At 36.1% G+C, this 144179-nt stretch overlaps 12 protein-coding genes across 18 annotated transcripts; 5 read left to right on the top strand and 7 right to left on the bottom strand.

Annotated features, from left to right (window-relative positions):
- Positions 1 to 17620: 17620 nt before the first annotated feature.
- LOC117577465 (E3 ubiquitin-protein ligase TRIM33) lies at positions 17621 to 18368 on the top strand. Its single transcript, XM_034262352.2, has one exon. It carries the CDS (start codon positions 17677 to 17679, stop codon positions 18109 to 18111), a length of 435 nt encoding a protein of 144 aa, XP_034118243.1. The 5' UTR covers positions 17621 to 17676; the 3' UTR covers positions 18112 to 18368.
- Positions 18369 to 21442: 3074 nt separating this feature from the next.
- Positions 21443 to 22841, bottom strand: LOC117577456 (eukaryotic translation initiation factor 4E1-like). The gene is made up of 3 exons (XM_034262346.2): positions 22700 to 22841; positions 22047 to 22639; positions 21443 to 21983 (listed from the first exon to the last, which is right to left on the bottom strand). Exons 2-3 carry the CDS (start codon positions 22635 to 22637, stop codon positions 21732 to 21734), a joined length of 843 nt encoding a protein of 280 aa, XP_034118237.1. The 5' UTR covers positions 22638 to 22639; positions 22700 to 22841; the 3' UTR covers positions 21443 to 21731.
- A 402-nt stretch (positions 22842 to 23243) lies between these two features.
- LOC117566912 (uncharacterized) lies at positions 23244 to 24080 on the bottom strand. Its single transcript, XM_034246536.1, has one exon. It carries the CDS (start codon positions 24078 to 24080, stop codon positions 23244 to 23246), a length of 837 nt encoding a protein of 278 aa, XP_034102427.1.
- Positions 24081 to 39334: 15254 nt separating this feature from the next.
- LOC117578015 (myb-like protein Q) lies at positions 39335 to 46896 on the top strand. The gene is made up of 5 exons (XM_034263116.2): positions 39335 to 39701; positions 41448 to 41610; positions 43237 to 43406; positions 43465 to 44380; positions 45512 to 46896. Exons 1-5 carry the CDS (start codon positions 39687 to 39689, stop codon positions 46408 to 46410), a joined length of 2163 nt encoding a protein of 720 aa, XP_034119007.1. The 5' UTR covers positions 39335 to 39686; the 3' UTR covers positions 46411 to 46896.
- Positions 46897 to 49288: 2392 nt separating this feature from the next.
- On the bottom strand, positions 49289 to 51657 carry LOC117566924 (odorant receptor 19a-like). Its single transcript, XM_052004363.1, has 3 exons — positions 50852 to 51657; positions 50153 to 50524; positions 49289 to 49629 (listed from the first exon to the last, which is right to left on the bottom strand). The coding sequence occupies exons 1-3, from the start codon at positions 51590 to 51592 to the stop codon at positions 49576 to 49578; spliced, it is 1167 nt and encodes a 388-aa protein (XP_051860323.1). The 5' UTR covers positions 51593 to 51657; the 3' UTR covers positions 49289 to 49575.
- Positions 51658 to 55807: 4150 nt separating this feature from the next.
- On the top strand, positions 55808 to 66786 carry LOC117576444 (stabilin-2). 2 transcript variants are annotated; one of them, XM_034261211.2, is made up of 6 exons: positions 55808 to 55947; positions 58348 to 58525; positions 60172 to 60404; positions 60472 to 60553; positions 65648 to 66261; positions 66322 to 66786. In XM_034261211.2, the coding sequence occupies exons 1-6, from the start codon at positions 55945 to 55947 to the stop codon at positions 66529 to 66531; spliced, it is 1320 nt and encodes a 439-aa protein (XP_034117102.1). In that variant the 5' UTR covers positions 55808 to 55944; the 3' UTR covers positions 66532 to 66786. The 2 variants fall into 2 exon arrangements, with proteins under 2 accessions (XP_034117102.1, XP_034117111.1); XM_034261220.2 differs by having other exon boundaries at positions 58348 to 58450; positions 66322 to 66785.
- A 1635-nt stretch (positions 66787 to 68421) lies between these two features.
- Positions 68422 to 72547, bottom strand: LOC117576981 (ras-related protein Rab-35). Its single transcript, XM_034262165.2, has 4 exons — positions 72220 to 72547; positions 71443 to 72131; positions 70083 to 70382; positions 68422 to 70014 (listed from the first exon to the last, which is right to left on the bottom strand). Exons 2-4 carry the CDS (start codon positions 71492 to 71494, stop codon positions 69761 to 69763), a joined length of 606 nt encoding a protein of 201 aa, XP_034118056.1. The 5' UTR covers positions 71495 to 72131; positions 72220 to 72547; the 3' UTR covers positions 68422 to 69760.
- A 558-nt stretch (positions 72548 to 73105) lies between these two features.
- LOC117567509 (histone-lysine N-methyltransferase 2C) lies at positions 73106 to 76857 on the bottom strand. Of its 2 annotated transcripts, XM_052001892.1 has the most exons (5): positions 76613 to 76857; positions 76444 to 76548; positions 75653 to 76044; positions 74818 to 75590; positions 73107 to 74640 (listed from the first exon to the last, which is right to left on the bottom strand). In XM_052001892.1, the coding sequence occupies exons 1-5, from the start codon at positions 76715 to 76717 to the stop codon at positions 73421 to 73423; spliced, it is 2595 nt and encodes an 864-aa protein (XP_051857852.1). In that variant the 5' UTR covers positions 76718 to 76857; the 3' UTR covers positions 73107 to 73420. The 2 variants fall into 2 exon arrangements, with proteins under 2 accessions (XP_034103479.1, XP_051857852.1); XM_034247588.2 differs by having other exon boundaries at positions 73106 to 75590.
- Positions 76858 to 77041: 184 nt separating this feature from the next.
- On the bottom strand, positions 77042 to 78650 carry LOC117567646 (vacuolar protein sorting-associated protein 37C). Of its 3 annotated transcripts, none has more exons than XM_034247879.2 (4): positions 78339 to 78650; positions 77971 to 78286; positions 77762 to 77913; positions 77042 to 77695 (listed from the first exon to the last, which is right to left on the bottom strand). In XM_034247879.2, the coding sequence occupies exons 2-4, from the start codon at positions 78227 to 78229 to the stop codon at positions 77501 to 77503; spliced, it is 606 nt and encodes a 201-aa protein (XP_034103770.1). In that variant the 5' UTR covers positions 78230 to 78286; positions 78339 to 78650; the 3' UTR covers positions 77042 to 77500. The 3 variants fall into 3 exon arrangements, with proteins under 3 accessions (XP_034103770.1, XP_034103854.1, XP_034103684.1); XM_034247963.2 differs by having other exon boundaries at positions 77971 to 78278; XM_034247793.2 differs by having other exon boundaries at positions 77971 to 78266; positions 78339 to 78648.
- A 251-nt stretch (positions 78651 to 78901) lies between these two features.
- Positions 78902 to 79450, top strand: LOC117567814 (uncharacterized). The gene has a single exon (XM_034248093.2). It carries the CDS (start codon positions 79028 to 79030, stop codon positions 79370 to 79372), a length of 345 nt encoding a protein of 114 aa, XP_034103984.1. The 5' UTR covers positions 78902 to 79027; the 3' UTR covers positions 79373 to 79450.
- An 86-nt stretch (positions 79451 to 79536) lies between these two features.
- Positions 79537 to 94293, top strand: LOC117567390 (cytospin-A). 2 transcript variants are annotated; one of them, XM_034247384.2, is made up of 10 exons: positions 86076 to 86164; positions 88329 to 89354; positions 89427 to 89567; positions 90165 to 90341; positions 90404 to 91643; positions 91710 to 91855; positions 92584 to 92703; positions 92769 to 93162; positions 93224 to 93498; positions 93568 to 94293. In XM_034247384.2, the coding sequence occupies exons 2-10, from the start codon at positions 88539 to 88541 to the stop codon at positions 93655 to 93657; spliced, it is 3399 nt and encodes a 1132-aa protein (XP_034103275.1). In that variant the 5' UTR covers positions 86076 to 86164; positions 88329 to 88538; the 3' UTR covers positions 93658 to 94293. The 2 variants fall into 2 exon arrangements, with proteins under 2 accessions (XP_034103360.1, XP_034103275.1); XM_034247469.2 differs by lacking the exons at positions 86076 to 86164; positions 88329 to 89354; positions 89427 to 89567 and adding exons at positions 79537 to 79700; positions 80341 to 80526 and having other exon boundaries at positions 93568 to 94292.
- Positions 94294 to 118226: 23933 nt separating this feature from the next.
- Positions 118227 to 142513, bottom strand: LOC117577759 (homeobox protein vnd). 2 transcript variants are annotated; one of them, XM_034262670.2, is made up of 3 exons: positions 141960 to 142513; positions 124354 to 125072; positions 118227 to 120245 (listed from the first exon to the last, which is right to left on the bottom strand). In XM_034262670.2, exons 1-3 carry the CDS (start codon positions 142076 to 142078, stop codon positions 119320 to 119322), a joined length of 1764 nt encoding a protein of 587 aa, XP_034118561.1. In that variant the 5' UTR covers positions 142079 to 142513; the 3' UTR covers positions 118227 to 119319. The 2 variants fall into 2 exon arrangements, with proteins under 2 accessions (XP_034118561.1, XP_051861575.1); XM_052005615.1 differs by lacking the exon at positions 141960 to 142513 and adding an exon at positions 127150 to 128015.
- Positions 142514 to 144179: the final 1666 nt, after the last annotated feature.

Genomic DNA, 144179 nt, shown 5'->3' with positions numbered 1-144179 from the left:
TTGTGTGTCCTTTTTTTTGTGCATAATCACTTGCAATTGCCAAACAAAAATGTTAAATATAAATCTATAACTGATTATAAATTAAGAACTAGCAATCAAATTAGTTTGACATAAAAATGTAAATGAAATAAAACTTAAATATAAAATTTAATCAGTTTTATATTCATATGAATGTTAAAAAAATAAATGTGTAAATCAAAGAATAATAAAGGAATCCATAAAGATTGAGAATTTATGCTTAAATCGAAAATATAAATTATAACTTTCGAATTATCTAGTTAAAAGTAAAAGTTGAAGAAAACAAAGAACTATGAAAAGAGCTTTACAGGGTTTTATTTTGAAATCGCATTCTCAATGTAGAGTTAATTGGCAGGATCGTTATCATGTTCGCATCTGAGTGCATATCCAATGTCGAAGTAGTAGTAGTTAGATAAGTGGCATTCAAAGCCCATTGGTATTGCGACATGGATTTCATGCACGAATTGCCATTGCACATGTTTTGCAAGGCAATCGAAATGCAAACAAGAAACTATATAGAGACAACGACTATACTACGACTACGACTACAAACAGAAAGGCTGCAACTGAAATTGGAGTGTGCAACTAAAAAATACAAGAAGAAGACGAAAGAAAACACAGAGACACAGAGAGAAAAAGAAGGTGAAAGACGCTGTAAGGCAAAACGTGATTCTCATTTCAAATTGATTTCCATTTGGCAGATGGTTCGCCGAATGTGTTTGTTGTAATTGCAATTGATTTGCCTCGGCAAGTGACTCTGGCAAAAGCAAAAGCAAAAGCAAAGGCTAGACTAGAGCAGAGAAAGACCCACAGGAGTTTGAAGCTTGCCAATTCGGGGCAATCGCGAGAACGCGTCGTCTGCAGATTCAGATTAATATTTGTTCAGCGCCAATGCCAATGCAGCGCATTGAGACACGCAGTTATCTAACTATATATATATACAATGTATATATATATATATATATAGTTAGATGAAGATAGTAGTAGTAAAAGTCGTCGTTACACAGCAGCGTTTCCTTTTTGGGGGCAACCGAGGCAACTTCAGCCAAATGCTTACAATTCAAATAGGATTTGTATTTGTTTGCCTTTTGGCTGAGCTGCGTTTGCTTTGCCGGGGCATAAATTGCAGAGAGCAACTCAACTACCTGACATTCAGCGTGTATCGTTTTAAGTGTGAGTGTGCGTATATGTATATGCTTGTGTGTGTGTTGGTATTAGTTTGTTAACCTAGGTGCAAGTGTGTGTATGTGTGTATGTATTTCCGTGTTTGCACGCGGCATCCCAAAAGTGTTGGGCAAATATTCAGGCTAGTTTGTTAGAACGCTAATTTGATGTGCTGCGAAAGTATCTTTTGGATACACTGTGCATGTGTGCATGCGTGTGTGTGTGTGTGTGTGTGCGTGTGTGTTTGCGGTCACAACAGAACGCCAACATTCACCTACAACGTACGGCTGCGCATTAGTGATATCTGTGCAAATATTTGGGCACACACACAGGGCGTATGAGTAATGTGTGTGTGTGTGTTGCATGCCTATCGCCATATCGTCTCAATGGCAGTTGACATTGATGAAGTGCACGTGTTTGCGAGCACAACTCTAGATTGAGCCCATTCAACTTCGACCACAACCAACAACAACAAGCAACGAGTAACATTTGATTGGTCTCTCGCTCTCGATAGACGCAAAGTTGAAATTATTGACTCAACTCAATTTTTGCAACTTTAAACGCTTTTTGCCATTTCTAGCAACAAATGGACAGCAGGAAATTAGTTGTGTGTCTTCAATTGCAATTGCAAATGAATCGCACCTGCAAAAATCAATTTATTAATGCTTTTTCTTTTCTCTTTTACATCGATTAGCGAGGGATAGTAAAAACTTCCAGTTTTCAATGCAAATCGCTTCAAATCGAAGTTATTATAAAGTCAAACAGTTGAGCGTTGAGTGCCGTTGGGGCGTTTAATCCTTACTCTGCTCCTGAGCGCTGGACAAGCAGCAAACTACGAAATTTAAAAAAAAAAAACAAGTAAGAAAGCTTCAGTCGAGTGTGCTCGACTATTGAATACAAACAAAACAGATTGGTAATACCACAAATTAAAAATATAATATGAAATATATATAAATATAAATTCATATACCACAAAAATACTAAAAATATACCCAGAGCTATATTTGGTATATTGATATAGTACTACAGTAATTAAAACAAAAGTATTTCCTAAATAACTTCTGCAATTTATGTTTGATCATAAGCAAATTTTTATTATATATATCAAAAATCTAGCTTTAAAATTACGCTTGTTATCCGACTTTTATCGATTTGCGGGAAGTGGACGTGAAAATATGTAATACAAACTTTATTTCCGTGTAAACATAGCAAATGCTGTCAAAGATTATATCTCTATCACTTATTGTCTCTGAGATCTAGGTGTTCATACAGACGGACGGACAGACAGACAGATGGACAGAGGCACATGGCTATATCGTCTATATACTTTATAGGATCGGAGATGCCTCCTTTTCTCTGTGTAGTTTTCCTGCCGGCACAAAGTGATAATACTTTTCTTCCCTTTGGGTAGCGGGTATAAAAACCCAAGGGAAAAAAAGGGCGAAGGCTAGGCCAAGTACACACAGAACTAGTAATAATGCACTAGTTGCGAAATGAATGACTAGCAGATACCCTCCATTAATACAAACTTTAAACTTGTCAGATAATTATGTAAATTTAAATCGTTATTGGCAGCAACTCTTGTGAACTGAAAAGTCGTGCTGGATATCTGCCAAATTCACTTGATAACTTTAAGGCAGCAATAAGAGAGCTCAAAAAAAGGACGCACAGTGTATAAAGCTGGGCTGTTGGTTTGCTGGGTGGTTCAGTGAAGCCACTTGGAATGCAAATGCATTCGACCAGGTGGCCACTCAAGGCCCTTTGCCGCCTGGTGGTCAGGTGCAAAGCGTACAACGTTTGAGTTGAGTATTTATGAGAGCGAAGGCGAGAGAGAGAGAGAGAGAGAGAGGGAGAAGAAGAAGCCTTACTTTATGGGTAACTGGCCACGCGGCTTGCCACACAGAATTTAATGAGTTCTTTGTTTATGAATTTTCATTTATCTGGAATTACCGCGCACAGACATGAAGCAGAAAATGATTGCTCAGCCACGACGCGGTCGCTTTCCTCTCGCTCAGACCGCGCACCTCGCGAAAAATTGTATAATAATATTGAAGCTTATTACCACAAGGTGAGCAATGTTATTATTGTCTGACTGAAGGCGTTGAACGCGGCGCTCTGAAGGATGCCCAAGGTGTTGACTTAGGACTGTCACAGCCATCGCAACCGCCGCCCAATGCCTGATGCCTGATGCCTGATGTCAAGTGTTTTCCATAATGCCAACTAAGCCCTTTTGCCACCTTTTGCAATCAAGTTGAACATAAGTAAATTTAAGACGTCGCCTCGCGAAAAGTCTTCGCACTCAGCTGAACAAGCATAAGTCCCTATGCCACCCAAGCAATTACACAACTTTTATTGCGTGTATTAAAAATCCCCAAAAATATGTATATTCCAAAAATATTGAATTTGTTTTAAACACTTTAACATATTTAAAGAAATTTCAATGCAAGAAAAATGCTTAACTAATTAAACAATATTAAAATTATATTTGCTTATGGTCTATTTTACCGAATCGAGACTTTTAATCGATGTTGTTAAACATGGTTTTGTTGGCCATTGAAGCAATCGTAATGAAGACAAATAGAGGCAATTCCTCTTGGTTTGCCGTTGTCTCCCAACTTCATGGATTCAAAGTCGTCTCCATTCAACCAGTGTCACGATTACTGCATATTTGTTTAGGTCTCTGCGCTTTTTTTAGTTTCCCTGCCACAACTTGTGCCTTCGTATGTGTTGTTTGCCTTAGTTTATCTCCAACTCCAAGTACCCTAGCATATTGTGCATACTAATGTGTGTGCTAAATTTTAAGACTTAAAAGTAAAAGTTCAAAATTTGAAAGAAAGAAAAAATAAATTTACTACATTTTTGTGATAATTTTACAATTATAAAGGTAAATTTTCTAAATTAAAAGAGAGAAAGAATACATTTTCTAAATTTGTGTGTTAAATTTTAATACTAAAAAGTGAAGTTTCAAAAATAAAAGAAAAAAAGAATAAATTTGATAAATTTGTATGTTAAAATTAAAACTAAAAACCGATATTCTTAAATTCAAAGAATGAAAGGATTTAATATAATACGTATAAAATTAGTAAACTTTATTCATATTTAACTATTTATAGGGTATTCCAGAGTCAGGTATTATTGCTGAATGCCTTGTGGCGTGTTTTTATTGTTGCCAGCAATGTGATTCTCCTTTGGGAGACACACCATGCACACTTGCTGCTGTTGTCCGGCCACCAACTAACAAAAATACAAATACAAATATAAATTCAAATACAAATACAAATACAAACACTACAGATGGAGCAACAGAGTGCGAGAGTGCGAAAGAGAGGGAGAGAGAGAGAGAGACGGACAAATACTGTGTGGAGTCTACTTCATTGTATTGCAGTTATTGTATTTGAATTGGACAACTAATGTAAATAATACATCACATACAGTACGTGCTATAAGATTACGCCCAAGTGGAAACTGACGTTGGACAGATTTCCTATTTATTTGGCTTTTTATACCCAGTACACATTAAAAATGTGCACACACACACGCACACACACCTACTACAAAAGAAAAGGGTCTAATGTTTGTACAACAGTCGTTAAATTTAATGTCTTGGCATAGGATATTTCGTAGTTGGTCATTGCCATCCAGAGAGAGATTGAGCACTTGTTTGTTATTAACTTGAAAGATGAGAATGTGTGTGTGCAACAACACAATTTTCATTAAATGCCACAACACAGAATTAATTGTTCTTTCAGAGCGCTTCAAATTAAACAAGAATTCAATATGCGTGCAGCATAAAATTTTGTAAATAATTCGCAATAACAATCACAATCACGCACATTTATATTCGTATTTGCACAGACCGACACGAAAAATTGTTTAATTGCAATTATGCACTGCCAAATGGTAAACGCAAATTCAATCTATCGACTGGCCCTAAGTTAGCTTATCATTACTTTGAATTTTTTAGTTGCTAGGAATTATTTGTGGAAAATATAATACAACTGAGAAGATGATATATCTAATATTATACAAAATAGATAAAACTTTTACAAAAACATAGGTTTTTGTGTACTTCTCCATATCAATCACTTTTATCAATTTCTTTTCTTCAAAGTTGTGCAGTTTTCTTAAAGTTTATTTAATCTAATTTCATTTTTATTTAATTTTGTATTAATTTTGAGTATTAATATATAATGTCGGTGATCAATTTCAGTTTTAAATGTAGCGTAATTTTCTTCAGAGGTAATTTAATTTGTAAGTTTGTTCTATTTTCAATTATTACTATCAATTCTAATTTTAAGAAGATTTTAATGTCGCTTTTTTAGAATCGATTCATTAAAAGGCATTTTTATTTTTCTTACCTTCAAAGTTTGCTTCTGAACATGTTGCAAATCCATTTTAACTTTTACAATAGAAGTAAAGCTGCTTTTTTAAACTCTATTTTATTTGACTACTATTTTCTTCTTTAAATATTTTCTTTTAGTGAATTTTAAAGCTAGCTTTTATTAATATTCAGACACTTAATCTTACAACTATATTGACAAACACAAGTTATATTAAAGCTTTAATTTGCCACCTAATGCCGCTTGTAATAAAGAAGGAAACCATTTAATTCGCTTTCAACACATTTGTGTAAACATTCATAGATTAGAATAGCACAACAAGTTCCGCTCTCCAGAACTGTACTCTATCCGTCTATCCGTCGAAGGCGAGCAAAAGCAGAGCCATTATATTATAGGAGCGTTACCCTTATGACCATTTAAGTTAATCTTATGTTTATTTGTCCATTGATTAATGTGCGATGCCAGAAAACCCGCAAAGGTCGTTGCTGGAAAGTCTTCAATCATAGTTTGTTTGTTTGCTTCTATTCTGAGGCCTTTTTTCTTTTTGGTTGCCTTACTCATATGTTTTCTATTTTTGCTATTCTCGTGCTCTAGCATTTGCCTTCTTATTTTGTGATATATTTTTTTTTTTTTTTTTTTTGCCTTTGCAATTTGTAGCCTTCTATGGATTTATTTATGCATAAAATTTATAGGCAGAAACAAGCACATTTGTGTCATTAGCCGCAAATTTTTGACCCATTTGTCATTAGGCTCGAATGCGAGGGATTTGCATAAAACAAACACAGAGAGAGGGGAAAGGGGAGAGCAAGCCTTGAATACACACATGCATAAGTATGTCTAAGAATATACGCACACTCGCTATCTGTTTGTTGTCTGTGTGTGTGTTGTTGGTCGGCTAAAATGTGTGACCGACAAGATTTATCAAGTAATAACAGACATTTCGGACAACCCATAGACCCATTAGTCACACGCTGTTTGACATTGTCTGAAAATATCATTTTAATCACAGCCGAGCTGCAGACTCCTCCTGCAGCTAAATCGCCATTGTGATGACCCGTTGCTCACACAAACACACACACACACACACACATAGACACATTATGTTAGTCATGTATGTGTGTTTGGGAGATATGCATATGACTGGCTTCTCGTATGTGAGTGATATAATGCAAGTACTGTCTGCTCAATGCTGAATACGCCAAGTACAAAACACATTAACATGCTTCAACACAAGTATTGGGTGTGCGTGTGTGTGTGTCGATGAGCATTGACCTCACATGCTTTTGCACCTTCATTCAGCCATGAAAGGGCAATGTAAAAGATCTGAGACAGAGGCTGTGAATGACATCAATTCAATTGATTATCTCAAATATATATTTTAGGATCGATTTCAATTGAAATTTTGTTAGGGCAGCTCATGTGAGTGGCTGATTGAAAAAATTTTAAATTAAAATAATACAAAAAATGAAATTAACAACATATTAATTTGACTGATTAGGATAACAAAATTGTAAATAATATATAATGCATTAATTATGTACAAAACATATTAATAAAATTTTATTCTAATTACCTGTTTTAATTTCTTTTCCCTAAAAAGGCCTTCGGCTTTATTTACCTGATATCTTAATGTGTCTCAGCACAATATAAATTTGTAGAATCTCCGCACTGAGAAGTAAACAATTTCATTACAAAATAAATTCATTTTTTTCACTTGTAGTTCAACTTCAATTTCTTGATTTATTAACTTAAGCCTATATTTTAGATTCGAGTTCAATTCACTTTTTTATAAGGGGAGCACATCTTAAATTCTATTTTAATATGCGAGAAAAATTCAAAATATTTTAAATTTTAATTATATTTTAAATTGTCATTGATTTCCAGAAAACTATTGAAGTTGAATTTTCATTTTTTTTTAGCTAAACTATTTATAATGTTGATGAGGATAATGTTAGAAGTCATTCAACAAAGCGTTTTGAGAGGAAAGATCTTGACAGAAGCATAAATAAAACACATCTACCTGCTTTGATTATTTATTCGCAAATATCTGTTCAATATTAGTAATTTGTGCAATGTTTATCGATAGTGATTGATTGATTCATTGATATTGTTTTCAATGATAGCAAATTGATCAAATAAGTTAGAAGAAAGACAATTTGTAAAAGATTGAATTACAAATTTGAAAAATAGTTTTACTTGAATTTTCCATTTTATAGAATTTAATAGCATTGTCAATTTCATCACTGCATCAACTTTGGATAACAATGTCAATTAACTGCGATTATTAAATTAAATTCGATTCGATTCAAAGGCTTCTGAACCCAAAGTAACCAAGTTTTGAATCGGTTTGAGAAACTTGCAGTTACTTTGCACATCTTCAAGATCGATGTTGCTATGGAACAAAGTTATCAAGCACTACGTACTATATGTTAAGTGTGCATTTTGAGTATGACATCGAAACACCATCAGCTGACAGGCAAGCAAGAAAGAGGAGAAGAAAGATACGATGAATCTGGATTTGTAGCTGTGGAAGCGCTGTGAACAATGATTGATTGTATTTTGAAATGCATAACAAGAGACAGGACATGGACGAGTATAAAACAAATCAGGAATACAAACGAAACACGATGGCCGGAATGGTTGATGGGTTGATAGTTTGATGGCTTGGCATTTGTGTGTGTTGGCCAATGTGTCGTATGAGTGATTACATGCAATCATTTTTGCAATCAGCTGGCAAGCAGCAAGCGGCATAAACTGACTGCATGCTGAAATAGTTATTACATTTAAAATAAATGACGTTTAAATTGCAGCTCAGACAGACTTTTCCAACACACACACACACATACACACACGCATAGTTGCAAAAGCAAACAATGAAAGAGACGGAGCTAACAATATCGAAAGAGAGACACTACAAACTCTGTCATGAACAGCAGCAGCAGCATCAGCAACAATCTGGCTAATATACAACGACAATGATGATGGCTAAGCTAAAGGCAACGGAAAGGAGAAGGGGGAAGGAGAGAGAACAAGTATAGTATATTGTCATTTGATTAGATTACAACGCATTTGTGTGCTAGTATGTGTCTGTGTGTGTGTGAGCTGTTGATCTATGTTAACAACATGGACAGCGGGCTCTTGAGTGCCAGCCAACCAACCCATCGCACACTCCAGACTCCAATGATATCCGTTTGCTTGCCTATCTGACTTGACCTTCTCCTTCTACTGTCCTCCATTACAGACAGTTGAAAGCAACACGCCATCAACAGCAAAGTCACTCAGCTCAAAAGTCTGGCCCATCCATCCATTGCCCATTGCCCATTGCCCCATTGCTATTGCTGCAAATTTTATTATCACATCCAAGCAGCAGCCAAGCCACCACGTTCACTTTGTTCTCCTCGAACCCAAGCTAAACAGGGGAGCATACGCTCTTCTGCACTTAGTACAATTTTCATGTACATTTTTACATTTACATTTCACAATTTTACATTGACATGCGGCATGTGGCATGCGGCTTGGCCTTAGCAAAGACTTTTGCTTCTGCTTCTGCTTCTGCTTCTCCTTCTACTTTTGCTTTTGCACTCCGGACATCGAGCATTTTGCAGTGTCACTTTTGAACTGTTATCATATTGTAAGGACAAATTAATTATAAAGTCATGTAATTGTTTGACAATGTTGGCCCAAATCACAAGATTCTGTGGCCAACAAGACAACAACATACGAGCAGATGTAGAATGTGTGTGTGTGTGGCTGTGTATATGTGTGTTTGCTGGTCAATGATACATTTCTGCCTGCTGCCAATACGAAAACACACACACAGATGCTAATCGTTGTGTATATTCGAGTGTAACCCAATTAGTTGACAAGCGTTTCAATATGGTTTGTTGCTCTCAGCATGAATACAATTGAAAATAATATGGCAAGAAGCTGTGTGCAAACAGACAGCTAATGGAAGTACTTTCTGACTGCCAACGTGTGAACTTCTCACTCAAACGTTGTGCGATAGATTCTCACATATATTTTATATTATTTGTCTAATTATTCAAGTTACCTTTTTAACATATACTTAATCAATTCTCTTTTTACTATAACTTAATCGGGTTACGAAATTCTTATCGAATTATGATTTCTAATTTCTTTTTATTTTATTATTATTTAATTATTTTCATATTTAATTATGTAAGGTGGCCAATTCTATTATTAATTTTAATATTTTTTATTTTTTTTTTTATAAAGAAACATAGACAAAGCGATAGGTGATATAGAAATTATATAAACTTTAAGTTGGATTATGAAAACTTTAAATAAACTTATGGATAAAAATCTAAAAATTAAAGAGTATATAAATCAAAGCAAACATTTTCTATGCAGCTTAAACCTCTATATAAAACTAATTATTACATTAATTGCAGACAAACTTAATCAAGTGACTATAAAGCACAATCTTAAAGACTCAATAATAATGCTTTGAGCAAGAACTTCATATCTCAAATCATCGCCATAATAAGGTCTAAATTATTGGCTTTGCCGGCAGCAGCAGCAACAATGACAACGAGACCAAGAACAACAACAATAGCAGCATTTTGGTACAATCGTTTTTGCTATTTCCGTTTCCGGCTGCACACACATGCATACACACACACACACACATGCAAGCAAGCACATCCGAAATAAATGATATGATGTGATTATGCAGCGCCATATATCTAACTGGGAGCAGTCGAGAGCTCAAAACGATTAATTATCAAATTGTTTTGTTCGTGATTGTCTTTTGTGACCGTCGCCTTTTGCTCCTCTGCTCCTTTGGCGCGTCGCTTCCTCTTCCTCTTCCTCTTCCTATCACTATTCTCTTCTGTTCTGTTCTACTCAGTTCTGTTCTGTTCTGTTCTGTTCTCTGCCCTATGCCCCGATAAGCACTGGGATAACGAGAATTATGCTGGCTGTCTGCACCGGCCATTGTCTATTCATTTGCATGTGTTTGTGTGTGCTGCCTCTGTCTGTGTATCTGCGTCTATCTGCATACTTACATGTGTATGTGTGCAGCTTCAATTTCGCATATTGCCTCACTAGCGTTCAGTTTATTAAACTGCATCGAACTCTGTGCAATCTGGATATAATTTTACAAGTATTCAGCATTCACTATCACATTTTTTAATGTGATGGGAAATAATTTCTGATGGCAAATTATTAGAAAATCATTACTTCAATTGTTATTGTTTCTAGCTACAATATTATTCTTTTGAATAATAAGTGTAGTTGTGTTTCATTTGCTATTGTTGACTATACAAAAAGCTCTATAACTCAACCGTTTCTATTATAAGTATATATATTATAAGTATATTATATTTTCAATTCGATTATTTTTATATGTTTTATTATTATTTTTAATATAATTAAAGCAAGCTTTCTTATTATTTTACTATTTTTATTAACTTTTTTATTCTTACATATAAAGTTCGTTGTCCTAACTGATGTCCAGCTACTAGCTTAATTTCTTCATAATAAACTTAATTAAATTCTAATCGCAAAGATGATATTTTTCATAATCCTTAGCTTCCACCTAACTGAAAGCCTTTACAGCTAGTGCTTTAGAAATAAGTATGCGATACTTTTAATTCGAACTTTTACAAATAATTACATAAATTGAGTTCCATATAAATGATTAGAAAGAAACGTACACACATATACACATACGCACACATAAAATTACGAGTTAAGAAATCTTTGTTAAACCCTCCCGCGAAGCCACGTCCACTTAGCCCATCCGCCTTCACTAATATCTTGGTCCGCCGCCTAGTCAAACCCACACACAACATATGAAGCGAATAGATCAACATTTTTGGCAATGACTTTTTCAGTCACATAGTACTTTAATTAACTGCCACCAGCTTCCTCTAAGAATGCATTGCAATCTCTTGCAGATATGCTTAACTATTTAGTAACAGCCACAACGGTTGGTCAACAGTTGATCAACAGTACTCTAAGCAAGCGCTCGTCAATATAAGTGAAACTCGCCTGTCTGACCACGCCCACTTAGCCAGTCCGCCTTCACTATTATATCGGTCCGCCGCCTAGTCAAACACACAGACACAATATGACCGACATACATACAAATTTTTGGCAATGACTTTTTTCATTCTCAAATCAATAGCTAGAAATGTAATGCCTTGCGTTTCTACACAACTGTTTAGCAATAGTGGCAACAGTTGAGCATCAGTTAATCAAAAGTACCCAAAAGCAAGCTTGGCAATCTTTGTGAAGCCCTTCCGCCCGACCACGCCCACTTAAGGTATTAACTTTCCCTATTATATCGGTCCGCCGCCTAGTCGAACACACACACAACATATATGAAAGACATATGTACGTCAACATTTTTGGCAATGACTTTTTTAGTCACATACTTAGATCAACTGCCAGCAACTTCCTCTGAGAATGCATTGCAAAGTCTTGTAGTTATGTACAACTGTTTAGCAGCACTGACAACAGTTGATCAACATAAGATTTGAGAAGATCTTTTGCTTGACCACGCCCACTTAGCTGGTTCGCACACACAAATTTCTTGGTCCGCCGCCTAGTCAAACAGAATGACATGCCTTTTTCACAAATTCTTTCAAAATTTTGGCAACCACTTTTTCTACAAATCGGTTATCAACTAATTACCCACAGCTTACTCTGTCAACTTGTTACAGCTTTGTCTGTATACATAATACGATATACTTAATCATATTTAAATTTGAATTATAATCTGGGCATCCGATGACAAAGTTCTTATGAAACAGCCCGTCAAAGTTCTAAGTCTACACAATAAAAGTTTAGATTACAAATATGTGTGTTTTATAAAGCAATATTTTATTTTTAATTTTGATTCTGACTGTTACAAAATCATTATTATATTTTATTGCGATTGACTAAAATTTGAAAACTATATTAATATTTTTATAAATATATAAAATAAATTAATATTCCTTCACATTTTCTTATAAAGTGTTCAATCAAATGTAATCAAAAAATAACTAATTTGTTATTGTGCTTACTTCTTTCAATAGTATTATTATTATTATTTATTTTGTATTACCCACATTGTAAATATAATACAGATGCTATGAATGCTACGAAATCCTTAACTGAAAGTCGTTTCAAGTGCCAACTACAGTATGGAAGCGATAAGGAAACATCAAACTACAAAGAGAATGGCATTGCGTTTGACTCCTTTCGATGAAAGTCACAAACGAAATGGCCAACGGCTGGCCAGGCACACTTTGAATAAGGCTGAGCACAAGAGAGCTCGTATACGTAATGACAGTGACTGCGAGAAGTATGTAGATGGACCCACATCAATGTGCTGTCAACGCGTCAGAATCGTTATGGCCATCAACGATTCGTTGTTGTCCATTTTAATTGCATAGCCAAAGTCATGCATTTTTCAAGCCATCAACATTTCAACACACACACACACACACATACACACACACAGGACACACTCATATCTCGTCATGAACGTTGAAACTCAGATCACAAACAAAAAGTCAAAAAGGAAAAAAAAACATCTACACTTGTTCGTATTTGCAATGTGCTCTTTCATAGGGAAAGTATGACAAGATGCATAAAGCAAAAATTTAATTAGTGCTTTCTTTTCTCACAACTTCATGATAGATAATATTTTCGAGAAGTTCACAAAGTCTTACTAATTATTAAGTCTATAAAACAAAGTCAGAATTATTTTGAATTTTTGTATATTTATTTAATTAACTTATTTGAAATTATATAATATAGATATATATTTTCTTTTTATGTTGGTAAATATCAAACACACATAAGAAATTCGTCATTGATCTATAATCAGCCTTGAGTTTTTAATTCAGTTCGCTTACGACATTCTAGTCAATTAGTAAGTCTTTAGTTGATCGACTAATTAAACGAAAGTTCTGGAAATAATTAATGTTTACCTCAATTAGATAGTTTAGAAGGCAAGCTCATTTGCTGAACAAAAATACCCTTAATGCATTTAGAGTATGAACAAACAATGTGCAGCAATTTATTGCTCTTCGGCATTCAAGTACTCGGTCTTGTGACCACATTGTAACTACTATGTTCATACTTACATACATATGTAACATACATGTATTCGTGGTCCCAATAGCAAGCAATTGCTTCTCATGGGGAATTCTGAATTTTGTCGGTTTTATTACCTTTATATGATTTCCACAATACAATGAGAGATCTTTTCGTTGCTATCCATAGTTCTCCTGCCATAACAACCAAACATATTTACTTCCATATGGAAGTCAGAGTATTTGATTGCCTAACAAACTAACTATGGAATATGTGATTCTTAAACAGAGAGTCACAACTTTAATTGGAAAATTGACTAGAGTACCCGAATAACTTGTTTGTTCATGATTCATGCTGCTGCTGCTCTTTTGTTTATTATGTTTTCTGTTGAGCAAGGGATTCGTTTTCCTTTTGCTGTTGCTGTTGCTAAATGTTAATGTGACTCTCGCACTCTTTCGATATTCTCTGAGTGATTTCTTTGGAAGTCAGCGTCAGTTGGCAGCATGAAAGCGAATTTCAAAATACTCCATGTGTCTGTGTGTGTGTGTGTGTGTACAAATGTATGCACATGTTTGAAAATTTAATTAAATCAACATGCATAAACAAATTATATTTTTGTTTGGCTCACGCATTGCGCGATTGCTCGACTTCACAATGCTCCTCGGTTGACGGTTTGGGGATACAAAAGCAAGGAATGAGATTGCGATGTTGTGCTGTGCTGTGCTGTGCTGTGTGAGTATTGCTTTTGATTTTGCTTTTGATTAACATATTTCTTTTATCTGAAAAGGAAGTCAGAACGAAGCGGACTCAGGCGTTGCCTTTGTGCGCTCATGAGCATGAGCATATTATTAAAGTTATGAAACATTTTTGATAACATTTGCCAAACAAACAGTAAAAGCATCAAATCAAAAACAATATTCTTACATATACATATGTACACCATATACTTACATATATATAGTAACTGATTTTGATGCATATACGTAAGTTTATCGGCATATAGAGTATATATATATTTAAATGTTGGAGGCACATACGAGTTTCGTCTGTCAGTCGCCATGACAAACTTAGAAGTCAGGAACACCAAAAAGAAACTTTTTTAATTAAAGCCAACAAAAATAAAAACGAAAAACAACAACGAAAAAAAGTAAGCGAAAGAACAACAACAACAACGACAACAAGGAGAAAAAATACATAAAAGTTGACCCACTGATAATATCTTTTCCTGACCATCAGTCGAGGCCATCAACAAGTTGAACGAATTTTTCTACAACGCTCTTCGGCTTTGTTCACCTGTTCATTCAGTTAGTCTAACAAATAGAATTTCTTTGCAAAAAATTCTTCAAAAATATATCAAGTATACTAGAGAACTTTTAGATATAAATGAATATTGTTATTCAATGAGCAGAGCATTCGCTAGTCGCATAGTCTGTTAGTTTAGTGTGCTTTACTTGAAGCTTTTCTTGTTATTTGTTTATTTTTAACGATTATTCTGCTTCATTTCCGGTAACGGAATTAAATCGTTTAGACGGCAGTCTTTTGTATGATTTTGCGTCGGCTTTCTTTCGTTTTCGATTTTCTGTTTTCTGTTTTTTATTTTATTTATTTATTTATTTTTTTTTTTTTGTGACAAAATTTAAAAGCAATTGAGATTATACTTTGTCTTTGCTCTGACTTTGTGGTTTACCAAATCAATTTGCTATTGACGCCTCAAGTGCTATTCTGAATGGTCTTGCGCTTTTTCTCCCAGCAGCAATTGCTAAATTGAAAATGGAAAATTGAGAATGTATAGAGTCATTGATTTATGTGTGTCGTCCGTCAGACATGAGATAGAAATGTGTTTTTTTTGTTAATACTCCATAGAGTAGATGGGTATTATAAAGGGCATTTGCGACCGCATAGGTATTTATATATATATTCTTGATCAGCGCTAATAGACGAGATATAGCCATGGCCTATCTGTCCGTCTGTCTGTCCGTCTGTCTGTACGTCTGTTTGTCCGTCTGTCTGTCCGTCTGTCTGTCTGCCCGTCTGTTCGTATGAAACACAGAACATCAGAGGCTTTAAAAGATAGGGATATACATTTTTAGTATACTTTTATAAATGCGAAGCGGGTATAAAAAAGTCCAGCACACTCAACTATAGATTAATAACATTTTTTTTGGTATGACAATTCGTAGGTAGTTAAAATTATTTAAATGATGTCCAGTGTTATCGTCAGCTTAGTGTTTATTTATTTCCCCATCCAGATGTCAATGAAAAGTAATGGCAGGTGGCGAATATTTAAATAAGATAACATTTCAATACTTTGCTCGTAAATAATGCGAACTGCAGTTTCGTAATAGCCTCTAATGGAGTTGCTACTACAAAATATATTGATGTAATGTGGCTGGCAAATCGCCGCAACTTTATATTGCATTATTTTTATTGACTTCCTCTTGCTACTGAGGCAGCTGTGGAAAGTGAAAGTGGAAATGAGAAAAGGGTGCAAAAAGCGAGAGAGAGAGAGAGAGAGAGAGTTGGAGCAATTGGCAAACATTCCAAAGTTGTTTTGGCAGCTGTTCTTTATAGAGAAGAACACTCATCGTGCCATACATTTGACTGTTTTGTTCCACCTTCTCCATCCACTTCTTCAGCTGATTCACGTTCTCGTTTTCGTTCTCGTTGACGTTGTCGTTGTCGTTATTGTTATTGTGTATTATTATTATGATTATTGTTATTGTTTTTGCATTTTAAAGCAAATGGACTTTTATACGTTTCCGTGTATGTAAGTATGTTTGTATGCCAGTTCGGTTGAGTGCCAAAAATTAGCCCGCAATATTCGTTGGCAGTCCGCGCCAAAGCATTTTGATGTTCCTTTAACTGCCTTGTCCGTCGCCCATCAATTTTACTTACTTTACAGCAACAGCAACAGCAGCAGCGGCAGCCTCTAAACATTCGAGCACATAAAAATCAAATTTCCGCATAAATTACCAGCTCAACATTTTTGATGGTCCGTCCTGCTCCCAATTCTTGGTCTTTGCTGCTGCTCCAGCTGCTACTTCCTTATACTATATATACATACGTATATACTATATATATGTATGCATGTGTTAACATAATTGAGGCTTTTATATACACGCCGAATAAGTGAGTGTATATGTGTTTTTCAGCGATAGAATATTTCGTAATAATTGCCGCTGATAAGCAATAGAATTGATGATTGCTTGTTGTTGTTGTGTCCATGAAATGACCATGTGGCAGTTAATAAGCTGATTTGATGTACACACAAATCACACGAGTTGATGTACACAACACACAAATGCGAATTTGCCGCCTACCTCGTAAAATTATTGTGCCATTTGTGACGTCAAAAAAGTGTTATACTAGTTTAGCTAGTAATGAAATCTTCATATACAAATATAATCATATAACTATTGTATCTTGAAATATTATTATTTCTATATCATTTATTGACTTCTTAATGTAATCAAAGTTAAATTGGCATGTTATGTTAGGCCGTTTTCTTAGATCAATTTTTGTAGCTAAGGGTGAAAGAGGTGGCCAGTATTTTTATTTCTAAACAGTCTAAGAACAGTGATTGACTAATTTATTCAATTAGTTGTTTATACTTTAAACATATTACAAATGAAATCAATAATTTATATTCCATTTACCAATTTGTTTTGCTATACATTTTATTCAGAAATTTGAATAAAAAAAATTTAATAAACTTCCAAAAACAATAGAAAAGAAAACAAAATAATGTAAAATTAAAAAGAATCTCGATCAGAAATTCTAAGCTTTACGTAGCGACCGCAGATTGCGCTGAGGCACTGTGAGTATAAACATTTAGCACAGTTATCGCCAATCCGATCATCGTGACGAACTAAATACGTTTGCCTTACATTTTGTGATGTTTTGCAGTGGCAATCGAAACTAAGTCGCGGCACCAATGATTAGAATTGACCTCTGACCTTGAGGCGCCTGATACGCGATATGAATCTATGAATGCTGGAATTACGCATTGAGGGCGAATCAAGTGTCGCAGTCGCGATTGAAATTCGCAGCATTCAAGACGTGAAACCCCAAAAAAAAAAAAAAAAAAACAGAAGACAAAAATATGCGTTTACTCTCAATCTTGTTACTCAGCCTTTGTCTGTGCCTCAGCCTGAGCGCTGGCATGGCACGGCGACTGCAACGTGAGGCAAGTGCAGCACCTGAACCAGCTCCAGCTCCAGCTCCTGCTCCAGCTCCTGCTCCAGCTCCAGCTCCAGCACCGGAGCCAGAACCAGCGCCTGAGCCAGCGGCTGCTCCAGGGCCAGAGCCAGCTCCAGCGGGGAACGAGGACAAGGAGATCTTTATATCGGATGCGACGACAACAGCAAAGCCACTGGGAACAGCCTCGATCAAGTCGCGGGCAATCAGCATGGATCGTGGCCTCTGCCAGGAGCGATCACGCTATCATCCACACTTTCCCAAATGCCATCAATTCTGCAAGCGACTGGAGCATTGGATTGGCCAGTGTTGGCGTGAGGATTGTCACTGCATCTCTTAAATTGTGAAATCAGTTCCAAGAAGTCGTCAATTACTTTGCACTTAACTCAAATTTGATATGCCTAACAATGATGAACTTTGCTGTACTTAGATGCGAGTGCTTATTAAAGTTGCAACATGTTTTCCCTGCCATCATTTCCTGCCTCTTAATTAACAAGTTTCGTATTATTGTATTTGAAATTGAACCGAAAAGTCTTGTAAACATTTTTGTAAGTGTGCACAGTGTGCTAATTAAGTATACGCATGGCTCATAACTAATTCTATGTGTGTTTTTAGTTTGTAGCTCTTTAAAGCCGATTTCAATTTCGAAAGTCGAAAGCAGTTGGAAAAATACGAAATACGCCGCTGTCGCTTTTGATGAAAGCGCAGCTGGCAAGTGCTTTTATTTGTGTGCATAGACAAATGCATACATAGATACATTATGTAACTACGAATGTATGTATGCATGTATGTGTGTATGTGTGTATGCGCCTGGCAAACACACAAATAAAATCCACGCATTTTGCTAGTTTTGCATGATGGATCTCCGTCAAACATTTGGCCGAATTCTCAGCTAACATACGACCGACGAACTACATACATATAATACATGACTGACTGTATGTATATGTATTTATGTGTCGATATGTGTGTGTGTGTGTGTGTGTGTTTGAAGTGTGTGCCAATGTGCTCGCATCTCTTTCATATGCTAATTTAATAGTAAACAGTGGCAAAAATGCGCGCACAGGACATGGCTACCAGCCGAAGGACCGCAACGACACACAGACAGACATTCGGAGGGACAACAGAATGCGCATACATGTAACGAGTGACAGCTACTAATAGCACACACACACACACACATATGTTGTTGTTGTTAGTGTGCATAGTAAGCACACAACATGCATATTCATGAACTAAGTGGCTGCATTTCAGCGCCCTGTTTTGTAAAGCTTCTTTGTGCAAATTGTGAGCATTAACAATTCCTTTTTTTTTTTGTCACTTTTTCGCTTCCACCTTTTGTATTTTCACAGCAGTTTTTCTACGTAGTTTTCTGTTTTTCTCCATTCTTATTCGTTTTTGGTCTGCTCCAATTTTGACAGTTGCATTGCATATAATTTTAAAATGAATGTAATACACAATAAATAACAGAACTTAGTTAGCACATGACTAAATTGCACTTGGACATTAAAATTAAAAGCATCCTGAAAGATAATCCACAATTAAAAACGCTAAAGAAGCTGCTCAAACTCTTTGGAACTGGAAATGTATTGCGATAACTGTCAGCCGATATCACTTGCTGGCACATCTATTAAAAGGCATCTAAACAAATTATTGCCAACGGTTGACATTTGCAATGAGCCGCCGTGAGAGCAGACATTATAAGCTCGTTTGATTGATATGATTGTATGGCCATTAAAATTTAATGAGCTACGAGAAATGCCAAAAATATGCCTTAACCTCTTGACTACCGACCGTCTCCATCGTTTTTTTGCTGGCTGAGTGTGACATGGATATGAATATGTTGGACTTTGGGATACACATTGTGATACCCTGTAAACATTCGCTATTTTGATTTAAAGAGAATCTTTTCTTTTATTTCACTTAATTGCAATTCGTTTGTCTTACTTAGAGGCACTATAAAAAACAATGCTGATTAACACAAAATAATATTAGAATACAATAGACTTCTGCATGAATAAACTCATTTGCGGCATAACAGTACTGTAGTGTTTTAAAAAACACTGCACTCATTCTTTACTGTACAGTATACTCTATAGGCCAGAAGAAGATAGCACATCATTCAATACAAACTTTTGCATAGCCTGTTAAGCTTGGCAACGTTGATTCAATGAAAATCTTCTCTCTTGTTTCGTTTAATTGAAACTTTGTAGCCTCAAATATTATTGATTTATATATTAGAATACTTACTGGATATCTCCCAATTCGATCAATCTCAAGCAAGCATATGAACGTAAGTATTGGTCCATGAAAAACACAGATTGTGATACACTGTAAGTCGCCTCAATATGTATTTTAGGCTAATCTTTTCTTTTATTGCATTTTTGTCTCACTTAGTTACCAACACAATATATTATTGATTGAAATTCGACATTAATACGGAGTATTTGGCACTTCGATCAATGCTCGCAACGAGCGTCTAAATTGGTATTGTTCTTGTGTGCTCTGCTCGCTGTTTTTGTTGTATGTCCGTTCAACTGATTTAGCTCAATAATGTGACGCGTCTCTCACTTTGATAAGGGTCTCTTGGCTGCAGCTTCAACTCTGCTGCTACCGCTGTCAACAGATAATGACAACAACAACAATAATAACATGAGCAAATGCAATAACAATAAGTGGCAGGACAGCAAACACGAGTTCGTTATCTTTACCGCAATGTTAACACTGCTACACGGTCTTGCCATTGCCTGTATGTATTAGGACCGAAGAGTTAACGATTCCCCACTCCGGTCCCTACAAATATCACTCATCGCATCCCACATCGATTGTTTGGTACATAACCTGTGCTCATTTAAAATTAGTCATCCCAGTCTTCAGCTAAATTTAGCTTAAGTATGATATTTTGTCTAAAGGTCAAATTTGAAAATTTCAATTGCAATTCAAGCATTTCTGACAAAATTAACAAGCTATTTTAATTATATACATTTTATTACAAATCATTCAAGTAACATGGGTAAGAGCCATATTTAGCGTCAAAAAAAGTAGGAAAATTACTATCTAAATATATTTAAAGTTATTTATAAAGAGTTGCTTCTAAGCCACATTCCAGAAGACTTAGCTGCTTTGACTAACAATCTCGTAGATTTTGGTATATTTTGAATGCAGTACTGTGTTGTATTTTGTGCTCTGTGGTATGTTTTTAATGTATCGATATACCAAATATTGCATTTGGTATATTTAACCCAAAGGCCAAAGCAGCCAGCGCTAGTAAATTTACGCTAGCTTATAAATTAATTTATAGTCTACGCCTTTAATAAATAAATAAATATTTAAGAAATATTTTGGTAAATAAATTTGGTATATTTTAGGAATATGGTTTTATTGAAAATTCGATTGTATCTTTCTTGCTTTTTTTCTCAAATTTGGTATTTATAATTCAGTTAGTAACTGAACAATTATTTATGCAAGTATCTTCAAAGATAATCTATATGAAAGTATCTCGAATTCGCAAATATGTATATATAAATATACACATGTATGTATGTATATTATACTAAAAATAAATTATTGAAAATTGTTATATAAGTAATATATATTTGAAAGTTTCTCTATCACGATGCGATAATATAATAAATTTCCCTTCGCATAGTTATAATATATATTTAACAATGTTTGCCACTTCATATTCTAGATTCACAGCGTGAATCGATTAAACTTTATTAATTTTCATAAACATATACATAAACAAATATGTATGTATGCATGTGTGTGTATCCATATGTTGTGTGTCTATACTACTACTTAGCGTCCGGTCGATGTTTGACGTGTGATGTTTTATGATGTTTGTTGTGTTTGATGTCTCAGCACGATATTAACACGATTAAAACTAACGAAGCTACTCTAAAACTGCGAAACTGTGAACAATGTGTGTGTGCATAACTTTTGCATAATTTTGTGAGTTTACAAGGTGAAAGTTGTCTTGACATTGGATCCCTGCTTGGTCATGGCATCCTTGTGCAGTTGATATTGCAACAAATTCTGCGGTCCCAGACGCAGAGCATCGCGCAGCTTGTGCCCAATCTCAAGGACTGCCTCCTTGTTATCGCCATTGGCAGTCCAGATCGAGATTTTGTTGCTCTTGCCACGAATGTTGACAACAGCGCCGCAGATCTCATCATAGCGATCAAACACTTCGCCGATCAGGCAAAGCAACTGAAAATTCCAAGACGTTTCTTTGGTCAACTATAAGAGAGATAAAAGAGTAAAAGTACTCACCACATCCATCCACAATTTGTCCAAATCATCCTTCAATATCTTATTAAGTCCAATCACCCAACGACCGCCATTATGATTGGCAGCATCCTCCCACATGGGGCGTATGCCCTTCTTGAACAGCGAATAATCGCTGCCCATCTTGATCTCCGACGGCGGCTTGATGTGATTGTAGAGGTTCCAAAAGTCCTCGACAGTATCAAAGCTAGTGATTTCGTTTTGCATATCCTCCCACGTCTTGGTGCGATCGTTCTCCAAATACCACAGTGTCCACACATATTGCAACGGATGCTTGACTAGCACCTCGGGCAGCACAGCGCCGTCATCATCCTGCAACAGATTGCTGCACTGTTCAGGTTCGGGGCCACCAAGTTCTTGGGTACAAATTGCCACATCACGTTCCTCACGCTCTACCTTGTCAGCGACCGCATCGGTTGCAGCAGCCACATCGGTTGCAGCAACAGCAACATCAGCTTCAGATGCGTCTTTGCGCTCCAATGTTGGATTCTCATCGCCACTTCCGGTTTCCATCATCGATTCGCTATTTGGAACGGCACTTTTGAACATTGTCTGCAATTCGGCAAAGTCCTTCATAACTGCAATGGTCAAATTATTCGAATATATATATATTGCTAAGCTGAATGTGGTTCAGAAACCGTTTTGATCAATACTGCGAACTCGTTACTGTTTATGCAAAATCCAGGGACAATATTTACTATTTTTTATGTTCACAATTTAAATATTATTAAATTGTAAACGAACTAACTTTTTGGAGCTGCAAAAGTCAACTGACTATTTCAGACTACATGCTCCCCTACAGTTATATGCAAGTTGATGTTTTTCCCTAGGCATTCTAGTGAGACCAAAAGTTAATAAACAGTTCTTTTGATTTGTCTCAAACTGCTTGTGAAATTCTTTTTTGGTTTAAAATATCTGTAAAAAAATAATAATGTTATTCATACCTTTGACAGCTATAAAGAAAAGTATGCAACTATCTAACAATGCATTAAAAAAGTAAAGCTTTGTTGCAAAGCAGCAAACATGAAATGGATCAAGTAAATACTATATTGAATTTTATAACTATTAGAAATAATTATCTTTATCAGCTAAATATAAAATAAAGTTTGCGTTGATATTTTCAATTATTTTACTTTATTAGTATTTATCTTTAATCCAAACAAGACTGGCAAAATATATGTTCTAGATGGCTTTCAATGGCACCAGCTTCGAGCGACGCTTTTTGCCCTTAGTAACGACAGACTCTGCTCCACCTTGGAGCATTTTCTCTTCAGCAGTTTTACGTCCAAGACTGGCGTTGAGCTTGATAGAATCCTTTCCAGCGTTCAACTGTTTCTTTTTGGCCAAAGCAATCATCTTTCGCCATTCCGCGTTGTTCTCGCCCTCGCCAGCTTTGCGCAGATTGTAATTGGGCTTGGGACGCTGCTCCTTGAGAGCCTTCCACTCATCGAGACCCATTTGCTTGTGTGTATCATCGATTAAAGGCTCGGCAACAGCTTCCTCATTGCCAGAGTCCTCATTGTCCATGTCCACCTGCTTGAGATCATCGATGCCCTGCTTCACAGATCCCCAGTTATGTGCCCCACCGCCTTTGCGTTTCTCCACGGCCTTCACGCCAGTCTTATTAGATCCAGACTGGCGATCAAACTCACGTTTGCGACTACCGCATTTCTCCATTTTGCGGTAACGTGCTGAATATGCCTTGCCCGGACGCTTGCCAACCTCATTGTTGTAATCTGGCCAATTGTTTTCGGCCAAAGTGTTGCTGTTGACACTTAAACTTGCAGAGCGTTGTGGCTTCATCACAATGCTGGCACCGGCATTTGCCTTTTGTCCCGCATTGTTTTTGTTCAGAACTCCTGACTTATTCTCTATTTCAGTTTTCTTCACGTTTTCTACAAATGGACGATCCACGGATGTCTTTTTTCCGGCCACAACGGATACCTTCTTGGGTAGAGGAAGTACGACGGTCTTGTCATCATCGTCCTCGAATAATAAACCGAACCGATTGTTAGCCATTTCTTTTTTTGGAAAAACTAGATAAAAGTTAACAAAATAAAAATCTTTGAGCTGCTTCTCGTATTTTTAGCTTTTCACTTAATGCTGTCAACTAAAGCAATGGCTCAACAATCGATTTGAGTTATCGTTTCTGTCGAAAATCAAAGATTGACATTTTGAAAGTTGGTGTCAAATATCGATACAATAATAAAAAAATGTTTACTCATATGCAATATTTTATATTATAATAACATAATAATTATAAATAAAAAAAAAATTAAAATTCTACAACTCATTTTTAACGGAGAAATATAGTTTAGATAGTAGCTAGATATTTTTGACAAATTGTAATACAATATACGATTGATATGATATATATCTTTCTGATTTCTTCCGAGTATTCAATTAAACTGCTGCGCAGTTGAAGCAAATTTCAGAATGTAGGAAAATTCGACGCTAATGATGCAAATTAATGAATTACTTTGCAGTTGATTTGTATGGTAATGCCAGTGTTTATCTGCCTTGACTATAAATAGCGCACCTTGTGCGATATTATAACGGCGGACACGGCGCTTCTACTAACTGTTAACTGCTTAGTACAACAAGCACCGCGGGAGTCGACACTGCAAGTGCCAAGAATCTAAAATGGGCGAAATGAGAAAGCAGCCAGAGAGTCTTGGAGGCAAGTTCGAAAGACTGGAGGTCATGTAAATTGTTGGCCAGATACAAGATACAAGAAGAAGAAAAAGAATAAGAAGAAGAAGAAGCAAAAGAGAGGCATACATATCGTATCGTATCGTATAATTCATATAAATTTGTTGGGGCACAAAACTCTCCCCGGGGTGCATTTAACTAAACGCAACGGGCTGGCTGGCTGGCTGGTTGGCTGGCTGTGGGCCACGGCTCTCTGCTTGCCACTGATGTGCCAGGTTGGTTGACTGCTCGTGGCAATTATAAATTGTTGAAAATAATTTCATTAAAAATGTAAAAAGCGGGCACCAAATAGAAAAGTGTATTATTAAAAGCCCAAGACCTCGCCTGCGACCTGAACTCGAGTAACGACTCAAAAGCGAAGCTGGCCATGGAGCTCAAGCTGGGCATGAAGCTGGAGATGGAGCTGAAGCTGCTCGAATGCTCGGTGCTCGATGCTGGAGCTGGAGCTGGACGATGCTGTAAGGCTGCGATGGCAACGTTTGTCCTACATTTTGGCGCCCTTGTTCTCGCATCCGCCGTGTGTCTCAGTCCGTGTCTGTGTCCGTGTCGGTGTCGGTGTCGGTGTTGGCTACGTGCTGCCATTAACTTTGCTTTTGCCTCGCTCTACTTCTCCCTCTCTGTCTCTCTCTTCAGAAAGACATTGTCCTGTTATTGTCCTTGTTGCTGTTGTTGTTGCTGTTGTTCGAACTTTGACTTCCTGTGCCCGAAAGGTTTGCACTTTGCGCCTGCTATTTGGTTTGCAAATTTAATGCGTTCGTAAATTTTCCACTGAAAATGAAATTTCATTTGCGTTAGTTCATTTCGAGTGCTCACTACACCTCCCCCTTCTCCCCCTTCCACACACACTCTGCCTCCTCAGTTAGCAAAGTTACGAGTATGTACGTATGTTTTTAGTACCATCATTTGAATATTAGCATCGAGTTGAAAACGCTCGTTTTGCTGCCCTGTCGAAATGCGTGCTGCATTTTTCGCAGGGGCGCAGGAAATTAAATTGCCAATTTTACATAAATCGTTATCCTTTGCCAGCAGCAGCAAAAGCACCAACTGTCTTCTCTATATTTTTCGCATTTGCTTTTGCCCAGAACTGCAATTGGCCGAAGCAAAAGACAAAGATAAAATAAAGTGAAGGGAGCGAATGCAAGGCCAAGAAGTGTTTAACAATAACGTAGATGATTTCTGTTCATTGTCACGAACGCATTACGCACTCGATTATTTTCTCATTTCAATTAAAAGTTGCAAATGACAAGTTACAATTATTGATTTCTCTTCGTTAGTTTCGCCAAGCTAAAGTTAATTAACTTTCAATTTAGCTGACAACAACTAAACTTTACTATAAACAGTGTAAACTAAATTCATTTGTAATCTCAACTAATTCAAAGATTTTTCTTAATATAATTACATTTGAAGTAAATTTTAAATAAACATTATACATTATTCTAGAAGGTTGACAGCAAACACAGCGCGAACAAACAGTCTGTCATTATTTAGGTGCTTTCTTCGCGCTACAGCTACACATTACTCATACCACATGTTGGCCAGGAAGTGACGTTGACTGTGTCAAAATTATTAACACGCAGACTTCACACACACACACACAAACACACACACATTTTATTTATATGCGCTCCATTGAGTTTAAGAAACGCGCCTTGAAAAATGCCCGCTCCTATTTTAATAAAATAAAAGTAATGAGCGTTGCCAAATATCATTTTCAGCAAATTAGTCGAAATAATTTAATGCCAACTGCTTCCTCTCCACCAACACCAACTTCGACTGTGAGTGCGAGTGTTGAGTGCATAAATTCATCAAAACGTCGTTACTTAAATACTCTTCTTGAATATACTCAAAAAAATGGAAGTTTAAGTTAACGAATTACTTTGAAGCTTTGAGGAATACAATTTATTTCAATGCTAGCAAATCTTTTGATTTTCCACTATGTATAGCAATTATTCAGCTTAATCCAAACTTTAAAGTATGGAGATCATTATGCTCGCTTACTCGCATTTGTAAACGGAAATAAATGAAAATCGTTTGGCAGTGAAATGTGTAAAGTTACATTTTATGGTAATTAATTTGAATTCACATGATGAATTATTTAATATGTATGATTTCACGGATGATCGACCAAGTGATAAAAGATGTGCGAAAGCTTCTCCTCTTTTGAAATTCTTCTCTTCCGCTGCCGCATTTTATTTTTCGACCGTTTAGGCGTGTTGGTTGAGAAATGGGAAATGGGAATTGGCAGTTGGCAGTTTTGGGAGTTGGCAGTTGGCAGTTCGGAAGTTTGCTTGCATTATGTCAGTGGCATTTAAGAGGCTTTCATATTAAATCAAAATTAAAAGAAAACCAAGAAAGCGAGTAAAAAGCGAATCCAACATGCAATTAACAAAATTAGGCGGGTGCAAAAAAAAAACACACATACACACACCCAGAAAAATACTTACGAAAAAAATCAACAACAAGAAGAAAAACACAGAAAACAGCAAGAAGAAAGCAACCAAAAAGAAAGAAAAAAAATTCAGCAAATTAGCTTAAATTTTGCACGCACGAGTGAAACGCAGTGGCAGCCCAAAGTGGCCCAAGCTGAAGCTGAAGCTGAAGCTCCAGTTGCCAGTTGCCAGTTGTCGGCGATGGGAAGTGATATAATTGCTGGGGCAGGAAACGTTAACTGACTGAGTGAGTGACTCAACTCGAATCACTGAGAGAGATGCGAGCTGCACAAACTGGGAACTGGGAACTGGGAGCTAGAGAAGCGGGAAATCGGGAACCGGGAACCGGGATATACGCATAGAGGGAATGAGAGTGGAGCGAGAGAAAAAAAAATGAAAATAAACGAAAAGAAATAAATAAATAAGTACGAAGTATTCGGAGTTGGCGGAGCGCCCAAAGTGTTGCACACTTGACTGCGTCCAGGGTATGAGCTTTGGGAATTGGTTGGCATGAACCAGCGGGATTCGCATGCGGATTCAGAAAGAATATGGCACGAGGGGGGAAGGGTGGAGAGACTGCGGATGCGGCTGTCTGTTGGCTTACACGGTTTCCCACACAGCAGAGCTCGCCTGATGCCTGTGTTTATGTTGACGCCTGCAGCGTTTTTGTTTTTTTTTTTTTTGTTCCCCTTCTCGCTTCCTCCTCCTCCTCCATCGACTGCTGCTGCTTGCGACGATGATGATGATGAGTCGCGGTGCCAAGCTCAGATAAAAATTCATTTCTGAAATGAGCTTCATGTTGGTTAAAAGCAAATTGCCAAAATACCAATTCCAAAACGGAGTGTGGGTCATTCTGGGGATCTGTCCGTACTCATCTGTCTGCCATATATTGTATACGATTCATATGTCTGAATCTGAATGTGAACAGTCATCTGTGTATGTGTGTGCAAATGCGTGAAAATATTTTACGTGACGTGTGCTGCTGCTGCACGTCATCAGCACACTCTTTGATTTCGCATACATTTCGTTATTCAAAGCAAACGCATCAAAGTATTAATAACAACACAAACTACATTACAAAACTTATACGCAATTATTTCTCATTGGATTCACATATTTGAAATTAAATTAAATCTTTTGATATTTGTTATCCGAATGGTCTATTTTTGGCATTCATGTCTGATTATTAATTTAAGATGATTTCCAAGATATTTAAAAATATATTCCAAGTGAAATATTAATTCTTTTTTATTATTCATTTGTTACTAAATATAAATTATATATATGTTATTAAAAATTCTTCTTATTAATAAATTAAAACGCTGCTTACAAGAAGTTAAATGTTTAAATAGTATAGAAGGTTCTTCTAGTTAAATATTATTTATTTATGAAATGACAAAAAAATGATCAAATTGTTTTAAATTATGTTGTTATATAGAGTACAAAAAAATACCAATTTGTCAGACAAAGTAACTAAGGTCCGTAGGAAGTAGGTTCTATACTAAAGTATTTCTTAAGTAACTTCTAAAATGTTTATCTACTCACAACAAAATACCTTTTAAATTTGGATTCAATATACTTTTGACACTTATTATATGCACTTCCGATATATTTATGTGTATTGTAACATAGTGATAGTGAAGTAAAAATAGTGATAATAAAGGTATGCAAAAAGTTGAAAAAATATTGCAATTTTCATAGAAAAATACCTCAATATAATGCCCGTTCCACATTCAAATCTCACAGCAAACAGTAAAATGTTGTTTTGCGCAGAAATACCCTTGAGAAGTTGCTAATAATAAGGCATATCTAGTGGACTTTAAAGCTTAACTCGAACGTAACGCATTTATGATGAGGTTTTGTGTGATGATGCTCATCCTCGTTTGTTACTAGGTTACCGCCGTTAAGCAGGCGCCTTCAATTGGTTCGCACACTCAGTGGTCTTATTTATTCATATTTTCGACTTTGAGTGGCAGTCACTAGCATTACAGCTAACCGCTTGCATCCCAAAAAAACGAGAAACAACAAATGAACATAATGACCTAAGCTACTAAACTCCCAACAATTCCATTATCCTGCCCACACTTTCCTGCTCTCTCTCTCTCTCACTCTCTCTATCTATCTCTCTCTTATTTTCTCTCTCTGTTTCTCTTGCTCTCTGGCACATTCACAGTCGGAGCACCGGATGCAGCACTGATAGCGGAACTTCTACTATCTGCTAACTGACTTCTAGCTCCCGGGGTAGATTCTGCTTCGTGTTCGTGAACTGAGTTTTGGATAGATGTTTCTGTTTCGGTTTCGGTTTTTTTTTTGTGGGTGAGGGTTGGGTTGCGGGGTGCGGGTGGCTCTTCACCAAATATTTTCATTGCGCACTCGAATATTCAGTGAGCAAATCGACGCTTGGCCAGCAATTGCATTTAAATAGTTTTTCATTTGACTGGGCAATTTGCGTTGTGTTTTGTGCCTGAGTATTTCCAGTGTGCCGTGTTTATTATGCCTTGTCTTTTTGTGCGTTTGGCATTTTGTATAGTCCTCCTCTGCTCTCCTCCCCCACTTCCATCTTATTTGCTTACGGTTTCAGTTTCAGTTTCGGTTTCAGTTCCATTTCCATTTCCCTTCCCAAGTCAAAAATGCGTAATGTCAGTTACACACTTTCTTGTGGCAAATAGTTGTAATCGTTATTTTTCTTTCTTACCCTTTTTTTTTGTGGCATAGTTATGAGTTGTTTGCAATGCGGTTGAATGCGTTTTCAGGCCGCTGACTAAGCAAAAATCTCAAATATTGCCTCAGGTAATTTGCAAGCACTTGAATGCTTCAATTTTTGACTCGCATTTAAATCGATGAATTCAGTTTGCAATATTGTCAAAGTTTTTGCGTTCAATTTCCATAACTATTGTTAGACCACAGCCTTAGAAACTTTTCATTTGGATTGGTACTCAAACCATTTTCGTTTATGCGTTGCTTAAATTATTTTTAAAGTGTTTCACTCTATTAAAACATTTTTGCAAAGCAACAAACATTTTGTGTTTTTTATGTTTTACACCCTTTAAAAATTTATCAGAATTATGCATAAAATTCAATTAATGGTTGCTTAGCTTAAAAATAAATTTGAGTACAAAATACTCTGCATATTAATATGACAATTGGTTCGAATTTGTTAGGCCTCTTTTTCTAGAGGGTATTTACTAGTCTGTTGCATTATTAGACGCTGTTGTTGTTGTGGGTGTGCTCTGCTGGTAGCCAAGTATTCCCTTGTCCAATTAAACGCGTTTTGTTGCCCGCCAAAAAGCAACAACCAACTTTTTTGATTAAAATTAAAGAAAGTTTTTTGAACTGAGCACTCGGCCATAAGTTTTTTGACGTAGAACAACGGCGCTGCGGCAGCCAGCAACGAGGCAACAACAACAGCAATAACAGCAACAACAATAGGGCAACAAGTGGCGGGATAATGAAGGCTGCTGTTGGATTAGTGTCTGGGCATGGTTCAGGCACACAAGTGCATAAGGCGCTGTCTCTCGTTGTTGCTGCGTAAGCGAAATTAGGAAATAAATTACAATAACAATAAAATGAAGTGGCTGGCTAACGTCGCGCAAAAACAGCTTCCACCAACAGCAACAACAGAGACGCAGTCTCAAATCGCAATCGCAGCCCGCTGGCGATGACGATGACGATGGTATGCTTGGAACTGCAACAACGCCTCAAGTTGTTTACTGGCAAAAGTTTAACCAGAAAAATTACAACATCGCCGCAAATTATCTGCGGCAGTGTCGCAGCTTAAGCATCGCCAACTGTAACACACAACAGCAACAACAATAATAATAACAGCCAAGCGAACAGTGAGAGCAACAAATTGGCATCATTTCAATGTAAAACTTATTCCAAGTCAATTGTTGGCACTCGGCGCACGGCGCGCAAGTCGTCATGCCACGCCCCAGCATCGCCAACGCCCCAACACCCAAAACGCCTTAACCACACACACATACACACACAGCAGCGCCAAATGAGCATTTGAAACATTTTCATGGAAAACTTTTTCTTTGTCCACAATCCACGTCCGCGTGCGCGCGTTTTATTTTATTTCATTTCATTTCAGTTGAGTTCAGTTCAGTTTTTTTCCTCTTCGTTTCGTTTTTTTTTTTTCTCGCTAGCGCGGAAATCGTAATGAATAATTTTGCTTTTAACTGTTTGGGGAGCCAGCAACAGCGACAACGACAGCGACAAATGCGAGAGACGAAGTCTGCGCGTTTGAGACAGAGCAGCAAGGGAGCTGAAGAGAGACAGAAAACAAAATCTGTATCGGAATCTGGCTTGAATCGTCAATGTGGTTGTTGTGGTTGTTGGGTTGGGATTTTGGCTTGGTTCAGTTTGCTATTGTTGACAACTTGACATCGCCTAGGTGGCCAACACTTCCATAGGGAGATTCAATTCGAGCTGCCAGAGGGGAAGCATTCAAATGGTTGAATTGCTGAAACTAAATCTCTGCTTGGCAATTTTCATATTTTAGCTGATCTTGCAAGAGAAACAATTAAAACTCTTTATTGCTAACGAAATTTTACAAGTAAACATATTTTAGATTAGACTAATTTGGCAATTTGTACTTAAATAGATTAATTTCATGAAGAACAATGTGAGGAATATGTGGGAATGACAAATTCATATTTATTTTATTTGATTTTCATTTCACAATAAGTACTAATGATTTTAATATTAATTCAATTTCATATTTGTAGAAAGGAAAACATTCCACAATCAAACTAAATATTTGAAGAGAAACGTTCTCAAGCTAGTCGTATACTTAACATGGATATTAAGTATACGCATATTGATATTTTGATTCTTATTTATTTATAAGTTGCAGAATAATTGTCTCAAGTACAATTTAAAGATACTTTTAAATACACATTTTAATGCTGAGCTGCTTCACACAAAATTTCGTTTCCGTATGATTAAAATTTTGAATTGCGGCGCTGTGTGCAAATTTTGAAATTACCATGTAAACAGATATGCAAAACTACAACCAATAATTAGATAAAATTGCAGCTTGCATTTTATGATGAGAAAACTATAAACAAATTTGATATTGGGCGTCTTCTTATTAGGCTTTGAAATGTAGTAATAATTATAAGCAAATATTCAATAGAAGCTATTAACAATGTCTAATTATATATAAGCAAACATAAACTCTTATTACATACAAAATAGGTAAAAAGAGAATAAAATTTGATCGTTAAAGGAGACACAATCTTCATTTTCGAACTCCTATTTCTCAACTCCCATTCATTCGTGTTCAAGCTAAACAAGTTTCTTCTTTTGCAAGAGCTTAAGTAGAATAGTAATAAAGGCAAAATGCATTTATGGTTCACTTGTAAATCGGCGTCAAGTGGTAAACAAGCCTCGTCTCGGTTATAAATAGGAAACTGAAACCCACAAATGTATTGCGTTGATGATAAGCTTGTTTTTCACATGGAGCAATTAAATGACAACATAAACAAACCGAGAATAATAATGCATAAATATGCATTACGCTGAAAGGTGTAAAAAAATGCAAACAATCCGACTTGTTGATTGGCTTATAAAAGCGATTCAATTAACAAGCTAAAGCTTAGCCGAATTTAACAAATTTCAACAACAGCAAACAAAAAAATAGTGCCATCAACAAGTTATTTTGGAGACTTGATTCACTTGTTGACAACACAGCCTTGAGGGTCACATACTTTTTCAGCTGACTGTAGGGTATTTACGTCTGGATGTCTACAGTACAATTCGAGCGCACATTCAAAGCCATTTAAACCAGTTCACTTGCTTGCATCCGAGCTTGAGCCTGCTGCTGGCCAAAGCTGTTGGCCCCCAAGCCTGTTGGCCGGTTGACTGCTTTGGACTTGCTTGTTTAGCCTGCCAACTTGTTGTCTGTTGTCTGCTGTCCGTTGTCGTGTTGCCTCTGGTCGCTTCTTCCAGTTAATGCAGCAACGCTCTCAAAGGTGCCACAGCTGCCCGGCGGCAGGAGAGCGGGACGAAGAGGCGCCACAATGCAAGGCGCGCGTTTCCGTGGCAATTGAAGTAAACGAGCAACCAGATTTGCTGGCTTCCTTTTGGGAAGCTGGAACTTGTTTCTGCTGTTTGTGCTGCCACTGCGCTGATTTAGTTTTCGTCTCTCGCCCACTCACTCACTCACTCACTCACTCGATTGCATAATGCAATATTCGCTTTCCATTTGGACTCACGCATTTTGCCATTTCCGGACATCACATATCCCCACAGCATTTCAACTCCGTCTCCATCTCCAGCTCTAACCGTCGCCGTATTGTATCGTAAAGTATTGGTTTGGTTTTCGTGAAGCTAATTAGTTGCCAGGCAACCAGTTGGCCACTCTCTGTGTCGCCTTTTATATTTGCCATTTATGGCCATCGAATGAATTGCACTCGCATCGAAGCGATGGCATTCATCATCACCTGACGACGGCGTGAATGGCATGCAATGATTATGAAATCAAATAATATGAAATGATAAACCAAACATTTGCACAATTTCATTTGGATGCGCATCCATCAGCATCGATTCAGTCATTTGATTCTTTATAATTTTGGATTTTGTTTGATTTGTGCGAATTACCCAATTTGAGTTCATTTCGCATTTGGGAACTGAAATCAACTACAGTGAAGCCTTTGCTAAGCATTCTTCTTACGTTAATGAAAAATATCATTCTTTTCATATCAATTTTAATCGGTATACATTTTAGTTTTTCAACTCATTTAAATTAATATTTATAACGATATTCTCTTCATATTCTTTTATTTTTGCAGAACCTCTTTAAATAATATAATTACATTTTCTATATAAGTTTATTTCAGATGATTTTGTTTAATAAAAGTAAAAATTACTAACGTAATCGTTCTTTAAGTAAGTTAAGTTTGTTAAGATATTGGCCAAACGTTGAATTGATTTGCATTTGAATATGATTTTTATTTGATAAAACATATTCGCTTTTTCTTAAAATTTAATCAGTGTATTTTAAGTCATATTATTTAAGTTGCCTTAAATCAATTTGTGTGCGAGAAATCAGATCTCTAAAATATCTTTAAGTTTTGTAAAGCGCTTCCTACGAAATAATTTAATTGTTTTTAATGTGAAATTCAATATTTTTCTTTAGAAATATAAAATATATAATAACATTATCTGTCGTTAAGATATGTGTTCGCTTTTATTAAATGCACATTGTTAAAAAAAATTAGCCAAACCTTAAGTTAATTTATATGACAGAAATTGATCGTTTAATATAACTTTTATTTTGCTAAAACACTTCATATTAAATATTTAATTTTCTCCCAAATTTAAGCAAAAATGTAACACAAATGGTAGCATAATCAACTTCAAGAGAAGTCGGACTGTAAATTGTTTGTGAGAGCGCAACATTTGTGCGGGTGTCAAATAAATTTGTGAGTAGATATTTTGGGAAATTTTTGAATTCTCAAAAAAACATTTTGCTATAGATTAAGCAGTCACATATTTCATTAGCATGCGATGTGAGCTGAATTGACTCATTGTTCCAAATAAAAAATAAAAAAAAATTAACAAATCGAAATGTCGATACAATACAATTACCTGTTAATTTGTTCAGAATTTGATTTAAATTTAAATTGGGTAAGTTTCCTCTAACGAAAATCCAGTTCTTTGAAACCAGTCTTTAGATAGCATTTTGAAAGAAACAAAACTCTAAATATGGGCCAGATATCCGTTTACTTCAAGTGAAAAGATAATAAAGTATAAGCCTAAACAGTTTAAGCTGTCATCCCATGCAACACTCAATTAAATTTTATTAATTCAATTAAAAATATTACCCAAAATGAAAAGATCATGATTCAATTGAGAGTGACATATTATTTTTACATATTTCTGTATTAAAGAATTTGTATGTTATTGCGAGAATTCAATAAATATATGGATAAATGAAGTAAACAAAAAAAGGAGTTTACAACAATTAGGTTTTTGTTTATATTATGTTAAAATATCAATGTTATATCGGTATACTGATGACACGTTAGATCGATAGCGGTTAACATATCAATGACATCAAGAGTCTCCTAGGAACAACGAATTTATAAATGTTTTCTGTTAGTAATTACAAGTATAAAATAAGCCAAAATAAAGACACTCCGAATTTTGCTTAACAATTATTAATGTTGCAACTGCATTTAAGTTTGTTTTAATGTATACATTAAGTTCAGAATAACGTTTTATATTTATGCATTTGTGAGTATTTCGTTATTTGTTCATATTAATTATGTTGTATTTAATTTTTTTTAGACAAACACATAGATACACAAAAAGTTTACAACTTATGTTGAAATTGCATCTAGAATTTATTGAGATAACATAAGGATAAAAGATACAGATACACAAAACGAATGATACTCTATATTATTGACATTACGTATACGCATTCGAGTCTTAAAGCCAATTAAAAGTGAAATAAATGCTTATTGTTTAGCTGTCATTCAAAGTGCTCAAAATAATCAGCAGCGGATTCACTTGTTGCTGCTAAGCTGACAACACATGCAGCATGCCACTTAACTGGGCCAAACTCAAATTCAGCGCGCATTTACAATTGTATGCGCAAACAAGAAAAATTACAGGGCTAATGTGGAGTGGATGTGAGCGAAGAAGAAGAAGAAGGAACTGAGCAAAGTCGATTGCTGTTGTGTGTGTGTTATTTGCACTTGCTGCCTGCTGCTTCCGAGCATTTTCTAATCCTTGTTGTTTGTATTCGAGGACATCAACTGTTGGAGGAGCCATGCGCATCATAAACAGTCGAGTCGAGGCTCGACTCGATTCAACTTGCCAGCTGTGACTGCTGTTGCCTGCCTCTGCCTCTGTCTCTGTCTCTGTGAAGGCTTTTGTTATTACAGCGAGTATTTTCCTTCTTTATTTCTTTTTCGTTTCAGTCAACGTTTGCACTGCTAATTATAACTCTTTTTCTTTTTTTTTTTTTGCTTGTCCTGACTGGCAACTAACAAACAATAACGTAATGGCGACAGTAACTGTAAATGGATGTTAGCAGCCAAGGCTTTCAAGTGCCGCACAGCAACCATCCAGGCAAATTCTTTATTTCCTCTACACACGTATGTTAAACACAGCAAACTTCTCTGGCTTTAAAGTTGCCACTGCCACATTTTATGTGTGACTGCAAATTGGGGCTTTTATTTTTGATGTAACATGGGCATTTTGGACATCATTGTTGTTGCTCTGCGTTGCTCTACGTTCATGTTGCTATGGCATCCAGAAGTAACAGTTAAGTTTTACAGAAAGCCACTTGATTTTATTAGGAACGCTCATAAAGTCTTCTTCGTCATTGTCATTGTTGTTGTTGCTGTTGTTGCCCAACACCGAGCGAACGTCAGACAGACGATGGAAAGTGGAGAGACAAGCGACCCTCGAAACAGTTTTTATAGTCACAAACTCTTAATGGATGTAAAATTTGCAATGCTCTTGCGTAATAACCGTGCCGGATAAAGAGACAATGAGTGTGGAATCGCATTTACGATAATTGGAATGCGGTTCATAAGTGCCCGCCCATTTAATTGGGCATGCCCAACTGTCTTTATGGATTGCCAATCAAATGCGCATCAAGAGTGTGCCATTCTAAAGCCAAACGCTTAACCCAGATTTCATCTTAAGTTGCACAAGTATTTCCACTTACACTTTGATCATTAGTTTGCTGTTACCTGAGGTCATTTAAGTTATCGACTAGCAGATTTAAACATATTTATGTGAATGGATATATTCAATATTTTATAAAGATATAATTTAACTATAACTGAGTTTTTATTGATGTATCTATAGTATACAACTATTTACATTCAAGGAGAGTCTTGCTTCAATAGGATTGTACCCAGATGAACACTATTAGTGTTGTCAGATTTATTCTATTTCTTTGATTATGTTATGTTTATTTAATTGTTTTGTAATATTTTGACTTCTTGCTTTTCTCCATCGTAATTTTTAGCTCTTCTTGCTTCTTTTCATTGTTATCTTTAATTATGTTCACTCTGCTCACGATCGATTCATCTGCCTCTCCTAATTTATATGACTCTTGCTGCTGGTATTGATTGCACTCTTACTCTACATTGCTAGACACATTCCCACTTATCTATTTATATTGTAGAAATTACTTTACTTTATAAAATTTGCTACATAATAACATTATTTTGTATTTCAGTCATCAACTCGCATAAATTAATACACTTGCATATTTGAAGACATTATGTTAGTTAACAAAAGTGACTAAATATTATATTTATTTTTTTTTATTTTGAAAAATATCTTTTGTTCATTTTTATATATTGGATTTATGGTTGCTAGTATTTTACTCTTTTGCCAGTCATACATTTTTTCTTTCAGTTATTGCTTTCTGTTGCCTTTTACGGTAAATTTTCTGTTGCATTTTGGAATGTCTTTTTTATTACATTTTCCATTACTTCATCAACATCCCTTTTCTATTAGTTCTGCTGCACCTTTTACTTTGTCTTCTGAATGAACGCAATGACTCGGGTGAACTCAGTTTGTGAACAAACGTTTATTTCTTAAGATCCGAGTTCTTATATAGCTAACAATCATTTTGTATCTCAAACCTTTTTTTCTTTTTAAAATTATTATGATATAAATTGTCACGTCTCAGCATGATACATTTTTAGGATCTAATCTTAGTTGTCCAGTGATTTTATGACAATAATAACTCCATATGGATATATATATTTCATCCTTGAACTATTCTGAAGAGTTTCTTAAGCTTTTCCCACTACCTTTTTCTGTGCATTTTCCTTTGCTTTCTCTACTAATTGTAGTATTTAAATTATGGTTTTCTAGATCTTTCCTACATCTATGTACATATTTTATTTATTATTTATACTTTTGTCAATATACTCATTTAAAGTTTTCCTTATATAAGAAGTTTCTAAATTGAACTAATGAAATTAACTGATGTTTAATATAAGTGAATTCAGAACTATGTTTCAACTGTTGTAAAACTCAATTCTCATTGGTTATAATGCCATATTATTTGAATAACAATTCTGCTGAGCAATACGCTATGATACCTGCGATGAATAGCAGAACGCTGCGTGGATTAAAGTTAATAAATATAAGCTAAGGGCGCAATAAATTTCAATGCGAATATGAGCTCATAAACTAAAAACAGACGTTAATGGCAATATCGTTGCAGGAGCAACCGGGAAGTGGGGGGAAATGGGGCACGGGACACGGGACACGGGTTAACGGGTTGCGGATGTTGCAGCACAAGCACAAAGAATGACGGCAAAACGAGCCTGCAACGGACAGCAAACGTGTTGGTGGCAAGCGGGTTGCGATGGGCTCCAAGGGTGGGAAGGGGGAGGAGGCTTCAAAGCAAACGAGATGTTGCTTGTGGCAGCAGCAGCAGCAACATCATCGCTACTGCGTTGACCAAACACTAAGCCAACGACTTCGTGTTGCTTTTGTTGTTGCTGTTGCTGCTGTTGTTTTGTGAGTAAGTAGAATTTGCATTTTGTGGCAGCAAAGTGAAAAACGAGAAAACTCAAAGCGCCGCCAGCGACTGCTAATTGGCTGTAGTTGTGTTGTTGCACTTGCAGTTGATGTTGGCTTGGCCCCGTGTCATTGCTGTTGCTGTTGCTGTTGCCATTGCCATTGCCATTTGCTGGTTGCTGCTTGCAAACAAAGCAAATATGGGCACATCAAGTGAAACAAAAGCAACCAGCGCGCTTTAAACAGACGCTGACAATGACCACGGCCTCTAATGATAATCAGTTTGATTATGGTAATGATTGTGCTCCAAATGGCAGCTGTCTTCAATTTTCCATCAACAGCAGCAGCAACAACAGCAGCAGTATCAGCTACAAACCAACTGCAAACTAAAAGCAGACAACAACAACAATAATAACAACAACCACAACAACAACAACAACAGCAAGCTGAACAAACAAGAAACGATCGGTGCCAGGTGCTTGCACCTAACCGATGGCCAAGTTGCAAGCAGCAAGCAGCAAGCATGCGGCAATCGGTTAGTTGCATGCGGCTTTTGGGCAAAGCCTATAAAATGCAACGCCGCCGCATTGCCAATTTCACTCTCACTTTGTTAGCTAACACGCGAACCAAGAGGCATCGCATCGCAAACTCAAACAAAACATACATTCAAAGCGTCACTCGCGATTCGCGTACGAAACGCGCACACGTGTCGTATGCGTAATGTTCATTTCAACGAATAAACTGCAAATTTGATTCAACTAAATCTAAGCAGCGAAAAAAAACAAAACAAAACAACAACAATCAACGCGAGATATCGCATTATGTTTTTATCTTTTTTTTTGTCACGTGCTACGGTATTTAATTGAGTGTCAAAAGCGTCAATAAAAAGCAATAAAAGCATAATAACAACCACAACAACAACAACACCAACAGAAACTAGGAAATAAAGAAAAATTCGCGACTTGCAACAATGTTACCCATAAAGGTGAATAAATTATTAATTTATACCTATCATATTACATTTTGCTGCCATCAACAGTAACTTAACTTTTTTTGTATTATTTTTTACTAAATGTTTGCTTCATTTTTTGTGTATTTATTGTTATTGCGGTAAAGTGTGCAAAATTTAAAGTTTTATTGCTGAATTACAAAATTAAAATTTTTCTTACTACTTTGATTGACTAATTTATTTGATATCCTAAATTTACTGAGGCTTAATTCGATTAGCAGCTTGCATTTTAGTTTTCATCAAGTTCTAAATTTTTAAATATATGATAAGCCAGCAATTTAAATAATTTGAAAATAGTGTTTGTTTTTTTCTTTTGTGAATATTTATTTTCAACTATTAAAACTAGTTTTAGTTATAATTTCTTATTTTGAAGTTAAAATGTACAATTTTAAGTATTCCTTTGTTTCAAATATAGTTCACTACTTTAAACTCACTTCTTGCAAAAATAAATAAATAAAATATGCTTTTATATTATTGTATTCTTATTTAAATTTCATCTAATTAATATCAATGGATTTTTATTATTTTAAAAACATTTTAATCAGAAAAAAAATAGTTTAATTAACTTATTCAAAATCATAAGTTTTAAAGAATACTACAGCTACATTTAAAGAGCAAAAAAATAAATTTAATAAAATACTAATAAAATAGATTCGATTATCCTCAGCCATATATAATTTTATTGAAATAAAATATATTATATATTCAATGACGAAAATTACTTAAAATTTCAGACAAATGACTAAATAAACAAATTTTTAAATTGAAATAAATTATTAATTTGTCTTATAGATGTTTAAAAGCCTATAGTTATATATAATTATTATTATTATTATTATTATATCATTAAAATCCAAAATTAATAAAATATTGCATTTATTGATGTTTGAGTAGTTTAAATACTATACACACCTAAATACCTTTTAAATTTGATTTAAATAAAATGCATTCTAAAATCACATGTTAAATATATAAAATAATTTGCACTTGGATTCTAAATAGTTCACTGTTGGGTTTGCATGGCATATTATGTAGCTTTCGAGCGAGGTATGAATTTCGCTGTTGGCTGATATTAAATAAATAATTACAGTTATAATGACTGAATGTGTTTGTTTGTTTTAAGTGTAACTACATACTATAATTTGAACTGTGTTCGCTCAGGTTCATTGTACGTGGCATTCAGAAAATTGTGTTCGGCTGATGCCAGCATAATTAATACACAGTTTATAATTATGTGTGTGTGAATGTGTGTGTGTGTGTGTGTGTGTGCAGTGCAATAATAATTGTACCAGCAGCAACAGCAATTTGTTTAACACTGCCTCTCACATGCGGTGGCTACAATTAAATTAATAATTGCATTTATAAATCAATTTAATTAAATTATTATGAAATTACAATGCAAAATGGCTGTGATAAAGCAAACACCGCATAAACATCAAACATGCAAGACTATCAACACACAAACGAACACAATTTTAATCAAATGTTTTGCGGCCGCTGTCATTTATTGCATCATTCAAATAGTGCATTAAAAATGCATTAAACCGGCTGCACAATTCGCATAATGCGCTAAATAAATGATGGCACATCGCAATTGCCAAATGCACTCACTGCTCAGTATTATTTTATTCACTTATTCGTTTGCCAATTAAATCTAAATGTCCACTCAAACTCGAATGAATTTACAATTCTCGCTTTTTCCATTTTCCCTATCATTTACAGCTTGCTGTCCTGCTCTTTTGTTGCATCTCCTTCTCGCCAGCCGAGGAACTCGAAGCTAAGCCCACGGATGCTAAGGTCGAGGCTGTGGAAACCACTAAACTGACGCCCAGCGTCGAAGAATCGAAGAGTAAGACCGAAAAACGCGATTCTTCAGATCAAACCGGTAAGCGAAAAAAATTTAAATAAAAAAAATTATGTGTTTGCAACAAATTTCCTATTAAAAACAAACAAAAAATACTTAAAAAAAATCCTTGGAATTTATATTCACAATTAACCATAAAAAATTGACTTCTTTCCTTAGAAAAAATATATTTAAAAACAAATTAATAAGAATTTGTGTTAAAATTTAAAATAATTTGAAGTGATTTACTTAATTCACAATTTCCATATTGTTAATTCTCTAGCGGACACTATTTACAGTGATAAAAACGTAAACTGAATAAATTTTAAAAATAAGAAAAGGTTATTCCTATAACTCTGGATTAGCACTATATTTAGAGCTGAGATTGATTTTTCAAACTTTTTCTATTTTATCATAAATTGTATAAATTCATTAATTTTTTGGATTAAGTACGACTTTGTTCGTTTGTGAAATTATCTTAAAATATAAAAATTATTCCAAAATCATGCTTATCATAGGTCTAATTAATGTGCCAAACAAGAGCTATAGATTTTCTTTAATCACAATAAAAACATGTTTAGAAATATGTTTTTTCTTGTTTTTTACATAGAGTCTTATGCGACATTTTCGACAGAGAATTATCCTCCTATCATTATACTTGTAAACAATCGCCAACGTTTATATATTATATTATTATATTCATATCATATCTAACGTTTATATTAAAGAAAGTATTCGTCAACAAATTTTATTGTTACAAACAGCTAAAAGAAAATATATTACCTTATTTTCTTTTAGCTCTTTCCAAGTATAAATGAAGAAATGCGATATAAAGTTAATACATGTTAAATATTCATAAATTCATTTAAAGCAAGTGCCAAGAATTTTGAAATTTCCAAAACATGCTAGTAGAAAATTAGGAAATAATTTCCCCTACATATTCAAAGAAAGTAATTACAACAAATTATAGTACTATAAACAGAAGATGAAATAATTCCCCGCTGTTTATTTTTGTGTACACCAAAAACAATGTTTGTAATTATCACAAAAAAGAAAATGACGCAATAAGTCGAGTAAAGTCTTTTTAATAAAATATATAAATTTAAGAGAGCCAACGCCAACAAACAGGTCAAGAAAAATGATGGAATAATTCCATACAAGTTCAAATACATGGGCGTGACATAAAGTTAATATATACTCGTATTGGCAATATTCACAATGAATTACACATAAATGGATTGCAATTTCAACTTGATATATTGACAGCTTGCACAATAAGTTTTATTCTTTCGAAAAATATATAATATATGAAAAAGAACAATTGGCAGCAAATGTTGTTATTATAAACTGCATCGCATAGAAATCTAAAAAGTTTATTATGAAATAAAAGCGAACAAAAAGGAACACAAGAGTGTATTAACAAATGCGAAAACAATATGCATTGATTTATTGAAATGAAATGCCAAGAATTTCGTGTAATTAGGTTGCATTTAATATTTTTTCATTAAAGAATAATTCTGATAATTAAGCGTGTAGAATGTAAGCAAAGCAATCAATTCGAGTGATATTTGTTTGAATTCAATCAATAAATTGTGATAACTAAATGACGATGAAATGAAAACTGTAATGAAATTTCATTGAAATATTTATTTTCTGACTTCAATGTAGGCACCGTGTTCATAAGCAATCCAACCAAAGAGACCGCTTTCCGGCCCATTTACCCAGCGGCCACATACTACGCGGCGCCAGCGGAAAGCGATGCGATATTTGAGCCAACCACAGTGCGCTACACAGCAGCCGATGCAGCAGCAGCAGCAGCACCGCAGCAACAACAGCAGGTAAGTGATGAGTACTGAGCAGCAATCGTTAATTAAACAAACGCACAACACTTTTCAGGCCTTTTATGGCAAGTCGGAAGGTGGCAGCATACGCTTTGGTGAACAGCGTCATGGCGCTGTCAGATCATCCCTGCCAGGTCCACTGAGACTTTCACAGCACCAACAGCAACAGCAACAACAGCAGCAGCAACATCATGCTGCGCCACCGCATAGGTTTAGCTATGCAGTGCAGCCGCAAGTGGAGCTTTATCAGCGGCCGATTGCCAAGCAACATGCGCCAATTTACAACTATGTCGAGGCGGAACCGAGCATGTATGAACGCCTTGCCCCACAGCAATACCAATTAGGTGGAGCCTCGACAGCAGCAGCAGCAGCCGCATCGTTGCCAGGCCATCGTGTGCAATACATTATCGCCATACCACTATCATATATGCGACAATTGCAACAGCAACTGGGCGGCAACTTGTTGCAAGTGCCCTCAAGCCCAGCTCCAAGCAGCAGCAGCAGCAGCACAACCACAACCAGCACCTCGACAACCACATCAACAGCTGCACCACCGTCAACACCAGAGTCAGCAATTGCCTCAGCAAGTCATCCAATTGTCCAGCTACTCGGTCCATTGGCACGCGATCAACCGAGCGTGTATCATCGCCATCAGTACTATCCAGCTGAGGGGCCAACTGCAGCGTCTCCCTATGCTCAGCAGTATCTGCAGATACCAGCTAGCGTTCTGCTAGCTGCCACACAACAACTGCAGCAGCATCATCAACAGCATCAGCAGCAGCAACAACAGCAACATCAGCAACAACAACAGCAACAGCCACAAACGTACGCGAAGGTTGCTCCCACAACGTCGCCAGTCTATCAGCCATTCATCTATCAATCGCAGCCACAGTTTCAGCTGCCACGCCTCTATCCAGCAGCGCCCATGATCTATACCGAGCAGCCAGTGGCTCAACAAACCACGCTTTATGGTAAGTTAAGTCAGCAAGTGAATTCAAACAATTTATGAGTTGCTTATGAAAAAGGCAAAAACATTTAGCAAGAAATTTAGAGGCAACATTTGGCTATAATTTAGAGAGGAAATTTTCGAAAAGTATAAAGGGAATACTAATAATAATAATACTAATGAGAATAGGAATACTTCAGGCAAAGAAATTCAAGCCAACACTTGACTAAGTCAACAGATGAGTTTAGGCTATGAAATTGTAGGCAAATGCAATCTTTCAATTTTTAGACAGTTTGTTATTAATAGCCTCAATACCAATAGCAAATATTTCATGCTAATAAATTCAGTGCAACAATTTTCCAAAATTTAAATCATTTCAAATATATTTAGTCAACAGTCTGTTGCCTATGAAATTGTTTGCAAATTTATGAAATTTGTTTGTATATAAAAAAACAGTCAGACAGTTTAACAGTGTTAGATAAAAACAGCTAAAGCGACCTCATAAAGTTTGCGCATTGTCAAATAAATGTTGACTTCAATAACTTATCTTGATAAAGTTGCTGCTTTGTATGAAAAACTTGGCTAGAAAAGTGCTGGAAGAAAAAGAACACAATATACACATCTATTTTTTTTAGATTTTAGATTTATTAAGTAGTTGAAATAGTACAGCAATAAAGTAAGTAAAATAAGAACACAATGCATGGAAAACTCATTCAGACCAAACCGATATGCATAAATTAAAATTAGATAGATCTCTAACAACATGTGCATATTCGATCATTTACTAAAGTAATATAGCAAGAAGAATAAGAAGAATCTTTAAGTATTAATTGGCAATCACTTAAAAAATGCTAAACAATTTGCAAGTGATTCGAAGCACAAGCAGAGCAGCAAACAACTTTGAAACTCTGTTTCTAGAAGCTTTAGTTACCACTCTACTCGTGTCCTTACTTCACATTGGGATGCGGCAATTAGTGTATATTTGATGCAAGCTCGCATCGATGACGCTAATTTAAATAACTGAAAAAGCGCCTTTGGGCAATGTGACTATTGCGAGACAGAGAGTGTTGAGTTGGTGAAGTTGACATTACCAAGCCTTTTGTAATTTTTGTTCTCTCTCTCTCTCTCTGTGTGTGTGTGTGTGTGTGTGTTATAGCATATCCGCTGGCACAGCAGCAACAGCATCATCATCACCAGCAGCAACATCAGCAACAGCCGGCACGTCTAGTCCGATTGGGCCCCAAGCATGGACAACAGCAACATAAATACGCAGCAGTGCCGTTGGCAGCAACAGCTTCTTCCGTTTCATCGGCGCCAGTGACAACAGCAACGACAACAACGGCAACGGCAGCAACTCTAGTGTTACCAACAGCAACAACAGCAACGCATGAGGCAGTGCAACAGCAACAGCAACAACAACAACAACAACCACATCATTCACTGCCCATCGTGCACTACAATCCAATTTATGTGCAGGCACCAGCAGAGCAACAACAACAGCAGCAACAGCAGCAGCAACATCAATTTGCAATATTGCCACGTTTTAGCAATAATAACCCAAAGGCGGGTTACAATCTAGCCCATGAATCAACGCCACCAATTCATGTTGTCAGATTGTCAGCAGCCAACGCATTAGGGCAGCACCAGCAACCGATACACCATTACCATCACTACCAGCCAGCCATGGCACAGCAGCAACAGCAACAGCATCCACATCTTTACCAGCCACATGCATTGCCGGTGGGCAACTACATTGAGGAGCAGCCACAGCAGCAACATCAACAGCATCAGCAGCAGCAGCAGCAGCAGCCAGCTCTTATACCGTATTTTAGTCATCCGGGTGCCGTGCACTATGGCACGCATTTGTATCATCCGGCATCGGTTGCCGCCGTCTCAGCAGCAGCGGGCACAAAGCAGCTACAGCAACAACAACAGCCACAGCAACAACATCAGCAGCGACAGGCAAGTGAAGCGACCGCAACAAGTGGAAGGTTGCCAGGTGACAGCGGCGTCAAACAGCCAACAGCCGCCACGAATATTGTGAAATATCCCTAAGCGATGCCTGACGACAGCAACAACAACAGCAACAGCAACAACAACAGTTGCAACAGTCGAAAGCACGGCGACAACTGCAGCGAACTGTTCACTTTGCTTGCGGCTATTTTTGTTCCACTTGTTTTATATGTGATGTTCATGTGTGATTGTTTGTATGTGTGTTTATGTGTGTGTGTGAATGAATATCCTACAAAATATTTTCTAACTTATTGCAGCAGTTGCAGTTGTTATTATGATTATTTTGTTCTTCTTAGTTTGCTACCAAACTAATTCGCCTAATTTTCTAGAATAACTTTTTTTTGTGTTGTGTTTTTTTATATATACGAATGTTGTTTTTTTTTTATTATTTTTATAATTTAATATTGGGTGCTGTGCTTTGTATATTTTGCAAAATATTTGACATTTAATTGCCTTGAAGTTTGTGTCCAACTTTTGTTTGCTCTTCGCGTTGTGTACATATTTTTTGAAATTTTTGAAATAAACTCTCGTTAATATATTGATAAAACCTGCCATTGAATTATTATTTTTCTTCTTTGCTTTTGTGGGAATAATTTGATGATGACTCAATGAAATAGAATGTTTGAGCTTAAAGTTTCTTGTTTTCATTCGATATTTTTCCACTTAAATACACAAAGTATTCTACAGAAATGTGGCTTACTTTGCATTATTGTTCGACTTAAAGTATTTTTGTGTGATTAAAACACTTAAATGGAATTAAAAAGAAATACGAATGAATAATCGAAAACAAATATTATGCACGTATTTCAGTTGAGAAAAGAAATGATTGAAATTCTCGTTTTCGGGGTTTGCCACTATAATGATATTAATAAGAAAGATAATGTTAAGTATACCCGACTACGAGATACCCGCTACCCATTTTGAGTAAAAGCAAAAAAAGTGCGATATTATTCATATAATATACCACAAAAATATACCACAAATATATTTGGTATAATGATATAGTGATACATGCTAAATATACTCAATTAATAACATTACAAATATACTATAAATATACCAAAGGCTATGAAATGATTGAAATTCTCGTTTTCGGAGTTTGCCACTACAATGATATTAATAAGAAAGATAAAGTTGAGTATGCTCGACTAAGAGATACCCGTTACCCATTTTGAATAAAAGCAAAAAAAAGTGCGGTATTATTTTTAAAATATACCAAAATAATATACCACAAAAATACTTAAAAAAAAAATATCAGAGCGTATATTTGGTATATTGATATAGTGATATACGCAAAATATACCGATTAATAATATTGCAAAAATACAATAAATATACCAAAGGCTATATTGGTATAGTATTACATTCAAATACCATAGAGTACAAAATATACTAGATTGTCAGTAAATGCAACTTAGACCCATATAAAAGTATTTCCTAAATAACTTCGACAACTTTTATCCGATCGCTAGAAAATTTTCAGGAATTATCGACACTGCAATTATTATTGTGTGTACCCAAAATCTACTGTAGCTTGAAAATTTCGCTTGTTATTCGATTAGCCGAAGCGGAAGTGGACGTGAAACAAACTTTACCTGATATTACAAATTCTGTCGGAAAAAAAATGTCTCTATTTTTGAGATCTATGTGTTCACACAGACAGACGGACAGACAGACAGCTCGGTTGTTGACCCTGATGAAGAATATATGTATGTATATACTTTATAGGATCAGAAATGCCTTCTTCTGCCTATTGAAAACATTTCCTGCCGGCACAAAGTTATAATACCCTTCTAACCTATGGGTAGCGGGTATAATAATAATAATAATGATAATTTATTGGCAATGGCAAATCGTAAATCGCATATCCATTAACCGACTTATGCGGGCTTTGGCAAGCCGCCGGGTTAATCGACTCGCCCCCTCCCCGTACACATCAACTACATACATATAATATATAGAGCGAGTATATTATGTACATAACTGAACTCTCGATGGAGCATGTTAAGCGTGTTGTCATTTAATTGAAAACATTTCTGTAAATATGATTAAGCCGAATGCATAAGCTGTGATTTGGGGCACAACTTCTGGCTTGGAGGGAGGCGACCGCAGCGAAGGCATCAATTAAAATGCCCATATTTAATGAACGCCTATTAAGAACTAAAGCACGTGTGGCAGCTGTGGCAGTTGTGGCAGTTGTGTGTTGCAGGTGACAAAGCTTTTTAAGCTGCTGCAACACATACATACACAACATTTTGTTAGCTCTCTCTCTGTCTTTTTGTCTCTCTTGTCGCCCTGTTGTCTTTTCCGCTTTTTATTTTTTTAAATTTCCTGTAAATTCATTTAATAATGAGCTGGCAGGATTATATAATAAGCGCTTCAAAAGTCCATGGTCGCCTTTGTGCGTGTGTGTGTGTGTGTGCTTCGTTCGGTTGCCAGTGTCAGTGTCAGTTCAGAGGCTCATAAAAGTCACAGACCCGCAAATCCGTTGACATGAACGTTACAAAAAAAAAAAGTATATATATAAAAGTTGGCAGTAGAATCGTTGCCGCCCATTCAATACTCTTGAAGTTTTCAATACTTCTTTATATTTGAAGAGCAAATAAATAAAAAGAAGCAAATTTTATTGCACTAAAATATGTTAAGCTGATTATTAAATTTGCATTTGCTATGCCTTGAACAACCGGAAGTGAGCACTTTAATGCCGCACCGCATGAAACGTGCCAAAGTTTTGAATGCCAACTGCAAAAGGGTATTCAAAAGGCTGGCGATGGGGCGACGAAAGGACTAAGAGGCATAAGATAAACAACTTCCGTTGAACGCCAGTGGGTGACACTTGCATAAAATGCGCATTTCCGGTTGCAGCTGAAATAAAAATGGCGGGCGGCACGCACGACGCACTCACTGCACTGGACTTCACTCCACTCCTCTCAAACCAAACCAAACCACTCGACGCCATATTCACGGCTACGGAACGCTGCTGCCAGTCAGTGGCCATATTGGTGACCATTCGCTCCGTCGACCGTTTCTTTTTTTTTTTTATATATTTTTGCTCTGCGTGCTTCATGTTTTAAATAATGAAAAGCTGCTGCTGTGTTGTGCGTGAGTGAGAATGTTGTCGACTTTAACAAGCATTCAATTTGATTGCAGGCATGATGATGTTCACACTCCACTTTCGTGTAATTCAACTGAGACGCGTTGACGATTTTACGATTTTATTTTGTTTAGCAGCGTGAACATTGAATAAGCCGTTTTGATAACCTGCAAGCGCATTTCAAAAGTTATTGATTATTAATTATTATTGGCACTACAGAAATGCATAAAAGGGAAGCTGAATTTTCGAGCATATATTACATAGCTATAAAGCACTTTCTTAATTTTTCTTATGCATTTTTTACGACTCGAAAACTGAAAAAATAATATCGTATATAATCAAGATTAATTTCACAACTTTAGCAATTTTCATTTCAAAACGAAATTAAAATAAATTAAAGTGAAATATAATTTAAAATTATACTAAAATTTAGAATGTATAAAAAAATAAATAAATATAAAATAAACAGGAACATACATATATTTAAATAGTACATAAATATGTATTAATACAACAATTTTCCATTAACGCTCAAACTGAGTTAAATTAAAAAGCAGAATTCGAATTCTGTTCGTTTGACTAAAGAAAATTTTTGGTGTAAATTTTATGGCCAAATTATTTTCAATTTTAAACAATATCGTAAGTGAATTGAAAGCATCTCACTTACACAGCAACTAAATGACTACTTACCGCCAAAAAGGTTGTCATACGCACAGGCATCGAATGGGCAGCCACAATGGTAACCGAACGCTGTGCACGATTGAGCATTAAGAGCAAAGTGCGCCGAAACTCGATGGACTGATCCAACCAATTGCAAGCGTAGATGGCATGATAAAGTTGCTCAGCACCAAGACCGATATCTTCGGTGGCATAGCAGATGATGAATGTCTCAAAGACAATGGCCACGAACATGAAAAACAAATGAAGCAACTTTGAGAAGCTAACTTTAACGAAGAAAATGTAAAAGGCAAAGGTGCAAATCGAACACGCTGTGCAGGCAAATTGATAGAAGAACACCGACGACATTGTATCCTGTATGATGGAAACCAATCTAAAAATAAACATGAGACATTAGAGTATTAATACATAACTACACAGGGAGAGAGAAAAAAGGGTAAATTGCAAATCTTGATTTAAAATTTTTTCTATCATAAAAAAAATCTACGTTTGAAATTTGATATAAGATTTTGCCCGCTGAGATTTTATGATTCAAATCTTGAATTTCAAAATTGGAAAATCTTATCTTGAATTTCAAAATTGGAAAATCTTAAATTTTTGTAGAATTTCGATCTTAATTCAAGAATAAACCTTATTGGTTGAAATTTGACATCATTATTCAAGAAAAAATTCTTCATTTTAGCATGTTGTTTTTTCTGTGAATTATTATACTTGCAATAAAATAATCTGATGATCTCGAATGCAATCAATGAGTTGCTCATAGGCCAGCGACTGCGACTCTCGACCATGTCCGATCATCGAAACGCGTTGAGCCAAGGCTCGATAGTGTCCCGCCACCATAGTCATATAGGACATGGGATAGGTGTCATTGCTGAGCGTCATCAGAGCCAACGAATAGAGGCTTAACGTTTGCCAGATGACGGTGAACAAATACACACGATTCGAACGCTGCCAATCCCATGGATACCAAGTGGGAAACGCCAACTCCTGCTCGGCTGTGCAGGCCACAAACAGCATGGACGAGGTGAGAATGATGACAAACCAACGAAAGAGACCCAGAAAAATGCGTGTCACCAGTTCAATATGCTGTTCGACAATGTCGCGCTCGCTTTGATGCTGCAACCGGCCATCCAGGTGATGGAGTATCTGATGGAATCGCTTCAACTGGCCGCGTATGCGCCAAACATTGAAATACTTGACTTGTTCAACCAGAACCACAGAAGTCAAATAGAAACTTTCACAGAATTCGGTTAGATTGCTGCTCAACAGACACTCAATGTAGAAGGACATTGGCACATGCACGTTCGTAATTAAATTGATGATAATGCCATAGGCCTGATAGTGTTGGGCCCAAAACGTATTCCCCTCGGGTGGATGCAGGCCAAAGATGCGCCAAATAATCCATTGATAGGCAAAGGCACGCGTCGAGTCGACAACAACTGCGGGTAACATTTTATTCACAACACTTTTCGACACTTGGCTTTTATAGCGTCCGCCTAGACTAGATTTATGCAAATTGGCCCAGCACCTCCAATGGGGCGGCTACTTAATGCGTAAATTGCCACCCCCAAAAAGCGTTTACCCCACACACTTAAAGTTTCATGCTGGCCATATCAAATTAAAGGCGCACTTAACTCTTTGATGGCGATTAAAATTAAGAGTGAGATGCGAAATGACGAAATTGCACTGCATTAATTTTGCTTGTTTAACGTGTTGAAATAAAATGCGATCGCGAGAAAGAAAAAACCCAGTAGTATAAAACATATATAAGGAATTAATAATAGATTATTGAACAGGTTGAATGAAGCTACCAAAGCAAAGCGCATTTTTACTTTGTTCATACCAGTTTTGTTGTTAACCAAAAAGCAACTAAAACCAATTGAATTGTGGGCGTATCTGCATTTGGTTTGCCAGAGATACACAATATACAATACACATATATTTAAAGTATAGTATAGAATGTCTATCGGGGAGCACCGCTCACAGGTGTCAAACACGGCGTGTATTCAAATTAATAATGCCAAATTGATTATATAACATTTGTCAATGCGAATCTGGTTTCTGGGCTCAAACCCATGGACCGTGGAGCTTAGCCATCCGTCAGATACAACACAACACAACAGTACAGAACAGAACAGAACAGAGCGTCGTCATGATTGAATATGATTGATTTTGGCGGCATAAATTATGAACAGGGCAAACCCAGCCAACATCCCAACATCCCGTCCATCCCTGCTTAGCCCCCCAAAAACTCTGGGCAACCTGTCGCGACCTTGGCCATTTGACAAATGAGCTGCGTAAGCCGAAAGATTTGCACAAGGCGCATAATTAAATGGCCACCGGGCGGCAAATTGGCATTGCCAGAAGCCAACAGAAGGCAGACGGACAGAAGGACACATCACCATCAGGTGCTCTGGTCTCAATTTTAAATAAATAATGTCAATTGCAGGTCAATTATTGGAAATCGAATTTGTGACTACTTGCGATACTTGACAACTGGCATTCATAAAATTCAAATTCAAATCGAGTTCAATTAGCATTCGCATCAAATCACTGACTAAATTCGAAATAAGTCAAAGCGCTTATTTATCCATCGATTTAAATCGAATAATAATAAATAAATCTGCTGCCAAATCCTTTTTGCTTTAATTTCTCCAATTTATAAATACATTTTCGTATGCATTTCAGGTATTTGTTTTTATCGATTAAACACAATTATTAAACAGGCATTTGAAATTTATTGATGGTAATTTGAATACATACTCTATTAGTTAAAGCATTTTTGACATTTTAGCCAGAGCTAATCCCAACAACAAGAAAAATAAATATATTTTAATACCCGTATATTCATTTGGTATGATATACTTTGAATGTGTTATATTCGTTTCTTCGGATGACAATCTGGTAAATTTTGTACTCTACGGTATATTTTGAATGTATAGCGTTGATGGGTATTAAAACGGCTTCTGAATTTAGGGTTTAATCGTTTTAGTTTACACTCTAGTATATTTTGTACTTTATGGTATATTTTGAATGCAGTAGTATATTGGCATATGGATATGTTTCAGTATTTAAGGTATATTAATTTGGTATAGTATTTTTGAAGGTGTTATCTTTTTTGTTTGGGTTGACAATCTGGTATATTTTGTACTTTCTGGTATATTGTAAATGTAGTAGTATATTGGCATAAAGATATGTTTCAGTATTTAAGGTATATTAATTTGGTATGGTATTTTTTGAAGGTGTTATATTAGTTTTTTGAATTGTCAATCTGGTATATTTTTTACTTTATGGTATATTTTGATTGTAGTAGTGAATTGATATACCAAATATATACCGATGACCAGTATATTTTAGTATGTTAATTTGGTTTGGTATATCGTGAATGTTATAGTATATCGATATACCAAATATATACTAGTATTTTCTGTTATATTCAGTTGGTATATTTTTTAAGTTATACTTTTATTGAAAAGGTTAACGGGTATCTCAGAGTTGTGAACTATCGACTGTAGTTTTCTTATTTGTTCAATAAATATTTAACAACTCAGCTGTGACATTTGCTTTATATATGAGTATATACATATATATTTGTATTTTTTTTTTGGGCATCATAACTATTATCAAATAGACTTTGAAATTAAAACGTATATTATCTTTTGGGCCGACGGAAATTAAATGGAATGGAAATGAGCAAAGTCAATTCCACGTGTTATTTACAGATTTCCGGCAAAAACTTATAATGAAAAGCATAAATTAAATGCGAAACAGAAGAAAAAATAACATAAACAAATTAGATTGAACAGCATGAATGTCAACACGCATATTTGTAATACATGCTGCAGCCCACTGCAATGAATCTATTTAATTGCAATTAGCATTCTGTGAATGTAGTAGCTAAAATAAATAGAAGCGACTCTCGCTCGCTCTCTCTCTCTCTCTCTCTCTATCTCTCTACGAGTATAACAAAGGCAAACGCCTTCGTGTGATACAAATTGCTGGTTAACTGCCTCGATTCGTTTAGAAAAGTACATGGCATGAGTATATGCTATTATTAATGAGATAAACATGACCATATTTATGGGCCGGACATCTGCATTGAGATCAGCGATCGTTGATCATCATCATCGATGATCGCAGAGAGCGCATATCGAAGAGCGATATCTCATTTAGTATGTACTATACAAATTTGTACCATCGATAAACACCAAATGAAATAATCATAAAGAGAGAGAGAGAGAGAGAGAGAGAGAGAGAGATCAATTTGTATAAAAGCATCTTGCGATTATTAATTATATTATATTAACCTTTATTGTTCTACCCTTGAGGAATATGCAAATTCGCTAATCGGGTTTAATGAGCTGCAGAAATTTATGCGTTTTATTTTGCAAAATAAAATTAATTATATAAAAATATGTTAAAGTTGTATTTTAGCTTAAGAAATGATTCCTTTTTTGGTTTGAAATGAAATTATAAATAAATAATTAAATAAATGAATTTTGAAAACTGGAAGAAATTTAGCAATTAGGTGCAAAATTTAAAATCGTAAATATATAAATAAAGACTGAGCTTTAGCTATAAAAATAAATATTTTTTATTTTGCTAATAAATAAATTAAATTATAAGTAATTAAATAAAAGTTGTAATGAAATTGAGAAATTAAAAAATTGTATTCACCCAATAAGTAAACGAAAATATAAATAAATAAATACAATTTTGAAATTATGATTGTTTAGACATTTAATTAAATAATTCACTAAAGAAATTGCAATGTACTTTTATTTCATAATTTCTGTCAACAAATTTGACTTTTAGTTTTGCTAATATAGAATAAATATAATAAACCATTTTTGCCAACACTTCGATGCAGTAAAAATGTATTTACTTTTAAGGTTACTATAAATAACGAAAATATCATACAAATAAATACAACATTTTCTGATCTTTAATTGTCTATAAATTGAATTCATTTATTGATTACAATAAAGTTTTATGTTTTTTAAATATATAAATACAAAACATAGTACGAAATAATAACAATTTGTTGCATAAAAAATATGTTTTAAGATTTTACAACTCTTTTTCTCCATTAATTAAGAATATTAAATATATATCGAAAAAGTAATGGATATGTACGAAACGAATACTGCATGTATTAGATTTTATTGAATAGCGCACAAACAATAACACATTAAAATATGACGCCTACGCATAAGAGAACTCTCATATACCGAAAAGCAAGTTGTCAAGTACACGAATATAAATAACCTGATGGCTAAGCTAGCTCTATGAATGAACTGAATAAATGAGTGAATGAATGACTGAGTGTAAGGCAAAGCTAAGCAACGCAAAGCAAAGAAACAGTAAATGACTTTTAACTGAAATCAAATAAAACACATCGAACAACAAAAAGCAGTTCCGACCTGACAAACACTGCCAAGTTTGTCAAGTCAACTTTGACGAAAACCGAGACTCGAAAACTCTCTGGCTCTGTCTCTGTCTCTGGCTCTGACTCTGGCGATGATGACGCCAACGTTGGGTTTCTACGAGTATTGTCTCACTTCTCAGCTGTTCTCAGCGACCTTTTTTTTTTGTTTTTTTGAGACAGATACTGAGATACGGACGTGGACAGGCTTATAAATAGCCCAAGACCGTCTAGAAGCCGCTTTAGTTCAAATCGAACGCTTCAAGTGGCATATAATTTTAATCTAGTAAACTACTCGACTATATCCATCACAAATTCTACTCCTTTTTTTCTATATTTTTTTTCTGTTGTTTTCGTTGTTTCTTAAAAGAAGAAGAAAATGGTGAGTGCATTCAAGTGAGCAACTGTTCAATGTAAACAAAACTCTTGAAAGAAATCAAACAAATCAAACTGTTTAACTCGATATTTTACAAAACAAAATCGAGATACTCGTATAAAAATGCCAAACAAAATAAAACATGATTTAAATACGCTACGTGAGCCGAATATTAAAACTAAATGAACAGAATAAACATTAATAAAAAAAAAATAAGAAAACAAAATTGTGAAGCGTCGGCGTCACTGGAAATTCCTTCAATTTGAGTTCTGTTTGAAGTGTTTGCTTCCGGCACTTGGCTTAGCCAATGAATCAGACAAACTAACAACACAAAAAATGACAAACTGTTAAAAGAAAAATCTGATAAATTCTGTAATAAATTTACATAGACTCGGATGTTTTTTTGATCCTACAAATTGAATAATTTCTTGTGATATAAAATGAAACAAAATAACAAAATGAAACTGCAAAAATGTGTATTTATAATTAAAATAATTTGATTTGCTTTAATAGAATTTTATATAAATTCATTTTGTTAAATATAAATAAAAATATGAAGATAAAATACTAAGAATTAGAAAATTTGCTTGAATTTTAAATAACATTATTTCGTAATACACAATTGAATTCAATGTTAAAAGTAAATAGTATAAAAGATCGTGCGAAATACTATGAATTAAAATAATTGCAAGAATTTTCTGCGAATTCTGAGCAATATGTAAATTTCTCAGGAAGCAAGTCAATTAATGCATATAACAAAAAATTAAAGGGAATGTTAAGTAGACGATAAACTAGCAAAGTTAGATCTTTCAATCATATTCTTAGTTGGCTTAATAAATAACACAATTGTCCCACAAACTCAGAGAGTTAAAGATAGCTCACAACTCAAAACGCTATCTGGGGAATTCCGTAAAAATAATTAGCTAGAATTATGCGGATGATTAATCGCACGCTTTAAGCTGAACTTATGTGAAGCGATTAATATTCGATCATAATTTGAGATCATTCTATTCCTATTGCATTGACCTTGTATGGCCAAAGCAGCGGCTGCTGTCTTACTTTGCTCTAGTCAAGTGTGATTTTGAGGCTGCCTTTTTTGGGGCCGAAAGTAATTCAGGCAAGCTGCTGCCAATTTGCATAATTTTGCGGAATTTCGTAGTCATTTAATGTGTTCGAACTGAAATCGAACTTGACAAACAACATCAACAACAACAACAAGTTTCTTTGCCATGTGTCATCCGCAAACACAAAACGATCGCAAATCTCCAACGAGATAATGTAATAAAGCCATCGAGCCCAGATGACGGACCAAATTTGGTAAAGCAATCTTAATTAAGTAGCGCAACTAAATCGAATATTTAACGCTCACCGGACACAGTCGTAATACTTAATACGCTGACGATGTTAACGATATTTGTTGTCGCTGACGATGCGATGACGATAAACTAATTTGTTTATTTATGAATTTAGAATTTTGTTGTTTTTGTTTGTTTGTTTGCGTTGCTTTGCGTTGCGTTCCAAGTAATGCTATGACACACCGTATTTTTTGAAGAGTGTGAAGCAAAGTGAACTTTATGTAAACAAGTTTCTGGTTGATTAGCTATAAAATGCAAGGTATTCATTTCATTCGATAGCTTATCAATTTCATTTGATGTGATATCATTTTATTGCTTTCAATTATAAGATTCGTGATAATGCAATTGGAGGGGCTCGAATGTTAGCTTATTAAGATTAGTTCGACTTTTAGTGAAAAGTCACATTTTGAGAATTTGTTAAGCGTAGAAATTCGTTAATAAGAATTTGTTGCGAATTCGGAGCAAAATGTAAACTGCATATTTGTATAAAAATTCATAAGAAACAAGTCAATTAACGTATATAGCAAAAAATTAAAGTAAAGGGAATTTTATTCTACACTAAATTCATTTTTCAAAAAAAGACACAATACTTATTTGACCGACAAAACTTTAAGATACAGAAAAACAAACCATATCTAAGGAAGTTTTTGCTTATTTCTTATGTGTAGGTTTTATTTTACAAAAATAATCTACAACGATCAACTAACCAAAAGAAATATACCAAAAACAAAAACATAATTTAGTTTTGCAACAGTCGCACTGCTATTTTAAGGAGCTCAGCTGTATATGCTCTTTTAATTTGTATTCCTTTTGTAATTTGTTTTTAAATAAAATCAAAATTTTAGTACAATAAACTAACACATTAGCTCTTGAAATATTGATTATCATTACAATGATTTCGTCTTTTAAATTTGATTTTTTTATTTTGTACATTCCAAATAAATTTAAGGTTACAAAGAGTAACTTTTAAAATATTTTTTATAAATTTCTTGATAACTTTTAATATACATAACTTTGTATTCATGTTTATTTCTTCAATTTTCCTCAACAGTTTTTACAGCATCAACGGCTCTTAGGCCTGGCAGTGATGCTCTTGGCAATCGGCAGTTCGATGGGCAAAAAACTAGAGAAGCGTTGTGTCAACTGTTCATATCGTACGTATTATACCTATGGCAACGATGGCCGATCCCTGCAGCGCGTGATCTATACAAATCCAGTCTACACACGTGGTATTTACAATATACAAGAATACAGTTCTCCATACTCACACAATGTTGTCTATGATTTAACTCTTGACTAACTGCCAAAGGCACTTTTATCCTTTAATACCAGAGCAAAAAAAAATTTGAAGCATTTCCGTGAAATTATCAAGTGACAGATTTTGTTGCAAATGGTTTGATAAAATATTACAATGAATGAATATTTGTTTATTTATTTTTTTGCTTTATTAATAAATTGAGACGCTAGCAAATAGAATTTTACTTTTTATCAGAGTCTTCACTTAATGTTTTAATTGTTCTTAAACAAAAATACTATTCACTTATAGTAACTGTAAGACAGCAAGATATTTAGTAGATTAAATTATGCTTTTCCATCAATATAATAATTCGTTTTTCGCTAAACAAATAATATTAATTATTATTAATTTTTTTGTTGATTCTTAATTTAATTTTTTTTGCTTAAAGATGATTAATTTGTTAATCAATGATTCAGCCAATATTTTGTAGAATGAATTAATAGGATTTATTTATTTATTTATGATTTTTCATTTTTTTTTAATTTGTCATGGAATTGATAAAAAATTAGAAGCGTAGAATGATTTTAAGTAAATACAATAATAACTATAGTCCTTATAATTTTTAAAAATGTTAGAGCGATTATTTAACAAAATTTTACGTGTCTTAGTTGCTTTAGCTGGCAATGTGGTATATTTTACACTCTATGGTATATTTTTTGAATGCATTACTATATTAATATACCAAATATAGTATATGATATATTTTTAGTATTTTTGTGATACATTATTTAAAGAATATTACGTGTCTTAGTTGCTTTAGCTGGCAATATGGTATATTTTACACTCTATGGTATATTTTTTGAATGCATTACTATATTAATATACCAAATTTAGTATATGATATATTTTTAGTATTTTTGTGATACATTATTTAAAGAATATTACGTGTCTTAGTTGCTTTAGCTGGCAATATGGTATATTTTACACTCTATGGTATATTTTTTTAATGCATTACTATATTAATATACCAAATATAGTATATGATATATTTTTAGTATTTTTGTGATACATTATTTAAAGAATATTACGTGTCTTAGTTGCTTTAGCTGGCAATATGGTATATTTTACACTCTATGGTATATTTTTTGAATGCATTACTATATTAATATACCAAAAATATTATAGTATATATTATATATTTTTAGTATTTTTGTGATACATAAAATTGGTATATTTTTGGAATAATACCGCACCACTTTGTTTGTATTCAAAATGAGTAGCGGATATTTCAGAAAAAAAAGGAGAAAAAGTTCTGTTTTAGACTTTTGCGGAAATGCAACGATAAGTTGAGCTAACGAAAGCACTTGGTTAATACGAGTTTAAATCATCCTTAATCACACTCACAGACACACACACACGCATACGCAGAATCAGCACACTCACACACTCACCGATGTATGTATGTATTTTGTATATAACCACGTAGTTGAAATTAGTCGTAGTCGTATTTTGCAATCGCACGAAACACCTTTATGCAACTGTCGCACACCTTTCTTTCTTTCTCTCTCTCTCGCTGTTTTCAATCCTGCCACCTCCCACCCGCCACCATCTGGTATTTTTTGGACATCCCATTTGAAGGCCAGACCTATGGCTGCAGCGGCAATCCGTGCGGCGTGAATGCCGTCTGCCAGGAAGCCTCCGGCGGCCGTCCGGTCTGCTCCTGCCCGCCCGGCTTTAGCGGTAATCCGCTTACGCACTGCAATCGCGGCGAATGCCTCGACAACATCGACTGCCGCGGCGACCTGCAGTGCAAGGATAATCGTTGCGTTAATCCATGTGTCGGCGCCTGCGGCATCGGCTCCAATTGTGACGTAAGTTGTTGACAACCTTCGCGCTCGCTTCATCCAATGAAATATGTCATCATGATGTTGTTTTTAGGCCAGAAATCATGTTGCTGTCTGCAGTTGCCCGGCTGGCTACAACGGAGATCCCTATACCTCGTGCCATCTGAACGATCCAGGTAAGCCCGAAAATGTTTTAATAAAATTAAGGATTAGAGCCAATGAAATTACGATAATATTTCATTATGTGTGATTAACTAAAGCGCGCTTCGCTTCGACGAAATGCGTACACAAATCACTTTACATTTAAGTCGCAAAAAACTTGTTATTATTGTTGTTGTCGCTTTATAGCCAATTGACTGGTTTTGACCAAAAAAAGTCATTTTCGGGCTGGGCTGTGCTCGCATTGATTCATTTTTTTTTTGCAGTTCATTTTTTATGTAGGTTGACGTGCATAATATTTTACTCTCTCAATACAAAAACAATAATATATAACAACAACAGCTGTGTGATGAACGCCCAATACAAAACGCACTTGCTCTTTGTAATTTTATGCTAATTAGCTGGCATTTTGTTTCGTAATTGTCAAGATCAAGGACGGGGCCAAGTAGGCGAAGGCGAAAGCGAACGACGCAAACCAGAAATGTCGATACTCTTGCATACTATAAATGATATCAGTCTGTATAAGTTTGCTATCAGCTTTGCCATTTCTATATTATTAGATTAGATTTATTAGCAAAGTTTATCTTCCCCTCGGTATCTTTAGCTAACAATGTTATCTGCATGATGGTCATATAGATTAAGAATGTAGTTACATTTGTTTATATTATTGATTACATAATGGATTGGCTTATTTTTATATAAATATTAAAATTTATATAGTAATTCATTAAATTGCTATAATAGTATAATTTCAAAATTACAATATCTATTTGAAATAATTTTCATTGAATTTCTCTAAAATATTTCATTTTACACAAAATAGAACAACAAAATGCACTTGGCTACATAGCAAATTAATCAGTTTCTCATAATTCATGCTCTCTCTTTCACTCTTTACCTGCTAGTAATGTCTTCTTCTTTATATTTAGCACTAGCAACGAGAAACTAGCAATTGCTTCTGCTACAAAGAAATCGAAGGCCTTCTGCTATCCTTTTCCCACTAACGCAAGCTTGAGAAGTAGCAAATTCATCCCTTATACTTTTGCAATGTCAATTAGCAAATTCTTCCGTTATACTAATGCACTAGCAAGTAGCAACTTCTTCCCTTATACTTTTACACTAGCAAGTAGCAACCTCTTCCGCTATACTATTGCACTGCCAAGTAGCATCTTCATCCCTTATACTTTTGCAATGTCAATTAGCAAATTCTTCCGTTATTCTAATGTACTAGCAAGTAGCAACTTCTTCCCTTATACTTTTACACTAGCAAGTAGCAACTTCTTCCCTTATACTTTTACACTAGCAAGTAGCAACTTCTTCCCTTATACTTTTACACTAGCAAGTAGCAACCTCTTCCGTTATTGTTTTACTCTAGCAAGTAGCATCTTCATCCCTTATACTTTTAGACTAGCAAGTAGCAACCTCTTCCGCTATACTATTGCACTGCCAAGTAGCATCTTCATCCCTTATACTTTTGCAATGTCAATTAGCAAATTCTTCCGTTATACAAATGCACCAGCAAGTAGCAACTTCTTCCCTTATACTTTTACACTAGCAAGTAGCAACTTCTTCCGTTATTCTTTAGTACTGCAAAATAGCAACGCCTTCTGTTAGAATAGTACCAACTTCTTCCGTTATTGTTTTACACAAGCAAGTATCAACTTCTTCCGTTATACTTTTATACTAGCAAGTAGCAACTTCTTCCGTTATACTGTTACACTGCCAAGTAACATCTTCATCCCTTATACTTTTGCAATGTCAATTAGCAAATTCTTCCGTTATACAAATGCACCAGCAAGTATCAACCTCTTCCGTTATACTTTTAAACTATCAAGTAGCAACTTCTTCTGCTAGAGAATTGGCAACTTCTTCTGTTAGACAAGTAGCAACATCTTCTGCTTTCCTTTTCCCACCAGCGTAACCTTGAATTGTAGCAACGTCTTCTGTTATACTTTTAGAACTAATAAGTAGCAACTTCTTCTGCTAGAAAAGTAGCAATTGCTTCTAGTTAACTAATCTAATTCGTCTGTTTTAAAAGTGACATTCCTTTCTGTTATTAATTTTCTTCATGCTGCGAGTATTGTCCTAATTAATTTAAATTCAAGCCACTATATTAGTTGATCTAATGATCTAACGTCTGCTTTATTTCGTCGTTACGTACATTTTCTTCAACTTAACTTTTAACTTGTTTTGCTTTAGGTGATCGTTTGAAGCTCTCACATATTCACTAGCTGAACTACTTATATGCATATATATGAAATAACAATATATTTTCAATAATTTATTTTAAGTATCTAACTTCTAAAAAAAAAAGTACTGCGGAATATAGATTTTTTAAGAGAACTTCAATGTTAGGCAAGGAAATAAGACAGTAGATTAATCATAAAAAGGGGAAAACATTAAATATTTATATTACTTTGTAGAACATAAAAGTAAATGTATTTCCAATAAAATAATAATAACAAAGTACTGCAGAATATAAAAAAAAAAAGATAATCGGTAAGAATTATATAAATACTCACTTGCATTAGGTTAAATATATATTAAATATTTACCTCTTAACATTATTTTAAATATTTAATTGCTAGAAGTTAACATAAAGAAGTATTGCAAAATATAGATATTACAGGAATATAAGGACTATAATGCTATATATTATATATACTTCCGCTTGTTGTAGAGCATCTAGAAGTCGTTGTATGTAGAATGGCGCATTAGTTGCTTGGCACAGTCGAAGAGTGTGATTTATGCAGGGTCATGTTATTCATGTGCAGGTTTGCTGTTGGGTCAAAAGAGCAGTTGGCCAGTCGAAGGCAGTTCCCGCTCCCCCCCCCCACGCTCCCCGCTCCATTTCCCGCATAGTGGACAACTTATGCGGCAGTAACAAAGCGCAAATAATTGGGGGCGTGGCTGGGCGATGGCACTTGAAATAGCCCTGAATAAATCGAATAAAGCAATGGACCCCGTCTCCATCTCCATCTCCGTCTTCGTCTCCGTCCACAGTTTCAGCTCCAGTTTCAGTTCAAATACAATAGTAGTCAAAGCTCATTTATGCGCATAATTTTTACTTATAATTTACTTTCATTTTTTTTGCTGTACAATTATCGTGGCTTTCTTTGCGGCAATCCTTGTTTCGGATTCCTTTCATTGATGACGATGATGATGATGATGATGATGATGGTGATGATGATTTCGAAATTGTGGCATTTGTAACCATGACAAAAGTTGTGGCACACTTTGGCAATCATTGCAATGCTTAAAAGTAACTCAACAACGGACAAAACAACAGCTAAATGCTCATATTTATTTATAGATTTGGTCAATCGACTCCTCCTCCACAAAATATCGCTTCAGTCGACCACTTGAGCATTGCCATCTCTGATTTCATTTCCATTTCCATTGTTTTGCCTATTGTTTGAAATTTACATTATGGATACGTACTTATTGTGTATATCCCCAGAATATATACATATGTACATATATAGTCATCAGTGTATACACGAGTATATACAAATATGCGACATGAATTCAAGTGCAAATGGGCGTCTCCAATGTCCTTCTCTCTCTCTCTCTCTCTCTCTGTCTGTAGCTGTCTCTTTCTGTGTAGGAGTTGGGACAGCTGCAATCGCCGTATATAAATTTCTATGCCTTCAATTTATGGGCTTAAGCCAAATGCTAATTGCAATGCATATGAATCAATACTGAACCAAAAAAAAAAAAAAAGAAAACCAAAAAAATTTGCATTTAAATTGGAAATTTATTTAAATGCACTCAATGAAATTGATAACCGAATGCTGAATGCCACAAAACTTAATACCCTGTGTGCTTGTCTTCTTCAAAAGTTTCCTAAACTCCCCTAAAGGGAATTCTCTTAAAGTATAGTGAAGTCTTTACTTCGCCTAAGTACATTCAACTTAATTCAAATGTGGTCAACAGCTTTTACATTTTGTTTTCAAAGTGTTTAATGTAGAGACTAAAAATCTCTATTTGAATTGAGAAATATCAACAGCATTTTCATTTTTGCTTTTGAAAATTCAATTATAAAATTGCCAAGCTTTTCTGAAATAATGATTTTTGCAAAACAAATTTCCAAACTTCTTTTTAAGCACGTTACTAAAATTTTCTATTTTGAAATCAGAAAATTTTGAAATTAAAATACTTTTAAATCAAAACTGTCTTGTTTCTGCTTAGTTAATATTACAAATTTGTTTCATTTTCATAGAAATCAATTCTTATTCAATACAAATTTTCAAATTTAGAATGTATTTCTTTATTCAAGAAATCAATTCATTTATCTGCAATATTTCTTTGACATAAAACTTTACTTGTTTTTAGGTAATTTTCAATATTAATCAACATTTTGCATCGACAAATTAAAAATTTAAAAAAAGAAATACTTGAAATTAGCAAATTTTACTTCAAATTTTCTTTATACAAAGAAAAAATGCACAAAATGATCAATTTTTTTCAATACGAATGTTTAAATTACAAAATTGACTTTCAATTCAAAATGTATTTGATTTTAAGAAAGACTTGTTTTTAAGTAATTTACATAAATGAAATTAATACATTTAACTCAAATATATATTTGTTAATTCAGATTTTCTACTGACAGAGTAATTTAAAAAAAATTAATAGATTTTATGCAAGTGATTCAAAAAACATTCAATTCAAAATTTATATTTTTGAACTTCTATACAATACAATATAATGTTTAATTTTGCACTCAAAATATGTATTGAATAAGAATTTAGAATGTTGTATGAAATTCACTCTGATAAACTAATTTATTTGTGTACAATTGAAGTAAGTTTATTATTTATTGATTTACTTGAGCATTTCATTTCCAATTTTATTTTTATACAATAGTAGCGACTATAATTAAAATTATAGGCGGTTAAAACTTTATTTAAAACTATAGCTACAGAGTTTTGAAGCAAGTTCCACAATGTTTAATCATTTTGTATTTATACTCAGTTCTTTTGTCGCTTTGTGGTCCACATTTATTCTCGATAGTAAACACTTTAATTTCATTTCATTGTCATGGTCGGGGATTACTCGATAAAAATAATAACAATATATTTATCGCATCGATTACTCGTACATTGCAGAGGAACAATGCCATCCGAGTCCGTGCGGCATTAACACCAAATGCGAGATCATTAACTCGGTGCCAACGTGCTCCTGTCTCCACGGCTATCTGGGCAACCCGCTGAGCGGTTGCCGCCACGAATGCGAACACGATGGCGACTGCGGCGGTCGCGACATGTGCAGCAACTACAAGTGCGTCCCCTCCTGCGGCCAGTGCGGCATCGGTGCCAATTGCAAGACGGTGGCCAACCATCGAGCCATCTGTGAGTGCCCCAAGGGTTACATTGGCAGTCCGTACACCGAATGCCGTCCCGAATGCTACGGCGATGTCGATTGTCCGGCCAGTCGACCCGCCTGCTTCTATGGCATCTGCAAGAACACTTGCGAGGGCGCCTGCGGTGTCGGAGCCGATTGCAATCTGCGTGGCTTGACGCCTGTGTGCAGCTGTCCACGCGACATGACTGGCGATCCGTTTGTGCGCTGTCGCCCCTTCACCAAGGAGGATCTCTGCGAGCCCAATCCATGCGGCACCAATGCCATCTGTGTCCCCGGTCACGACAACACCGGACGCGAACGTCCCGTCTGCAATTGTCTACCCGGACACACGGGCAATCCTCTTTCGCACTGTCAGCGCGTAAGTTTTGCACTTCACACTTTCAAAATTGCCTTTAACTTCTTCTCTTCTCTGTTGCAGGGCGAGTGCTTGAGCAACAACGAGTGCCCCGATCACCGGGCTTGCATCAACTATCAGTGCGTCGATCCCTGCATTGGCAAATGCGCCACAGGCGCCAGCTGCGAGGCGAAGGCTCATCTCGCCGTCTGTCGTTGCCCCGCCGGACAATCGGGCGATGCGCTCGTCTCGTGCCGCCAAACACGCACCTTCCCCGTGGCCAAGTACCACTAACATAAGTTTAAGTGTTTCACAGTGCTAGATGATGTTCATTCTGGCTACCAAAACGCCGCACTGCCTGCCCGCAACAACAACAACTGCAACAACAGCAACAACAACAAAACTCTCACTCACTTTCACTCACAGTTCTCAGTGCTTTTCTATTAATCCAATTGCACCTAATTCGCCTGTGACACCGCTAAATAAAAAAACAAAACAAATACAATTTGTAAAACGAATAAAAACGAATTAAAAAAAAAAAACATAATTAAAAACAAATTGCGTTTCTCTTTGATTATGGAATGTGTACTAAAAATCGCTAAACAATATTTGCTATAAAAGATGCCAATTTAAAGATGCTAAATGAAGTAGCAAAAAAAATTTAAAAAATTGGTAATAAATTAAAGTTATTAAAAATTCAGAAAACATAGAATAATTGATTATAAATTATTTAGGAAAGTAAATAATAAAGACCACCAAAAAATTGTCTATAAAAGATGCCAATTTAAAGATTCTAAATAAGGTAGAAAATTTTAAAAAAAATTGGTAATTAATTATTTTCTTTAAATATGGTAAATTAAAGTTATTAAAAATGCAGAAAAAATAGAATAATTGATTATAAATTATTTAGGAAAGTAAAAATATAAGACCACCAAAAAGTTGTCTATAAAAGATGCCAATTTAAATATGCTAAATTAAGTAGCAAAAAAATTAAAAAATTGGTAATAAATTAAAGTTATTAAAAGTGCAGAAAAATAGAATAATTGATTATAAATTATTTAAGAAAGTAAATATTAAAGACCGCCAACAAATTTTCTATAAAAGATGCCAATTCGAATATGTTAAATTTGCAGTAATATAAAATAAATTCAAAATAAATTAGTTTTGCTTAAAGTTGAAAATTTAGAGTTGTTAATTTATGCAGAAAAAATAAAAGAATTGCCAATAAATTAGTTAAAAAATGAGATATTAAAAACCACCATAAAATGGTCTTTTAAAAATGTCAAGTTGAAGATTTTAAATTAGGTAGCAACATAAAATCAAATAATTATTTTAAAAAGTATTAAAAACCACCATTAAATTGTCTTTAAAAATGTCACCTTGAATATGTTAAATTAGGCAGCCAGCAAATTTAAAGAATTGTCTACACTTTACATAGCTATAAAATACAAAATTGTGGCGATTAAATATTTAACTATACATATACTATAAATATTGGATTTTAGCAATTGATAAAAAAAATAACTCTACCTATAAAAGGAAACATGTAAGAAAGCTCGACTCTCAATAAAATCAAAATATTGTGGTATTATTATTAAAATATACCGAATTCATTTAACGGAAATATACTAAAATATACCGAAGGTTATATTTTTACTATATTGATATACATTTCCATTAAAAATATACCATTGAGTGCAAAATATACCAGATTGTCAACTCAAGCAAGTAAAACCGAACTGGATCGATATACTTTTCCATTAAAAGTATACCATTGAGTACAGAATATACTATTGAGTGTCAAAATATACCAAATTGTCAATCAAAGCAATTAAAACTGAACTTCAGCAACCGTTTTTTGTCATCTAAAAGTTTTTCGTTAGCTTATTATTAAATATAAAAATCAGTTTATACGGACAGACATGGCAAACTTCTAATACCCTGTAAAAAGGAATAATGGCAGTAATTAAATGCTTGAAAAAAGAGGAGCGAATAACTTTGTTATTCCTAACTAAAGCTCGTCAAACGGAATTCACTCAAATTTGTTGCAACTGTATTAAAATTCCACTCAAATTCCATTGCACAATCTACATCATCTGCAAATATAAATTGTATTATTAAATATCCTTTTTTGTTCTGTAGTTCAACCATACTTACACACTAGCAAAAAGTTGTGCAAGCGAGTTTTTTTAAAAATTGAATTAGTGGCTTTATTTTATAACGTTCATACTCGTTCTCATTCTGCTGTGAATATGAATATATATACACGTATATACATATATGTATATAGCATATATATAGAGATGTATATGCGAGTATATATCAAATTATATATGCATGTATAGTGTGGATAGCAATTAACTATGGATTTACCGCACTTTCTAAAAGTCTCTGCCATTAAATAATTATATTTGGTGTTGAAACACAATAAATATGTATACGATTTCTGATTTAAAAAGAGTCTATTATCAATCTATATAGTAAATACAATCATATACAATTATTATTGATCTCACTTTCATATCTAATTGGCATATGGAAAACAAATTTACAGACCCAAAAAAAAAAAAAAAAAAAACAAAAAAATATATATAATAATAATTATATTAATTATACAATATATAATTGATAAATTGAACATTAACTAAGTGGTAAGTGCAAGGAGGTGGTCAAATATCAAAATTGGAAGTGAAGTTTGATTGATGATCGAATACTACACATATCAAAAATTGATCTGATAACTGAACTATGTGTGTGTGTGAGTGTGGCAAATATCAGTTTCAGTTTTGGGAACAGTTACAGGAGGGGGGAGGTGTTAAAAATAGTTTCCTTGGCGAAAGTGTTGTACAAAATGCCATTTTTTGACGCACAAATTGATAAATACAAATAATACAACGATGAAACGTATAATAATCATAGATCATTTTGTTGGTTTTGTTCTCGTTCTGTCTCGTTTTCTCAGCTGCTGCGTATAATCGCAATTATTGTTTCAATTATCGTTATCATTATTTAGTATTATAATATAATATTGTAAATACGATTTTGTTTTGTTTTTGTTTTTTGTTTCTGTTTCAAATATAAATATATTCTTGTATAAATATGCAATTTGTTTTGTTTTGTTTTGTTTTTTTTTTTTTTTTTTTTTGTTTTTTTTCTCATCTTTATGTATATTTATATATAATATATATAGATATACGTATATCGAGATACATATATGTATATATATACACAAATATATATATACATATCGAATTTATATATATGTATATAATATGTATATAAATTGCTAAATACAATTAATTGCGCTTTACATTTTCATAATTTTTTCTTTTCTCTTTTACGGCTCTGAGGCATTACAAAAATTAAAACAAAAAAAAAACTTGTCTTGTGTGTGTGTGTGTGTAAACTACATGTTGGTCTATCTGTTTGTGTGTTTGTGTGTGTGTGTGTGTGCCATTATGAACCTGTACTACGCGCCACCACAACATATTCTCATCAAGATTCGACTGCAACGACGCCGCTTTCAACTGCAACATTTATTGGATTTCCGATTGCCCTTCTTGTTGCTCACGACAATGCGATCCTTTTGCTGCTCATCGGAGGCGGTGCGCAGCTTATGACTGAGCACCTGCCGCGTTATCGACAGAAACATATCCTCCACGTTGAGGTTATCTTTGGCGGATGTCTCGAACAGCTGAATATCCATTTGTCGCGCAAATCGTTCCGCATCCTCCGTAATGACAACCTTTCGATCCGGATCATCGTTCTTATTGCCCACTAAAAAACGAAGATTGCACATACATTTATTTATATCTCATTTGAGATAGATGACAGAGAGTACTCACCTAATACTTTGTTGACGACATCGCAATTGTTTTGGATCTCCTCGAGCCAGCGTCGCACATTCGCAAAGGAATCGCCATTCGTCACATCGTAAACAATGATCACTCCATGCGTGCCTCGATAGTAGGTGCTGGTGATGGTGCGAAAACGTTCCTGGCCAGCGGTATCCCAAATCTGCAGCTTGACACGCAGTCCATCGATGACCACCGTGCGTATCTTAAAGTCCACGCCAATTGTCGTTATATAACTGCCCGAGAATGTATCATCTGAGAAGCGTATAAGAAGCGAGGATTTGCCCACACCTAGACAAAACAAAAAAAAGAAAAAAGAAAGAAAAACCATGAATAATGTATTTGTTAAATGGGTTTAAAGAAGAGAGCGTTCAAGTGAGCAAAAGAGATAAAAGAAAGTCCCATGCAATTTGTGTGGAATGTTCGGCGATTGTTTATCCAAAAATAAATGATTTGGTAAATTGCTTTTCTCCAATTACAGCCGCAGTTAGCAACAAACTAGAGCTCTACGAGTTCCGTTTTAAAGCAGTTTATGAGAAAATCAATTGATCGATACTACGAAATCTGCCGGAACATAAACATTGCACATTAAGGAACCAGACAGAGGATAAATTCGTATTCTTATTCTTTCAGTTGAGCTTGGTCCCGTGCTTAATGAAGACACAAATCAAACCAAAATGGATGTGAGTTCATTAAGTGAAGACACAAAGCAAAGCACGTTTTTTAGTCAACAATATAATATTTACTTTAGTTAATTTCAAATTAAAGTAATAAAAATTTTATTGTATTTAAATGAAGCACTTTCTATTGTAAATAAATTATAAATTTAGAATTAAAAATAAATAAATACGTGATTCGAAGCGTTTTTCGTTGATCAAGGAACCAAAGTCAAGCTAAGCATATATTTCAACCCATGCTTAACGAAGACACAAACCAGTTGTCCAAGCTTGGGTCAAACTTCTCTCATTTACACTAAGTCTCTCTCAAAAGGGAAGACATAACAGCTGATTGGTCGAGACAACAACACAGCGAACAGCGAAGACAGCGCACAAAGAAAAAATAACAACGAAAAGATCCCAAATGTTGAATTGAGCACAAACGTTGCACTTTTTTTTGTTGCTTTATGATTTGTTGCTATTTATAACGCTCTCGCGTTGTTCTTGCTGCTGTTGTTGTTGTTGGTCAGGTGAAAAACATGCAAAAATGCAAGCGCATATTACGCATACGCACGTATGTCTAAGCATGCAAGCTTGTCAGCGGATATGTGAGCATGTTAGTGATTGAGTGTGAGTTTGTGTTTGGGTTTGTATATGTGTGTGTGTGTGTGTGTGTATTTGCATTTTACACTTACCGCTGTCGCCAATTATAAGCAACTTGAACATATGATCAAAGTGGCGTGCCATTTTGGAGCTGCTGCTGCTGCTGCTTCTACTGCTTGTAGTTGTTGGTGTTTTAATTTATTGTTAATCGGCGTCCAAGTTGCGGAACAATGCAAAAAAAAATTTCGTTACTGCTTGTTGCTGTTGTTGTAGTTGCGGTTGTAGTTGTTGTTGTTGTTGTTGTTACTGCCGCTGCTGCCGGTGGTGTTGTTTGCCGTCGTGTTTGTGCCTTGCTCCCACATACACGCACATGCACACACAGACACACCCACACACATACACTGGCGTGTGCCTATCTCGCTCTCTCTCTCACTCCCACAGCGCTGCCTGCCTGTGCCTGATGCTGATTATTGCTGCTGCTGCTTGCTGCTTGCTGCCGCCGGTTGCTTAAACAATATGATAAACTGTTGTTCTGCTGAAGCTGCGGGTGTGTGTATGTGTGATAAGCTCTCTCTCTATTGTTATTGCTGTTGTTGTACGTAGAGTTTATAGTTGTTGTTTTTGTTGCTTCTTTTGTTACTTGTTATTTAATTCTCGCCCCGGCGTTAAAGCACTTGACGCTCACGTCTGTCTTTCCATGTATTTTATCAGTTGTTGTTGCTGTTGCTGTGTTGGAAGCACAGTGGAACTTTTGCTTACAATGGTTATTTGAGTTGCTGCGCTGCTGGTGTGCGTATTTTTGAAAATATTACAATTATAATGCTTATATTAATAATGTCACAACTCAACGAACGCACAAACAAACGCACAATAAATTAGCAAGTCGCCCTCTCTCCTTCTCCGTCTCTGCTGGTGTTGCTGCTGGCAGCTTGGTTCCCTAGTCACTCTCCCTCTCCCTTTCGTGCACACAAAGCCAGCGGATTATGCCTCGATTTTTTTGTTGTATTTTAGGCGTTAGGCGTCGTCGCTCGTTTTCACTCACAAATATTCACTTTATGGTGTTGCAATTATGTTTTCAATTATTTCGCACCTACTCTGCTGACTGTTTGCACTAACTTAATTAAAATCATAATCCTAAATAATATTCATATTATGAGTAAACTATTACTAACACACGAATATATGGAATGCAGTGTGACCAAGTCTCAACGATCAAATATAACTACTTTGGTCGCAAATATACCCAACTTTTCCATAGCCTAGTATATATATTGAATGACATGAGTCTAGTATATTCAGCTGCTGGCTCTTGGTGTGTGGTCACATTGACGTTCCGCTCTGATATGTGTTTTTTTTTTTGTTATATTTATTTTGTTTTAGTTTAATTTTATTATATATATTTTATAATTTTTATTTTCATAAATTTCTACGATTTTCGTCACTGATAAAATTCAAATAACTTTTATCGTTAGCAAAATAATAAATATATTTCTTATGTAGTTGTTTCTTCTTAGTTCTAAAAAAAACATCTCCGATGAGCTCTTACTTTGGTGTAAAATTGCAGCATAGAAAAGTATTAAATGTTGGTATATCGATAACGATAGCAATGCACAAATCCGAGCGAGATATTCTGGGAATCACATCTTCAGTCCTTGTCTAGTTGATGTGCAAATAATTTATGACAGACAAGAGAACGTAAGTGTATCAAAACAAAGTAAATCCATTTATTACATTAGGTAAAAATAACCAACAATTAGCAAACAAAAATTTTTAGCAATTCACGTAATTCACAACTTACAAACTTAGAACTTAAAAAAAAAATAAATGCACCAATATTTTCCAGGTTGGTGGATATGTTAAATGAAAATACATTAAATTGAAGAGATTAGAGTCCTTCAAAAACTGCCTTATACCAGGTTTTTTTTTCATTTCTTAACTTGGTGAATACGTTTTATAAAAAAAATATAGCTGCAAATTTCACGCTTTTGGCTTAAAAGATAAATGGATGCATTTTATATTAGACTGCGGTAGCTGAAACCACATGAGATCATTCGATTTGGAACCGTTTCGCTACAATCTGCTTCTCCATTGCTCTTCAACATCGTAGCTCTTCAACATCGCCTCGGGCTGCAGCGCATGTTGGCTACGACGACGCATCGGATGCCGACCTACACCCAAGTCCGTCGGTGATTTGCGCTTTAAGGCAGAGCGTGAGCGCGTTTGACGCTTCAAAGACGGCGATCGCGACTTCTCCTTCGCTGATCTTTCCACAGCGAATGTGCTGCGTCTTTGACGCAATCGAGCTGCACGATTCGCAGTTGGCTGAGGCACATTATTTGCATCTTTGGGGGAGCCCCTGAGACGTGAACGTGAACGCGTTTGACGCATTGTTTCGCACTGTTGCGGTTGCACGGCAATTGAGGCGCGACGTTGGCGTGAACGCGTTTGACGCACATTATCCTTTTTAGCCTGAGATTCAATATGATCAACATTCACATCCGAGCGCGTTGGAGGCACTGTAGCATTCTCTGGCTGGGTTTGAATATGCTCATCATTGGGATTCTGCGACAATCGGCAACTCAATCTCGAACGCGAACGTGTTTGACGCACATTATCCTTTTCAGCCTGAGATTCAATATGATTAACATTCACATCACAACTCAGTTTCGAGCGCGTTGGAGGCACTGTAGCCTTCGCTGCCTGGGCTTGAATAAGTTCATCATTGGGATTCTGCGGCAATCGGCAACTCAGTCTTGAACGCAAGCGCGATGGACGCACAGTATTCTTTTCTGCCTGAGATTCAATATGATCAACATTCACATCCGGGAACAATCGACAACTCAGTCTCGAGCGCGTTGGAGGCACTGTAGCCATCGCTGGCTGGGCTTGAATAAGTTCATCATTGGGATTCTGCGGCAATCGGCAACTCAGTCTCGAACGCACAGTTATATTCTCCGGCTGAGATTCAACATGCTTTACATTTATATCCTGTGACAATCGACGTCTCGATCGCGAACGCGTTTCACGCATCTCAATAGCTGTTTCACTCGATTGCGTAGACTTTTCCACTGAGATTGAAGGCCTTTGAGTTGCAGTTGTATTTGAAGTTAGCGGATTATTCTCTTTATCCTCCTCCCATTGCATGTCCCCTTTAAGAGCCTCCCTTGCCGCGTCTGCTTCTGCTTTCTTCTGGTTGAGCATTGCAACAACGATTTCTAAATCATCGCCCATCTCCGAATCATTCAACTCATCTTTGATCTCTGACTTTGATTCAAGCGATGCTTGATCACCTTGAGATGATCGTTGGTCGGAAACAGGCATCTGCCCATATTTCAATTGATTGGCTTTGCGTGATTCTTCCTCTTGCTTCTTGAGCATTGCAACAACGATTTCCAAATCATCTCCCATCTCCGAATCATTCAACTCATCTTTGATCTCAGACTTTGATTCAAGCGATGCTTGATCACCGTGACATGATCGTTGATCGGAAACAGGCATCTGCTCATATTTCAATTGATTGGCTTTGCGTGATTCTTCCTCTTGCTTCTTGAGCGTTGCAACAACGATTTCCAAATCATCTCCTATATCTGAATCGCTCAATTGATCTTCGTTCTTAAATTTCGGTTCAAGCGCTGCTTGCATGGCATGCCCTAAGCGTTGATCTCGCAAAATCGCTGAGGAATTCTCCTTTTCTAGCTCGTCAACTGTGATGGGGCCACGTTTGGAACGCAATGAAACTGGCGTCATCGGTTGCGACAGTGCCAAGAAAATATTCTCGTTATTCTTCTCCTCTCCCTTCATGTCAGTCGTTGTCATGCAAATATTGCGATCACGAAAACGAGAATCTTGATGTTCTACGGATGGTGAACAATTGCGTGGACGCAAAGACGTAATGCTTGGAGCATTCTCCTCTTTTTTCATTGAAAGCTCCATTGTCTCGAATTTCATGCGTGAACCATTCAAGTTTGTGGCAGTTTCCGTTGGAATTAAAGTATCGTCCAGTTTCAGATCGATTGTATCATTTGCCACGCCATTGCAATCGTTGCAGTAATAATCTTCAGTGTCCAATGGTGTGCACTGTGTGTGCATTGGATTGCCACCACAGAGATTGCAATACAATAGAATTTCCGATACCGATTCATCTGGATTCTCGCGTCGCAATTGACAATTCTCGGCTGTGCACGAAGTCGCCAACACCTGTTGATCGTCATAGGCACCTGTTTGTTCCCAAGAAGCATCACTAAAAATACAAAGTAAATTTATAATTTCAGTTCCAATTATTTGCTAGCAATAATCTCTTACCGATTTGGCACAAAGATGCCCCACATGCTAACCAAATGAAACTGTTCCTTATCGTTGCACAGCGGACACTTGAAGAAATATCCCGCCGAGTTAGCATATTGTTGCAAGCAGCGCTTGTGATACCAGCCACGGTTGCAACACGTGCCTAATATGTGTTCCGTGTACTTGAATTTTTCCTTTTTGAGCAACGTGTCCAGGCAAATGGCACATTCTTCTTGATCCTTGGGTCGCTGTGCGATCTTCTTGATGTGCGAGCTGCAGAAGGAATTGTACGTGTTGCAATATTGATTCTGCGCTCCATTCTTGATGCCGCATTCGGTGTGAAATGATCGATGGCATTTCTTGGCGCAGCATCCAATGTTGGCACCGTTTTTGTGGCAGTAGAAACATTTCTGCAAGAAGGAAGAGAACTCGTTATAACAATTCGAAACTGAGCATTTGGATATTTCGGTTTTTGAGCTGTGAAAGAAAACTTGAATTATAAGTTTAGCAAATTTCAAAACACAAGAGTTAAGTTAATTTATATGGATTTGTAAGGACGCAGGTGGGCGTGTCCAAATGCCAAGCGTTGCAACCACATAAACATTTTGAACAAATCTACTCTTAAAGATATAAAAGAGTAAATAGTCAGACGCAAGTGGACGTAGGCAGGCATAATAATAATTGATGCTGTTGCTGCCTGTTGAGTGAATTGTAATACGCTTCTACTACATATGTACATACATACAAACGTATGTAAACACAAGGGAATTGGCTGCAATAAACACAAACACTAAAGCAAAACAACTTACCAATTTTTGTGTACGTTGTGATTCGATTTTGATGTCTGCTAAAGTGAAACAGCAAATATCGTTGCTAGTTTCACTGCCGCGCTGCACCAAATTCGAGCTCAAATACTGCAAGTGTAACAAACAAAATGTTAGCAAATTATTGGACCTGTTGTTGTTGTCCTTTACCCACCAAACAATTCTCATGAACAGCAACGCAGCCATGTCGGCGAGAGTGCATTTTACCCAGCAAGAGCTCATCGTTGTTGGCACTGTGACACAACAGGCATTTCGTCATATTGCTTACACGTTTTATCCGATTTGTCCAATATTTTAAATGAATGTCCACAATGTCGAATGCGTTTATTTCTGCAAACTGATGATGCGCCGCATAAATGGCGGGATCTGTTGATTAAAACTGGCGTTGCCACGTTTTTAAAAAATATTATAAGTGGCAGCTCCACCGTCATGTAGCAATAAAATAGATATCCAGTATCGATAATTAGGGTATCGATAGTCGATTGACAACTCAGTATTAGCGGTCTATTTAATTTGTGCGTTAAATGTACTTGTTGAATTAATATGAAAGACGCAACTATTTGAAATCTTTTGTAAATACATATATTTAAGTCATACACATTATATTTCCTTGGTACATACGCATACATTCGGTTGGATAATAAGTTATTTGGACCGTCGCCTATCGACGACAATTAAATACAATACAATCTTGGTTGTGGTTGGTTATTACACAAATTCCATACAATTAAAAAAAAAAAACCATAATTTGATTGCCCTAACGACTTAAGATGTACATACATAGTAGTATAGCATTATTATCTCTTTACATATACACTATTATTATAAATAACTATCGCGTTGTTTGTTCTACATATTAAATTGCTAAAAACCTTAATCACTACATATTGCGGTTTTGCGAAGAACAACATTTCTCTCTCATATATATATATTGTTTGTATTAAGGGGGTAAAACACAAAAACAACGGGCAAATGAGCAAAGAACGCGAGCACAGAGAATTCTATATAGACAAAAATCCTCGAAACTCTCGCGTTTATTATTTTAGATGCCCGCACGCTCTAGTGCACTTAATTGTGTGCCAAGACGTTCTTCGCGGGCCTTGCGCTCTGCGCTAATCTTCTTCGAGCTTTGATAAGTGTTTAGAAATGTCTGCACATCGATTTTGCCATTCAAAAAATGCTCCACATGCCGATCGCAATCCGCATCCGCATTGGATGCAGCAATTTGCAATAGTTCCTGCATAAACAACACAAATAGTAAGTATATATTATATGTTGTGTGGGTTTAGTGAACAATATTTACTCTGATGTGCTGTGGGGCATATTCCTCGGATTTCTTCAAGTATTTCTTGTTCAGCTGGTCACACTTTTCACCTAGCGTTTTTAACGCCGTATAGTCATCACTGAGCCGCCGCTTGAGCTCCACAAGATGTGAGCCCTTGCTTTCGTTTTCACCTGCGCGATTCACAACAATTAAACCGTGTGCAATGCCAAATGACGATGACAACTTACGTGAGATGTTCTCTACTTGATTCATCATGGAGTCGAGTTCCTCGTTCAAATGCTGCACCACTGACATTTCCTCAATGAAATCATCAAAGAACTCGGGATCGCGGTCGAGCTGCTTTAGCTCATCCAGTGACAGTGTTGATAAATTTGGCATATTGTCATCCTCTAACTTGAGTTCATTGACGCCATTGTTGTCCTCATTGGTCAATTGTTGTTGTTGTTGTTGTTGCGTCTGCTGTGGCGTCTGCTGCGCAGTAGGCATCTTGCAGCCGAAATAACTTCAAAATTCTGCAGAGGTTCTACATGCGAGACTTTATTACTAGAAAAATCTAACATATGTGCTATGTTAATTACAGCATCATTTAACTCACCTATTGCAATTTTGCATTAAGTTGTCTAACTTGCAAAATTTGAAATCAAAGTTTTAGGAGTTTTTGGTATAGTGTTATGTTATAACAAATAAAAAAAAAAAAACTGCATTGCATTCTATGAAGCACCGTTTGTTTGCCAATATAGCGTTGCCACTTTGGCTCAAAACATAAGACACTTGCCACTGTGATGCGATTGTTTATTATTTAATTGCTATTTAGTTATCACATCAACAATAAATTGATTTGTTGCCAAATATAATTGCAATTAATTGAGAAGCTTCTATATTTTTGCTTCTGTTGTTATGTGAGTGTTATGCGCAATAGAGATGAGATGCGACTGTGATTTTTGTTCATGTTGAATCACACGATTGTTTGTAAGGCCTTAGAAAATCAAATAAATGCGTCTTTTGGTCAATAACTTATGGATTTATTTTTTCAGAAGTTAATTGATATGATTTAAATTTATTTCAAAGAACTTTTGTGAATATTTTGCAAACAAAATAAATCACAATAAGAATCGTGATAGTTTTATCACGGCTTTTGACAGTTGCACATCACTAAGCAGCGCAGTGTTGTTCATCTCTTGTGGTGAACAGCTGATTGCGGTTTTCACATTTCTGTCTGTTTTGAAGTTCACCGCACAACGCGATTTGTAAATAAAATTGTTTACATAATACAAATTACGGAAAATGGCCTTGTTTGAGATGAAATGGCTGAGACGGTTTGTTCGACGTCACACAAATCCCATAGCGGAGAATCGCGCAGAATTGTGGAAGCGGCGTCTCAGCATTGGATATGCGATACTGGCTTGGCAGGCATTTGGACTCGTCTGCTATATGGTCTACACGGGTCGCAATGATTGGGCCAAGTATTATGGCTACAAAACGGCTGAAGAAGCGGCTCTCTCGCCGGCTCAACAATTTGCCAAGCATCTCAATGTGGAGGGCACTGGCAAAATTATACGTATCAGCGGTTTCTCCAAAGTAGAGGAGGTGCCATTCGATGCTACTGAAGCCAAGCGCGTCAAAGAATAAGCACTGTAATTTATAATTTAGTTCTTAACTGCTTTTTTTTGGTAATTGTTAAATAAACGTGCAAAAGCGAAACGAGAATACTGGATTTGGTTTATTATTTGGCCTTAAAACGTAAACGCGATACGGTCACACTGGTCGCTAAACGCAAACAGAAACAGACGCCGCTGCTGACGCTCAGCAGCAAACAAACACAAACAACAAGCAAAGCCAAGGCTGCTAACGTTCGCGCTGCATGCAGACTCAACGTCTCAATCGCTATCGCTCGGCAATAATATTGAAATAAACATAATAATAACAAAATTCTAGTGAAGAATTGAAATTTGAATGTGTATGTGTAATAATTAAATCCTTCTTCGTGACTGCGTTGCTGCTGCTGCTGCTGCTGCAGTTGTTGTTGCTGCTGTTGTGTAGGTCGTGTTGCATCTAAAAATAAGAATAAGAACAAGCAGCACAAAAAGAAGAACAACAACAACTGCATACTGCAAACAGCATCATCGAAATTTATTTAATGAATATTAATTGGCTATCAAGCGAGGTCACACTGTCTGCTCTCCTCTTCCTCTTTTGCTCCTTATTGTCGCGGCGCTTCACAGTGTTAGAGTGTGTGTGTGTGTGTCAGAGAAATAACGGGACCAACAACAAATGGCATTTGCAATACTCTTGTCTAATTGGAATTTTTGTGCCGAAAGAGAAAAAGTCGCTCAAGCTGCAAATAATTGCTAATTAGTTGCATTTCTTTTTCGTTGTTGTTTTGATGTCTTGCAAAGGCTTCATTCGCGACACGCATACGAATTTCTAATGCAATTAACGTGCGCGCCGCTGTCGGCGTCGACGCCGACTTCGCTGCCGCTGCTGCAACAGCAGCTGAGTGGAAAATGTGTTTTTTTTTGTTTGAATTTTTTTTTTTTTTATAAATATGTAATGCTATTTAAATGCTCTTCTTTCCATTCCATGTGTGTGTTTCATAGTGCAAACAGCAGTTGGAAAAGAGAGTCAAGTGTTCAACAACGACGCAGTCATCTAACGGCATTTCAGTGTGTTGGCAATTACAAAAACAAAATCAAAGTGCAAGTGCTGCAGAACACACACACACATCTGCTGTGTTGTGTGTGTGTGTGTACCGTTGATTGATTATTACTGCTTCTGTCTTGCGGGTAAGTTATAAACAATCTACATATGTATGTATGTATATCGCTCTCTCTTTTCTTTGACCCTTCTTTGATGTTGCTCTCTCTGTCTTTCTTGCTGGCTGGCTGGCGAAATTGAGTTTTCAAGAGTTAATTAAAAACTCATTAATTATATAATTTGAGTGAAATTTTTCGACTTCACTTTCTGCTTCTAAGCCACAGAGAGAGATGGCGAGAGACAGCTGCAACAGCAAAATACAAGAAAAAACATTAATAAGCAAAACGTAAATCATTAACAACAACAACAACAACAGCAACATCAATGAATAAATTTCAACAGAAATGAGCTGAGTTTAGAAATGCAACAATAGCAACAACAAAAGTATAACAACAATAGCGTTAGTTTCTATTTTTACATAGAAAAGAAAAAAATGAAACCGTTTTCTAAAAATAATTTATTTCGTATTTTGTATCTCGTTTGTATTTTGTATTTATTATTATTTTTTTTTCTTATTGCTGTGAGTTGTGCTCGAGAAACGAAAGGAAAACGGATTATAATGGCTATGAACAACAATCGAATCATAAAATACAAAAAAAAAACGCGTTATAAAAAAGCGCCGCGAAATGTTTAGCATATGGTAGAAATGCGAACAAAGCGTGCGATAAACACAACAACACGACAACAACAACACGCAAACATAAACACACACACACATGTCAACAAGGCACATTTCTCGAGCATGAAAACGGTGGAAAGGGAATTGGCGGAATCGAAATCAGGGATGGGGAATGTGGGAATGGGGAACCAGGCAACTCTGCGGACTGCGGGGATTTTGAGGGTTGTCAACTTGAATTTGCGACACTCTTCGATAACAGTTTATGATCGATTTCAATTCTCAGTAAATATTTGAAATATAAATATAATGAATTTATTTATTTAATGGCAAACATAGGTTTTAACTTTAAGAGATCGTGAATTATTTGAATTATTATTCTTAATTTCAATTATTATTCTTAAAAAAAGAATAAAATAACTAGAACCTCAAATAATTCACGATCTCTTAAAGTGCATTTGTGAAAATTCTTCCAATAACTCGCATTTTGATGGACAAAATAGCATAGCTTGTTTAAATTAAAAAACCTAGCTGAGATAGTCAAATAATTCACGTTCAATTAAAGTGCATATTTCTCTATAACTTTGATCAATTTTTATAACAATCAAATCAATCAGAACTTTATATTTGTACAATTCCTACATTTATTTGAAAATTTTTGCACATTTCTAAATTTCAATCTAAGTACGATGTTATTTTTAATATTTTTTCAATAATAATGAATTATTAGATGATTGTTTAAGGATTTTCATATCGATAACAGTCAAATTTAAAAAACTAGTAATTTTCAAAGCATAAATCGATCATAATTTGCTTGTGGAAAAAGTTTGAATGTTTAATTTAATATAATAAAATATTTATTTTTATCTAATACATTAATCAAAGCTGGCGTTGAAACGCATAGTCCCCAAATTATAGCGCAACACTGGCGCACCAAAGCGTAACACACACACAAATACACGTAAAGAAATCGACAAAGCGACAAACAAACAAACAAATATTTTGCTGCTCACACGAGTGAATGCTCATGGACTCAGTGTTAGAGTTTGGTTTGTCATACTCTTTACAGAAAATCTTACGAATTTGCATGATTACTAAGTCGCTTTGTTTGAGACTTTCTTCGCTCAGTTTACAAGTTATTGGTATACAACTTGTTTCCGATCTGTACATTAGCTAATAGTATTACATATCATATAAATAAAGCTGTTTATCCGTCTGTCCGTCGCTTTTCACGGCAATAACTCATTCAGTGGTAAAGCTTTTGATACGAAATTTGGTGTATAGATATATTTTTGATATTGCAATAGCATATGTTAAGTTCAGCTTGATCAGATTACTATATCATATAGATAATATAGAGCAGTTCTTTTATCTGTCCGTAACATTCATTGGTAATAATTTCTTTAGTTTTTAAACTATTTAAATCGAACTTGTTGCTGATGTTTTTAATAAAACAAAAAGATATTAAAGTATTTGTATTTTTAATAGCATATATTAAGTTCAGCTTGATCGGATTACTATATCATATAGATAATATAGAGCAGTTCTTTCATCTGTCCGTAACTTTCTTTGGTATCATTTTCTTCATTTTAAACTATCTAACTTGCTGATGTTTTTAATAAAACAAAAAGATATCAAAGTATTTGTATTTTTAATAGCATATGCTAAGTCCAGTTGATCAGATTACTATATCGTATAGATAATTAATAGCGGTTCGTCCGTCTTTCCGTAACATTCTTTGGTAATAATTTCTTTAGTTTTTCAACTATCCAAATCGAACTTGTTGATCTTTATTTTTACTCAAACACCATGATATATGTAATTTGCAACTAGTTAGTGTATTGAGACTTCGTTGTGTTGCAGCGCAAGTTTCTTGCATTTCTTAAGTCGTTGCTTTTTGTGTTTTTAAATACTTATGTCATGCTCGCTGGTTAGCCGACTGTCTCTGACTGTTCGACTCTCTGGTTGTCTGACTATTCGACTAGTTAACTGCCCACTGGGTTTCTCAGGTGCCGCCGCAGTCGGTGCCAGGCGTAATGCGATCCGTTAGTACGACTTGCGATCGTGGTGACGGTGGAGAAGTGGGAGAGGGGGAGGGAGGGAGGGTTTTGGAAGCAAGCACCTTATGCGGTGGTTATCACCGCTGTTGCGATAACTGACGTTGTGTTCGTGTTTCAGATGGTCATAGACCCCAGCAACAACAACAACAACAACAACGACGACGTCGAAGTCGAGCTGGTCATAACCAAAACCAAAACCTAAACAATAAACATACTATAAAAAAAGCGAATGAGAAGAACAACAGCGACGTTTGTAGAATTAAAAACAACAGAACGAAATAATGCAGAAAACCGCAAATAGCCGACGCGGTTTGTGGCTTTTGTGGTTCCGGAACCGCGCAACCAACAACCTTCCCCTCTTCCCCCCTTTCTATCTGTCTATCTCTTTGGTCTATCTGCGGGTCGCTTGATAAGCTCACGCAGCAGCAACAGCAGAAGCTATCGCAGTTACCAGACCACAGCATCAGCTGCTATTCAGAAGAAAAAAAAACAGTGGAAGAAAGCTGATCGACTATGAGATACCTAAAAAGTCATTAAATAATTTAGAATAGTTGAAATGGAGAGAAAACCATACAAAAAATTCAATTTAGTATTTTGTGGTAGCAACAAATTATAGAAAAAGTTGAAAAATCAACTTCTTTGAAATTTTGCAGAATCAAAAAAGTATAGTACAATTTTAATAGAAATCACACTTACGTTTTTAGCGACAAAAAAACAAAGTTTGAAATTTTATTGTAGAACACATTTGAAGAACATATTTTAAAAATGTAACTAATTATCTTTTATCAATGATCACATTTTTAATATGTACATATATAATAATAAAAAAGGGTATTTTTTTTTATTTTAAATCAAAGAAATCGACTATCTTTTTTCAAGAAATAGAACTTCATAATCATCGTATAGTTTATGTGGAACTTTGGAACTAGAGTTTCATATAATCATAATCATCGTATAAATTATATAGAACTTTGGAATTAGAATTTCATATAATAATAATCATCGTATAGTTTATATAGAACTTTGGAACTAGAGTTTCATATAATCATAATCATCGTATAGTTTATGGTAAACTTTGAAATTAGAGTTTCATATAATCATATTGTTTGCGACTGGCATTAAGTCTTAATAACCCTTCTTTGACCCTAGCGGGTATAAATAGAAAAGATACTAAACGAAATGAACTGAAATGAAAAAGCAAAAGCAAAAGAGAGACATCAGAAGTAATCTACCGGTTGTCTACCTGAGGCGCTTGTCTCTATTCTAACCTCTCTGCCTCCCTCTGCCCTCTGGCTCTGTAGAGAACGAAGCAAGAATCACAGCATCGAAAGAAACTGAAACTGAACTGTCATCTATTAAGACATTCCAGCCAATGGCTCGGACTCAGACTCTTCTTTGGTTGATTGCCCTATCGCCTGGGAAAAGTTCATGTCTGACTTTCCACCTTGAGTAAACCCCACGTCGCTAATCCGACAAACGCTGTGAAATCGATACATCAACGTTGCCGTTGCCTTTGCCGGTTCTGCATTCTGCATTCGCTTCTCTATTTGCCAGAGGGTTGCCTCCAAAGTTTATAAGAAAGCTGCTGAAGAATCTTTGTAGATTGTAAAGGAGAAAGTCAATTAAGATTGAGATCAATTTATTTCAAATCGAAAAGTCTTCCAATAATCGTATATTAAATTATTATTGATGATTAAAGATCAGTGAGAAATTTAGCGAACTGCAACGTGCTATTATTTTTAATTTATATTCTTTAACAAATTTTAATTTCATAAGTCTTTGCGGATCAAATCTTCCATCCTTCAGTTCGTGTAGAACAGCAAGTGTATTAAAAAGATTGCACTTTATTGCTTCTTGTTTTATATTCATTCGCATTTTTATTTTATAAAAATATGTACCGGAAACTGGTAATTTTCATTTATCACTTGTGATAATTAATCGTTAATTTTACTATATATGTATGAATGTCGCATAATTGATTTCGCGAATTCCAGATTGCGATTTGGCGAGTTCCGGTTAAATTGCATTAAAAGGTAAAAAGCTGTGTGTGAGGGAGAAGAAAGTTGATTGTTTTAAGATTAAAGATTTCGAAACTTACGTGACGGCACCAAGTCCATTTTGTTTGGCAGCATTGTTGGTCTTCTTTTTCACTACAAATGCACATATTGATTAATTCAACAGATATATATATAGTAAGGAATTGAACTTGCCATCGTGATTATCAAGGTTTTCTCTGCTTGGAATGCCATTGATGGCACAATTGCTCCATAACGTGGTCAGGGATGTTCCAATATTTTCGAGGGCACTCAATTTGTGTCCGCCTTCGAATAAGTCGCTAACTTGCATATCATCGTCTATATCTTTGGCAATGTCCTCAGCAATGGGCGCGTTATTCTGCTTTGGGGCGTTCATCGTTCGATAAAAAATTGATTATTAATTGTTAAATGGTAGAATTTTCATGAAAATCGAACAACAAAAAATGGAATAAACAAACAAATATTTCGACCGAACCTAATCACAATAAAATTCAATTGCTCCTAAGATACTAACAAACAGAAAACAAAAGCAAAAGACTACTTGTTTTTTACCTTACCCTTTTTTGAAATTGTCAAATTCACCGCGTGTTGAGTTGAGTGCTGTAAAGCGGCTCGCTCACAACAACAACAACAGTGTTGGGCAACGTGTTACGCATGCGCTGTTGTTGGCAGACATAAGTAACATAGCGCTGTTGTTAACATGCGCGCGCGCTCCAAAAAGCAAACATTTTGCGCTTGCAAACTACGGTCACACCGTTTACAGTTGGCTCGTTCAGAAAACGCGCGTCGCGTCGCGTTCGCGTTTTGTTGTCAGTTTCTTAGCTCTGTTTTTCTTTCTTTTTTTTTTGTTATTTTTTTTACGTTCGTGCGCGCTTTGTTTGTTTTTATTTGTACGACTTTGTGTTTAGTCTAACTGTATATACGTTCTAACTGTATGGCTAACACACACTGTGCGGTATGTGTGTGTGCAAATAAAATTGATGCAAAAATTACAAACCTCTATAAAAAAAAATACCTTTGCTGGCTGCAAACAATTAAATGAGAGTGTATGCGTGCGTGTGTATGTGTGTGAGTACACATATCGAAAGCTAGAGCGGCGTGTGTACGTGTCTCCCCTGTATATACGAAAAACCTCTGTAAATGCGTGAGTGTGTATGTGTGTGCGTGTGTTCAATTCATTGTTAAGCGGTCGCAACGGCTTCAAGCGCTGCTGTTGTCTTGGTTTTTTCTTCTTCTGTGTGCACGACATTCTTCAAGTGCTGCTGTTACTTTTATTTAATTTACTCTCCTCTCACTTACAGCGAGCTGTTAAGTTTGTTGTTACCCCAGCAACAGTTTCCGCTTAAAGTGCATGTGTGTGTTTGCAAGTCTTGCATCCTGCTCTTGCTGCACTCCTTTGCAACATTTATGTAGTGTTGCAAAACGCGCGCGTGTGTGTGTGCTAAAAACATACGTGAATTTGTGTATTTGTATATTCAATTAGCATTGAAATGCAAAAAACAAGCTCACGAGCCACCTTTATTTTTGTATGATAGCAAAATATGTAATTATCTAATAGCCTAGCGCATTATCGCCAAAAAAAGACAAACATCAGATAAACCTAAAACTGCCTTACCATACTTTTCTGTCTCTCATTCTTGTTCATTGTGTGAAATGACCCACGCACCTGATAAAAAAAGAAAAAAGATAAAACTCGCTAGCTTGTTTTGTAATTAATGAAATAATCCGAAATTTTCGCGTGCAATGATGTCATGTTTGTTTTATTTTCTGTATTTTCTGTTGCCTTTTGCTATTTGTGCTTCAGTTTAAATGTGTCGCTGTCTTGTCAAAAAAAGTTGAAAGCCTTAAAAAGCCTTTTCAACAAAAGCACACAAATTTGCGTGTAGATTGTTGTGTGTGGGAAGTCATTGCATGTAAACAAAAAAGGTTACAACAAGCTGTGTGTACGTCGACGTCACAACATTGCTTGTAATATGTTATAGTATTTTATTGCTACTACCCTTGAATGCTATCAACAGTCACAGCGATCATTGAACAGCTGTGACGTCATGCCCTGTAAAGAGCGTGAGCGCAACCTGATCGCAGGGCAACCTTAACAGCGCCGGCCGGCCATAGACGGCAGAAAAGAAGAAGAAGCAGTGTCATTTATGGACAATACGCATGCATACAAACATATGATGCGCATGTGTGTGCGTATGTTTATCTATATGACTTCAAGCAGTACTTCCCCATCGTTGTCGCTGTCGTTGTCGACGTCGTCTGTCTTTTTAATGCACATTTCAATTTCTCAATTCGTATATACGAATGAGTAATCCATACGCAGGCCACATGATGACAATGAAAACAGAAAAAAAATAGCAGCACAAAAACAAAAACCACAGAGAAAACACAAACAAAACAAACACATACATACATAAATGTACATATACATATACATATGTACATATGCCTGTGTATGCGTGCACTTAGCTACGTGCGATTTTTTAAACTAGACACCATTGACGTTGCAATCGGCATTGTTGTCCTTTGCATTTCAATTTGCAATTACCTTCTTATTAACAGCATACTTAATGAGTGTGCTTGTTGTGGTTTTGCGTTTTGTTTTTGTTTTTAGTACAAAACGCACTGTTGACGCGACGCATGTTAGTTAACAGAACAGTACGCTGTTATTGCAGCTTGCGAGTGTGCGAGCGAGCGAGCAAGCGGCACATTCATGGTGGCTTCGACCTTCTCGCTTCCACACCCTTTCTATGGGGCGGCGGCGTAACAGCAAAAGCAACGACAACAACAATGCAATGCGATTGTCAGAGCCGACAACATAAAACGAGTTTTTGTTGTTGTTGTCGTTTGGTTATTTTTGTTTTTGTTTGGCATGCAACACAAGACAAGAGACGCGCGTTGTGTTTTATTAGCATCTGCTTTGAACTTTCATTCATCGGTTTGCTGCGCTCGCTTTACTTTTTTTTTTTTTTGTGTCTTTTTATTTCACTTGCAATGGCAAAAATGGGAAAATGTCTCGCAGAAATTTTTGTACTTTCTCTGCAGAGCAAATGAAAGAAGTCTTTATATTTTGTTTTTATCATAAATTTGATGTGTGTGTGTGTGTTTTGTGATAACAGCTTTGAAAGCGATAACGATTAATTTATAACGAACGACAACGAAATATTAATAAACATAAAAATACAACGAACTGCATAAACAAAAAATAAAAAACAAACTCGACTACAATAAAAAATACATACAAAAGTTAATGATTTACGTTTTGCAACAACAACAACACCGAGAAAAACGAGTACAACGAGAGCAAAGTTAATAACAATTGCAACACAATGATTAAATTAAAATCATTATTCCGCAGAGGACAAGGAACCTCGAGTTCTGCCTCCTCCAACAATTCAACGCACAAGCAACAGCAGCAACATTCCAACAACAATCGACAGAAGTCACAGTCGAGCACATCGCTCAACACGGCGCATGAGCAACAACAACAGCAGCAACAACAACAACAGCAGCAGCAACTGTTGCAAGCACAACAAGTAAACAACGCAACAACGACAGCAACAACAAAATTCTATTCAAATCACGAGGCGACTTACGAACGTGGTGTCGATGTTGGCGACGAGGCAGCGTTGTTGCTGACAACACAACAACAACAACAGCAGCAGCAGCTACGCCAGCAGCCACAGCAGCTGAGCAACACGCTGCCGCAGAAGAAATCAAAATTCAAAGGACAAAAGCAGCCAAAGCAATTGCCACAGCAATCACCACAGCAACAGCAACTGATGACTTCGATTGCAGCTGCGCCGGCGCCGAACAACAGCAGCAGCAGCAACAATAACAACAGCAATGCGTTGCAAGATGGCGGCGTTGCTGCCGCTGCCGCTGCTGATTTCTATCAGCAATTAGCGGCAGCAGCAACAACCACAACAGCAACAACAACAAGTGCCAGCAACAGTAGCAGCAGCAACAACAGCAGCACCGCCACCAACAACGCCGCAACAGCAGCAGCCAATGCTGCTGCAGCAGCTGTTGCAGTTGCTGCTGTTGCAGCAAGCAGCTATCAGCAGCAGCAACAGCAACAACAACAGCAGCAACAACAACTGCAATTCATTAACAACGAACAGCAGCAACAACAACTGTTAGAGGTGCGTATGAAAACAAAATACATATAAATAATGCATATATTGGAATAAATTTGAAACGTGTTTGGTTTGCAGGCTAACAACAAAATGCAGGAATTGCAGACGCAATTGGAGCGTTTGGGACGCGAGCAATTGCAGCTGGAGACGCGAATCACGGAGCTGTTGCCATACCAAAGCGAGGTGACCAAACTGAAGGGTGATCTGCTCAAGATGCAGGTAAAAAGCCAGTTGAATCACATGGCAAACAAAAACATATACTCAATCAGTCAGTCAATTAACCGCAAAAAGCTGTCAATTGTCGTCTAATATTGTTACTGTGTTTGCAATTGATGTTGTTGATGTTGTTGTTGTTGTTGCTGCTGTTGCTGCTGCTGCTGGGGGCGTTGCGCTTCGTTACTTTAACCAATTTATTGATATTCAATATGTTTCGATATATATGCGATGCAACAAAAAACTGCGCTCATTTAATTGAAATTGTCGCCACCTCAACAGTGTGCATTAAAAGTAAGCTAACAGGCGAATGTCTCAATCAATCAACAGCTAAAACTTGGCTAAATTTGATGAGTATAATTTGCATAATATATGAAAGATATTTATCTCGTCTTATTGTACAATTAAATTACACAAACTATGCAACTCTCTTCCCCTTTATTTAAAGTAGATCATAATCGATCGATATTTGAACATTCTTATTCCAGTTCAAATACAATTTGCAGTCAGTGTTGCAACAACAAGAACAACAACAATAAATGAGGGAAAAGAATTCGCTCACCTGAACTGAACTGAACGCTCGCTCTTTCTCTCTTATTACAGAATCAACAGGAGAAAACTCAAATGGAAATTGGCAATCTGAAATATGAAAATGAATCTTTGCGCAATCGTTTGCGGGACGTTGTCAACTCGCCATTGTCGGACGCCGAGAAGCAACAGATTATCCAAGATTCGCAGCGTTTGCACAGCTCAGCGCCCGCCTCGATAGCATTGCCCACAGTAAGAGTGTCACTCTATATAAATATATATTCTATAATCAGTTATACATTGCAATTTAATAGGCCAACGAAGCGACCAACGATGGGACGCCGTGTCTTACGCCCGATTGGGACAAACACTCGTCGTCCAGTGAGATATCAGTAGCGTGTCTGCAGGACAAGATCATACAGATGGAGGAGACGCACTATTCAACCAACGAGGAGTTGCAGGCCACACTCCAGGAGCTCGCCGATCTGCAAACCCAATTGACCGACACACAAACCGAAAACGAACGTCTCGCCGAGGAGAAGGATGTGCTCTTTCAATCGCTCTGTCGCCAGACCGAAAAACTCAACGAGTCACGCACAAATCGCAGCACGATGCAAGAGCTCATGTTGCTCGAGAATAAGCTGCTCGATTTGATACAATCATCGCAAGAGGAACGCGAAGCCTTGCTGCTCAAGCAGGAGGAATTAACAAGCGAGCTGGCCGAGTTGCGGCAATCGCGCGATACTGTTCAACTCGAGCAGCAACGGCAGCGAGAGCGCAATGCATTGCTCGACTCGCAACTGGATGCGGCGAATGCCGAGCGCAAGCAGAGCGAAGCTCAGTTGTCGCTGGCCAAGGATGAGATATCGCAGCGTGCGATTGAGATCAGTCGATTGAGCACGCTGCTGGAGAATGCGCGATCGAAGATCGAGGAATTGGAGGCGGATTTGGCGCGTGGCGACAAAACCGATCTAAGCGATGTCCTCGATGCGGCGCGTCGCGAAAAGGATGCGCTCGAAGAGCGGCTGGCTGAGCTGCAGGATCAATGGTCACGCAGCCAGGCGGAATTGCGACGATTGCGCGAACAACTTGCCGGCCTAACCGAGGAGTGCAAGGTGGCCAAGAACAATGCCAAATGCGCTGTCTCGCATCTCGAGTTTCGCCTGGAGCAACTGCAACGGGATAAGGATAAGTTGAGTGGCGATTGCCAGACGCTCGAGGAGCGTGTCAACGAGTTGCAGGTGCAGTGCAAATGCCATCAGGAGGATAAGGCGCAGCTGCAGCAGTTGCTCAGCGAAACGCAGCGACATCTGAGCGATGCGCAGTTGCATTTGAGCGACAGCGAATCGCGACTCGATAAGGAGACGCAGTTGCGCAAACGGGAGGCGGATGAGTGGCAACAGTTTCAGGCCGATCTGCTCATGACGGTGCGTGTTGCCAACGATTTCAAGACTGAAGCGCTCAGCGCACGCGAACAGCTGGTGCTGGACAACAAAACGCAAAAGGAGAAGATCCGATTGCTCGAGCAGCAGCTCGAAAAGTTGACCAAGCAACGTAAGTTGAACTACTATTAAAGAAGTCCTTTATTCGTGACTTGATTTTGTGGTTGCTCTCTAACAGAACTGCAGCAGACGGAGACACAGCAATCGGTGCTATCAACTGTGCAGCAAGAGATGGCCTCGCGACGCAGCAAGCTCAGCTTCAGTCGGCAGGATTCGCGACTCTCTGTGAAGACGCTCATCGAGAGCATTGAGAACAACAAGCCGGTAAGCTGGAAGTTATACAAATAATACATTCATTTTGTATTATCATTGCTAAACACTTGCCTACAAACCTATTATAATTATTAGGAATATATTGCCAATCATTATATTGACTCATTGTCTAATTTTAAACTGGGAAAATTTATGTCAGTAGATAGCTGTTTATAGTATAATATTATAACTGGAACTAAACTTAATTTTACAATTATGTTGAATTTTTATTCACTCAATGTAAGCTTAGCTTGAGTTTGCATTTTGCTATAACAACATTGCTTAATTAGAAATTTAAATTTGCAATGAGTTAGACAACCAATTGTCAATTAAATCTCAAAAAATTTCTATAACTAAGTCAGGGTTTTCATACTAAGTTGTAATCTTAAGTCGCAGATAGTTAAAGAACCCTCACTTATTGTACGAGCAAATTACATGAACTATGCTGTGTACAAATTACAGCCTTCAAACTCTTAATAATTCAGCCTGTCAACTAATTTAGTATGCAAGAGAGAAGTTATTTAAAGCAAGGTTTAAAAAAACCCCGAGTTATTGTACAGGCAAATCATATGAGCCGTGCAGCCTTCTAACTGTCAGCTTATTTAGAATGCATAATAGAAGATATTTAAATTAGGGTGTAAAATAAAATTCAGTTTTATTGTACGGATAAATTACACTAACTCTTGTTCTCTTAATTATTATTGTATAAACGATCTAATATTGATTTCTAATTCGTATAGCAAGGCAAAGCGGATGAGACGGAATCTCATTACAGCTCAACGTCCAGTTTGAACAGCGGCACACCCGAAGCAGGCCACACGCCCATCATTTTGCCCGTATCCAGTGATTGGCACGAGAGCGTAAGCATAAAAATCTATTTTTTGTAATGAATATATTTTGAATAATTCTCTTTTTGACTACGCAGCTACGTTTGCCCGTTCTGCAGAGCAGCAATCTGCATGTGAATGTCAACAATGTTGGAGGAGGAGTGGCAAGCAACAATGCTGCTGCAACCACACCACCAGCAACATCGGCAACAACTGCATCAGCAACATCAGCATCAGCACTATCAAGCGCAGCTAATCCAACCAAAGTAACACAGCAGCCGCCACAGCTGCAGCAGCAATTGTCGACACAGTCAACGGCAAGTGCGGCATCGGCAGCGACATCGGCAACATCAGCATCATCATCGCAGCCTTCCACACCAAACACGCCCAGCAGCTTGCAGCCCAGTCTAACAACGGCGGGCGGACAATCGCCAAGCAGCGCTTTTGTGGGCAGTCTCAGTTTTGGCAACGTCTCAAAATCATTCTTGAGTGGTGAGGAGCAACACATTTCAAAGATGTATTTGTTTGAAATACGAAATATATTTCATTTTAGGTGAGCGCAAGGATCCGCTCAATATGCTGGCCAAGAATGGCGGCTCGAAGCGGAATGCACTGCTCAAGTGGTGTCAAAATAAGACGGTTGGCTATCGCAACATTGACATTACAAATTTTAGCTCATCGTGGAACGATGGCTTGGCATTTTGCGCCATTCTACATTCCTATCTGCCGGATCGAATACCCTACGATACTCTCAGTCCGGTGAATAAGCGGCGCAACTTTTCTTTAGCCTTTGCTGCCGCCGAATCTGTGGGCATTACCACCACGCTGGTAAGTGTAGAATACTTTGAATTCATCATCCATTTTCTGTACTCATAATGTTTCTTATTTCACGCACAGAATATCAATGATATGTGTCAAATCGAGCGACCCGATTGGACACAGGTCATGTCCTATATCACAGCTATCTACAAGTACTTTGAGACGTAAGCTGGAGCCAGAAGCAGAATCAGAAGCAGAGGCAGAGGCAGAGACAACCTTCAGTTGGGAGATAAACTGTAGCTTTTGTAAATGCATTATTCTCTCTCTCTCTCACTCACACACACACACACACATACTTTTATGCTTTTTGTTTTTTTTTTTTTTTTGTTCTTGGCTGGCTAGCAACTATTTATTATCATACAGCAAGCTACTCGTATTAATGCATTTCACATGGCACCGAGCAATACTATTTTTTGGCACGAATCTTCGCCTAGATAATGAAAAGTTTTTTCAATCCTAGATTTGTAATACGTATTTTTTTTGTGTACTTTTTTTTTGTTCTCTTTTTACCGTGCAACTTTTGCCCTACTCATATAAATATATATTTAGCTATATAAATAATATTGTACTGTGTCAGGATTATTCAGTTTTGGGGGGTATAAAGTTGGGCCAAACTTGTATGCATTAAACGCTGATTTTAGAGTTTATTTTATATACTTAGACCTAGAGAAAATGAATGGTCGATTAGCTTTAGCATATTTATTATAAAAACAAAAAACAAAAACAATGAAAACAATAACGATGATTATCTTTATCTTTATTTATACACAACAAACTATTTTTATATTGAATTCTAAAAATACTATAAACAAAATAAATGGAATCATTAAAAACTTTATGTATTTCAATTCAAAACTCGAGTTGTTTTTTTTATGGATGGATTTCTGGTAAGATATTTAAAAAGGAAAATGTTTTCTTTTATTATTTTATGTTTTCTATTTTATTTATTATTATATTTTTTTTTATTATTTACCTGTTGCTGTAATCAACTTTTTTTATTTTCTTACTCTGAACTTTTTCTCACACATATTTCATATAAAAATTCATTAAAATTTTGTCGGTGGTTGCTTTGAACTTGGCTCATCTTCCGCAATCATAAAAGTTCATTGTTAACTTAATAATTTTGATGGCGATGAGATGCCACGCCCCATTCACAATTTGTATTCATAATGAAATGCACACAGAGTGTGCGAGGGGGAATGAATATCTTATGTTATTTTTTATGGTGTGGCACATAAAAGCGAATTAAAAAAGGTTTACACTTTGCTTAATCAAAAATTTAAGGTTTTGCTTATTAAACAGATCAATCTTGTCCGCAACATAAGCATTTCTGCCAACAGATAAGCCCAGTTAGCAACGTCGTCGTCTACTTCCCACTTGCCCCGCTATTTTGCTGACTGCCATTTGCCAGACCACAAGGCAAATGCCTAAGTTGAATGAATTTTGAAGCGAGAAAGCGAAACCCAACCCAACCCAACTGAAACGAACCCAACCCCAAAACACACGAATCATCACAAAGTGAACTCAAGTGAAATATAAGTTGAGAACACACAAAAAGAAAATGGCGCTCTTTAAACATGATACGAAAATTTCCCTAAGTGCCAAGCAGAAAATTTCCCAAGGATTTCGGTATAGACAGAGAGACACACATACACACACACACACGCAAAGTACCATTGCATAGAGAGATGGAGATACATTCGGCAGCGAGAAAGAGATGCCGCACATGCTGCACAGTGGGCGGGATTCAACGAGACGTCGACGACAACGACGACGACGACGATGGCGCCCACAACGACGGGGGGCGTGTGGCCTGCGGCATTTAATTAAGTGCTTAAACGTGCGCACACAACTCCCCCTCGCATCGTTGCTTGGCATCGTGAGGGGTTGAGGAGGGGGGAGAGAGAGAGAGAGAGAGAGAGAGAGAGAGAGAGCAGCATGAGGGTTGGGCGACGACGACTCGGGAAAACAGCGTGCGATTTTTTAAAATTAAAACAAGCCGATGATTGATGTACTCAAGGCTAATAAGTGTCGGCAAGTTTTTGTTGCTGCCACCGCCGCGGTGGCAAGTTAAACTGTCCATCCGAAGAAGGAACGAAGTAGAAGCTGCAAGCTGAGAGCTCCACAGATGAGCTGAACTGAACTGAAACAAATGTCCTTCCATAGGATTGGTTATCCCAGGACTTAATAACTGCGAAAATGAACACAAGGTAGGCGACTTTTTAAGCTTTTCATTTTTGGTAATTTCTAAAAATTATATCTCTAATCTAACAATATATTTTTTATAGATTTGCACAAAACGTTTTCAATATGTTGTAAACATCATATTGAAATTTATTTTTAATTAAAATATATTAAAATCTCTTAAGTATTAATAATATGATATAATATCAAATTAAAGTTTATAGATATGCATAAAAATCATATTTGAATGTGAAGAATATTAATATTATATATTCTTATTCATATATTTTTCTAAAAGTAATAAAAATTTAAAATTTAAATGAATTTTGCATATGTTTAAGTACTATAAAGAAATTTTCTAATGAATTATGAGTCTATGTATAAATATTGAACATCTATAAAATATCTTAAATCTTCTTTACATAGTTTTTCTTTTAGCTTATAGAAAATGATAAATTTCCCGTGTGAATTTATTTTAAAATTTAAAATACATTTACTTGTAAAATATATTTGGTTATAATTCAAATAAAATTTGAACTCATTAACAAAAATTCAAAATAATATTATACATAAAAAGCTATTTGGCATTATTCTAAAAAAGTTGTCTCCTTAATAATAAATATTTGTATATTTAAATACGTATTTTCAAAAAAAAAATTGAAACATCAATGAAGTTTTATTCAGTATTTAGATTTAGATTCTTTAATTCAAAACGAAATTTAAAATTTCTGTTTACTTCTTAATAATTATGATAATGTTGTCATGAATTTGAATTTATGAGTGTCTTGTTTTAGTTTTGGAATTTATTAAAGATGAGATAAACTTCACATAGAGAAAAAATATAGATTGAAAAGTATAAAGCAAATCTTGATTAAAGAACTTTTCAATCTTAAAATTCTGAAAGAAGATTTTTTGATTAAACATGATAATTGTTATTAGTATGGAATTGATTTACTTATGTTTTATCTTAATTACAATTTAAGTTGATTTACGCATAAGTATTGTAAAATAGATTAGTCAGAGCAGCTTCGTTGTGGAATTAATTTGCTCAGCTGCTGGCGGCTTAAACTCTTCCGTTTACTATTTGGTTTTGTATCTGCAAATCTGCACATTGCTGTCCGCAACACGCAGCAGGAATTAAGTTCAGGTATAATAGATACAGATAGTATTTAGTTTGATCCCTGGAGCAGTGCCAACCTTTTGTCACTGAGATAGATGCTGTCAATTAAGCGATTACCCTTCTGCGGGTTGCGGGCATAAAAGTAAGTGTCTCTATCTTTTAATGTGTGGCACATGTCGTGGCATGATGATACGAATGCTGACGCATCATTTGTTGACCAGAGGCCAGAGGCCTGACCAGACAGAAGCTGACCAGTTGGAAATAAAAGAAATGCCAAGTCATAAATCAAGAAATAGACAAATAAATTTCAATGTGGCAACATTTTAATATACAAAAATAGTCGAGACCCAGAGACAATGAATATGCACCTCACTCGCAACTCGCAACTCACACAACACTGCAAAACTACTATAAATATATTATCTATAGTTTCCACTCAACTGCACAACGATGGCACTTACCGGACGACGCTCGACGACGATGGCTAGATGGATGGGGTTTTCTTTTTTTTTGGTTTGGGTTTGGGTTTCACTTATTCCCGTAAATCATAACGGCAGCAAGCTATAATATAATGGCTAATGTGCACTCATAAATGGATAAGCGCCATGCCATATGCTTTTTTCTGTTTTTGTGGATTGGGTCAGTGTCCAACTCCTCTTCTCTCTTCTCTCCTCTCCTTTACTAGCATATAGTGCATATATTGTGGTGGTAGCTGATGGTGGGTAAAATCATTTTGTGTGCGTGTCATTTTCTATGGGCGCTGTCATTTATGGGTCATTTCCTTCTGCATAATCGTTTAACTTATACTCTCACCAAGCAGTTGAAGTTCCTTCTTATAATTATGGAATTTAGTGGTGCACTTTCAAGAAAGAAAGATTGAAAAAATATGTCTTTATTTTATACTTACTTTTTAAAAAAGGTTTCAAACACTATATTTTAAAATAATGTTAAGCAGACAACTAAACAAAATGAATAAAAAGTGCTAAAGTAAAGAATAGAATCTTGAATCAAGATTGCATGATTTCAAAATTGAACTGAGAAGGTTTATTCTTAAATTGACATTGAAATTCTAAAATAAAATTAAATTGCCCAATCTTGAAATTCAAGATTCTTGTATCAAGAATAGAATCTCAAAATTTAAATAAAAATGAAAATCCTAAATCAATATTGAACATTTTAAAATTCAGATGAAAGAAAAAAAAAATAAAGAACAAAATCTGGTTTTAAAATGTTTTCAATCTGAACATCTTGTTTCAAGATTTGTTTTTAAGTTCGCAAAAGTTTTTAAATCAAGTTTTGGAATCTTCGTTTCCATCCAGAATAACAAATTCCGGCAGAAAGATTTAAGTCTTAAAAATATATGTTTTTAATCTTAAAATGCAAATTTAGCTTAAATATGCAATCTATATTTTTTTCTCTCTATTTAGTTATAGTATATATATTTTATATAATTTACGTATTCAATGTTAAATTGAAATCATTCCCTTTCTTTCCCCACTAAAAAATGTTTATTAAATTTGAATTATATTATTTATATTTATATAACTATCCTTAAATTAAAGAACAAATAAATAGTTGATCAATTTTGAATGCTAAAATGAATAAAATGATAAATCTTGCATTATATAGTTTTCAATTTCTGTTGCCACATAATAACAAAGCATGACAACTGGCCTTTAAAATCAATTGTGTCATAATACTCTACGCACTTGTTCCAATTTCCCCAATAACCAGACACACACACACACACACAATCATACACCTACATTCTGGAAGTTCACTTCCTGTCATAGTTGAATGTTAATTTTTCGATCAGCGACCCCTTTTCTTTCGTTTTCATTTCTGTTGGTGGACAAGTTGGAAAAGTCGGAAAATTCTTAGCGTTTCCGAAATCCTGTTTACTGCTTGTCAACTTATAAACAGTTTTCCATAATAAAGAACAACTTTCTGCGGCGGAAGCCAGCCCAGAGATTTTACAGACGGAAAAAAATTAAAAAGGATTATAAAATCATGTAATAGAAAAATGAAAGAGCAACAGACAAAGATTGAATGAGAGCTGAGCAACATTTCCGGTTCGAACAAAACTGAAATACTACTTGCCTGAAGATGGACTAACGATGAGGATGACGATGATGGAACATTAAATGACCAGGGCCCACTATTGAGTTGAGTTTCGATCGGATGGCATGACGCTGCTGCTTCCATTTGACTTCCTCTCTCTAGTCTCTCTATCTCCTTCACTCTTCTTGCAAACTCTCCAACTCGAGCTGGGCACAAAGAGCTTTATGATTTTCCGGTCAATACAATTGACAACGCGGCGGGCAGCATTGCATCCTTACAAATCAACAAGCATGACACATTGCTCACAGCCATTTTTGTTGTTCTTGTTGTTCTTGTTGCTGAGGCAGCACTCTTAAAAAAAAGAAGAGAAGAGAAGAGCAGAGCAGAGTAAAGAAGTCAACTACTCGCAGTCCATTGACAATGAGTGAGTGTTTGAATTGCCTTCATTCTTTATGCTTCATCCTTCCCCTTGCATTGAATGCATCATCTGAAGAAAAGATACAACACTTCGTAGTTGAGCTAATGATCAATAAATCCTCAAACTCAAGTTGCCTTTTGAATAGCCCAATTTGTTGTGTTGGCGAAATATCTGAGTTGCAATTGAGTTGAAGATGTTTTCCCAGTTCTTAAGAGTATCTCCTTTATATCGAATAGTAAATAATCAACTAAGTATTCAATTTAGTATATTCTACAAATGTTTTACCTTTAGACTCAATTTAAATTGATCTATTTTTTATATTTAATTTAGATGCTTGTGCCAAAGGCTGTAGGGGCTTTAGAAATAAGTTAATATTAATATAGATATATCTAACCTTTTTCAATAAATAAATTTGGTTGTTTAAGAAATCACTCTAAACATTTAAGATTCTATTTAAGTAAAGAGTTAGAGATTTTCGTATTCTTATATTTAAAATATTTAAATTCGATTTAAGTTTAAGCATTGAAGTTCTGCACACTAAATTCTTCTGTGATTTGGTTAATTTTCAAATAATATTATAGCCATGTTGTTAAGACAATAACTTAAGCAATACACAATTAGCTAGAAAAACCAAAAATAATAAAGCTTTTAAATAAAATTCATAACAGAATTATTATTAAGTCAACTAAGAGCGTTTCAATTTATTCAATAATAATATTTGTTGAATATTCGCTCAACATTTAAATGTTAAAAATTTCAACTTAATCAATATGATTGAATTTATTGTGATATCTTAAAAAAGTCTATATTACTTTTAATTTTTGTTCCTATAGAAAATTCATAGTTTATACAAATTATTTAATATATATCTTTAAGGTAATTTGAAAGCTTATTTATTATAATATAGGTGCAATTCTTAGAAGAATTTTAAATATAGAAAATTGATTTTCTAGTATGTGTTAATTAATAATAATTCATGTATTTTATGTATTTCATATATTTCTAATTTTTGTTTTTTTAATACAAAAGTTTTAATACAAAAAGATGAATTGAGATACTTAATTCTTTTTTTATCAACCAAAATCATTTTTCCCATTTCAGCCCAAAAGCATGCTATGAAAAAGTGAACGATGCAAAGACGTTCTAAATATTATATCTATAATAGTACAATTAGCTACTTCTAATAAAATACTTCAATTATACGATACAGATCTATGGATACAGCAAAGTACGCGTTGACCTGTACAATATGTTAAAATGAATCTTTTTTTATCTAGTCGGAATCAGAGCTAAAGATATGATGCTAATAAACACAAAATACAGTCAGAGTGCAAGTGAAATCATTTGATCTGTTCCGGTTCTGTTTTGTGTCGCCTTTGTGCTGCTGCTGCTTATCATGTTTGTCCTCTTGTTCTCCCCTCCTCCTCCTCCTCCTCCTTGTCCTTGTGCTCCTCCCCATCGAATACATTTTCCACTTGCTCGCTTTGATTTGCACGCATGAACTGCTCATGAATGTCCCAAAACGCTTTTGCTTTTGTCCGCTGCTTCAATGTTTGTTTTGTCCAGTTACCCTTGGAGTGAAGGAAGGTAGAAGGGCGGTGGGAGGGCGGTGGGAGGGGTGTAACACCCTTGTGCCTAACCAGATTTCAATTTGTGCACGAACACGAAAGCCAAGCGAAAAGAAAGTGTTTATGAGATTTTTGCTGCTTGCCAGGATGAGGATGACGACGACGATGACTGCCTGGAGATTTGGTTGCCTTTTATTGTCTTGTTATTGTGTGTGCTTGGGATATATGTATGTGTGTGCATACATCGTATATCGTTGGAATATATATAGTATATGTGGTATATATACTTGGTGTGTTGACACCCTCCTTTCCTATTCGCCTTGTGTTGCTTGTTCTTTGATGTAATGTGACATGATGGCTTCATCAAAAGCGCATTAAAAACAAAGCGTGTAAATTGCGTTAAGTAAATAAAACAACACAACAAAACGATGGCAAACGATGTTAAACAAAACAACAGAGCATAACATAAAATCCAATGAACCCAACCAAACTACTCTGACGAAAGAAAAAACCCTCCGAATTGTAGCTTCAACTCTTGGCACAGCTCGTAAATTTGCCAATTTTCCATAATTCAAAGTCACAAAGTGCACAGCGGCGCAATGATTTACACAAAGTGCAAGATATATGAGCACAACAATTCACAACGATCCAAAAATAATTACCAACAGGCAGGCAATAGAACTGTGTAAAAATAAAACTAAAATCCGGGCCCAAACGAATTATGACGGGCCAATGCATTTTACAAGTATCCTGGCCAAACGAAACAAAAAAAAAAAAAAGTAAACATCAAAACAGCAAAACTGGGGAATAAAAAACCAACCAACAGCAAAAGGATTCAGGCCATTAAGTTCCGGAAGTGTGTTGATAACCAGACAACAAGCTCCAAATGCAAATACTCGTCTAGCGGACTGTAACTGTAACTTTAACTGTTACTCTAACTGTAACTGTGATTGTCCTGTGAAGGTCCTGACTGCGCCTTCCTCGAAAGAAATACATTGCAGTAATTGGCTGCTGTCGACAAGAACTTTCTGCATTTACTAAAGCAAATTCCGACTAACTTTTCGCTTGCTCAAATTAATATTCTTTTTCGTTTTTATACCCGTTTGTCTTGGGGTAGAAGGGTATTATAAGTGTGTGCTGGCAGAAAATAGGCAAAGTATATATATACATTCTTGATCAGTGTCAACTACCGAGATGATATAGCCAACCCGTCTGTCTAAGATAAAGGAGACTATAAGAGAAAGAGCTTCCATTTTTTCGACAATCTGGTATATTTTGATCTATAAGCCATATTTCATATATCACATATAGTAATTCATCAATATACTAAATATGACATTCGGTATATTTTAGTATTTTTTGGTATATTATTTTGTATATTTTATAAATAATTACGCTCTGTTTTAGTTTTATTCAAAGTGGGTAGCGGGTATCTCACAGTCGAGCACACTCGACTGTAACTTTCTTACTTGTTTTTTTTTTGCTCTCACGCTTCAATTGCTTGTCGATTTATGCAGACCCAAAGAATGCTCTGCTTTGCCGCGTAGTAAACAAGCAACTTATGGAAACTGCACGAAATTACTTAAATAGATTACACACTTTGTAATATTTTATTATTTAAAGATACTTTCAGTCTCGACAATTAATTTAAAAAAGTAAATTATGATTAAAATATTTATTAAAAAGTATTTCGTTAGGCAAATACAAAAATACAATATATAAATTTGTTACTTTTGTTGTTGAGTTATAAAAATATTTAAATTTGGCTTCTTCATATCACATATTAGTAAAGATTTAATAATATTTACTTCAAAAATATTGACTTTATATGCCAAAAGCAAGTCCAAATCAATTGAAAATAAATAAAATGATATTTGACTAATATTTGTGCGAATATGTATTTTATTTAAAGACTAAATTTAAAATTCAAACACTTATTATCCATTTTAAAGTATTTTATTTGCATATTTTATTTAATAATTATATGATAGATTCGCATATTTAATTTAAAAATTAAATGAAAAATTCAAATGCTTATTATCCAAACAAAATTAAACACGAATCAAAATTTTCCCTATCTTATCCTCATATATCCCTATATAATAATAACAATTTAAATTTTTTATATTGAATAGAGAAATTATACGTTATTAATTGCCAATCATATTTCTGAAATTTGTTTCCTTGTATATTTTCATAGTGTTTGTAGTTAAAATCCGACAATGTGTCAACGAAGTGTGTTTGAATATTTAGGTTAAAAAATATTAAATTATTTGTTGTATGCACAAAATTTAAAATATTGTCTCTTTGCAGACACGAACTTATGTTCTTTCGTTTGAACAATTAATAGTTATTGTGATTAATTTAATGGTGTTGCGTAGATATTCATGCTAATATCTAATTTAAACAATTAAAAATGCGAACGATGAATAGTTATTTTAGTTATTTATTAATTAATATATAAAAACTTTCTTTTAATTAAATTTCCAATAAATAAATTAGACTTTATGCTGACTGCTGCTCATCTCAAGCATTTGATATGCAGCCCTGGTCAAGTCCGAGACAATTTAGTGAAAATAAATAAATAATAAAGCCGTCAGCGAAGGATACAGTGGGAGAGAGGGAGGGAGGTAGGGTGGGATGGAGGTAGAGTTAAGCAACCCTTCCGTAGTGAATAAATCAACAAATTAATCGCAAACAGCAAGTGCAGACCACAGCAAACAGCTGCCACAGCTCAGACTGATGGAGAAGGGGACGCTGATGATGATGATGATGATGATGAAGAGGCCGAAGCAGAAGCAGCAGAAGAAGATTGCCGGATGAAACGGAAACGGAAACGCACACACAGTTAGCCACATCAAATTAAATGCGGCAAACGGAGATCAAAATGCCATTTTCGAGTGGCTTTAAAATGATTTTGTGGCCGATTTTTTCCGAAAATCGCATTTTTTTCAAAATTTGATTTTAAAATCTTGACGCTGCCATTGAACGGCGACACATTTCCGCTTCCGTTTGAGCTTCAGAACTGCACAACAACAACAACAACAACAACTGGAAAAAAGGATTGGCAAATGGGGTTGGCCGTTAAGAGATGTTTTCTATTTTTTTTTTTTTTTCTTTGGCTTTACGTTTCATTTAGCAAACGATTTCATTAACTAAAAAGCGCAACGAAACTGAAGGGTGACCTCCCCACTCCCCACTCTTTACCCTCCACTCTCGTGACCCCCTCGCCAATATCACATATTGTTCCTGTCGTCGCAGTTATTGTCGTTGTCGTTGTCCTTGTGCCTGAAATCGAGTGGGCGGAGTGTGAGTTTTTTCTTTATTTGTTGCCGTTTGCTTCTCGGACTTGACTTGTGTTCGATTTGTGTGACCCTTGTCGATGTATGTTATTCTTTTCGTTTTTTTTTTTTATCGCCATTGAAGTTTGTTTTTCCGCTTAAAGTATTTTTATTGAATAGCCTTATCGTTTTTTATGGCCACGCCAAGCCACTCGCCCGTGTCCCGTGTCCTGTGTCCTGTGTCCTGAGTCTCGACTCGCAATCTGAGTGCTGTGTCGTGTGTGTCCTGTGTCCCCCAACATCCTTTGAGCCATCATTGTGGCGGACAGACAGACGGACGGAGTCCTTGTTGTCCATTAATGCTAATCTAAACAAATTTTGTCATTAAAGGCGAATGCTCGCTATTCTTAGTCCATTCTACTTCCATATAAAATATTGTCAATCAATTCAATTACAAGTTGACATCATTGTTAGTTATTGTTGACGTCAATTGTCCGGTCCCGCACTCATTCCACTCCACTCCACTCCACTCCTCATCCACCATCCACTTTCTGGGGACTCCAACTCGCATTGCTGATTTATGTGGCACTTGGTGCCTCGTTACTTCGTTAGTATCTGCTGTCCAGTCCATTGTTCATTGTTTGCCTCGAGCTTTTGTGTTTTGTGCGCTGTCCATCAGCATTGCATAGCATGCGAATGTAGTTACATAGTTTATCCCCGGCCAAGTTATCCAAATCATCCAATACAATTTGTCCCACAACACTTAAGCGTATGCTAAGGCTAAATTACAAGTTTACTTAACTGAGTCAACGGATATTTCAAACAACCAAATATTGATAGTATTTATCGCTTACCAAATTATGTATGCATAAATGTAAATAATAACAAAATTATGATTTCATAAAACAACAAAATAAGTAAGAAGGCAACAGTCGAGTGGGCGCAAACTAATATACCGAAAAATACTAAAAAATACTATGTGATATATTTGATATTTTGATATATTTTCATATATATATTCTAAATATACCGTATAGTGCAAAATATACCAGTTTGTGCCCATACAAAAGTATTTTTTATATAACTTTTACAATTTTTATCCGATCGCAACCAAATTTTCAGGTGTCAAAAAATATGGAGTTATTATTGTCTGTACCACCCGCTACCCATAGTAAAGAAGGGAATTATGATATAACTTTGTGCCTCCAGGAAATGTATGTAACTGGCAGAAGAAGGCATCTCCGACCATATAGAGTATATATATTCTTGATCAGCGTCAACAGCTGAGGAGATACACACATGTCCGTCTGTCTGGCTGTCTGTCCGTATGAAGCATTGGATCTCAAAAACTATAAGATTTAATTTGCGACGGCACTTGAAATATTTGTACTCAGATAAAGTGTATTTTTCGATTTTTGCCACACTCACTTCAGCTGCGTAATTTCAAAGCTAGATTTCTGGTAAATACGAGTATAATTATAACTACTATCATTTTGATTTTTACAAATTTGGTTGCAATTAGATTCAAAATTTAAAAATGTTATTTAAGACATATTTTTATATGGCAATCGAGATGCTCTTGTTGAGAATTCGGTATAATTTTAACTATTTGGTATATTTTAAATGTAGTACTATATCGATATACCCAATATAATATACATAAAAGTATTAAATATGTGGTTGAATTCGAAAGAAAAAGCATATGTGGATACAAATATAAATTGAATATCGATATACCAAATATAGCATTTCGCATATTTTAGTATCTTTCCAGAAAATTAATTTGGTAAATTTTAAGAATAATACCGCACTATTTTGTTTTTTTTTTTAATTAAACATATTAAATTACATATGGGTAATTCTCTGGTAAATGTCGCGTGCGCACAGCTTTACAGTGAAAAAAAAACATAAACTAAAACAATTTTAAAAATTAGTGAATGTTATTCTTAAAGCTTTGGATTAGCACTATTTTTAGAGCTAAGATTTTAGAAGCTTGTTCTCTTTTACGATAAAATAGATAAATTCGTTCATTTTTTGGTTTTGCGTACGAATTTGTTAATTGTTGCAATTATCAGAACAGAAAACAAAACAGAAAAAAAAATCCAAAAACATTCTTAGCTCTAATTAAAGTACTTATTTAGAGCTACAGAAATAATCTTTTCTTATTTTTAAAATTACGTGACATCCCTCAGAGAATTACCCATATTATATTCCATTATATTGATTCTTAAAAAAATCATCTTTTTGTTTGCCAAATAGATTGTTAGTAAAACACATGCATAAGTAAATTAATAATTATAAATAAATTGTGAATGTATTCATTTATGCCTTTGCAAAGTGTTGTTGTTTGGTCAATTTACGTTTCAATAAAATCATCTGCTTTTTTTTATGATGTTGTCGTTGTCGTTTTTGTTGTTGTTGCTGTTGAGTGACTGACTCGACCAGGCGGCAAATGTCTACTCGAATTACCAAGCTGAGTGCAGGACACCCTTTTGGCAGGACGAGAACTCCCACTCCCACTCCTCGAGCGCAATTAGGCAGCACACGTCGAGCTGCCGTGAGTCGCGAACCCTTTTTGTACACGTTGTTGTTGCTTTTGAATGACCAACTTAATGACTTCCGTCTTTCTTTTGTGGTGTGGTGTAGCGAGGGCATGAGATCGGAGTAGGAATCGGGATTGGGATCCATTGGGATACGAAGTGGGATCTTGGGTTCAGGTTCAGTTAATTGCTGTGCACCTCGATGTCGATGAAGTTGTCTTTATTTACTTGATGCGTGTTTTTTTTATTTATTTACAAATAATAAGAATAATGCAATCGAAATCAAAGGTTAAACAAGAGATCTGTTGGCAGCTTGCAAATGAATTTCGATCCTAACTTCTCAGGTGTTGCAACGCAACGCAACCCTTGCCACACACTTTGTGACGTACGCTAATGGGTTGGCTGCCACTCTTTATTCTTTATTCTTTATTGTTTATTGTTTGTTGATTTGAATTCTGATTTGAGGCGACCCCAAGCGACACGACAAAGTCATATCAATATCGTGGGAAGCACTAAACACACACACAAACACACAGACAATGATAGAAGAGAGACTTGCTCGGGGCTCGGCATATTCAAATTAGTCAAACGACACCCGGCTACACAAAAGGGAGAAACACACACACACAGAAAGAGATAGAGATAGAGTGTGAGAGAGAGAAAGAGGGAGCCGCCAACGCGAGGTCATGTGAAAGTGCAAATTTATATTGGTTTAATGGTTTTTTGGCTTTGATTTCTGAGAGACAGCACTTGGACTCACCCAGCTATTCGCACACTCATTCACTCACTCACACACTCACTCACACACTCATTCCTTCTGCGTGCTGCCTTTTATGCAAATCATTGTAATGCAATATTTAAATTGATGTTTGGTGGCTTTTTAATGGCAACAGCAGCGTTTGCCAGACACGCAACTTGCGCCACAAAGTGCTTCTCCAACTCGATGAAAAGGTTTCGCGTTTGCCATTTGCCTTTGACCTTTTTCCCTTCCATTTATTCATTCCCATTCCATTTTGCGGCGTTTTAATTATGCTACAAATTACGTTGTGTACTCAGTTGTCATCGTCTCTCCATTGCATCGTGTGAATCTTTTACGCTCCTATGTGAAGACTCAATTTGCTTGTCAATATTCGTGGAAAAATCTTGCGATCGATCAATTTATTATATTTACTTGCTTGAGAGAATTCTGTGGCAATGCAATTTTACAAAAATTAAATTAAATATATATTTGATTTTATTTAAATTTATTAAAAATATATTTTATTTATTTATTTATATTGTTAATAATTAAAAAGGTATTTCTAAAAGAAAAACTAATTTTTGTTGTATTAACTTAATTTTCTTTGTTACATGAACTGCGTGGAAGATTTAATAATGATGTGAATATGAAGAACATCTGGAATTTATTTAAAAAAAAAAGAGATCTTAGCTTAAGGAAAATATAAGATATGTAATATGAACAAAAAAGTTATTTTAAGCATTATGTATGTATATTTGAATTGAAATTTAAATTTGTTATTGCTGTTAACCTCTTGTTTTATTGTAGAGTCAAAATAAAATGTGTTTCCAGATTTTACTTTCTCTAATTTATAACACATACTGAAGTAGAATACTTTCCATTTGAGTTTAGTTTCAGCTTATGAAAGACTTTGGCTTTTAACATATTCAAATAAAATATGTGTTCATAAGTATTATATTTTATGGATTTTAAATCTACTTAATGCAATTACATATTAACAATAATATTTAATAATAAATGTATATATTATTCATTCACAATATTTGACATGTATTTCAAATTCATTTTTGAATAAAATATAAAATAGGTTTACCCAAAAATATTAATTACTTGTTTACAATTGGCATGTAATTAAAATGTTAATGGGAATACAAATATAAATTTAATTAATAATGCATTTTAATCATAAACATTTTGTTGTGAATTATAAAAGTGTAAATTGTGCCAACATTAATTACTTGGTTTTATTTTAAGTATTTAAAGCTGTCAACTTCAGCTAATTATAAAATGTGCGAATAAGAATTGTTAATTAAATGCTAAATGTTATTCTGTTGTATATGTTATTTTTAAATTGTCACATCAATTTGCTAGCAATGAGATTGAGATTGAGATTTACAAAATAAATAAAACTTTTCCCCTCGACAATTCGCTGCTTTTCCATTTGCGAGTGACAAAAGTCAAAAAGCTAATCCTGGCCACAACATGCCAATGGCTAAGTACACAAAGCCGTGAAGGAGGGAGGGGGGGATATTTTGGGTGTTCACAAATAGTCAACATATTGGCCGCATCTTCATAAATAAAGAAGTGTGACCAGCGGTTGGACAGGGCGAGGGTGTCGGAGGAAGGGGGCAGGAGGCAAGCTGCACACGTCCGCACACCCAGAAAAGCGTTGCACGTGTTTGGGAAAAAACAACAACATCGCGGAGGGGTGGAGAGAGAGATGGAGGGGTGGGCGAACGCAAAAACAATTGACTCGACAAGATTACATGCAGGAAATTCAATTTTAAAAGCAGCTGCCACGTGTCCTTTTAGTGCTTGAAATTGTTACAGTTATTGAGCCTGGTCTTTGGTCCTGTTTCTGCTTCATATTGTGTACATCCTAGAGGGGTGTGTGTGTGTGTGTGTGTGTGTGTGTGTGTGTGTGTGTGGGTTGTGGTAATGGTAATCGTAATGTTCTTCGTGTGGTGGTTGCTGTTGTTGGCCGCCGAGCTATGAATATGTAATTTTGGCAAGCGCACAAGCGCAACACAACGCAACATCGATGAAAATTGAGCAATAAACGCGGCTGCATTGCGTTACAAATAAACAAAAGCCAACTCAAAGGAAACGGAACCCAAAACAGAGTCCATCAACTGGCCACCAGTTCATCAACCATCAACCATCAACCCACCCATCAATGAACCAATCCAACCAACAACAAGCGAACAACCCACGACAACGACGACGGCGTCGACGTGTTAATTTGGCAGAGGGTGGCTTTCGAGTCGAGCGGGAAAAGACAGAGAGGAGGACAGAGGACAGACGAATGCTGACGTCGACGACGACGACGACGCTGCGGTGGCTAAAAGGGCGTGTGATTGACTTAATTGACTATGAAAATGAGAAATTACATGCAGATAATGACGATGGCCGCGAAATGAACAACAAACAGCGCTGGCAATGGCAACAACTACATACAACTAAAACAACAACGTTGTGAATGAGGCATTATTACATTTTACACTTCCACCGCACCTCCCCCCGACACCCTCTTAAATTCCCTTTCCCATTCCCCAACGCCGTTTGTAACAACTGTAAAATGCGCCATCAACTTTGACTTAATTTGATTTGATTTGCAAGCGCCCACAATGCAGTCAATCGCTCAGTCAATCAATCGCTCAGTCAGTCATTTAGTCACTACCCCCAAAAAGTATAGACACACACACACACACACATACATGGATTTCCCAAGCACCTTTCGCTCGCCTCAGCGGGACGCTCTTTTCCGGCGCTTTATTGCAGCACGTTGGCTAATTAGAATGGCGATATTGCGACTTTGTATCTATCACACATAGGCACACACACACACATATACAATGTGTGAGAGTTTTGTCATTAAAATTGCATTTTATTTGCGGACAACGGTCAAGCCAATAACCAAACTAGCTAATTGAGGAAAAGGTCGCCTATTAATATGTTTTATAGCTTCAAAGGGCAGATGCCTCGATGCTGATGCTTCTCTTTGATACCGATATTTTCCCACACTGATTTTTATACCATTTTTTAGTATTTAAGTATACTATATACTAGAATTCACTATTTTATACAACTGATTTTCATACAAATATATTATTAGCATTTTTGTATACTACATATTTATATATAATATTAGTATTTTAGTATATACTAGTATTTAGTATTTTATACAATATACATATATTAAATTTTTTTATTTTGTTCTTTATGTAACTCTTTATAAATTTATTTACCTTTTTATTTTATTATTTCATATTTTAAAAAGACAACTGTATTTTTTGAAGAAAGTAAAGTTGAGGTAAAAGCAAGCATTTAAGTTAATTAATTTTCTGTAATTAAAAAATATATATTTAAATATAAAAATTACAATAAAAAGTAATTGGGATAATAAATATTATTATTATTTTGTTGAGAAATAAGACAGAGCGACTAAGGCTTTTCATAATAATAGTTATATTATAGAGTATGTCTTATAAAATTTTATTCATTTATGTTACATGCTTGTTAGTAACATTTTAGAACAATAGCAATGCAAATTTATAATATTTATATACTATATTAAATCGATTTATAAAAAATACTTTTACTTTCTATAATATCACTTTGGCTTAACCAAATCATAGCGGAGATTTGTATTAAACTGATAAATTATAAATTAGTATAAAGGTACAATAACTAAAATGTATTGTCTAAAAGTCAAATATATAGTTTTAAGCTAAATCTTAATATTCTATATAATGTGGTGCAGATATTTATTGAATTGAATTAAATTATTAAATTACTCAAAAAAAAAGTGGGAATAGGGAATACAGGAAAGTTGCCTGAAGCAGTCAAGCTAACTAAACTGAAATAATAAAATAAAAAATCTATAAATTACATAAATTAGACATTTAAGCGGCTTTAGCTTTAAATATAAAAATATTATGTAGTTCAACTTTGAGTTAAATATTAAATTCTTATAATTAGAGAAATAAGTAAACAAAAATTGTGTATATAATTAAGCAAATGAGTTTCATATATATGAGAAAAGATTACAAATTTAATTCTAAATTAAGAAGAATGATTACAAAGCTATTTATAGAATTTATTAATGTAAATGGATAAATACTTGTGCTTGTTAGCGCGATCGATGAAATGTATTGGTGGAATTGGCTAGACCAATGATATGTGAGCTCGCTGGGTCTTATCTCAAAGTCGCAGCCCCATTTGTGGACAAGCAAATCAGCATGGTTGGTATAACATACATACGTATAATATTATTTTCAATTGCAAAATCACACAGAGTGAAATTAAATTGTTGACGCCCACTTGGCAATTGCCTGCTCACTCATTGTGCACTGCCAATTAAATGTCATTTGCGTTTTACACGCTATACTATACAAAATATATACATATATGTATGTATGTATATATGTATGAATGTGATGGAAAAATGGTATTTAGTATGGCACTTATAAGGTGCATATTCTAGACATAGACTTGAAGCATTCGGGGAGCGCCGTTTCAAGTGGCTGCAGAGTCGCGTTTGCTTGTGGTTAAATCAAAAACGCAATTATCTTTGGCCTACAAATACAACAACAAGAACAGCGAGCTATATTATTAAGTACTACTATATAGTATAACAACAAAACAAAAAAAAAAAAGAAAAAAAGAAGAGAAGCGGGGTGGAAGTCGTGCACTTATCGATTATTTTATTAATTGTAATCTCATTTATTTGCTTTGCTGCCTTTACTTGGCCTGTTTAATTTCTACATTTCTGTTCACTGATTTACGTTTATTTTCTGATAAATTTATTTATTCAATTGTCACACAAACATACACACATACATACATACGTATAGCGCTAATCAATTTTTCATTACAAACTGACCACATACGAGTATTCGAATCAAAGTCGTTGTTGTCGCTGACGTTGTCTGGCACAGTCTGCCAGTCGCAGTCAGCTTTATCAATGCCAAATTTGAAACGCAGGAGCTGCAACAACTACAACAACAACAACATTTAATTTATCGACTGAAATCGCTGCTGATTAAGCGTTGTAAGTGTCGATCGATTGACATGCTACACGTACTCCTTGAACAGCATTTTTGTTGTTGTTCTTCTGTTGTTGTTCTCAGCGTTTCTTCTTGTTCTTGGGCTTGTTGACAAGTGCTCACAGTTTAACCTGGAGTGCTGTTCTGTAGTTGTTGTTGTTGTTGTCATCATTATTATTGTTGTTATTGGCCATCCGCTTACCTCACCTTGTTCTCATTACCCAATTACAAGTCGCCAATAAATACACGTTGAAAATACTTCACTTAAACCCATTACAAACACACTTAATTAAAAAAAAAAAAAAAACAGAAAAATAATCCCAAAGAATCTTGTTGGTTAAATAGAGTAGATCAGAATATTCAAGGCACTCGCTTGGTTGATCCGAGAACAGAAACCTTAGTCTCACTGACTCGATATGTTGCGGAATGTTTCATACGACCTGTTGAACGACTTTTAGTGGGAATTTTCCACAAAAAATATTTCATACGCCCAGTTGAACCGATCTTAGTGGGAATTTTCTAGTAATAATAGCGATCGGTGGATCACAAATTGTATTTTGAGTGCAGCTTTGCAGAGCTGCAAGGAATTCACAGAGTAAGCTGCAGGTAATCAGTTGATAATCGAGAGGTAAAAAAAGTGACTGCCAAAATTTTGGACTTAAGTCTGCCATAAGTTGTGTGTGTGCTTCATTAGGCGGCGGACCGAGATATAAGAGTGGGCGAATGAGGTAAGTGGGCATGGTTAACCAGCAGAGCTTCACAAAGAATTCAGAGCTTGCTTAAGGTAACTTTGTTCAACTGTTGATCAACAGTTGTGACTGTTACTAAAAAGTCAAGCAGAACTGAAAGACATTGCACAGCATTCTCAGAGGAAGCTGGTGGCTGTTCATTTAAGTAAGTGACCAAAAAAGTCAATGCCAAAAATTTTGATCTTTGTCTTTCATGTGTTGTGTGTGTGTTTGACTAGGCGGCGGACCGAGATAATAGTGAAGGTTAATGTCTTTAGTGGGCGTGGTCGGGCGGAAGGGCTTCACAAAGATTGCCATGCTTGCTCTTGGGTATTTTTGATTAACTGATGCTCAACTGTTGCTACTATTGCTAAACAGTTATGCAGAAACGCAAGGCATTACATTTCTGGGTATTGATTTGAGGATGAAAAAAATCATTGCCAAAAATTGTGATGTATGTCTTTCATTTCTTGTGTGTGAGTTTGACTAGGCGGCGGACCGAGATAATAGTAAAGGCGGACTGGCTAAGTGGACATGGTCAGACAGGCGAGCTTCACTTATATTGAATAGCACTTGCTTAGGCTCCTTTTAATCAACTGTTGATCAACCGTTGTGACTATTATTAAACGGTTGTTTAGAACTGAATGATATTACAATGCATTATCAAAGCAAGATGTTCTGTTGATTTAAGCAAGTGACTGAAAAAGTCGATGCCAAAAATTTTGATCTATGTCTTTCATATGTTGTGTGTGTGTTTGACTAGGCGGCGGACCAAGATATTAGTGAAGGTGGATGTGCAAAGTAGGCGTGGTCACTCAGCAGAGCTTCACAAAGATTGTCAAGCTTGCTTTTGGGTACTTTTGCCCAACTGTTACTCAACAGTTCTGCAGAATCTAACAGCATTGCAGGTAATCGCTTATTAAGCTATCGTGTATGAAAATGGCTTGCCAAAAATTTCGGTTTTTGTGAGCCAAATGCATGTGCGTATGTTTGACTAGGCGGGGGACTGAGATATTAAAGTGGGCGGATGAGCTATGTGGGCGTGGTCGCGCAGTAGGACTTCACAAAGATTTCAGAGCTTCTTAAGGATTTTATGTGCAGCATCATAGTCTTATTAATATTCATAAGTGGATGTGTAATTCTAGAACTTATCCAACTTTAACAATACATTCATTTCTATTCGGCACTCACCGATCGATAACCAAATGATAAGAATTAGTTGATTCTCTGTCAAAGCCTTGCAGATCTGCATATATCAATCTTGATTGAATAACTGACTTAGATATTTATGAAGAGAAGATAACGTACATTATGTTCATCAAAATTACATCATGCTATTCTGTATGCTCAAATTCCAACTAAAGTCGGATCTCCCAAAGACCAAAGTTCAGATTCAGCCCCAAGCTTTCAAACAGTATAGATAACAAACAAAAAGAGAGTCTAATAAATATTAACATATATCTTTGATAGTTGATAAAGTCAATTTAATAATTTATTCAAATACAAAATGAGATAAAGAGAATCATTTTGGGAAAGGGAAAAACCAAAAAATGGAAATAGTTTATACATATATTTGTTTTCAATTTAGTTCACCAAATTAAAAATGAGAATAAGACAAACTCATTGAAGGGAAAACCCAAAAACTTTTATAGAGATATATATAATATATTAATTTTTCATAATAATTTTATTAATGTGATTTCTAGTTTTTGATATGATTTCTTCCCTTTGTCTTTACTTTTTGTAATAATTTAAAATTTAGCTGATTCTACGTAGAACATATATTAAAAGATACTTTTTAAAAACTAGATTTTATGTTGTCTGAAAAATAATTTTATATACAATCACATTTCATTGCACAAGGAATCCTATTCGTTATTACAATAAAAATAAATAACGAAATTAAAATAAGTTTATAGCCTTTCAAATGCATCTTTTACTTATATATAATATTTCCCACAGTTGTTAAATATTCCTGACCATACTTCAATCTGATGCAATGTGTTAAAATTGGCGTAACTACAGAAGATTAGCTTTCAAGTTGGTTCCCTGATATCTTCCATAATTATTGAATATATTTTTACAATTCCCTAGCACCTGACCACACACACACACACACACACACACACACACACACACACACACACCCTTTACATATGTGTATGTGTGCAGTCAACTCAATTAACTACGTCAAGAAATGAAGTTATTAATGATTTTGATAGATTTTAGCTGGGCTTCTTCCGCAACGGCAACCACAACCACAGCCACAACCACAACCACAACCGCAACCGCAACCGCCCGCCGCATCCATCAAGTGTTGCCCCGAACTGAATGTGAGTGCGGTGGCTGTCGCAAATAATGATAAGCTGGCACGTTTGTCGTTGACATGACGTCCACGCATGCTGACCACAATATGCTACAAATATATACATACTATATATGTATACACTCGTATATCGATGTACTCTGCGATCGCTTGGCCAAGTTGTCCGGCATTGTGAGACATATCGTATCGCTGATACGGCCCTGTCCCTGTCCGGACCCGGACCCGGACCCACTGCTACACATACATACATCCAAACACACGTAAACAAAGGCAATCAGGTGCACCTCCGCATGGGAGCACTGCGAGACCTAAAGCTTATCTCGAAAAGGCAAAAAAAAAAAGACTGAAAAAAAAAATTAAAAATAATAACAAAAAGTTTATTATTGTGTTAAACTGCTTGGCTGCTAGGCCATTATCAGTCTTGAGCAGTTATTACGTCTAATCTAGATCTTTTCAAACGACAACCAACCAAGAAAAAAAAAAAAATACAAAATGTACTCACACTTTGTGAATGGCCCGGTTTAATCAACATCCTGCCTGATTATTTCTAGTACTATATGCAAATAAAGTTAATGACCATTGCCACAAATTTATAAGGCAATTACAATTGAAGGCATTTTTATAGTATACTCGTACTTCGTTAGTTACTCGGAACTGCTGCCTCACTATAAATATTGAATGCTTTATTTTTGGTTTTATTTTTTCGAAAAATTTTGTGCATTTTTTTTGGCAGGCAACACTATCAATGATCGCCATATATATTCCAATCATCATCTGGCTTATTTATAATTATATTGATTTTTCGCTATATTTTTGCATTTTCATTTAAAGCTTGCGCTGACAAATCGAAAAGCAACCACAGAAAGCGAGCGAGAGTGAGAGAAAAGAAATCATAAAAGTATATATATATATATATATATATACTAATATTTATGGGACTACAGTAATCGTTGATTTTATTGGCATTGTAAAAATGTTGCACATGTTGTTGCTATTGTTGCTGCATGAAATATATGACCAGGCACTCGATGTTTATTAATACCCGGTATGGTTATTGTTATGGCGTCTAAAAGCGGCGAGCGAGAGCGCGGGGCGTATTCGCTTTAACAAACAATTCAATTTTTATATGCACCTGAAATCTGATTTTGAGTGTCGGATAAATCGACAGTAAATATATTTGCATACACAAAAGTATCTTTATCTGTTGAGAATGCAAATAGTATAGATAAAACCAAAGTTGGGGGTGACATTAATTAGTCTTATATTCATTTTCTTTATCTGTAATATTATAATACTTTCTTCACTTAATAAATATCTATCTAAAAAATATTGATTGAAGATCATTGTAAGTCAAGTTGCGTAGAGTATTTTGGATTCGTTGTGGCCTTGCAATAGTTTCGCTTTTAATTTCCAAAAAGCAACTCAGAAGCTAATGGCGTACTAGTTCAAATTGTATATTTTTTATATATGTACACACAGTACATATGTGTGTGTTGTGGGTATTCATGAGTGTTTTCAGTGCTCATTGATGAGTAATTTAATTTGTCGTTTATTCGAAAAGCACTTGTTTATTTTATGAGATACTCAAAAGCATCTACTTGAGTTCGAGTTCTTTATTTGCGCAAATTATGTGCACTCACCTATGAGTTTTTAGAGAGCATGTCATCGGCGCTAGACTACGCGTAGTCTATCTCTATCTCTATCTCTAGATTATTGATTATGTTCTTTGGATGCGATTTGATTACGATTTGGCCATATCACAAAAATGTATCAACTATCATTCGTTGCAGTGTCATAAAGTCAATGTATAATACCTTTCATATACATACATATGTATATACGCTATATGCACCCACAATTAGTGCTATCCGAGCTTATCAAGCGGGTTCAAGCGTTGCCAACGAACAACGAGTGCGAGCATTATAAGTGGTCTCTGCTCTGGTCTGGTCTGGGCAGTACTCCGGCCATACTCGTATAATCATTAATGGATTACGATCCCAATCGCTCATTGCAGACGTAAACGGTAGCTAAAAGCCATAATCAAGGCGTATTTATGGGCTGCTTAATGTTTTACCATTGTTTACTGGCCACCATTATGCATCGTGTGGAGTCCATCGCAGCACTACGATAAAAAACGACAAATGGACCTTATCTTTCGACTGCCGGTTGATTAATTTCGAGATACTCAAAAGCATTAGCAATTCAATAAGAATATATCTACAATTTTGAAGAAGGGGAATGGAATTGAAATTACACAAAATATATTCTGAAATATTCCCAAAATATATACAAATAATTTCTAAAATTAAGAAGAATCGAAATCTATTTGAAATTGCACAAATATATTCTGAAATTTCTCAGAAATGTATGAAATAATATCTAAAATTTTGAAGAATAGGAATCTAATTGAAATTGTCAAAATATATTCTGAAATTTTTACCAAAATATATAAAAAATTATCTACAATTTTTGAGAAAGAGAAAGTTATTTAAATTTCACCAAATATATTCTGAAATTTTTCAGAAATAACATGTAAGATATTGAAGAATGGGAATGGAATTGAAATTGTCAAAATATATTCTGAAATTTCCCCGAAAAATACGAAATAATATCTACAATTTTAAAAGAGGAAAAATGTATTACAGAAATATATTCTGAAATATTCTTCAATTTCCCTGAAATAAATCTGTACACATTGTTGTTGAATTTTTGTAAATAGTTTTATTAAATTTCTAAAATGTCTTGATTATTCAATTTTAGTTTAAATTTCGTATATTACAAATTAATTTGTCGAATTTCTTTTGTTTGTTTTGTCTGTGAACTCATTACGCACTATAAATTCAAAGAGTTTGTTTTGGGTTTTATTTCTGCACTATACAAAAAAAAAAGTTTATATATATATATATATATATCTATGAATAAGTATTGATTAGTTGGGGTTTTTAATAATTTTTACAGTTATAGATACGACTACATAATAGTTATATGTATATATAAAAAGTTTAAATTCTGCCTAAAAATTGAACACTAATTATTTAGTTGTTTAAATATATATATATATTTACACGATTATTTACTATGTGTGTGTTTTTTTTTTTGTATTATTTTTATTTGCATTGTAATTTTGAATATGGTTTTAGGATCTGTTTTTTTTTTTTTTTTGATTTTTCGTATTTACAAATCGATTGATTATCATTATTAATAATAATATGCATAGGTTACTTTATTGCTAAACAAAAAAAAGATAACTACAGCTAGAATTCTAAAAATATTATCGACTGTCGTGCAAAAAAAAAAAAAAAAAAAAAAAATTAAAAGTTCTTATAATTAAATGGCCTGCGACTTTTGAGCCGCAGGAAAAAAAATGTTGTTGTCTGTTTTGTTTGTTTGTTGAATGATATTTGTTGCGATGCCAAATTTGTTGCACATGCATTTACATTTTTTTTGGTTGTTTTGATTTCTTTTTTTTGTTGTAATTTGTTTTTAGCTTAGCCAAGAATTCGTCGACCTTTCTTTTTGCGACTTTCTCTCTCTCTCTGGCCTGGCCTTGCCACAAGCTGCTCTAAAGAGAGAGAGAGAGAGAGAGAGAGAGAGAGCGGGAGTGGAGAGAAGGAGAGAGAGAGAGCGGGGGGACATCTTTTGTTATTAATTATTGCACCAATTTTTGTTGCCCCGCTAATCCAATCCACATACACGCACACACACGTACTTATTGTCCAGTATTCGAGTTACCAGTCACGCCCAGTTTCAGTTTCAGTTTCAGTTCCATTTCCAGTCCACGCCACGCAGCCAACTCGAATCCAGGCACCTAACAATATTAGGGCCACCAAGCGCTGCGCTGTGCATGCGGATGGGCATGGGCATGGGCATGAGCATGCAACCCGGCGGCAGCAGCTGCCGCAGCATGTTGATACGCCGCGGCACCGTTCAACGCGACCAAATGATGGGCGGCAGCCGCATTCTGCATGGCGGTGGCGGTGCTCACGCAATCCTGCGACAATTTGCTGCCATCGCCCAGACACGGCTTCCCATTGCGCACCAGCACAGGGACGGCGACGCGACGCGGCGATGGCAACGCCGACGGATGATGCGGATGGGTGGCATGGCCGTGCAACAGGCCGGGATGCTCGTAGCCCTTCTCGTTCTGGGCGCGCTTCGTCTTGTAGCGATGATTCTGGAACCATATCTTCACCTGGGTGGGCGTCAGATGTATCAGGCTGGCCAAGTGTTCGCGCTCCGGTGCGCTCAGATAACGCTGCTGGCGAAAGCGACGCTCCAGCTCGTAGGTCTGCGCCTTGGTGAAGAGAACGCGTCGCTTGCGCTTCTTGTTGGGCATGCCATCGGCATTGATGCCGCCGCCACCGCTGCCATCGGCATCGTCCACATCATCGATGTCCTCCTCGATGCCATCCTCGTTGAGACTGTCATCGTGGGCGCTGCCGCTGCCCGCACCCGTGTCATGCTTCAGGCTATGGTTGTTATTATTGTTATTATTATTGGTGTTGTTATTGTTGTTGTTGTTGTGCAACGCATGCGCCGCCGAAGTGCCGCCAGCTGCCGCTGCGCCATGCAACGTGTGCAACGCATCGCCCACCGACAACGCATCGCTGTCCGCCGAGCGACTGTAGCTCTTGTAGTCACCGGAGAGTGCGGGCGACGTTTGGCAATTGGAGCCTATGTAGGTGTACGACACCTCGGAGGTCACTGGCGATGTGCTGTCCGGGCTAGCCGGCTGTTGAGTGCCTGCAATTGGAAGAAGCGAAAGCATGCGTTAGACAAAAGTGTCGAATACTTATAAATATAATTAAAAGATTAAAGATCTCTAATGGAGTCCATTTTTATGAACTTATATGCTGTCTATAGTAAAACTAAGTAGCTGTGCCAAGTTTAGTCAACATAGCTTAAAAATTGAGCGAGTTCTTTACATAAAGAGAGGCGGACAGACGGAAAGAAGGATTCTAGTATAATAATACTAAATACTAATATATACTTATGGAGTTAATTTTTATGTATATGCTGTCTATAGTCAAACTGAGTAGCTGTGCCAAGTTTAGTCAACAGAGATTAAAAGTTGAGCGAGTTATTGGCATAGAGAGAGGCGGACAGACAGAATCTAGATTAATAATATACTAATAGAGTCAATTTTCATGTATATGCTATGCTGTCTATAGTAAAACTAAGTAGCTGTGCCAAGTTTAGTCAACATAGCTTAAAAATTGAGCGAGTTCTTTACATAAAGAGAGGCGGACAGACGGAAAGAAGGATTCTAGTATAATAATACTAAATACTAATATATACTTATGGAGTTAATTTTTATGTATATGCTGTCTATAGTCAAACTGAGTAGCTGTGCCAAGTTTAGTCAACATAGCTTAAAAATTGGGAGAGTTATTTGTATAGAGAGAGGCGGACAGACAGAAAGACGGAATCTAGTATAATAATACTAAATACTAATATATACTTATGGAGTTAATTTTTATGTATATGCTGTCTATAGTCAAACTGAGTAGCTGTGCCAAGTTTAGTCAACATAGCTTAAAAATTGAGCGAGTTATTTGCATAGAGAGAGGCGGACAGACAGAAAGGCGGAATCTAACATAATAACACTAAATACTAATATAACAAAAAGAACTAACTGTATAAAGTCGAGCGGACAAACGACCAAACAAATAGCGGTTGAATGTGCCGTATTTATAAATTATACTAACATTATACTAAACAATAAGATACTTAAAATACTAATTTCTTATCTTAAGCGATTCCATTCAAAAGACAGCTATGTTTATGAGTAAGTAGGAGTAAGAAAGAGTGATATAAAAATAAAAATTAAAATAATAATATATATATTACAAAATTATATAGATTTCCTATATTAAGATTTGTGATTTAGCTATTTTGAATACAGCTGTTAAGATGATTTCAGTTGCTGCAAAACTGCGACTCGAATTTGCATAGAAACAGTCGGAGAAGCGTGTCTACTGATGAAGCATAAAATTGGTTAAAGCAAAAAAAGGGGCATGAAAAGGTTTTCAATTTAATCAATCTTCATTTCAATTTGCGATCAACTCTTTTTTTTTCAATTCAAGTTCGATTTTACATTGAGCTGCAGTAAAGAGCTCGAGTCAATTTGTCACCAATTTGGCTAAATTAATGCGACAGCACACAAAGTACACACCGCATACGCACACACACACACACCGAACACACACACCGCACACACACACCCCAATGCCGATGAGCAGGCAAAAAAAAAAATTGGCAGCTAAATGTAAAGTCAGTGGGTAAACAGGACAACCGCCAAACACTCGCACAATTGGATTATGTTCGAGAGGGAAAGAGAGCGGGAGAGAGAAACAGATGAGCAAGAGGGGTGCGGAGAGTCATAGTGGTGATCGGGGTGGCCAGATGCAAAGGCCGTACAACCCCGTGTGCCAAATGCATTTCAGTTTTGGAACAAAACCAGCAGCATACCGTACGCTCAACTAATAACGTTAATTAGAGGGCAATATTTCCATTGACAAGGCAATGCGATCAGCAACGATCGTTGGTTGACTACCTGACAACCCTGCCCTCTACGCAGGGCGCAACCCTGCGGTGTTACACCTTTTCAGGCTGCTGCCTTCTGACCTTCTGTGTGTGTGTGTGTGTTGCCTTTTTTGTTTCCTCTCGATTTTTGCTGCTGTCATTGTTTGTCGTGATCGAGAGACGACAAAATGCTTATGAAAATACACATTAAGGTTGCAAACTGACATACAATGAATGGGATGCAACACAAAAGGCAAACCTCAAACAGGGCTGCGATCGTTGCTTCCTTCCTGCCTTCCCCCCAGACATCAGTACATCACTGTACCTCAATTGCAAATTTATAGTTAGCATCCTGCTCCTTTTCTTTCGATTTCGGTTTTGGTTTATTCGCAACACGCCCACTTTTCTGTTCTAAGGATATAGATCATTTGATTTATCGCCCAAAAGGGGGCGTGATGGGCGCTATCTCTCGGGAAAATGTTTGTCTCTGTTCGCTGTGTGTAAATTATTTTTCGCATTCCGTCACAATTGACTAAACAACACCCGTAACCTGCTGGCTTGCCTCCCCACCCCCCACACACTCCATTACTCCACTCAACCCACTGAAATCGTTCTCACCATGACAACTCAACAAATTAATAACTTAATATAATCAAAACGACTCGGCTTACAGCTGTGAAATTTCCCAAAAAAAAGAGAAAAAAAAACAGCAAACAGGCAACAATTATAATTTGTAGCTGAGCACCATATCAACCGAAAAAATGAAATAATAAAAAAATAAAGGAAAGGCCAAGCAAAAAAAAAAAAAAAGAACGAAAAAAAGGACGAAACGGAAGTGCGTGCCATAAATTTTCAGGCTTATATGAAAGGAATGACTGAAAAATGTTGTGTCCGCAACAACAACGCAACAGTCGAGGGGAGGCATCATATAAAAAACAAAAGGAAACGGAATTTATATTGTATATAAGGAGAAATGAAATAACAAAATTAATCCTCAAGTGTGAAGCGCATACAAACTATTAGTCAAGATTAGGTTGGGCGCAGTTGATAGGGAATCAAAAAAATAAAAAATAAAAAAAAAAACGAAAATAAAAGGGTGGTTCTCGAGGCACTTCGCGTTTCAAGCACCTGAATCGACGACGACACATCGACGCATCTGAGTAACGACTGTAAAATAAAATGCAATGCGGGGCGTGGCATGCCCACATCAGAGAAATGGGCAACCAAGGGTTCTTCTCTGCCTCTCTGGGGTTAACAAAGTGCCACCGACATTGCGTTGCCCATGTTGCACGTATGCAAACACAGCTGCCTTTTGTGAGGCAATTATTGAACAATATTATTAGGCGGTTGCTCTCGACTTGCTGCACATTCCCTTTCCCTTTTCCCCTTCCCCTGTCTCTCTCACTCTCTTTTCCTCACTGGTTTGCACCTTCTCCCATTGGAGCTTCAAATACTTGCAAAATCTCAGAAGAGTCAATATTGAATATTTCTTTTAATAGCAGATATAAATACTCTTTAATTGTGTAAATATGACTTCACTAGCACATTAGTAATAAGCTCATGGTAGCATTTTATTGCGAATTTATGTTAATATCATTAAAAGATCACAAAGAAAATGAGTGTTTTAGTTTTCATATTCGAGAAATAAAATTTGTAATCGACTGTATTCAGTTTTACAGCTTTTTTTAGTAGCCAACTTAGTTTTCATATTAATTATTTAAATATTATTTCATTCAATTGAAGTTATAAACTTTGCTTGATCTAAACACTTTCAAGAAAGATATCATTATTTAAATAACAAATTGAGAAATTAAATTAGAAATAATCAAATTGAAAATGTGATAATATCGGGTAGATAAGGTGTAATAATTAATCCAAGAAGTAAACCCGTGATTAGGAAATTAAATAGATTTATAAATGCAAAAATTACTTATATGTATGAGAAAATTGCTTATTGATAAGTTTAAAACTCTTCATAAAAAATTGAAGACTCTGTGAGTTGCAATTCTTGTTTTCAGAAATACATTTCTAATACAGCAATTCAAATTCTTTATAACATTTTTGTAGTAATTGAGAAAAATATATGTTTACACATTTGATTTTAAGTAGCTGGTTGAATTGAAGAAATTGCCCAATTAATGTGTTAAAGAAGTTGGCTTTGAAATGTATAAGGAACTTGTCTAAAAAACACCTTCGAAAATATGTCTAAAGTATAAAAAGGTAACTGATATTTCTACTCCCCCCTTTAAAGTAGATCATTTGACTTAACACCTCTTATGAATAGTTATGAATTAAAAGAACGAATTCTTGGAGATAAAACACTTACCATAGAGCTCGTTCTCTTTGATCCATGCGCTGCGACCGGAGTGCGAAAGCATCGTTTGGGCCATGTGATGATAGGAGGACATCTCATCGAAGCTGCCGGCAAAGTTCTTTGGCAGATATTGTCCGGCGGCAACAGCAGCGGCGGCCGCTGCATTGTGACTGGCCAGCAGATGGGCAGCGGCCTGAGCGGAGGCGGCATGTGCATGGGCGCCCACATGTGGCATCGGCGGCTGAGCGCCGCCCGAGCTTTGATGATGGGACAGCGGCAGTGGCGCCACCGGCTGCTGATGATGCGGATGGGGATGCGTATGCGGATGCTGATGCAAATGCGGATGCTGATGATGCGCCTGCGGATGCGTCTGCTGCTGATGCTGCGCTTGATGTTGCTGCTGCTGCTGCTGATGATGCGTCTGCTCTGTGCTATGCGGATCACCATGTGCGGCTGCTGCTGCTGCGGTGGCCAGTTCATCGCCGCTGCTGGGCGGTGGCAACGCTGTGCTGGGTGTTGGGGACAATGCCGTGGGCGTTGGACCATGCCCATGGCCATGGCCGTTGCTCGACTCGTTGCCCAGTTCGCTGCTGTGCTGGCTGTGCGTTGTGTGGTGAGCGGCTGCGGCAGCCGCGGCGGCAGCGCTCTTCAGCTCTGAGCCATCCAGATTGAGTATGTCGGATATATGAAAGCCGGAGCGTTGCGACGATGGCACCTTGGCATCAAAGAGGCTGCAACAAACGAAAAAAAAGAGCTGAGTTGTAGTTGTAGTCTATCAGAGTCGACATCCGACATCCGGTGTCGATGTCGTTGTCGTTGTCGTTGTCATGAATGACCGGAAAAGATCACAATGGATTGAACCTTTCTACCTGCCACACACACACACACGAAGACATGTGGCAAGTACCTGAGACTTAGACCGAGACTGACTTTCACAAAAATTTGCAAGGCATGGATGTTTCACACCTTGCTTGGAATTAACTTTGATTAAGTGCAGCCAAATCGCTGGATTATTGACACCTTCTGTTCTGTGCAAGATCAAGACTCGCTGCACGCTGCACGCTCTTGTTCTTATTTCACATCTTCCATCTCTCGTTTGTCTACGACTCGTACTTGCTGCTGCTAATGCAAATTTGATTTTCCACTAATACCATCAACAATTAAACACGCAAAGCCGCCGCTTTTGTTGCCCATCATCATCGCCTCCTCTACCTGTGTCTCTCTTTTGGGATTTTTGCTGTTTTTCGTGCCACATGTTGGCGCAAGTAAAAAGCGTACTCGCTTCCGGTTTTTCCATGCACAAATTTTCCCAATTTTCGCTCGTCGCGAAATTCCCACGCGTCGCATCAGGTTCTATCTATCTATCTATCCACAGACACAAAACAGTCGGACACTCGGACACTCGGGGCATTCCCCGCATCTCGAGACGGAATTCCCTTTGCACTGTGCTCTGGCCTTCGAGCAGACAGTGTGACGCCGTCGTAGACGTCGACGCGATGTTGTCGTCGTCATGTTGTCTGTTGCACACATGTTGGCCAGGTTGGGGTTTCCCTGCAACTCACCTATGGGAATTTCTAATTTCGTATTTTCTAAGCCTAGCCTAGCACAGGCCACAACGTGACACTTGAGCCGCCGATCGTTCTCTCTATCTTGTTATTTTTCTTTTGCACCAGCCTCTTGGCAAATCTGCTTTACTTTACTTTACTTTGCTGCTTAGCTGCTCGGGGGAAATTACGTGATCAAGGATTTGGGTAATTTACTTGGTAGGCTGTTCAAGGGGCAAGTGCAAGTGTCTTGATTGGATCGAGTTGCTTAGCAGCTGGATTTAGTGGGCAACGTGGCTTAAAATAACATTCTTAAGTGGCGAAAAACACGATCACGAGTGAGTGAACGAGTTTGCCTATGAGAGAGAGAGAGAGAGAGAGAGAGAGAGAGAGAGAGAAAGAGAGAGCCGACTATTGTTGTGTGCTTTATAAAGCTTTGACTTGAAAAGCTCACTAATACTATGATAATTATGGAAGCTTACTGATCGTGTAGCTACAAAGATGGTTGATAAGTAGTTTAAATCGGAGCATGTGAACAATGCAATTTTTGTTTGGCATAAACTTAAATTACACATCAATTAACTTCCTAATACTCAAGTCTTTATAAATTAGTTATTAGAGTATTTCAAATATTGCTTGTCTGCTCTTGAAGTTGAATATGTTTGAATGATGAATATATGAAAGCTTTGCAGTTGTTGAGTAATAACTTAAGGTAGCTAAAGACGATAAGATTGACAGAGAAGAGACTAACGGGTAAGATATATATTAAGAATACAATTTAAGCGCTTAAAATGCATCTGATCTTGGCTGATTAATTATCTAAGGTTTGTACTCAAGTTTCAGCTTACGGATGAAAGCTTTGCAGTTTTGTAGAAATGACTTAAAGATTGACGAAGTTGAAGCTGGCAGCTTAGATATGATAATTATGAATAATGGATAATTAATGAATTGCTAAAAATGCTTCTGAACTTGGCTGCTTTTAAACCTGAAGTTATTTTCAAAATATGCCAACATAAATAGTAAATTTTCTACTTATAAATGAGAGCTTTGCCATCATGGAGTAAATTCGATTAGATTGACAGAGAAGAGACTAAGGACTATTATACTTATTAATAATATTGAAAAGCTTAGCTCTCGTCTGAGATATGTGTTCAAGTTTCAGCTTACAGATGCAAGCTTTGTAAGGTATTGACGACTGACTTAAAGTAGCTAAGATCGAGGAACTAGGGACGAAGTTGTAGTTGCAGTTGTCAGTTGTTCTTACCCGGGCAACGCGTTGCGCAGAGCCGCCGGATAGAAGGCAGCCGGCAGCAGGGCGTGGCTCCACGGCGGCAGCAGTATGGGTGACCAGGGCAGGAAGGGAGCCGCTGCAGCGGCTGCAACTGCAGCCGACGATGGCACCATCAGGCTGCTCATGCTGTGCAGGCCGGGAAAACCGCTAAAGGCCGCCGCGCCCGTTGGAATGCGGAGTTGATCGGCTGCTGATAAATTGCTGGCACCGCTGCCCGGTGTTGTTGTTGGCACCGTCGTGCTGGCTGTGCTGGCAATCACTTTCGCCACTCGCTGCTGTTGCTGTTGCTGCTGATCCATCGATGGCGTCGAGGTGCGCAATGGACGCTTGGGCGTTGTGGGCGTGCCCGGACTAACGGTGGCCGCACTTTGTGGCGAGGCGGGCAAACTGCCGGCGCTGCCAAGTCCGCTGCTGTTGCCACTGCTGTTGGTTGCCTCGCGTTGATCTCGCACCCGATCCCGTTCCCTTTCCCGTTCCCTTTCCCGTTCCCTTTCGCGTTCCCTTTCGCGCTCCTTGTGCTTGGAAGGCGTTCGCTCCATGCTGGGAGCATGTGTGTTGCTCGGCGTCGTGGTCGTGGTCATATCGGTGGCCGTTGGTGATGCCGCTGGACTGGCGACTACGACGATGTCGGTGCTGGGCGTTGGCGGCGTTGTGTTGCCCGATTTGCGTCGCTGCTGCGCGGGCGGCGGCGTTGGCGACGACGACGGTGTGCTTTTGCGTTTCTCCGCCACTTTGCGGCCGTTCAATGTACAAATGTGTTGCAAATACGATAAAGCGCGCGGGCTTTCGAACAACAACAACAACAACAGCAATAACACTTTACGCACTGAACACGAACAAAAATCACACTAGGCAATAATCATAATCATAATATTTTATCTCGAATGCCTTTAAAACACACACACACGAAGGAATTTCAATCAGTTCTGTGAGAGTTTGCAAAATAAAAAAAGTTTCAATTTCAGTTTCAGTTTTCGGTTGCAGTTGCAGTTGGAAATGCAATATGATGATAGCGATCTTGATCGGACGATTTGCGTGCTCGGATTCGGATTGCGTTGTCAGAGCCGCACTCTAAACATTCCAAACTGAAGTGTCATCAACAACTAACGAGACATCAAGAACTCGACACGAGTCCAAGCAGCCAACGGCGCAAAAGTACCAAAAACTACACACACACACACATACACAGCTGCAGAGAGACAGTTTTGGTTATATGGCGCATCCATCCACCATTGGGTATATAGCCTGAGACACACACACCGACACACACACACACACACCGATACACAGAGTCGTTGGTGCTTATGTGTATTGGCTTGGTAGAGAGTCTCTCTGGCTGTTGTTTAGTCGCGGCACTAAGTGGCTTCTCATGTCCTTTTCAACAAGGAGACACTACTACAACGATGCCAGCAGCAGCAGCAGCAGCTCGGCAGCTCGGCAGCTCAGCTGCGGCAGCAACAACAACAGCAATAACAACTACAGCTGCAGTGAGTGGCTCATTCAACCACCACCAACAACAACCACCACCATTTGTGCTCTGTCGCGCATCCTTTGTGCCAAACAAGGCCAGCCTAGGGCAGTGTGTGCGCTAAGCCTGCCATCTCGCTCACACAGCCAGCTCAGCAGCCAACGAGTGCCCACTTGAGCCGCCTCTCTATGCCCTCTCTCACACACACACACACACACACACATACACAGACGAGTGGCTCTCTCTATGTATGAGAGCTGCCATTGTGACGCTTCGAGTATGGCTAGAGGCTAGAGGTATGCAGCGTAGATATAAGGTAGCTAGCCAGCTAAGTAGGTAGATCGAGCTGTTTTGGCCAGTCAGACACAAGTCGTCGCATCTCTTCTGCACCTTTTCCATTCATTCATTCATTCATTGCCTCAATTGGACTCTGGCAATGTCTTTGGAGGCTGCTGCTGCTGCTGTTGCTGATGTTGCTGCTTTCGTCCTCGCACTTGATGTTGTCAACAATCGCCGCGTCATTATATTGTTTTTATCATTATCATCTCTCACTCTCGCCTCGCCGTCTACTCGTACTTGTGTATGCTACGTGTGCGTGAGCCGCCAATTGTTTTTCGCCCATTTACGATAGCAACCATCCGGCATAATACTCGACTCGACTCCTTCTAATTATTGTATGTGCGAATCTTGTTGAATTCAAGTGAATATCATTACTGTATTTCATATACTAAGTAAGAATTGTTTAAATTTGTCTTTCTTTGCTTAATATTATTTTGATAGTTATTGTCTATATAAGACATTCAATTATTACTGTTTGAATTGGAAATCAAAAATCAGAGCTGAAGCGAATTGATTCAAATATTTGAATAATTTCGTATGTTAAGTATTGCCAACTTAATGTGCGGTATACCACACAGCTAATACAGTATATTGACACTGTACTGATTTAGCTGAATGAACACTACTCGAAAAATTGTTTACTAAAATCAAGTTCAATTATTTTTCATCTAACATAATTTAATTTCTGAATAATTCCTAAATCGATATCACACAACTCAAGTTTGTCTTACATTTAATCTCTAACATTTTCTACCTTGATTATTAAAAAAAAAAACAATTGTTGTGGGCTTAGATTTATATAAATTTACATGGATTCAAATCGATCGATTTTGATATACAACAAAATTTGCATTTCATTTCAATATTTTGAATAATAGTTTGTTTTTCAAACTAACCATTTCAGTTATTTTATTAGTAAGTTCCTTTAAGACCATTATAACATTTTTATTTTTCAACAAAAAGCGAATATTGTGATCTGATAGATCGATGAATATAATCTCGACTATGCGAGTTCTATGTTCTAATACGAATAATTATTATTATTATTTTCTTATTAATTTTATTAACTTCAATATGATGTAAAGTATCTAAAATATTACTATTGTTTTATACTTTTAATATTTATTATATTATATATTATATATATTATTTAAAACATTCAACTTTGAACATGTGAATGAAGAAATTGAATATAAAAATATGTAAGATATTTATTTAAAATATTATTAAGTGCAATTTTAAACATTCAATTGAAAGTAACTAGGAGTCTTGAAAAATACGAAAGAATGTCGTTAAGTTAAATCAAACGATGAGGAAATACCATGTTACTTAAATAAAACAATCAATAATCGAAGCGAATGAAGAGAATAGCTTATGTGCACTACATAAAGCCTACAAAATTAATATTTATGCCTTTTTGTTTCGCTCTGAAGTTGTCTGCTGGTCGTATACGTGATATCGCTTTCCATGCTGAATTCTCTGTCATATATACATATATATTGCGCTGCGTTGAGTGTTTTGTTCGATTTGTTAGTAACACAATCTTAAATTTATGTTAAAGTTGAGTATCAACTCGAACTCAAATGTTGTCGTGACTTGAGCCAAGCACACTTGAGGCCTCGCATATGTAGAACAACGGCATTCGAAATTGGATTTCATAAGTAAACCCATAATTATTTCAGATTCAGCACAAACACAATGCCATGTACTCGCTATATGTATATAGATATGTGGCTATATAGTGGGAGTATATGCTGTGCCATGCTGAAAGGAACATAATCAAAACGACCATTAGCTAAGTTGAGCAAAGGCAAAGCGAGGAGGAAGAAGGGAAAGGAGGAGGAAAAGTTTTAGCAATTGAAAAAATAACATGTCAGACATTGCGTGCAGCACACACATATGTTAGATGTGCTATATAAGTGCGGTACAGGGGCGAAGAGAAGGGAAGAGTATAAAAGCATTGGAGGGTCTCTTTACATAAGCAGCGGCTCCATGTATAGTGCTCGTAGCACTCGTGTGGCACATGAGATGCCATGGATGGGCCACTCCATGGCTCGTTCATGGCTCGGATTACAATTCCCAAAATGGGGAAAACACGCGCGCACACCTAACACACACACACACACACACACACGCGCACAGTTAATGTACACCGCCTCGTGGAAATTACGTGTAATGCCGTCGGCGTCGCTGTTGCTTTGGTTGTTGGCAGCGTTTTGCTGCTGGCTGCAAAGTGGGCGCGTCGCTAGCATCGCTCGACCAATGGCAGCGCTGTGCGAGCGAGATGGCTAGCTAGCGTGCACTGGCGCACTTGCGCGCATGTAATGGGAAAATTTCCCTCGAGCATAAGGATAACAGCGACGCACTGGCAAAAAAGGGAAATTTCTGAGCACGCCCCTTTTGTTTTGTGTCGAATTCTAAATACATAGAGAGTGAGCGAGTGTGTGTGTGTGTGTGTGTGTGTGATGGCCATTGTTATGCACTTAATGATGATGTTGCATTTAACAATAGCGAGCAACAATAACAACAATAAGCCAAAAGTAAAAGCCTTTCAGCGCTGGCAGCGACGCGACGTCTTCTCGCCATTGTTGTTGTTGTTGTTGTTGTAGTTTTAGCTTCCGCAGGAAGTTTAAGTAGCCAGTCAGCGGCAACAACAACAACAACAACATTGATGACTCTCACACACACTCACACACACATTGGCAAATGTACCTTGTATCTTTTTGTATCTGTATCGCATTCAAATTACATGCAAATTCAATTGAATTTCTAGCACAAAACTCGTTTGGTTTATGCTCAACTTTGTGCGCTTCACTTCACTTTGCATATTTATTTATTTTTATTTATTTTCTTGTATTTTTCCCAGCACTTCAAACTACTTTAGCGACTTCTTGTTGTTGTTGTTTTGCTTGTATATTTTTGTGTTTAGGGTTAAGTAGCTTCAATTCAATTGGCATCCTTGTTGTCCCCTTTCTGTTTTCTCTCTCAAGGATTGCAGCTTATTTATTCGTGTTGCGTATTTTGAGACAAATTAAGTGGCAATTGCATAAACGAGCCCAAAAGAGAGTTTTTTAATTTCGTTGAATATTTGTTATTAGTATCAGTAAATAGCCCAATAAATACTTATCAAATATATAGTAATATTTGAATGAATTTGATAAGCAATGTTTGCAAATATCATTTAAAGGTCAAGCAATAAATAAATTGATTTTAATTTCGTACAACTTCCGCTCATTGAAACGATTCGATTTGACGACTCGTGTCGACTTATTACTTGAGATTATTTCTTCAACTTGTTGTTGTTTCTAATCTAGCAAATAGATTCTTTTTTTTCATTGCTTTCATTGCTGGTATTGTGTGTAGTACATGGACGAATGGCAACGAAATAGCGTCGTTAACATTGTTCTTTCACAAGTACACACTTTTCATTAATCAAGATGCCAATTACCAATAGTTTTTAGTTTTTCTAGTTTTGATTTGCTACTTCACTGATAAGCGCTTTCGTTTACTCGATAAACTTCTTCTATGTTAGTAAGCAGCGACAGCTGCGCTGCTCCACAGAAGTGTGACAATGCGTAGGCCACTTAAACGAGCCGTATCCGAGAGATACAATTAACAATACAATACAACGCGGCAAATAGCGAGTGCTAAATGCTGGTGTCGCTCCTCTATACAAATGCAATAAAATATGTTGAATGTCAGAGGATGAAAAAAACGCGCCAAGGGGCGGGCTAACAACCCCAATTAAACGCTTCATTGCGGCGGCTGCTGCAGTATTAGGCGTAGAAAATCAGAGGATCTCTCTAGCATACAATACAAAACATATAACTGGGGTGTATGGGCAAAGCAAAGCAAGAGTTTCGTTGCCAAAGGTGTGTGTTTGTGTTTTGCGACAAGCAGTGAATGTTAACTATGAGTGTGTGTTAGAGTGGCGTGCTATGTGCACACCTTTAACGAGTACACACTCATACACACCACTCACACACACACACACACTCACAAGCACTAACACTCAGTCTGCCATTCATTCAATGCTCGTTTACTATAGCAGCAGCACATCGTCTGCTCATCCATTGTCATCCATTTTAATTTACCTTCCGGTTTTCCTTTCGTTTCGTTTCGTTTCGTTTCGTTTCGTTTCATTTGATTTCGTTTGCTCTCGCTCTCTTTCTTGCATCCTACCCCTCGCCTCGTGTTCTCAATTGACGGCCATGACAATTTTTGGGTTCCACATTCGTTGCGCGGAAGTGATTTACCCAAACTCATACCCAAACCCAAAAACTATATGTATTCTGACTTTGTTCGAAGGAGTTTCGAATAGAGGCGGAAGTGCTGCTGATGCTGCTTTTTCACTCACCTTTTACGCAATCCCCTCTGCCCAGTTACAACAGATCGGACCATTTGATTGATCTTCGGTTTGTTTAACAAGCCGGCCTCCGGTCACTTTTCCTTTTTGGCGTGATCTCTGTAACCACTCTGCCACAGCCTCCTTTTGTTCCCTATCTATTCCTGTGTTATGTATCTTATTGCATCTCGGGCAATGACAATCTGTTGTAGTTTGCTAATTTCTGAATGGGCGTTACTACTGTATCCTACTTGAGGCTATTGAACTGACTTCCTAGCTACATCGAACTGTGTCAATACAGCTGGATACTGAGAATCGAGAGCATACAGCTGGACACCACCTTGAGTCTTGAATCAAAGCATCTTTACCTTTTGTATCAAAAGGGAATTCCATTGATCTTTAATGCATTTGATTTGTGACAATTTTGTATTGTGCGAAATTGGCTTTGGATGGAATTACAAAGTCTGAATCTTCTTTATTACTATAAAGATATGAATTTATTTAAAATATAATACTATTTATATGTTTATATAATATGATATTATTTTTATCATTTGTATTATCTGAATCATTTGAACGATAAATAATTGTCAACACTCAGCTATTTAATTAAATTTTTGTAATTTAAGATATTTATTTTGGACAGAATCTTCAATATTGTTTCTAATTATAAAAAGCAATATTAAAAACTCAATTAATCTCAAATAAATAGAACACTAGCAGTTATGTATATTTTCAGCATCTATAATAATCCGGCTTTCAAATATTAAAACATAAAATGAAAATCATCTTGTAGAACCTTTAAGCCAACATTTTAAAAACCAAATCAAAATATGAAATAAATTGTATAATTCCTAAATTGAATAATCCATCTGCTGAAGAATAAAAAATAAATTTAAGTCACACGAATTTCGCTAGTTTCTATCGTACACCAAGCTTTGAATACTTTTCGTAAATACTATTCAGATATATCTCATTACAAAAATGCAATATAAATTTGTAGAACTTTTAAAAATAAAATAAAATTGAATGTGTAAAAAGCAAAGATGCATTGCACTGTCTTTAGTTTATTTCGCACAACAAACTTGTTAAAACTTGTCTGAAAACTTTTCAGTGGAACTTTCGATAATTGAAATGAAAGAAAACATAAATTGTATAGTTCATAGATACAGCCGAAAATGAGACATATAAAAAATAATTATGCAACACGATTTCTTTAGTGGCACAAAATACATCAAACTTATTAAAGCTTTTCAGAAAATTTAATGTACTTATTACAAAAATGCAAAATAACTTTGTAAAGTTTTAAACTAAATCATAAGTTTCATAATTCACAGACGAGTATATAGCCCAAAATTGGATTTAGGGAAAACAATGCAAATTAAAAATCTATTTGCTATTTTTAGATAGAAGTTATTTTTGCAAAAAAAATATTTCTTTGGTTATTTTCCCACTTTAAACTCTTGAAAACATTGCTGTAAAGATATTTTATTATAGAATTAAAAGCATGTTTATTTATTCTCCAACCAAACATTGTGAGATTTATTATGCTCAAATAATTAGACAGCAAGAATTGCAACTCTCTCGTTCTCTTATTCTTCTATTAGCATTAAGTACGGCATAATTAATTGTCATTCGCTTAATAACTCACAAGTCTCTTATGGAAGACTTTGAAGAAGACTGTTTGGTAAATGGCGCAAATCGGCTTAGGAAACTTTCACACCATTGTCAACAGTCAGTTGGCTAAAGAACTCGCAATCAAAATGCAAAACTGATTTGATGCGTTCGGCTTACGAAATTTAGATAAATTACTTCTCACTTTCGATACTCACTTCCCTTTTCCCCCAGAACAGAAGCGCAGCCGTTGGCTAATGCCATTTTATGGCTCTTATTGAAAGGACATCGACATCGACATCGAGAGAATTGGGAATTGAGAATCGAGAAAACGGATGTTGTGTACTCCAAAGCGGAGGGCCCTTTAGTTTGGATTTTGAGTCAATGAAAATGCTAAACGATTGAAGGCAGGCAGCGCCAGACAAAGGGCGGGACAAGCTCATTGACTAATAAAAAGACAAATAACACATACAACAAAAAAACATAGTTATGCCCGTGTGTGTGTGTGTGTGTGTGCAAGCCGGCTGTGAGGATCTAATTGTAAGTGCGCAGAGTGTAATAAAGCAAAGGTCTAAAACCCGAAATTGACAAATGGGTTTGCGATGTGTGCTCCGTGTGTCCCACTGTGCAGCAGTTGCCTCAGCTCTCGCTTGGTCAGCTCAGTGAGTCAGTCAGTCAGTCGGGCAGTCTGGCAGTTTGGCAGTCAGTCGGCCAAGTCTATTAGCCAGTTCGTTGGCCAGTTGGCCAGTCAGTTTGTCAGTCATGCATGCGGCTGTCGGAAACTTCCTCTGCGCACTTCCTACTTCCTTCACAGCTTGACGCATTTACAAGATACACATTTGCAATTTATTTCAAATGCCAAACAATTTCAATTGCAATATTTTCAGCATGAATGGCACAGCGGCCACTGCCAAAATCATTTTACACACTTTTGTCCTACACACACACATACACACCTTTACCCATTTTTGTGGTATTGTCTTTGGACCCAAAAACCTGTACATCGCATTACCAGCAAAAAAAAATAAGAAAAAAAACCAGGCTCTCTGTTCAATTATTGAATTAGTCATGCCATTTGTATTGATAATTCAAGCATATAATATTTTATAATAATAATCTTAAATCGTTGATAAGATTTAGTCTTGGATTTTCCTTTGAGCACATACGATTTGAATTTTTGTTCTTGATAATTTAAATGCGTATTAAAAGCGGTAAAAAGTTGAATATGTTGTCGGATTAGTTATAAAATTTATAATTAAATCTATTAACAGAAAAGAAGGCCGTTCAAATTTGCTTAAAATTTGTATCACGCCGCATATCGAAAAAATCTATTAACAAGCATAATTTTTAAGCTAGAGTACATACAATAATAACTATAGTATTTATGATTTCTGGTTGCGTTCAGATAAAAATTGTATAAGTAATTAAAAAAATACTTTTCTATGGGGAAAGACACCATCTTACTATGGGTAAATATAATTTATTTTTACAAAATATATTTACTTGCACTCAGTTAGTTTTTCAGTACATTTTTAGATTTTTTAAAATATATATTATAATGGCAAAAATATTCATTAGTACAGAGAGAAAATGTACGATTTATTTGATATTTTCAAATTCATTTCGTAAGTAACAAAGTTTTTATGAGTATAGGAAAAAAATGAACTATTAACTTTTATAATTTTAAAAATATATTATTATAAAAATATTTATTGTTAACTATTTATTTGCATTCAAAATATAAGTGGTTTTTAAATGGAAAAATACAATAAAAAATCAAGAAGAATTAGCTAATGAATTTTTGGGCAGCATTTGAGTTTATTGTATTATTTTATACAATTTTGAATAATATATGAATTTAGATTTGAATTGTAATTCAGCTTTAGTTGTTGGTTTATGGCACATTAGAGCAATAATCTTAAGCAATGCCAAATGTATGTGAGGACATGAAATAGCTTTTTGGCCAGGTGCCAAGCGAGTGTCCTCCCCAGGTTGCAGTTGCAATCGCAGTTTGCAGTGGCCGTGTGACACTTCAGCCAATCACATGCTTCATTATAGGCCCATCAAATATCACAACAACAACAATAACAATAACAACTACAAAAAGGAAATCGTAAGGAGTAAGAAGTAAGAAGTAGTAGACTAGTCTTTAGTTCTCATTCCGTTTGGCGATGCACAAAATTCATTGTGTTATTTTCGCATTGGCATGGCGCATGCGATGTTGAAACTGACTGACTGCTTGACAAACTGGCATTAAATGTCAGAAAGTCACGCGTCGCGTCAACTCGACTCGACTCGACTCGACTCGAAAGCTGTGCAACATTTTGGTTAAATGTATCAATTTCTGATTCTGATTTGGCCCCAACACAACTGTCGTTGTTGTTGTTGTTGTTGTGCTTCTTTTTGTTCAAGTTTCTTTTTGGCAAACGTTTCCCAATGCCGCTGCTGTGTGTGACATGCCGCTCAGTCTGACGATAATGCCAGTAAGCAATGGCAATAGCGACAGCAACAGACAGAACAACAACAACAATAACAACAACAATAGCAGCAGCAACATTGACAGACTGTTATGGCAAGTGGACGCTTTTGACAGCGACGTTTTAGTCGGGGCCAAAGACAAGATTCACGAAAAAAAGCGAAGGAAAAAAAAAAGAAATGCTCATGGGTGACAGTTCCAGGCTGCTTAGGGTTGTCAAGTTGCTGCAAAGGCTGCGACTTTTACTTTATGAGCTCGTCAATAATTTGAATTCCCAATTCTTTTGCACAGTTCATTGAATTGAAACCAATTTGGCGCACAGTCCAATAATCATAATAATCCTTAATTACTCGGCAACTCTGGTCAAAGTAATAAAGCAAAGCAGCGAGAGCTATCGTTAATATTTACCTAACAAAAAAACGAAGGTAAAAGCGAAACAATTTTTGGGTAAAAAAATATAATACAAATGATCCCGCGTAAGGGGCGTATGAAACGCATTCAGAACATGCAACATGCCACACTTGGACACCCTAACAGCTAATCGAGTGATTGGGAACATGCTTAAGCTATCCGAATACTGAAACATTTGTAGTTTCTTAAAGTGTCATATATTATATAACAAATTATTTTGTAACAAACGTCGATGAGTTGAATAAATGTTATTTTTAAAACATTCCAAACTTCCATACTTGAATATTAAACAAGTTTTAAAAATAATCATTGTTTTAAGCGTGGTAAAATTACTAGGAAGTTAAATGTTGTATATATTAATACTTTCAATAATTTCTAAAGTGCAAAATTGTTAATATTAAATACCAAATTAATCTAATATGGAAATTCAAAATTTTTGTACCTTTATTATAGTGGAAAATGTAATGTTTTGTTTTAATTATAGTGAAAAATGTCCGAATGTTTTTAATTTCCATGTTGCATTAATTTGGTATTTATTATTAATGTGAAAATGTGAAAATTAAAAAGATGAGTTTGAGTTTGATTACTTAAAATCATTTAGATTTTCAAAATTGCAAAATTGCAAATTTGTTAAAATGAAATATAATACTAAAATAAATGGATGTATGTAGCGAATAATTTGTTTGAGTTTAAAAATAAAAAAGTAAAAAAAGAGAAATAAATAATTCTGGCAGACAAACAACCTTTAACTACTTTAGTAAAATTTTACCACAATTTTCTTTACATTCAGGATTTTTTTAAATTTGAAAACTTAAAACTTAACTTAATAAATTTGCTAAGTCCGAAATAGAAACTACACAAAAGTTAAAAACATTTCTAAATGCAATACAATGAAGCATTAAATAAGAACTCATTTTTTCTTTGTTAACCGGTTTTAATATTACTTTTATAGAGTATTTGCAATTCGTTGCAGCAAGCAAAAAATATTGCTATATTCGTTTATACGTGATGGCTATACGTGTGTGTGTTTTGTTTACTTCCTGGCTCATCCGTCGGCGACTACGACGACGACGATGATGATGATGATGATGATGATGATGATGATGAGGACGGCGACGACGACGGCGACATCGACATGTGCACACATTCCCAGGCATTTGGAAGCTTTCGATTTTTGGAGTACGTTCAACTTGACTGACTGCGTTTCCGAATTGCGTTTAGTAACGCTACTCTCCACAAAAACATTCTTGGTATGAGAGTTCTGAGTTTTTTATTATTATTATTTTTGTTTTTATTAATAAAACGAACTCCACAGAAAACAAAGACCCAACAAAAAAAAAAAAAATGGTATCATCAAATAAAATTATATTTTCGAACTTCATATTTCAAAGCGCTAGACAAGTGGATAGCGTGTCCTTTTCTACTCCAGAAACAAGTGCGCAAAAACAAAACGAAACAAAATAAAAAAGGGGTAAAGGCAGCTAACTGGTTTCATATTTATATTAATTTTTTGTGTTTTCCTTTTCATTTTTTTGCGTCTTTGTTTGACTGTCTGATGGCTTGAAGAACTGTGAGAACTGTTTGCATTTCAACGACACGATCTTTTAAGGAATAAATTGGCAATTTTATGTGTGTACTTTGAAATATGCTTCAGTCTGTCTTCCAGGATATAAAAGCAGTCGAGCACGCACTTATTTTGAATTGAAGGAACCACAACAATTTGCGGGATAACATGAAGCTAAATATACAAATTGCTTTTGCATAACTATTTTCCTTCTTTTTTTTGTGTTAAGCCGCTTGGACACACAACAAACAAATCGTTAATTAAAACGATGGCAGGATTTGGCAACAAAAATTGCAAACAAAAGCAAAAAGAAGAAGGAAAGATTGCGAAAGATCTTTGCCGAACAACCTGTGTCCTGTAAGGATATGCAACCTGTGTCCGAAATGGGGAAATTTCAGAATCTTTTGCAGGTTTCAGCTGAGTTTTCGACATCAATGAAAACTGGGAAGAATAACTGTAACCAAGCAAAGCAACAGCAACAAAAATAGCACAAGAATAAAATACAAATAAATAGAATTTGCTTTTATTTGGCAAACAGCATTATCCGAGATAAGCCGAGGGTTCGATGCAACGATTATGGACAAACCCAATTAAAGTAAAATTTTGTGAAACACACATTGACACTCTCTCGCTCTCGCTCACCCTCTCCCTCTCGCTCTCTTGCTATCTCTTTCCTTGCGGCTGCCTGTCGCTGTGATTTTCCAAACGATTTCACTAAACATGTGTTTTGGTTTTCGAAAGTGCAGCCTGTGAAAAACCCGACGTCCAAGTCGTCGTCGTCGTCGACGTTGTGCCAAAAATGCAAAAGGTGACAAAGTGGAAATAATGCGCATTGTTAAGTGCCCCGTCCCTTTGCCACAGATCTAACTGTTGTTTGTTGGCTGTTTGTTGCTTGTTGCTTGCTCCTTGCTGCTTGTTTTTGCCTCAGGCTTATCACCAGCCCATGTCAGTCAGACCATCCAGCCAGACAGCCATCCATCCAGTCAGCTAGCCAAAAACCGATCCTCAGCTATTCCATTCCATTCACAATGCCGTAACATTGGCTTAAGCCAACTATGCTTGTGTATGTGTGTGTGTGAGAGTGCGAAAATCAGGGGCTTATGACGGTATACGATATATAATAATAATAAGCAGTAGCCGGCATCGAGAACAATTTCATTATATTATGCCATTAAATGTTAATACTCTCACTGAATTGATCCTTTTAAACTTTACTTCTCTCTCTCTCTCTCTACTATAGTTGAGGTTCTCCTTCGGTTTGGGTCTTTTTCCAGGTTGTGTTTTCTTAGCTGATTTAAATCAAATTGTTTTTAATTGCCGCATCACATTCTTGGAACTGTTTTGACGTGTTTCACTTGTGCCTCGACACTAAGCCTCGGTATGTGCAATTTGTGGGTGCGGCATAAATATAAATGGATGGAAGAGCATTTACAAATTACCGACGATTGGCTAACACTCATTCAATAGTATTTCAATATTTTGTAGAAAATGCAGTTTGTATATTTGTGTAGAAACTTTTATGTTTCATTGAAGATTAAAATAAAAATAAACTAGAAATAAATCAAACTTATTTATTTTATTCAGAACAATTTATTTTAAATATAAAAATGAATATGTCACAAGAAAATGTGAATTTATACTAGGCTTGAGACTAAATTGATATTTTCTACTTAAATATAATTTACAATTTTTGGGGAATAATGTTTTCTATTCTTGTAAAAAGTTGTTGATAAAAATTGAATTACAAATTTATAAGATATTAAAAATCAATACTCAAATGTATTTTTCTTATTTTCATACTTGTTCGGTTACATGATAATAATACAAAGATTTGATTAAAGTCAATCATAGAGAAATAATATAAGGCAATAAAATAATAAAATCCACAAATTCATTTTAGAATATACAATACAAAATATAATTCCAAAATCTGATCTAAATCTGATCAAATATAAGTTCAAATGCATTTAAAAGCTGATACAAATTCAGACACTCAAATTGTGATAAATTCTATATTCAAGGCAATATGAATACATTTAATTTTACTATCCAAAACATAAATAAATAGTTTGAGTAATTGAGAGTGAACTACTCACAAAAATGAAAACAATCTCAAGAAATGCAATCGAAAAAAAAATTTAAAAAAAGATGTAAAGAAAGGTAAAGAAAGAAAAGTGCCCTCTGTATTATTTAGAAGCTAATAAAAATTATATCTTGAAGCTAAGATTAATAATTGGAATAACCAAATCTAACCAAATCTATAAATACCGTGAGTAGTTGTGAAGTACTCGCAACTTGCATTTTAAAACAGAAAATCAAAAATACATAATACCAATCTGAACTTATTTCTCAAAAAGCGAGGAGGGGATTCATAAACAAGTCATGTAATTATTAACCGCAGTTTGTTTGGGGTTAAATGCCGTCGGCAATTTGCTGTGCGTTTGTCCCACTTGGTCATAAGCCAATTAACCCGACAGCAGCGACAAAGATGCAGTTATTATTATTATGATATCTAAACACAAATGGGAAATGCAAAGCAGAGAAAATGTGTCTATTGGATACTCACTCGTAGACGTGCTTGTTGTATTCGTAATCCGGCTGCATGCAATAATCCTGTTGATACACATTATTTGTATAATAGCCGCAATCCTCGAAGTAACCACAATTCGGATTATAATTGCTCATAATTAAAGCCGTTGACGTTGATTGTGCTTTGCGTGATTCGCCAACACGGGATTCAAATTCAAATCAACGGGGGAAAAAAAAAACGAAAACACAAACGAAAAAAAAAATTTGTGGGTTAAGTTGTTGTTGTTGTTATTGTTAGATGGTTGCAGGTTGACGGCGCCTACTTCAATCGCACATTGAATCAATTATTTTTTAAGCTGGCGGCAATTATTTGCACGATATTCGTCGCCTGTATCGTCGCTTTGATCGATTTTTAATGCGCGATCACTTTATAATTTGTGTACAATAACTACTAAGTAATAACTAATAACAAACAGCAATTAAGTGGTCACAATTTAGTCACGATTTCATTCATTTGATTTGCTTGGGCTTTGCCGTGATTTGTTTTGATATATTATTTAATTCATCGACTAATTCATTTATGACATTTTTTTGTTTTCTTGATTATGCATGCAATTGAGTTTGCTGTGATTTTTGTTTTTTGTTTTTATCGCATTCCCACTTGACGCGACGAGTTGGTTTTAATGGTGAACAATTAACATTTAACGGTAGCGTAGGTGTTAATTTATTTGTGGGGTTCGTTACATTTTCTTAGTGGAGGAGTGCCGGAGTGTTGTATCGAGCGGTGCGCGCGCTTTTGACTGTCGTCGTTGCGATTTCAATAAGCCATAAAAATGCCATCGGCCCCCAACAAGCGAGCGGACAAGCGCGGTCCACTTACGCACTCGCTGATATCGCCGCAACGGCGACTAACTATGCTAAAACAACTTGGTCAACTGCAGATGCGCATGCGCTCTCTCTCTCTCACTCTCACGCTCACACATACACACATAGATGGAGATAGTCGATTGCTCTCGCTTGCACTCTCAGCTTGTTGTATGTGTATTGGCGATTACCGTTGATCGGTGATCGGTGATCAAGAGAATGCAACGAGAATCGGCAAAAAAAAAAAACAAGAAACGAAAGAAACGTTCTGCAATTTGTTTCACGATGCGTTTTGAGGTTCTGTGTCAACTGACACTGACAAACTTGGGGGCCAGGCGCATTGCCTGTTTGCCTCACTTGACGGTGATCCACACACACACACACACACGCAGAAAGAGAGAGAGAGAAAGAGAGAGATGGAAGCCTGCAGAGAGTGGCGCAATGCTCGACACTTTAAATGCTACAACAATCTCATATTAAAGTCAAATAGGTATTAAACAAAAAGGTAGAAAAAACACAAGCGAGTTAAACAAATATAAATAAAGTACACATCGACATATCGATAATGTATCAGTGCGTTTTGTCCATGTGTGTGTGCTGTCCACAGATATGAATACGAATACGAATACGATTGCGAGTACGAACTCGCTTACGAATATATGAATATGTAGAGTCCCCGTCCCAGTCATAGATACAGATACAACAGGCAACGATTGCTGTTGACTCCAAATCGGGACTTATGCTTATATTTGTTCTTGTACCCTTTTACTCCCCCCCCCGTTTTTAGTGCTGCCTGCTGCCTGCTGCTGCTGCTGTGTGCCACAGTGGTTCCACATTATGAAGTCACAAAGGAAAATCACGAAGTCACGAAGGAAATCAATGTAAATTGAAATGCAATGTCCTACATAGGCAAAAGCTAAAGACTAGTTTTTCATTTTGTAAAATCTTTGAAAACCAAGCTATAAAAAATTGCAAATTTTACAATATATGTGTACAAAAATGTAAATATGAAACTCCAGCGAAGTGTTTATTTTGATTATAGCCTGAAGACACCAAATGTCTATATATATTAATTTATTTTTATTCGCCAAAAAGCAAAGAAATAAAATATTTCAAAACACGAAACCAAAAAAAAAAAAAACGTTGATATGTAACGTGCATTAGTTTTTTGGTTGACAATCTGGTATATTTTTTACACTATGGTATATTTTGAATATAATAGTATATTGAAATAGAAAGAGTGTTCTGTATAGTTTAGTATTTATTAGTCCATTAATTCTGTATATTTTAGTCATAACACGTCTGTCTGTTGTACTTTTAGTAAAAATAATTGTTTTTTTTTAGGAGTCAGTTTTCTATATATTTTAAGCTTCGTAAATATAGTTTCATGGTA

Source organism: Drosophila albomicans, chromosome X, assembly GCF_009650485.2.
Source record: "Drosophila albomicans strain 15112-1751.03 chromosome X, ASM965048v2, whole genome shotgun sequence".
In the NCBI taxonomy this organism is placed as follows: Eukaryota; Metazoa; Arthropoda; class Insecta; order Diptera; family Drosophilidae; genus Drosophila; species Drosophila albomicans.
This window is presented reverse-complemented; position numbering and strand designations above follow the sequence as displayed.

Bases quoted from the DNA above. Each gene is read 5' to 3' on its own strand.
- LOC117577465 (XM_034262352.2), top strand. From the start codon at position 17,677: ATGCGTTTACTCTCAATCTTGTTACTCAGCCTTTGTCTGTGCCTCAGC.
- LOC117577456 (XM_034262346.2), bottom strand. From the start codon at position 22,637: ATGAAGGACTTTGCCGAATTGCAGACAATGTTCAAAAGTGCCGTTCCA. The intron at 21,984-22,046 runs GTGAGTACTTTT...TGGAATTTTCAG, and splicing joins ACAAATTGTGGATGGATGTG to TTGCTTTGCCTGATCGGCGA.
- LOC117566912 (XM_034246536.1), bottom strand. From the start codon at position 24,080: ATGGCTAACAATCGGTTCGGTTTATTATTCGAGGACGATGATGACAAG.
- LOC117578015 (XM_034263116.2), top strand. The intron at 41,611-43,236 runs GTAAGCGAAAAA...ACTTCAATGTAG, and splicing joins CGATTCTTCAGATCAAACCG to GCACCGTGTTCATAAGCAAT. The intron at 43,407-43,464 runs GTAAGTGATGAG...AACACTTTTCAG, and splicing joins CACCGCAGCAACAACAGCAG to GCCTTTTATGGCAAGTCGGA.
- LOC117566924 (XM_052004363.1), bottom strand. From the start codon at position 51,592: ATGTTACCCGCAGTTGTTGTCGACTCGACGCGTGCCTTTGCCTATCAA. The intron at 50,525-50,851 runs GTATAATAATTC...TAATGTCTCATG, and splicing joins ATCAGATTATTTTATTGCAA to TTTATTTTTAGATTGGTTTC. The intron at 49,630-50,152 runs GTAAGTAGTCAT...ATGCGCTTGCAG, and splicing joins GTATGACAACCTTTTTGGCG to GTTATCAAAACGGCTTATTC.
- LOC117576444 (XM_034261211.2), top strand. The intron at 60,554-65,647 runs GTAAGCCCGAAA...CGTACATTGCAG, and splicing joins GTGCCATCTGAACGATCCAG to AGGAACAATGCCATCCGAGT. The intron at 66,262-66,321 runs GTAAGTTTTGCA...TCTCTGTTGCAG, and splicing joins CTCTTTCGCACTGTCAGCGC to GGCGAGTGCTTGAGCAACAA.
- LOC117576981 (XM_034262165.2), bottom strand. From the start codon at position 71,494: ATGGCACGCCACTTTGATCATATGTTCAAGTTGCTTATAATTGGCGAC. The intron at 70,383-71,442 runs GTAAGTGTAAAA...TGTTTTGTCTAG, and splicing joins GCTTATAATTGGCGACAGCG to GTGTGGGCAAATCCTCGCTT. The intron at 70,015-70,082 runs GTGAGTACTCTC...TTCGTTTTTTAG, and splicing joins TGTCGTCAACAAAGTATTAG to TGGGCAATAAGAACGATGAT.
- LOC117567509 (XM_034247588.2), bottom strand. From the start codon at position 76,717: ATGACGAAATGCCTGTTGTGTCACAGTGCCAACAACGATGAGCTCTTG. The intron at 76,549-76,612 runs GTGGGTAAAGGA...TTACACTTGCAG, and splicing joins CTGTTCATGAGAATTGTTTG to TATTTGAGCTCGAATTTGGT. The intron at 75,591-75,652 runs GTAAGAGATTAT...TTGTATTTTTAG, and splicing joins GGCATCTTTGTGCCAAATCG to TGATGCTTCTTGGGAACAAA.
- LOC117567646 (XM_034247879.2), bottom strand. From the start codon at position 78,229: ATGCCTACTGCGCAGCAGACGCCACAGCAGACGCAACAACAACAACAA. The intron at 77,914-77,970 runs GTAAGTTGTCAT...TGAATCGCGCAG, and splicing joins TCAAGTAGAGAACATCTCAC to GTGAAAACGAAAGCAAGGGC. The intron at 77,696-77,761 runs GTAAATATTGTT...TTGTTTATGCAG, and splicing joins ATGCCCCACAGCACATCAGA to GAACTATTGCAAATTGCTGC.
- LOC117567814 (XM_034248093.2), top strand. From the start codon at position 79,028: ATGGCCTTGTTTGAGATGAAATGGCTGAGACGGTTTGTTCGACGTCAC.
- LOC117567390 (XM_034247384.2), top strand. From the start codon at position 88,539: ATGATTAAATTAAAATCATTATTCCGCAGAGGACAAGGAACCTCGAGT. The intron at 92,704-92,768 runs GTAAGCATAAAA...TTGACTACGCAG, and splicing joins CCAGTGATTGGCACGAGAGC to CTACGTTTGCCCGTTCTGCA. The intron at 93,163-93,223 runs GTGAGGAGCAAC...ATTTCATTTTAG, and splicing joins CTCAAAATCATTCTTGAGTG to GTGAGCGCAAGGATCCGCTC.
- LOC117577759 (XM_052005615.1), bottom strand. From the start codon at position 127,757: ATGACCACGACCACGACGCCGAGCAACACACATGCTCCCAGCATGGAG. The intron at 125,073-127,149 runs GTAAGAACAACT...CGTTTGTTGCAG, and splicing joins CTGCGCAACGCGTTGCCCGG to CCTCTTTGATGCCAAGGTGC. The intron at 120,246-124,353 runs GTAAGTGTTTTA...TTCCAATTGCAG, and splicing joins CAAAGAGAACGAGCTCTATG to GCACTCAACAGCCGGCTAGC.